The 144,179-nt window shown below is 40.2% G+C and overlaps 2 protein-coding genes across 7 annotated transcripts; both read right to left on the reverse strand.

Annotated features, from left to right (window-relative positions):
• Positions 1–1,278: 1,278 nt before the first annotated feature.
• Positions 1,279–25,777, reverse strand: LOC137284349 (NACHT, LRR and PYD domains-containing protein 13-like). The gene is made up of 5 exons (XM_067816127.1): positions 25,642–25,777; positions 7,737–8,459; positions 7,136–7,447; positions 5,732–5,873; positions 1,279–4,897 (listed from the first exon to the last, which is right to left on the reverse strand). Exons 2-5 carry the CDS (start codon positions 8,443–8,445, stop codon positions 2,695–2,697), a joined length of 3,366 nt encoding a protein of 1,121 aa, XP_067672228.1. The 5' UTR covers positions 8,446–8,459; positions 25,642–25,777; the 3' UTR covers positions 1,279–2,694.
• A 7,606-nt stretch (positions 25,778–33,383) lies between these two features.
• Positions 33,384–111,709, reverse strand: LOC137255363 (carboxypeptidase D-like). 6 transcript variants are annotated; one of them, XM_067792837.1, is made up of 12 exons: positions 111,630–111,709; positions 107,582–107,659; positions 46,751–46,933; positions 46,391–46,488; positions 45,341–45,513; positions 44,387–44,571; positions 43,086–43,262; positions 41,722–41,874; positions 40,377–40,522; positions 39,832–39,929; positions 36,726–36,751; positions 33,384–33,696 (listed from the first exon to the last, which is right to left on the reverse strand). In XM_067792837.1, exons 3-12 carry the CDS (start codon positions 46,911–46,913, stop codon positions 33,677–33,679), a joined length of 1,239 nt encoding a protein of 412 aa, XP_067648938.1. In that variant the 5' UTR covers positions 46,914–46,933; positions 107,582–107,659; positions 111,630–111,709; the 3' UTR covers positions 33,384–33,676. The 6 variants fall into 6 exon arrangements, 5 of the variants coding, with proteins under 5 accessions (XP_067648938.1, XP_067648932.1, XP_067648926.1 ...); XM_067792831.1 differs by lacking the exons at positions 107,582–107,659; positions 111,630–111,709 and adding an exon at positions 101,131–101,210; XM_067792825.1 differs by lacking the exons at positions 39,832–39,929; positions 107,582–107,659; positions 111,630–111,709 and adding an exon at positions 101,131–101,210.
• Positions 111,710–144,179: the final 32,470 nt, after the last annotated feature.

The raw sequence follows: 144,179 nt of genomic DNA on the forward strand, positions 1-144,179 counted from the left end.
CATGCATATCATTTGTATAATCGGGTTTCAAGCTGCCTGACATAGTTCATTCATCTCTTCGCATTCCAATTGAGTACATCGATACTGATGATGCCAATCACTGGAATATCGATTATTTACAGACTGTCATACTGCTGTAACATTAAAACAACAAATTACCAACTTGTTTGGTAATACTATTCCAAGCATTACAAGCGCTACTACAAGTGGCTGGTAAATAAAGTAAGAAATCGTTCACAAAAACTCCTCAGGGTCAGATCGCTGGTTGTGGATGCGTGCGATTTGGTGTCTCGCCAGTGTGGGGTTGTTTCCCCACCCGTTCAACATTTAATAGATTCTGCAAAGTGATGACTTCCTGGGAAGCTAATTTGGACCCGTGAAGAACTTAGCAACTAATTTTTGCGAGAGACGATGAGGAATGACTTGCTTGACAAATGCTTCCGCATCCCAACAGCGTAGATCGATGCTCATGATTTTGTTGTTTACCGGATTGTTTGGTCCAGGCTTGATTGTTTACACACGGCCTCCATATAGCTGGAATATTCTTGTTAAACAGTGAGTGAGTAAGTGCAGTTTTACTCCGTGCAATTTCATTGTATGTTTTATGTTTAACGCCGAACTCACCAACATTCCAGCAATATGGCGAGTGTCGAGTGTCGCTCGCCTTTTACGACACAATGGGTCACTTAAAATCAATTCCAATCCACATCTTCACGGGTATGTGGCTTAACAATATTCAAAAAATATTCTCATGTCGATCTGTTCTATCTTCGGAGGGAATATTATACAAACACATTACATACTGTGATAAACATGACAAAGCATGGTTACACGATGCCATTTAGAAAGTGGTCAAATGCAACACATAATCGCGGTGGTGGCTAGCAGATTAGGCGGCTGACTTTGTGTGCTGCCGATTAGGTGCCTGACTCACTCTGAGGGTGCGGGTTCGAATACCGAATGGGACTCAACCCCAAAAGTACTAGAATTTGAACTTTACTAAGAAAGTGAAATCCCAAATATGGCATATGTTGCATGAGAAGGCATGCTGCCACATATCTCACTGATGGGGATGTCCTTGATGGAAGTGAAGTTTCCTTGGCTTTTTTCGTTGAACATTACTGCTATACCTCACAATCACCCATTCCATTCACGGGTGATGGACGACAACGGTGACTACAAAACCTTTGCAGAATTGTGATTGCCTCGAAAGATTCTCTCAAATATTCCTAAATAAGCTGAGGATCGTAATCATATGACGGAAACAAGGAAACAAAATTAGCAAAATAGTATCACATTTTATCTATTAAATATGAACAAGATGTAAACATATATAATCATATAAAATATTAAAACTAACTAAGGTAAACAATAATGATAAATAAAGCAATAATAACATGTTATTTGTCAGAATTTTAAACAGTTATTCCAACAAAATTTCGCCATTTAATATCCACGAAGAAAAACTATTAAAATCAATCACAAACTGGGGCTTTGTCAATCGAAATGAGAATGACATCTTTTAGTCCAAATTATCATTTTATAACCACAGCGGATCCCTTTATAAATGCGAAAAGGTATGGCGGTGCACAGACGTTTCATACACGCATGTACAAAACCACTGTTGCAGGTACCTTTGCAAATAGGGGTGAAGTTCTATTTCAATTTCTCATCACTTGTGAAAAAACATACCCAACATTTGTTTGAATTAAAAAAAATAAATAAATTTTGTTTTTAACATGAAATTCTGCTTCTCAGTGGCAGCATTCATACTGAGATACACATTAAAGGATGTACTGTACGTCAGATCGATATAGTGTTGTTAACTCCTTGAAACTATACTTTGTCACTCTGGATAAATCTCAAGGAGCAGTTCAAATGTTAAATGGTCAAAGCGACGATTTTAAACATGTCCAACATTACATAATCGTTAAAACGAATCGTTAACATTTTGACCTTTAAAGAGGAAATAGATACGAATAATAGTATCACTTGAGAGATGTCCCTTAAGTATATGATGTTCTTCGGTCATGAAGAAGAAAAGCCCTAACGAAGATACTTTAAATGTCGTACTCTTCCTATTTATTAATTAATCAATTTTTTTGGGTCATGTGTGCTATTGAACTGTATAAGTAGACTGTTCTTGACTGCAATCTGTAAGTTCCCTAACTCTATCAAGTGTAAACTTGTAAGCATGCTACGCCCCCTTCAGACGCAAACGTAAGAACTAGGGTGTACATCTATGAGCCGTGAACTGATCCCTAGGCGAAGGGAAGATACCATTTAATGAGGCAAAGATGGTCAACTGGCACATTGACAATGAAATATATAAAAATAATCCATGTACGTAACTAGAAGGTTTAACTTGGAAAAGGACACATTTGAATAATACACCAAATATGGCACGTTTGGTATTAAACAAGCAAACGTATTTGCTTACTTAGAGGACAAGTAACCACAAAGAACAGCTTGGTTCCAGAACAATATCGAAAATACACCAGTCCGTCGAGGCATGTGCATTTTCAGTATCACTGAGTTACTTCAGCCACTTGAATTTACACTGTTGTTAGAGACCTTGTCAAGTTTCTGGTAACGTCAAATATGCAGGGACGGGCTTCACAGTGTGCTCATGTGGGAAGTCGAACCGTGGTCTTCGGCTTGACAAGTGCACACTTTAACCATCAAGCATTCAGGTTATACTGGGCTTATATATTTTAACGTTTTTAAGCCGACAATCTGTAAGGCAGGTTCTTTGGCCTGTGAAATGAAAAGACGACCCTCGGAAGTCATCTTTGCATAAGAAACTACAAGTTTGGTCAGTGTTCGTGAATCTGCAATGGCTCCTGCTAATATCCTGCACAACTCTGTTGTCAGCTCCGAGTTGCTGAGATCCAGACACTGAAGAGTGTTGGACAGACGGATCGACTCCGCCAGGGCAACCACACCTGATCTGTCGAGACGAGTGCCACCGAGGTTAAGCTCCTCCAAGGATTCACCCAGTTTCACACCTTTTGTAAGAGCCTTGATGTCAGAGCTCTCCAGCCTTGTACTACTCAGATTCAGCCTTTTAAGCTTCTTAGAATGCTCAATCTTTGTGGCAATCTCGCCGGCACAGATTGGGTTCATGGCGCACCCGGCGAAGTCAATCTCCTCAAGCGTATCTGGAAGATGATGAAGAACATGGCAGACAACAGAGGCCATCTTGCAGTTCAGGAAAATGAATTTCTTTATGTTTTCAATCTTGCTGCAAAAATATTGGAGGTCAGCCCATGTTTCTGCTGTCACGTGTGTGGGTACCTTCTTTGAACAATCTTCAATCTGCAGTGACTGCAAGCTTTGTGTATTATGAGCTGCGATTGATAGAAACTTTGCCATCATTTCAAGCCCATACCACAACACCCTTAATCGTTTCACTCGTGGACTTTTTCCAATTGTTTCTGCAAGTGTTAAGTAGATATATGGCTGCAACATGTACACTGGAAGAAGGTTGATTTCAATGTGCGTAATGTTCACAAATTCATTGACAAGCACTGCCCTAAGACCGTGCACACACGTGTGTGGGATTGTTCCATCTCTCCTGATAATCAGATGGCTTGGCATGGATTCAACAACTTGTGCCAAAACATCGTCTCGACACTCGCTCTCTGCCAGAGCCTGAAGACTATGATAGTAGTCTGTCAGGTACCCAGATGTTAGGTGACTTGTTGTAGCCGTCTGTCCATCAACTGGTTTTCCATTTCCTGTTCTGTTCAATGCTCTTGTTTGTTTGAAGTTGTGAGTTTTCAAGTCTGTGAAGATATTGCCAAGAGTCGGGGTGTCGTGGTCGTTCCTGAACAAGCCGCACAAGAAAGAGATCATATTGGCATAAGACACTCGACTAAGTAGTTTCTGCTCAGCAATGATCTCCCTCAGGTCCTCCACTGTCGTGTCTGCCAGGTACCGGGCGGTGAGGAAATCTGCTAGAAGAGAACAGGTCATTTTCCAACAATTGTTGAGCCCATTCTTGACAAGGACCCCAAATTTGGTCATTAGGATGTTTTTGGTCTCATGGATCAACTCAGCATCTGAGAAGATTCTTCTCGTGCCACAAACAGCATCAAAGGCAAATTGCTGTAACTGACCAATGGTCTTCAGAACTTCATCAGGAAACTCCATTCCAACAACCTCAATATTTTGTCTTCCACAGAAATCCTTCGCCATAGCCTCACCAAATAGTTCAAACAATTCAGTTGTGGTAGATATGCTTACAACAGAGTGGTCCTTACAAATTTTAAACACCATGGTAGTGGCTAGGCAAATGAAAGGTGATGAAAGCATATGTCTGAATGTCCATTCCTTGTTTTGAGCCATCTCCAGCAGCTGTTCACATTCCTCTGCTGTCATTTCCATTAGATATCCATATGTCTTCAGACACCTTTTGATATTGGCAGAGTTCAAGCCAATGTTAAGCAGTTTGGCGTCTGCAGTAACGTATCGATGGATGCGGATTTCAGGACGAACGAGCAGAACTACCGAGGCGTGTTTCATCTTTGTCCCTTGAATGATTTCCTTAAGTTCAGGACTTGGCACAGCCTCATCAAATCCATCGACCAGGAACACAACATCTCTTGCATTAGCTTCAAGTAAAGACCAAAACTCGTGGACTGATAGTTTTGTGTTCTCTGGCAGGACCTGTTTGCACACTGAGTCGTGGAAATCTGCTCCAATGGCCTGCGCATCAATGTAAACCAGGAATTCATATTTCACCTTGAAGTAGTTCTTCTGGTTCGCCCATGTGTATGCAAGCATCGTTGTTAAAGTTGTCTGACCTGTCCCAGGGTCTCCTTCAATAACAATTCTCTTTCCTTTGCCAGGGTTGTTCTTTGTGGGAAATATATCACTCAGGTGTTGTTTCGTCCTGAAGAATTAATTGAAAGTTATAAGTAATTCATTAACATTCCTGTTTAGATTGCATATACCACTCCTATTTCGTGAAATAAAGTGAATACTATGTCTGTGTTGCTCTGGTTTCAGACTTACCAACCATTCATGTATATGTTCCAGAACCTGAATGTTGTCCCGTGCATTCCCCGGATGCTCTTGGACCACAAACCTTTGTCATAACAAGCAGTAACAAGACCAGGCATGGGTTTGCCGTTTTAGTGCTTTCTAAATTATAAATGTTTGCCAACTGGGTAGACACATGTCATGGTGTTAACCACTGGTCTGACTGCTGCAAAGTTCTATTATTTGCAGACCAGCGTCATAAAGATGGAACATTGTTTAGTAAATTGTCTGATAACGACAGTCAAAACACATTCACTGACAGTATTCAGGGATGACACATCCATGACGTAGAATTTACTGCAAAAGGCTTCGGTGGAAACTATTTAGCCATTTACGGAAGCGTAGTAGGGCCACATTGAACATCTTTTTAGTCTCAGTATCGCCTACGTAAGACTTGATATCTCCTACTTACTATCTCCTATATTGTACTTAATATCTAAGGGATACATTAACTACGTAGGAGATATTATCTCATATGTAGGAGATATCGTGTCTTAGTAGGAGATAGTATATCCTACGTAGGAGTTAATGAGACTAAAAATCATTTCACCGTGGGCACACTAAGCTTCCGTTTGCCAAGTTTCGGATGTTCATTAAAAATTTGGAAAGCGTAGTCGAGAAATATTATGCAGTGTGACATTAAAGCGGCCTATACATGCCACTCTCAATGAGCAAATGCACTCACCCTTCACTGTCGACAATGTCCACGGGAGTATAGAAGTCCCGGACACTCATATGCAATGAGTCTATCCATGGAAGCGGTGTGCAGCGGGAGAAGGCCAGTTTGTACATGGAGGAGAGAGCCTCCTGACACACGCTCACCAGGTCTACAACATCAGTTGTGTTATATTATATGTCAAACTTCTCTACTATAGAAACAAGCAGTTTAAGAGCTATAGTGTCTTGGACGGAACTGATATTGTAATCATAACGAGCAGTTTAAAAGCTATAGTGTCTTGGACGGAACTGATATTGTAATCATAACGAGCAGTTTAAAAGCTATAGTGTCTTGGACGGAACTGATATTGTAATCATAACGAGCAGTTTAAAAGCTATAGTGTCTTGGACGGAACTGATATTGTAATCATAACGAGCAGTTTAAAAGCTGTAGTGTCTTGGACGGAACTGATATTGTAATCATAACGAGCAGTTTAAAAGCTATAGTGTCTTGGACGGAACTGATATTGTAATCACAACGAGCAGTTTAAGAGCTATAGTGTCTTGGACGGAACTGATATTGTAATCATAACGAGCAGTTTAAAAGCTATAGTGTCTTGGACGGAACTGATATTGTAATCATAACCAAACAGTCTCCTGCCACTAAGTCTTGCTTCCAAGGCCCCGGTCTACTGGGATATGATATGTTTGAGTACTTTTTCAAACAAATTTTAAAAGAAATCTAATTGAAAAGAATTTCTTTGCTGGACTACATTGTAACAATAATACCATGATAATATAATGATAATATAATGATAATATACACATCTTAAGACACTATTTCACCTCCTTTATAGGTTCAACTTAGTACCTTGGTCAAACCAATAGTGCAGCTATAAGAAAACACGAGTGGTAGAAATTATCATGCTTATTTATAAAGATAGTTGAGCGAACCAACGTATCATGCAGATATAGACGTTCGGACCGTTCTGTTTATCTCAGGTAGCTGCACGTATGTATTTTGCGTATAAATATTGCTTAAACAGAACTAGTAGTACATGTACTTCAGGCTTCGCTCAAACACAATTGTATGTGTATGTCTGTGTATTGGCATGTGTACATATTCACGGTTACTGAGTGGATCCTCGGTCCTCTAAATCGAGGCATGTCGACCTGCATTTCCCCCTGCATTTTGCCCTGCATTTTGCCCTGTAGGCGTGCAAGAAACATTGAATCCTACTTTCGACGCCGTAATTATGTTTAGATTTCTCAGCTCCATTTCCATGCTGGTGGGTTTCATCAAAGTGGTGATCTACATCACATCAGCCGTCCCTTGTACATCAATATGACACAGAGACGGGTAACTGGAATACTGTTCAAAACTAAACTTAAACTATTCACTCACAAACGCTTACATAAATAAAATCCTTACCAACAGTCTCAACAATGCCTTGCTTATAAGTAGCCTTCCTCGTCTTCATTACCATTTCATATTCCTTCGGGTATTTGAATTTCAGAGCATCACAGAGAAGTTTGAAGGCATAGTTCACTCTGGAGGCCAGGATCTTGTCAAGAATCAGTTGCATTCTCTCCTGGTTCTTGCTGAGAGCCATAATCTCCTGCCTGTCACTGATCTTAATTATCTGCCCTTGTTGCAGGCGGTCCATGATGTCCTCAGCGATGATGCTGTCGACTAGGGTTTTGTACACTTTCATGATGACGTGTTTGTCCTCAGGGGGTATACCTGCATATCAAAGGTTGAGAGTATGTGGTTTGTGTGCAAACACCAAGGAGGAAACATGAATTCTGACCAAGTGCTTTTCTTTTTTTACGATTAATAACAAACATGGGACACATATGTCATTCATTATGTGTCAGACATTATGCCAAAAGTGTACTTTTATTATGAAGAATACGGTATGGTCCCAATCCACTTGAAAGTTGTTCAGTCAAGTTACGAAACGTTGGCTGCATTTACACAACTAGTGTATTACTTAAGTAGGAGAATCAGTTGTGTTAAGTGCACATATTACCTTCATCTTCCTTTTTCTTTACCTTTGAACCTCGTTTCTTTGGAGATTTTGATGACGTCTGACTGTGACGTGAAAGAGCCTCCAGGTTTGCACTGAACATCCCTTTCTCGTCCAGGGTCCAGATATCTTTTATCAGCTGAATGTAATGGTTCTGAAGGTCTGGGGGAACACTCTCGTTATCAATTCTCTGGATCTTTATTCTGGCTTGAGGGCCACCAAGTCTCAACAGGACCTCCCCGATCTGTTTCCACAGAACTGGGTACTCCTCATCTCGCACACCTCCCAGACTCCCGATCTGCTGGAACAGGATAGACAGCCTGACTACATCTGCACTCAAACTGCTGTCTGTTCCAAGAGGTAAGGCATTCCATCCATGTGGATACGGAGGACATAGGTGGCAGACTGTCTGCAGGAGAATGGCCAGAAGCCGACTGTCGTATCTCTGCGATGTGACACCTCTCTTCTTTGTAGGATACAGGGTTTTCCAGTGTTTGTCGGTCAGTGCCTTCTGTTGGTGCAGTCGTGTAAGCATGGTCTTCACGTGAGTTTGAGAAAGATGTTCCTTCAAGACGAGAGGTGGGTGGATCGTGTCGAACGTCACTCGCAATGCATGTGTACCAGCGTCATGTAGCAGCCAGCACAGCTTGGCCAGGTATTCCCTCTCGTTGGCTGTCAGTAAATAGTGGGCACTCTTCGTGGAAGCGTCCATACTGGCCTCTGTGGCTGCAGAATACAATCAGAGTGAATTCAAGAAAGACGTTTTTATACATGGGGATCGGTGTGGTGAAACTGGCCTCTCGAAATGCCAAAGGTCGGGTTCGAATCCCATCACATGGGCACAGTGTGTGATGTCCATTTCTGATGTCTCCCCCCGTCGTGATTTTGCTAGTAAATATCTAAAACATCTCAACAACACTTAAAAACGCATTTGTGACTGGGACAGTTTTATGTTAACGTTATAATAGGGTTGACACTTGTAGTTGTCTAATTGGTCGTTGTTATTGCTGCTCAGTTTCATATCCATGTGAGAGACAGCTCGGCATACCAAAACAAGTTCTGGGTTGTAACCAGTACCAACTGTGAATTACGAGATTTTACGGCGTTTCGAAAACGCCCAATCCCAATCCACATTCGTAAATCTGTAGTAAACTATAAACATATCACATGTTGTAACGTTACGAATACTTTCTGGATCTGGACCCCAGACTCTAAAGAGCAAGTAGTAGTTTTGTTATCTAACTCTCCGTCCAGTTATCGGTTACATGATAACGGTGTATTCAGGTTTCCCCTTAACGCGGAAAACCTGCTTATGTGACGCAGTGTAAAGTGAAAATACGCATAAAAAACAAAACTGCATCGCTTCAGACGCAATAAAATCACGGGTCAAAACCACACAATTCTGTGCTATAATAGGTGACAAATGTAAGTAAAACGTGAAGGTATGGGGTAGAATAGGTCTTCAGCAACCCATGCTTGCTCTGAAAGGCGACTAACGGGATCAGGTGGTCAGGCTCGCTGACTTGGTTGACATCGGTTCCCAATTGCGCAGATCGATGATCATTCTTTTCATCACTGGATTGTCTGGTACAGACTCGATTACACATAAACGCAACTAAATTAAATATTTTTCTGACGACTGTATCAGACTTCATCTAGAAGTGGGGAAGTGTGCACAGCTGATAGCTATTTCCCGCTCTGAAAACGCATCAAATAAACACGATAATCTTAATCTCTGCATATAATACAATGCAAATCCAAAACAACTTAAATGGTAAACAGTCTTGTCTAGTGATATTTCTTTGCAAATATACTGCCTTTGGTGACGATGTTGTCTTCTCCTGTTCGTGCAAGCTAAGCAATATGGTATGTCGTTCTATAAGCCCAGATCTAAGCAGATAAGGTAAGATAACTCATGTGAATAATTAAGCATTACAGTAAATACCTATGTTTAGTCCATATGTGACACCCCCGCTAAGTGTCAGGTCCCCCTCTTTTGTGTTAGGGATGGTGCCCCCCTTAATCCCAGATTACTGGATGCAACACTGCATGGAAATAACATGGAAATAATTACTTTAATTACTTGGAGTTGAGTGGCACAGGTACCTGTAAGTTGGCTCCAAGCTTATTTGTACATCAAACCAGGTCATTCATTGTACTTACGCTTTGCCTCGTAACTGAGATACTTTCTCGCACGCAGAATTCAAACTGAAGAGTAAATGTGCGGGTGTTGTGTGTAGAAAGGTTTGTGAATCTAAGCTCATTTGTGCCTGCATTGTGTAGTCACAGTCAGCTGGTTCCACCAACACTGCGGAGCGTTTCTCCATGAGAGGAAAATGCTAAAACGTGCAATTTCTTACGAGGGCATTCTTCGTCAAAACTTTTGTTGTTTTTTATCGTACATATGACTAGTTCTAACGTGTGGTGAACATATATAGGTCCTTATGGGTCCTTATTTTCGAAACGTTCGTAGCCCTAAGCGTTCTTAACTTTGATCGTAGTCAGTGTGTTAAGAATAGGCTTACGAAGTTCGTAGGGCTACGAATGTTTCGAGAAGAGCTAACCTGGCTCCTCTGCGCTCGCCATCTTGAGGTATGCGAGACGGGTCCCAGCTTACTTCGGCTATCAGATTTCCGGTGACAAACGGCAGAGACCCAAATAAGCTGCGTATCCGAGTAAAATACACATAGAAAACTCCCCCAGTTACGCATTGAAAAATAATTGTTGCGTACCAATGACGCGTTTAAAATGGTAGATACGAGAAAAAGAGACGCGTACGGAATAAATTTATGGATACCGCTTACGTAAGGAAAAAGGGAAAGTACAGGGCTAGTGTTGTACTGTCAGTGCAGGATGAGTAATTTGTTATAAAATCATTTGCATTATGCTTAAGTTGGTCTTGATTATGTATGACATAAGGAAGTACATACCTGATAGTACTCAATGATATATACTTAGCTGAAATACCCACACATTTGAAAACAGTGTGTAACGGAAAATGAAATACCCACTCAACATTCATAATACCCACCAAACATTCCTAATACCCACCCAACATCCATGATACCCATCCAACATTCATAATACCTACCCAACATTCATAATACCCACCCAACATTCATAATACCCACCAAACATTCATAATACCCGCTCAACATTCATAATACCTGCTCAACATTCATAATACCCACCCAACATTCATAATACCCACCCAACATCCATGATACCCATCCAACATTCATAATACCTACCCAACATTCATAATACCCACCCAACATTCATAATACCCACCCAACATCCATGATACCCATCCAACATTCATAATACCCTCCCAACATTCATAATACCCATCCAACATTCATAATACCCACTCAACATTTATAATACCCACTCAACATTTATAATACCCACCCAACATTCATAATACCCACCCAACATCCATGATACCCATCCAACATTCATAATACCCTCCCAACATTCATAATACCCACCAAACATTCATAATAGCCACTCAACATTCATAATACCCACTCAACATTCATAATACCCACCAAAGATTCATAATACCCACTCAACATTCATAATAGCCACCCAACATTCATAATATCCAGCCAACATTCATAATATCCAGCCAACATTCATAATACCCACTCAACATTTATAATACCCACCAAACATTCATAATAGCCACCCAACATTCATAATATCCAGCCAACATTCATAATACTCACTCAACATTCATAATACCCACTCAACATTCATAATAGCCACCCAACATTCATAATATCCAGCCAACATTCATAATATCCAGCCAACATTCATAATACCCACTCAACATTCATAATACCCACTCAACATTTATGATACCCACTCAACATTCATAATACCCACTCAACATTCATAACACCCACCCAACATTCATAATACCCACCCAACATTCATAATAATAGTATGGTTAGCTCGGAAATTTCTTATTCCTGCAAGGATTATCCTTTCCTCCCTGTCAACTGACAACCATAAGACCATTCAAAAAAGGTTTTAATTATGTTTGTTACCGGAAGTACTAAGGTCTCACGAAGTGCCGTAACGTATTACGGGTCTTATTGGTGACTTTGGGATACCATCTTGTGTTAGACAAGTATTTGATCGAATAGCGTTTAACCAGGTTTTCCCTGGTTCAGCTCACTCACTCATGAACCTGAGCCTTTGTCCCCAGCAGACTACTAAACAGCCCCAATCAGCTTCTCTCAATGAATAATCCAATTATGAACAAAATATTTGTTTAAAACACCCCCATGCTACTCAGCAACAATGTAGTTTGAAAATAAATCATTTCCATGGCCTGGGGATATATGCACTCTCCGCCAGTCGGTTCATCATTTATTCATGAAACCCCCAAACTGCATTATTTAGAAGGCATTATCCCCCTGGGAACAAACAGAGCTGCAATCATGCATGCTGACAGTAAATGTCAAGTAAAATGTTATTTCTTCAGATTGGAACATGCGAGGTAATCACGAGACAGTGTAATGTGTTTGCTCATTTATGAAATCCCTTAATGGCAAAAGTGTGATTTATGTGCAACCTGCAGAGGTCGAAACTGGCGAAGAAATCGATTATTTGAATATAGACTGTAAGCTAAGGGAATTTGGATATGATTTATGTAATAGCAACAGAATACGTTTGTGAGTATTCTCTTCTACTGGCCCATGAGGCTTCTACTAAACTAAGTTATAAGCAGTACGAGCTCATAATACCGATACTCAAGGAACTGCATTGGCTACTAATATGGGGGAGGACTGAATTCAAACAGCTGTTGTTTGTCTTCATGGCGCTAAATGGCCTTGCTCCGGAAAACACCCACGAACTCGCCAAACCCTATCAGCCAAGGAGGCCATGACGATCTATGTCGACACTCATAGTTACTCTTCCTGTTATACGTACTGGAGATTGACCATCCTGAAAAGTAGGAGCTGTGCTTTGGAGCAAACTTATAGCCAACTTACGTCACAGTACCATCATCACAAGTTTCAGATCTGAACTGAAAATCTTCACGTTCAATAGAGCACAAGTCAAAACACTGATTACAGTCTCGCTTCCTACTTACCTGCTTCCCTCCTATGGCGCAACTTAGTGCGATAGCTAGTCCAGAATAGTGTACTGATTCGTTAATTGTTTAGGCTAATTCATTCAACTGAATACATACATATTTATCACTATGATTTTATACGTCTATGCACATGTATATTGCAACACGATGCTCCCGCTAATCCTTGCAAACACGTCGTACAACGTGCTCTGTCGTACAGGGAACTCTGACAAACGGGCACTTGGAACTCGTGGAAATCTCCAAACGACTCTCTCCCGCTAGAAATGTTTGGAGGTCTGGTACGGAATTAATATTATATCAGTCTCATTGTGCGGTACAAAACTACACTGAATGATAGCTAAAAACACATAACAGGTGTAACCAGTAAGCCAGATGCTTTGTGAATCATTTCGCGACATCAAACAGAGTCAGTCTGTGATTTCTTAGTTAGGTATGCTGGCTAAACCTCGACCTAAAATATGGAAATACGGCGTTAATGACATTTAATAATTATGTTAATGAGACTCATGTACAGGAACGTGTTCTGGATTAAGGCGCCGTATAGAAATGCCTAACTGAACACACCATTAAAGATAGGGGATGTTTGATTTGGAAGATTGTTAAAATGTAAATGATGAAACCAAGGAGAAATTAAGGGAAAATATGACAATTTATACCATTCCTTTGGAAATGTTTCATAGTTATGGATATGTATTACTTTTTGCATCTGAACTGGCATTGGCTGGTGGTGTGGTCGCAAAGTGGAATGTCCCCTAATTTTTAATGGTATATATTAACGAGTGACAGATTATGTTAATACGCGTCGTTTTCGAGAAGGTGAACTACTGAACCAATCTGAAAACGGTGCAGTTGGTACAGATCAAATTATTTAACTTCAACAGCAATCGTGTTGTGCCAAATTTGGATGTATCTTCTAGAAGTCTACTGTAAACGTTTGTGAATGTGATAATTTTATAAACACAGATTAATTGTACAAGATGCAGTAAACAACATTTACATTCACAACGGACAATATTACAACCGACTAATGGGCATAATGAACAGTACTGTGGTGAGGGGCACCTGCTGTGAAATACGTGTCATTTTTAATGAGAAACTGCATATTAACGAGCCATGTCTCCAGAAACGTTAAGGGATAACATGTCACGACAACAGGGTATTCAAATAAAGACTTTTCCCCCATCGCTCTTCACTAAGAAACAACCCTTGCTGTGCGCAGTGTTCCACATGGAGATCTACGGATTACCTTGAGAGGACAACGTAATTCTGGCATTAAGACTTCGAACTCTCTTAACGTCATCATTAGGCTGAGTTTATGGTAACTTTCCAAACGTCTTGTAATCTGTGTATGGGAGGCGTATCTATGAAATATCTTCTCTCGCAGATCAGTCTTCTCTCATAGGTATTACAGATAGGATCGGCGTTAAGACCATGTTAGGACACCTGTCCCATATGTCACCGACACAAGTGGAGTTATAGGGTTGAGGGGAGACAATGATCTACCTGAGTCTTTTATGTGTACGTGATTGGATTGGTCGGATGAAGTTGGCAGGGCTGAAATGACAATTAATTGTAAGTGCAGGATTTGAAAGCCTAGTGGGTGAGAGGGACTGGGGTTAGCTATAGGTAAAGACAATAGATATCTATCATTGATAAATGAATTTCCATGGATTATCGATAAATATCGGAAAGGTAACTTCGAGGAAAACTTTCTAATATCCCTGAGAGAAATCAGCATAGTTCACATCAGTGGTGCTTGATGACATGTGCAAGCTTGTATTACAAAACTTTATTCTGAACACACTTTAAGAGCAGCCCATGACAAAAGACCTAGCTTTGTGCATTTTCTCAATTTACCTAAAAACATATTTCATCACAGTAGTTCATGTACGATATTATCAACTGTACAATTTTCACATAAAAAATATCAATAATCATTCTAATCAACGATGTTTCTTATTATTGATCATTTTAGCCGGCCTAACGATTTCCCACTGACTTTGGAAAGTGATGATTTAGATCAGATGGTTAGGTTTGTTGCCTTGATTGGTGTCAACGTACCCAAGGTGTAGGCCGTTGTCCTGATATCAATCACTGGTTTTATCTGATCATGACTGGGTTGTTCACAGGCCATCGTCGCATTGCAGACATATTGCTGCAGGGGCCGATGCAAAACATCAAACAAAGAAATACGAACAAACAGCAAATGTTAAATCGATATTTTGATGATGTTGCACAATAAACCAGATCTTGTTACAGCCCAGTCTCTAACGACAAAATTTACCTGATAATTGTGTTGATATGTTTTGTGTCATTTTGTTGTTATGCCTTGGTTACTATGGCGACAGCAGTAGTGGAGGAACAAACAGAACGGGATGCAAAAAAAAACACTCTCAGGTCGAGTACCGTCACATTATCTCTACCGACACACTGCCCTAATATCAAAACTTAAGATAACTCGACACGTATTTGATGGCCTCAAGGTCTGTGCGCTAATGATATTTAGCTGTAAGTATCTGTTGGATATTTTAGATGGTCTATATACGAGTATGACTATAGTAACGTAACTTTCGTCTTCATAACTTGAACATGAACTTAACATGGATCAACATTCAGTTATCAGTCCTGGGGACTTGGAAAGCTACCATGTGTGACGCGACTAAGGTTCTTGTGTACAGTATACTACAGTTATAACTAACTCAAAGGGCTACTTCCCATGAAGATAGGAGTTAGAATTGATCTTCCGTAACCCACGCTTGTCGTAAGAGGTGACTAACGGGATCAGGTGGTCGAGGCTCGCTGGTCTGGTCGACATATCTCAACGGTTACCAGTTGCGCAGGTCGATGTTCATACTGTTGATCATTGGATTGTCTGGTCCTGACTCGATCACCGGATTGTCTGGTTGCTGCCATATAGCTGGAATACTGCTGAGTGCGGCGTAAAACTAAACTCACACACATACGAATTAGGATTGTGAGTGCGTCTAGTTTTACACCGCTTTTAGTAATGTTCCAGCAATATCACGACGGGGACACCAGGAATGAGCTTCATGCATTGTACCGTATGGGGAAGCGAACCCGGGTCTTCGGCGTGACGAGTGTACACTTTAACCATCAGGCTACCTTACCTTAGTTACGTCACACGATTGAGATTATATGAACCCAAACCTATTTTTGGTGAACACCAAACCCTTATGGAGCGACCCTTGAAAGAGATATAAGCCTCTTAATCTCCGCACTCGGTGCCCCTGGCAACACGAAAACACTTGGGCGATGGGTCAGACGAGGAGTGATTGTTGCCCCACCCGGCTTCCATACATTACCACGTAAACAGTTACAAACAGAGAACATTACCGTTATGCTTATGCACAGTCAGACAATGTGCCGTGTCGTGCGCTAGGACTGCACATTGACACAACTCGATATTGTATTGCATTAACGTCTGACGAATTCAACTCAACGGATCATGTAATTGATGTATGTATGAATGACAAAGTGTAGTATTAAACAGTGGTTACATATAATGTGATTTGCTCTGTGGCAGCTTAACAGGCCATTTCGGGTGCACCGAGCTTTCTTATTTCATAAATATTACGTATAATATGGGGGAAAACGCATAAATCCGTACTCACAAATTCTCTCAATGTGGCGTTAAATGTAACCCACTCGTTAATACTCAACGAATGAAAAAACGTACGTGACATAGGATATATATAGGAATGAGACCGTGGCTGAATGACTAAAGTATCATCCGGTGGTGAAGAACACCAATATAACCCGATCTAATCCAAAATACTCCAGGCGCTACATGTATAAGTATTCACTGAGCAATTACGTGAGTTCCGATTTCCATTTCGAAACTGATCAATACCTGTTGGCCTCTGTTAGCCCCGCTGAACAGATTACGGTATCATAATATACAGAGAAAAAAGGGTTAGGCGCCAGTCTATTTCAAAACTAATATGTGAAGCTGTGGAAATGTTAGGCTGAACTAATTGGGAGGGCCAATCCATTTTTAGAGAAGATTCATCTGGTAACTGTTTTAGGGATAGCATAATCATTTGTATTTACAGTTAAAGGAAATATTGCTACAGATATGATGACACTGCTTTTTAAATCAAAATAACTATTCATGTTGTGGTTATACAAGACTTTTAAATTTAGGTTTCACTTGTTTTAAAGTGACAATCACGTGACCATATAACAGTCATTTCTTATTTTCACTTTTCAAAAGAAGGTAAGCTTCTTGAGAAAAACAAAATGCGCGTTTTCCAAAAGCGCGTGCATCCTGTTGAAAGTAAAGGATAATGGCTTTGTTTTTAAACTAAAAGTCCTAAACCAAATTATGACAGCTCGTTTTTTCTGAAAGATTTCCTATGTGCCAACCTATATTTTCGCAAAATATACTGGGTGGTGCTTAACTTTTTATTCATGGTATAATACATCCAGTTATGACGACTGGTCTTTTGCCATGCAATACCTATCCGTTCTGACACAGGATCTTCTATCAAGTAACTGGATCTGATGAAACTAGATGTTGGAAATCGATGAACATAAGGTCTCTGGACTGACGGAGGTCAATGTTGCGAGTTTCTGCTACTGAGACTATGTTCATTACCATCTTCTGAAGTTGAGTGTCAGGAAGGCGAGTGGTTAAGGCATTCACATGGAAGGTCCAGGTTCGATTTCCCATGTGGATTAACATGTGAAGCCCATTTCTTGTGTCCCCGCGTTTATATTGTTGGAATATAGCTCAACGAGGCGTGAAACTAAACTCACTCACTCACCGATATTGCGGGAATGTTACGATGAGAAGCGTAATATTCACATTAGTCACTTCCCCTTAACCAACTAACAGAGTGAGACCATCTCCACGATCATGAGATATCCCATCCATCAGCCCCGACAGTATAGGAACTCTTCATTTAAATCACCATCGATAAGCTGAGCGTATCCTGCGTATAACTTTGCGGCGATGATAACCTATGATAACTATAACTGACTTACAGCCAATGAACCCATTGTCAGTAGTCTCTGGTCATGCAGACCATGATAACACAAGACAGCTCTCCTACAGACCATGATGACACAAGACAACGGTTCTACATGCCAGGATAATACAAGACAGCTGTCCTACAGACCATGATAACACAAGACAGCTATCCTACAGACCATGATAACACACGACAGCTCTCCTACAGACCATGATGACACAAGACAACGGTTCTACAGGCCATGATAATACAAGACAGCTGTCCTACAGACCGTGATAACACAAGACTGCTGTCCTTCAGACCATGATAACACAAGACAGCTCTCCTACAAACCATGATAACTCAAGACACCGGTCCTTTAGATCATGATAATACAAGACAACGGTTCTACAGACCATGACATTACAAGACAGCTGACCTGCATACCATCATAATACAAGTCAGCGGTCCTTCAGACCATGTCAATTAAAGCTAGTGGTCCTACAGTCAGTGTTCATTGAAATGAAGAACGTTAAAACTAAAATGTAACTTTCATCAACCCCCAGCCTCATCTAACTCTCACAGCTGTTCAGCCGTAGAAAGGAACTAATAGACGTGTTGTCCCAAATTTCATCTTTAAAATATCAAGATGAATAGATGACAAATAGTTATTGTGTTAAATGCTAGCAAAGACATTACTAGTACTCACATGTATGTCTGGTAATTACAACGCCGTTCACAAGACTAAACCATACCACCAAGGTAGCACACAATCTCCACTATGCAGACTAGTTAGTTATACAAGTTCTTCACTTACACAGTCATTCCGTCCACTCAACGATTAACTGTGAACCAAATTAACCATTATATAATTAGTGGTTTCTTGTTACCGTGCAGATTACTCACCCATGATTCTGTAGACCAGTGATACAATACACACAAACGACCGAACGCAGGTAATTCACCCGAATCGATCGCGCACCTGTTCGCTGCGAGGGGCGGTTTCAACTGACCGTATTTTAACGTGACTGTGTCTCGCTTTAACCGCCCAACAAAAACTTCCCGATATGAAACGTGGTCTCACAGTGTGACCAAAGCAAACAATCTATGAAATATGGTGGTCACAAATTCGCCACAATTAAATGGCGGTTTAAGTAGTTTCAAAAGCTTGATAACACTTGTAATAAAGGCATATAAAGCCGAGTTGATGTTGAAGGAACGTGATCTCTACTTGCAAAAGTAAATGGTGTAAAGAAGGCGTCTCCAGTTTACAACTGTTTATACTTTTCGTAAATCACAACCTTGCAGTGAGACTCGACTGTAAGCGATATTATATTCATCCACGCGTGCTCTTTACGACAGCGGAAAAGCCGAATAAAGATTTACTGTTATTGAACCTTGTGTTTGGAACTTTAACGTCAAACACGTATCTCTAACAACGACACCATGGACGTGTTTGGGTTTCTTTTAGAGTGAGTGTGTTTGATTTGATATTGTTTGTTTGTTTAACGCCACACTCAGCAATATTTCAAATATTTGACGGCGGTCTCCAAATAATTGAGTCTGGACTAGACATTCCAGTGATTAACGTCATGAGCATCGATCTACGCAACTGGAACATGGTGACCAACTCAGTGAACTAGGCAACGTGATCCCTTGAGTCGCCTCCTATGACAATCATGGGTTCCTGAAGACCAATCAGTTCTAACCCGGATCTTCATGATTATTTTGATTTGATGCTGTTAAAAAGTGTTTCAGGTATATCATAGGCGTGTCAGTTTTTTTACAAGGTGAGTAAGTGAGTTTAGTTTTACGCCGCACTCAGCAATATTCCAGCTATATGGCAACGACCAGACAATCCAGTGATCGAGTCAGGACCAGACGATCCAGTGATCAACAGCATGGACATCGACCTGCGCAACTGGTAACCGATGAGATGTGTCGACCAGGCCAGCGAGCCTTGACCACCTGATCCCGTTAGTCACCTCTTACGACAAGCGTGGGTTACGGAAGATCAATTCTAACTCTGATGTTCATGGGACGTGGCCCTTTGAGTTAGTTATAACTGTAGTATGCTGTACACAAGAACCTCAGTCGCCTCACACATGGTAGCTTTCCATGTCCCCAGGACTGATAACTGAATGTTGATTCATTTTAAGTTCATGTTCAAATTATGAAGACGAAAGTTAAGTCACCATAGTCATAAATAGGTGTGTATATAAACCATCTAAAACATCCAACAGACATTTACAGTTAAATATCATTAGCACACAGACCTTGAGGCCATCAAATATGTGTCGAGTTATCTAAAGTTTTGATATTAGGGCAGTGTGTCGGTAGAGATAATGTGACGGTACTCGACCTGAGAGTCTTTAAAGGGTTAAGACTGGATGTTGACTTCAGTCAGTCAATAGATACTTCCAACAACAACAGGCATTCCTCACAGAAATATGGGCACATATGATCACATCACGGATGGAACGTTAAGAGGATGTTCAGGTAATGCATTGATCATGTGTTCCTGAAATAACATCAAATATTGATGATGACCGGAAATTCGTGAAGATTTTTCAGCTGGCAACCACGGTAGCAAATTGCATCACCTATTTATTTTCATTTTTCATTGATGCGTCCAAAACTATTCGAAAGCGAAGTTGTTTGCAAGAGCCGTGTACTGTTTCTTCATGGAAATAGAATGCTATGTAGTTCCTCTGAAGGAGTGTACTATTCACCCCCAAGGCATGGACGGAAGTAACACGTTTAGCATACAAACACATGCATGTTGGTGACAAACCCGTAAGAGACAGACCGATGACCCCATGAGCAGTATTTCCAGAGCATACCGCCGCTGACAAACTAGGTTATCACAAAATATTTCAGCATAAGGTGATGTCGTGGGCGGCGGGGCAGCCTAGTGGTTAAAGTGTTCGTTCGTCACGCCGAAGACCCAGGTTCGTTTCCTCATATGGGTACAATGTGTGAGGTCCATTTCTGGTGTCCCCCGCAGTGATATTGCTGGAATATTGCAGCGGTGTGGTAGCCTACAGGGACCTAGCCGATTATCAAGACAAAACAGACCCTAAACATACTATACTCGACAACTGTCAGTTTACAGACTATCCAAATCTCAGGCGCTATAGAAACTGTATTAGAGCATACAAGCTCTACAAAACTATCCTACTGGAAGAAGAGGCAATGGGTTACCCTGGACAAAATACAGGCAGTGTAAAGACTGTCATAGGTAAAAAATAGAAACTTCACTGAAAATCCTAAAAATATCCTTCACTCTTCAGACAATTCAAGTCAAACTATATCAACGAAGCAGCATCTACCTTTGACGTGAAATTTACTCACTCTCATCCGGAAGGTTTGACATGAACATTTATTTTCTGTCGTATCCTTTTCTTTCCTACTCACGAAATATACAGTGGAAGCTGTATAAACCGGCACTCGTTGGGACTGAAGAAATAGGCTGGTTTAGACAATGTTCCGGATTTTAGAGCTGATGGTAAATGTACAAGACATGGATGGGACTAATATTTTTTGTTGGTGTTGACAATTTAGTCCAGTGCGTTAATATAATGGTGTCAGACAAGAGGGAATGCCTAAAAAAAGTTGTTGATATTACATTGTCGTTCTCAGATTTGTACCTTGGAAATTACGATACTCGTGTAAGAGATTATTTATACGCTCTGAAGTGTGGTTATTTATACACAGTAATAAAAAGTATTTAAGAGCATGAAACAAATGCGATTGGCATACACCGTTCCATTGTTTAAACGAGGTATTATAATTCATTTTCAAATGTCTGGAAAATGGAAGGGAACTTTAGACCTAAAAGCTATGCAAGTACTTCCCTGTAATTTGTAAGGAAATTAACCTAACTTGAAGTACCGTTATGTGGTACTTTTATTATTCATATGGAGGGGAAAAGTGGCCATAAAACCTCAGCTAAGTCTTACTACGCCAGTTTACGACCCTTGTAATTCTACAGCAAACAATCGTTCAAGTTATGTTCAATATATTTGCTTATACGTATCTCGACATGGCAGCCTGTTGACCCGCTCAAAGGTACAGCCTTCATCACAAGCCCTGTCGCCAGCCCAGCTCAGGTCGTTAATGGCTGGGACAACAATGGCCTTGTTTGTATCCCCAAGCACTTGGTGATATTTGCCTTGTGATCTCCAACGTTCCTGTGAAAGATCATTCGTATGTTTGTTGACTACAGAACCTAATTAATGTGGCATGTGTGTGAACAATGTCAGTCATATATTTGTCAAATTTCTTCACGATGTATTAACTGAAAAACGTATTTTCACCACTCACATATCTTTCTCGCAGTGTGGATATTGAGCTGAATACTCAGCAACCATTGCTTGTTTTATGACCGGGTTTGGTGACGGATGATCAGGTGTCATCACAACCCTATGTGGTAGGACGGTGTCATAATATCAATCACTGGATTGTCTATCCCAAGCTTAACTATTTACAGACTGGACTACTTCTGACTGCGGTGTAAAACAATCACAACTATGGTCACTTATAGATAAGAAGGTGTTTCACACATTGCAGCATTGTGACGCGTGGACCTAGCTGCCAAATCCTCTTCAAACAAAAGAAAAGTTAGTGTCGCGCCATAACGACATTCACACTCAGCAGATAACCTATAATTGGGGCCATACACATTGTACACCAAGCATTTCATTATCAGCATGGAGTGGAGATCGATCAGTTGAAAGCGTTGATAAATGTGCACCTGGATCAGGCATACCTCGGATGTTACTTACCTTTGGGAACAAGTATTATGACCCTTACGAGTTTTCGCACTTTCTTACTGTTGTTCACAATTTTATGAAAATTCTCCGGGGTGGCGGGTGGCAGGGCATGCTTGTCCTTTTCGCGAACAAACGATGCCATTACTATGCTTCCTTACAAGAAATATTATCTGTTTGCGTATATATGCTACCCATAAATATGTATTTATCACTTTCATTGTACCCCGCTTACAAGCGAGATACCTTGCAACGTGCCTCGTTGTCAATGGAACCTCATTCTTTACCTCAAGGTAGCACTTATTTATCTCGAATAACATTGAATCACGCATAATGCACGGAAATTACCGATGTCTTGCGAATGCAAGTCGATGATGGGAGATAACTCTAAATTTGTTTTCATTGTGTCTGCAAAATCTAGAGATGGCTTCAAAAAGATTTGCTTCTCATTCCAATGAATAAATTTTGACAAAACGTTCAAATTTAGTCCCTGTAAATACTAAGAAGGGAAATTACATCGTGGCGATTTTATCATGACAATACCTGCGGGGAAAAGAGCAAGATGCAAGATTGGAATCGCTTGATTCGTACTTGTTGGGTGAAGTGTACGATCCACATGTTCAAACAGTTCACAATTAACATTCAGGGGTTCGGTAAGATAAATACGTTGTTCACTGGTCCCCTCGGGGACCATAGGCTTATGTACCCTCGATAACCGAAGGGCGAGGGGAACATAAACAAACATCGAGGGTACATAAACCCTTGCCCTCCTCGTGACCAGAGAACAACTTTAGTATATATAAATAGAGATGAATTTCTCCACAAACTTGGGGGAACCAACTGCAAAATGTATGCAGATGAACTACACGGGTATCATGTGTCAAATTGCTTAGAAGCATGTGCTAAGAGCGTACCGTTTCATCCCTATCGCATATTCGAGACGGTCTTGATCACATTCTCTGTCCACACTATTCACTATCTGATGACGTCAACTGAAGCATGGAACAGACACGACGGAACATTTACCTACACAAAGGGGTAGTTTCCGTTAGCACATCTCTGATAACAATCATACATACGTTGCGTGATTGCCCCTGTTTCATCAATCACGTTATCTAGTATATATGAAGTGACAAATTGAAAAATGCTACGTAACCACGGTTCGTGTTGTTGCGCCTCTGACATAAACAGATACATGTTATATAATGAGGTTAGTTGTGGTTGCACCTGATAACATTGGCTCTTTTAACAAGTTGGTGTCAACGGGAATCACAGTTGATGGGGCTCTGTCTATCAAGGAGGGTCAAAAGGCCATAGTCGCATAAAAGTCACAGTAGTCCTTGAACTACATTGTTTTCCCTCCTGCTAAAGCCCTAAATGAAGCAAGTCTAGATTTCCCAGGTTCTGAAACTCTCCCCGGGGCTCCTTTTTAATTAACATGGGTTTGGATATTCAGACGCTATAACTAAGCGTTAGTCTAAAGTCTTACCGATATGGCAGTCTAATATCCCAACTTTCGCGAACACCTTATATCATCGCTGATTGCTAGTAATAATGCAAAGGCTATTTTGCATCACGACTGGTTATTTTCTGTCGTTGCCGTTTTATATTTACGTTCTGACACAACACATGTTTTCCTTCAAAACTGTAAGGTTTTACCATCTGAGCAGTAATCGTTTTATTGGTAGCTGTTGCACAATTTGTCTGAATCACTTCCAAAGCGGCGGATGATAAAGGGTTTCGACATGTGGTCAAGTGGATGTACTTTGAAGGTCTGGAAGAATTATCTGTCTTACCAGTGACCTCACTTAGGCCTTCCTATAACCCCCCACGTTTGGCGTTAGCTTCAAAATCTCAAAACAGCCGAGATATCAGGAAGACCCGAAGTAGTCGTGTGTCCCTCTTTCCAGATAATTCGATTAAGATATCCACCATGTAGGTAAACATGGCGTAAAACCATACTCACTCACAACAAGAAAGATATTTATTCCCATATTGCAGCGTCTCTAAATCTTATTACCCTCCATCTTGTAAGTCTTTACAGGTTTGTGTTAAGGTGCAGACGCCATTCACACCGGTGAACTTAGCCTGTTCGAACAAACGCAGGTATTTGAGAAAGGTATGAGTACAATCAGGTTTTGTTATCTTCGCCAAACAACGCCAGTGATCTTTGTCTACAAAACGACACCTCAGCTAGATAATGGCCTGTTTGGTCTAAACAGTGCAATTGCCTGTGTCCTAGAACAGAACTGTGTGACGTGACAAACAGCAATCTACGAAAGTAATTTCATCTGTCCATTTCACAAGTTCCCCTTGAAAGGCGTTGCCTGTTAAACCACGACAAGAAAACAACGCTTGCTTTCAAATCAAGCAAGAACCTTAAACATTCATTAGGTTCGTGTCCTAACTGTAGCTTGACTCTGAAATATTGACAACGATCGTGATTACTGTTGATGACCCCCAGCAACGATCTGAATACCATGTGCTGCTCCTATCAAAGTCCCTCACATGTTTTGAGACATCCTAGCATGTGTGTTCCCTACAGCGAGTCGTCATACATTACTACAGTTTGTATCAGCCGTGGACTCTATAGTGTTATTGTCGCTATATCTTTATGATGTAATGTATTCCTGTAAACTGCCCACACAGACTTAGTACATCCTAACCACGAGCAGGTCTTTCAGCCTTTCATAAAGGACCACATTGTGTAATATACTGTTGAAAGCGGTCCTCAATAGCTTTGAAATGTTTGACGGTAAGACGTTCTCAAAAGGAAAGGTAACTGCCGTTTGAAAACTTAATGGTTCATAATAGGTATTCATGAGCTCTATGTTTCGATTACACAAGAACCGTCGAGTTCCTGGGCCACAATGAATAGAACTATTACAAAACTTTTTTTTCAAGTCTTATACTTGAATTGTGTACTAATATCTACAGTTGGAAGAAGAAAATATGCAATACAAATCATTAGGGTGTAACACATGATTTCTAGTGTATGAGTATGACACGTAGATATGTATATCGAGAGGTTATAAGTCATAAACAACACTCACCTGGCTGTCCCGCTGTAGACTGCAGGGGGAATAGTCAGGGTTGTTGTGTTTGTTTCCCGTGACAAGATCGTGTCGTCTGCTACACATACTCCGCGAAAGTGTCGTCTGCTTGTTGCTAGTTTCGCGCCATGGCTACGATTATGGTTCTCGCCTCGGGAAGGTGAGCTGGTGGATCTATGGTGAGATGTTAGGGCCATGTTGTACATGGACGACACATACAGCTGCACGTATACTGGTCACACAACACCATGGATGTGTACATGCGTGCGTGCTTGCGTGCTTGTTTGCTTGCGTGTGGAGGAGTGGGGGCATGAAAACAAAAGACAAAATTATGTTGCTTTTTCCTGGTAACTTTCAACAACCAGTAGTGACTGGTCTTTTATTAATGGGAGGGGGATCAATAAATAACATTAAATGTAACTGGAGAGAGTGAGTTTAGTTTTACGCCGCACTCAGCAATATTCTTGCCATATGGTGGCGGTCTGTAAATAATCGGGTCTGGACTTGACAATCCAGTGATCAACAGCATGAGCATCGATCTGCGCAAGAGGTAACCGATGACAAGTGTCAACCAAGTCAGCGAGCCTGACCAGCCGATCCCGTTAGTCGCCTCTTACGACAAGCATAGTCGCACTTTATGGCAAGCATGGGTTGCTGAAGGCCTATTCTACCCCGGGACCTTGTCAAATTGGAGGTGACCATAAAAATGGTTGCCTAAAATAAAATGGCGAGGGTGCCTGTGATGGGGTGTGATGCAGTCCCGAGTCAAGTCCGACTCAACCACCTCACCCTCACCACCCCGGACCCCAAAAGTATCCATCCACAGCCCTAATAACACCCTTTTTGTCACCCTTTTTGTTGGAAGTTTCTCAATGTGTTGAGTCGTATAAGACGTGATAACCATATGCATTTGCGTTTACTGTCCGTTGTTGTCTCACGTGTATCAAGTGCATTTAAATCCAGTTTCTAGAGATATAGTGGCATTTGATTCCTTCAGAAGGATAGTGTTTATATTATGTTATATGGATTAAAACTGTGCTGTTTTACGCACATATTGCAAGGGGGCGGTGGGGTAGTCTCTACTGGTTAAAGTGTTTGCCCATCACATCGAAGACCCGGACTCGATATCCCAAATGGGTACAACGTGTAAAGCCCATTTTTGGTGTTCGCGATATTGATGCGTAAAACGAAAGTCACTCACTCCAAGAACTCAAAACATATTGAATTTAGTTCTACCGTCCGATCACTTCAAATGAGAACGATATATTGCACAATAACACAGAATCGGGGATAGTCTGTTTAATATTAATACACATGAAGTGAATATCCAACAATAACTGCCGTTTGTTTTTCATACCCATCAATAGAAAATGTTGTTGAAGAAACGGCCATGTCATTGACATCTTTGGAATTTGACTGGTCAGCAATAGCACTGAACACATATACGTCTAAAACAGTATTTGAGGAATTGTTTGGAATATCTTATAGCACGTTTTCTATGCTTAGATGTATCGCTGTGTATTGATGTATTATAAGATACTGTAATCGGTAACTGTACACGGATTCGACACCGGTGAATCTATTCATGTACATGTACATAGTTATAAAGCGAATTCCCCTCTCACAAGACCAGAGTTCGAATCCAGTATGGGTAAATAGAGAAACCAATTCGATGTGATATGCGTTTCCACAATATTAAATTTTGTTTTGTACGTCTGTGAAAAAATGTCCGAAACGGCCATCCATAAAATGTTTGGCGACTGTGGTCCCCTGCAGCAGTGCCTGCCTTGCCGTACATATTTGAGTTCATTTAAAAGCTCATTGTTTTGTATATAATACTCACTGAGTAGACAGCCGTACGTGACACGCCGTGATAAATAGCCGCAGTTCGGACTGAGTCCTTTCTGTACATTAATCTCGTATAGAAACCATTGAGCATGTAGTGTGGAGGCGGCTGAGGGCGCCACAATCTCAACACTTCAATTCCATATCATAAAAGACCTTTCCTCCTCTGTGATCAAAGATCTATAGCAATTAAAAGTATTCTTTTGTGTCCTAATGCAGCGGTCATGCGAGAAATATACAACCCAATCTCTCAGGATAGGTCTTCAAATTGTTATTGCAAATAAAGCATCACAGGTGCCCGTATAGCGTCTTTTTGTTTCTTCTATTAATAGATATACCCGCACCTGCAGGATGGCAATAACGTGATGTTTGTAAGTACTTTGGTCACTGACTGGCTATTTTCAGAATGGGTTTGTCAGGTAATGGTAGAATAGAGCATTAGACTGATGGTAAACATACCTGTTTGGATGGCAGTGTACAGGGTTATTGATTGAACATAGGCTCCTATTTGCTGCCTATGAAGACATGTGCCCTTCGTGGTTTACTTCAACTGATGTTTAATAGCTGTTTACGAGAACATTGATTAATCGAAGGCCGCTTTCCCAGGCGTTAATTGAAAAATCTAAGTCTTATATTGATCTGAATATTGGGGGTTGAGACTGCATGCCTCAATTGTCAGCATTTTACCTCAAAGATTCTTAATCTGAATTAATGGACGATAGATTACAATTATACTGGATGAGGCCACTAATTTTAGCTAGATATGAGCGTGGTTTTTTAGATGCATATTGACTAATTTGTCCAGCAAGAAACAGGGACCGAAAAATCCTTTATTTATTTATTTATTTATTTATTTATTTATTTATTTATTTATTTATTTATTTATTTATTTATTTATTTATTTATTTATTTATTTATTTATTTGCATTTGGGTGACATTTAGAGAATAAGCACTGAAAGATGTGATAACTGTCACGAGTACATGAAATACGGAACAGATAATCCGTTGTTCCATATTAACAGAGGTAAAGAAGAAAATCGCATGAAATGTCAACTCTACACAGAAACGTCACCTCAAAACAACGTCTTGTTAAGATGGTGTTAGTAATCAATTTGTGGCAGTTCTTATCGTTTCTAGCCGGTGTTTGTTAGGGCAGTGGGATAGCCTGGCGGTTAAAGCGTCCGCTGGTCACACGAGTTCGATTCTCCATTTGAGTAAAATGTGCGAAGCCCATTTCTGGTTTCCCCTGCCACGATATTGCTAAATGAGGCGCAAACCAACATTCACTCACTCACCCTGTATTTGTGATATCAAGAATGGGTGCTTGTTCACATTATCTGCTGCTTATGTTGAAGACACTGGTTACTACTGGATCTGGATGACAAATATAAAGGGAACCTCGTGTCTGCCAAGTTCCAATATACAAATCTTGTTGAAAGAAATAAAACAACTGTACAATCAGTGCTCAACTATTTGTAACGTTTAAGAACTCGAGGAACGTATTTGATTTCTCTCTCACACCTCAGGTAATCATATGGGGAACATCAAAATATGTTTGATTAACACTGCTCAGAGTCTGCCAATGATCAAGTTTTGTAATACCAAAGAAACACCAAGAACACAGAAAAAGAAAAATGTCGGTAACCAATAACTGGGTAATGATATAATGTTATAACAAGAATGGCCATTTCTAAAGCACCCGTTTCCACGTTCTCGTACATTGTCAAGGCGCAAACGCATTATTACCCCCTGATAACCAAACCTGCCATTCCAGGGACTTTCCGGAACCAACGTTGCTCAGTTGACTCATTTGCGAACTGGACTGTATGCAGAGGACCAAACACCATATGGGACCTGTTAGTGTAGTTACAACCTTCGTACATCATTATCAGAGTTAGTGAGAATGGTTTTAAGCCATGTTTGGGCGGTCTAAAATTCATTTCGCACATTATACCGATGTGGGGAATCAAATCCGGGTTTTTAATGCGAGTAGCGAACGCTCTTAACCACTGGGCTACTCCACAGTCCCCCCCCCCCCTCCTCCTCCCCCCCCACCCCCCCCCCCCCCCCCCACACACACACACACACACACATACTTTGAGTAGTATATAGACTACATTTACTACTTTCAGTGCCAAATTAAAATACTGAAATTGGGGGCTTTTAGACTTACGTTTCTCATTTATCACATATTTTTTAGAATTTGTACATGGTTTGGTTTACTATTAAAATGTGATTTTAACATAGGTCAATAATTTTACTACCTGGAGATGAGATATCAATGTTTTAATACATTTTCGGAAAACATATTGTTTAAAGGATCTATTATTCACATCAAATTTGGTAACTATGGCCAAAAAGAAGAAGACAAAAGTTTGTGTGGGTACAATGTTATCTAAGTTTGTATCGATTCTACTCAAAAATAAAAGAATAGTTGAAAATGCTCATATATTTACACCTGTAATTTTGAATGATAGAGGACAGTGATAGAGAAAACAATGTTAAAGGTGTCCAATGGAAGTAGAGGTGGGACGTAACAAATGTCATGTGCAGAAAGGTCAAAGTCACTGAGCAGTCGATATCTTGTGTGACTGCCATTACCATTAACAGTTGCATGACATCAATGATTGCTCCATACACTGGATCAGATTCCGAAGGAACTGTGTAAGGATGTCCTGACGTTCTTCCTGCAAGGCCAGAACCAAAGCACTTAAGATATGTGTTTGAGGATCATACAGTTCGTCCCACAAATGTTTAACTGTGTTCAGATCTGGTAATCGGGAGGGTCATGCAAGAACCTGAACCTTATGCTGAACAAGAAAACCTCTGGTGAATCTTGCTGTGTGCGGTATGTCATGTTGGAAATTGACGTTCTGACGGTTGCTGAATGGAATGACAAAAGACCTGATGATTTTATTACAGTAACGTTTGAGCTATAAGACTGTCTTGAAGGTGGATAACATAGGTTCTTCCACTGTTGGCCTAAACCGTAACACTTTAGCCACCAAATCTGCTTACATCCTGAACACATTCTTGAGAAGGTGGGGTTGAACACTTATCATTCACGAGAGTTTCAATGGTCATACACGCGCACGGACGCACGCGTCCCCCGCCCATCGAAAGAGGTGCCGTCACAACAGAACGTGTCGATATTCAACCTTGGCCATGGCCAGCAACATATCCAACTATAGCCGCCGTTAGGTCAGACACAACGTCAGTTTACAGTGTTCGGTTTTGGTCCAACAACAACGTTTATAGTAGAGTTGTTAAGGTTAGCACCAGCAAGACAGGCAGTTCGGATTGCTTTGACTTTGACCAGAATATCTGCCAGTCGAAAGCCAATGTCGAATGACCCGTAAGTCATCCAACATTTTCTTGAACTGAAACTCGGCGTTCACGTCAGCAGGTTGGCCCATTTGGATATTCCAAAGCGTTTGCCGGCATCTGGGGTGACAACACACTCCTAAGTATTTCACTTGATGCTCTCTTTTGTGCCCTAGTGCTTCCTGAAATCTATTGCTTCAGTGAGTCCTCGGGCTTTTTCTTCGCGATATTGCAGTTTTATTTAACGTCGACACCTGCCCGAAATACGTATGTGATGACGGAACCTCTTACTTAAAGACAAATGTATACCTGTGATAAACCAGATTTAAAATTGTTTTTGCATAATGGTGCCAAAGGTGTTCTTTCCCAAAGAAGCATTCTCGAATTCCTTCCGGGGAAGCTGGAAACGAGCATCAAAGTCAGGATGGAGTTTTGACAGATGGAACAGATAAATACTGATTGGATTCTTGGATGACCCATGGACTCTCGTATATTCTGACATCTGAACAGTCCTGATTAGAGGGATTACTACCTTCCCAGTTCTTTGTGAAGGTGAGAAAGAATTTGTCATTATCGACAGGCTTCAGACGAAGAGTCGATCTGGTGAAATTTTTCCAACCCTAACGTCCCCGTCTTCCCAGACAGAAACAGACCGAATCAAATCATTTCTTGAAGCCTAGATGGTGCAGTTCTCTCTAAATCCCCAAATTATCCCGGCAGCTTGTCCATATGTCCTTGTTCAATGCAAGCTTTGTGCTGGTGAGATATTCCTCCTTCTGTAAAGTCGGCTTTACGACATTTTAACATGTTGTTTGCATTTGTAAACTTTCTATCAGCCATAATATTTACGTAACCCGAGAAAGGTGGATATTTAAGAGTACGATGAACTACTGCCCTCAGTGATCTCAAAGTGCTAGTGGTTGGGACGGTGAGCCTTCTTAGAGCGGTAAAACAAGAGTCATCAGAAGATGACATATCACACCGACCCCCACTTGTTTGAAAGGACAAATAATCTGAGAGTTACTCATTGCTTTTTTTCAGACTGAGTGTAAATTGTTTCCATGGAATTCATGAAAATTATAAATGCCATATAATATATATCTGTAATCAGCAAAGTCACAATTTCAAGATCTGTCTCATATATCTGCCAAGATATGTTGAAAGATATGAAATGGTTTTCGAGTTGTGCTCGGGGGAGGAAGCCCATCCCTCCATTTTTAGATGAAGTTCGAAACGTTTCCATGGAAACCAAGAAAATAATAAATCACAAAAACATGTGCAAAGCAAAAGGCACCACTGTAGGTTCTGGTTGATATATCTACCAAGTTTTGCAGAAACATATTGAATGTTTTTGGGTTCTGCTCCGGAAACGAAGCCCATCCCTCCATTTTGATACTTAGTCTGAAACGTTTCCATGGGAACCAAGAAAATTTGAAATCACAAAAACCTGTAGAGAGCAACAGGCACCACTTTGGGCTCTGCCACACATATCTGCCAAGTTTTACAGACAGATATTAAGAACATTTTGAGTTCTGCTCCGGAAACGAACCACAATTCTCATTTTTCAGACTAGGTCCAAAACGTTTCCATAGAAACTGAGAAAAAAATAAATCACAAAAACCTGTACATAATAAAAGGCACAACTTCAGGTTCTGATTGATATATCTACCAAGTTTTACAGAAACATATGGAACTTTTTTTGAGTTCTGCTCTGGAAACGAAACACACCTCTCAGTTTGGAGACTAAGTCTGAAATACTTCCATGGAAACCAAGAAAATAATAAATCATAAAAACCTGTACATACCAAAAGACACCACTATAGGTTCAGATTGATATACCTACCAAGTTTTGAAGAAAAATATTGAATGGTTTTTGAGTTCTGCTCCGGAAACCAAGCCCATCCCTCCATTTTGAGACTAAGTCCGAAACGTTTCCATGGAAACTGAGAAAATGATAAACCAGAAAAACCTGTACATAGCAAAAGGCACCACTTCAGCTTCTACTGATATATCTACCAAGTTTTGCAGAAAAATAATGAATGGCTTTTGAGTTCTGCTGCGGAAACAAAACACACATCTCACTTCTGAGACTATGTCCGAAACGTTTCCATGGAAACCGAGAAAATGATAAATCACAAAAAACTGTACATAGCAAAAGGCACCACTTTAGGTTCTGATTGATATATCTACCAAGTTTCATAGAAAAATATTGAACGGTTTTTGAGTTCTGCTCCGGAAATGAAGCCCATCCCACCATAAGACTAACACCAAAGTGTTCCACGGAAAAACAAAAAATATATAAATGCCCAAAATCTGTAAATAGCAAAAGGCACAACCACAGGCTGAGATTATTATGAAGAAATCTTCCTCTATGGGGAGACTCTTGAGCCTGGATCAGGCACAGGCAAACCAACATGATAAACAGGATAAACAGATTTGAACTCTTGGTAACCTGATCCACTAATGGCTACCAAATGCTGTATCCTGGTATAAACAAAACTAAAACAAGTATCCAGTCCTACTCCCCTCTGTGAATATGAAACTGTCACTCAAAAACAACAGATGAGCACTATTACAAAATCCAAATTTATTCACAAGACTCTTACTTCTGAGCTTTAAATACTATTTGAATAAATCTGTTAAACATCATTTTGATCTGGGCAGCAATTGCATATGTATTGCATACAGATATGTATTTTTCAACTGGTGATGCAAATATTTAAATATCCTCCATGTACAATGACAGAAGCATAACTTCATACATAACATGTATAGAGCCTTTATAGCAGAGATGTGGTTGGCTGATGGGACATCCATCAAATCTGACTGGCTGAACATTACGCAAATACACAACTGGTCCTGGAATCATATCCTGGTGAAAATCCCTGTTGGAAAACATGTTATTTGAAAATGTTACAAACTTGACTTTGTCAGCAACAAACATCATTAATATATATTACTCAATAAAATCAATACAAATGAGATGCAATGCTGGTTATCTGCTGGAAGGCAATACAATGGGCATGAAAGGCAAATTAGTGCATATGAACTGATCACTGAAATTCCATGACACCAGGAAAGAGAAAGTATGTCCTATCCAAGAGAGGGGCCAGCCTGCCAGGCAACTTCATGAGTCATGGCAACCAGTTTAAGAAATTGTCTGGGGTGGTGGGGTAGCCTAGTGGTTAAATTCTTCACTTGCCATAAGGACCTAGGTCTAATTCCCTAAATTCACACGATGTGTGAAGCCCATTTCTGGTGTCCCACTGACATGATATTGCTATAATATTGTTGAAAGTGGCATAAAGCCATATTCACTCAAGCACTCACTTTTGTCGCAAATCAGTGTACACAGCTGGTATATTTGTAAAAGTACCTTAGACTGGGATCCTCAGAATCCATACCAATGAACTATCAGTAGCTTAGGGATAATCAGTTTCTGCTTTGTCACCCTTTCCAAGACCAGAAAGATGGAAAATGTCTTTAAGTGAAGTGTCAACACACTAACAAACCTGTCATGGACGATGTATTACAATCTGTGTCAGTTCATGAACATATTTATGACTTTGTACATGGTTCCATCACAGACCAAGAACAACTGACACACTGCTGTATGATGTATGCATATATGTTTGTGCTACTTTACAAGAGTCTCTGTCAGTTAATGAACATATTCCTGACCTTTTACATCGTTTCATCACAGTCCAGGGAAATATGACACACTACTGTATGATGTATGCATATGTATTTGTGCTACTTTACAAACAATTGTGTCAGCATATGAACATATACATCACCCACACCTGAGAAAAAAGTAGAAAGGCTTCTGATAATGCCAAATATCAGGAGAAAGTGTGACATGCATCTAGCACACCAGAATTATTTACTACTGAATCCAACATTTGATAATGCTCACATTTGGGTGAAAACATTTTACATAAGAACTGATTTTCCAAAACACAATAAACATAAGAAGATTAGATTGAATTTTACGCCAATGTTATCACATCTGAATCTACAATAATGAAAACTGACAATAACATTACTCCTTCTAATATATATCTCATTAGAGATCATGAAAAGGTTTCATACTGCTTTTATCAATACTGCAGGTTGGTCGTGGGATTCAGAAATTTGGCACTTACTTTTTCTGTTCTGTGTATATGTTGCAAAATGAAGAACTGAAGAAAGAGATACCACCGAAGAAAGTCATTGACTCATGGCATGTATAGAAATACATCAACTCATAACATAAAGGTGCATAGGGTCTTGTTGAGCATGGAGTGAGTAAGTCTAGCTTTATGCTGCTTTTGGCAATATTCCAGCCCAGTACATCAGCAATGGGCTTCACACATTGAACTGATGTGGAGAAATGAAACGTCCTCAGTGGGACAAGCAAATGGTTTACCCACTAGCCTACCCCACCACCCAAAGAGCATATAAAACTAAAGTAAATAAATATTTTATGCCACAAAATATATTCCAGCTACATCATTGCCCATGAATGATCAAGTCTGGGGCAGGGAAACCAATGACTATACCAAGAGTCAAACAACACGTCACATCAAAAAATGTGACCATAATCCCCAATCATGTCCTGAACCACTGTGGTCCAGTTGATAGGGCTTTTGCAATGTTTGTGCATGAGTGAGTGAGTGAGTGAATTGGGTTTTACGCTGCACTCAGCAATATTCTAGCTATATGGCATCGGTCTGTAAATAATTAAGTCTGGACCAGACAATCCGGTGATCAACAACGTGAGCATCGATCTGTACAATTGGGAACCGACGACAAGTGTCCACCAAGTCAACGAGCCTGACCACCCGATCCCGTTAGTCACCTCTTACGACTAACATAGTCGCCTTTTAAGGCAAGCATGGGTTGCTGAAGGCCTATTCTTCCCAGATCTTCACAGGTCGCAATGTTTGTGGTGCCAAAAAAAGAAGGTTTTTTTGGGTCCGGTGCCTGTCATTTGTCATCAATTCAATAGAGCAAGGATTGGTGTTTCCTACTTTTGTAAAATACTAGGATATGAAACACAGTGTTTGCATAAACCAATGGCTTGTTCACCAATCCTCATTTCTTGTATTTTGAAATACAAATATGATTACAAGGACTGACTTTTAGTCAGTATACTCTCTCTAAGAAGGGTAGCCATGATAAACTGCAGAATGGTATCTCTGTATGCTAGCACTGAACTCCAGCATTGGTCCAAATACTGCCATCACACAGCACATGCACATGCACACCATACTGTATGCACATAACAATCTAGAATGTAACATTATTTATATACACATGCACAAATGTTAAGCACCACCCACTATTTTTGTGATGTGCTACTTTGGATACCCTGGTAGCTATCATAACGAGATCTATGCCTGTCATTGCCATCATTGGTTTGATTATGTTTGGCAACTAAACGGGTGATGGCGCTGTGATTACGTCCCATTTGCCTTGCAATGGCCAAGCATGAAATGTCCATGCCAGCATTTTTCATGCCTATCACCTGCCATGTCTCAGCGGTAGTTGGCTTTCTCCTCACCATGACTGATTTTCTAACTCTAAAGTGAAAGGAGAATCTCACAACAGACAGGTTTTCAAGATTCAGATGGTAGGGAAATGGAGTTGCATGTGCAGAACATTTTCCTTGTCATATCTTGACAATCTTAGGTTCAAGAATCTATGGAAGGCTAATTCAGTCATTAACATTTATAGTTTGTATTTCTGATCTTCAGTGGTGAAATCAAGACACTATGAAAATAGTGGCGCTTAACTTTTGTGCATGTGTATATAAGTAGATGGAACACAGAATCCCTCTCCGACCCAATCCCTCCAAAGACACAACTGTGAGAACTATAGTGTCTATGTACAAATAGGAATGACATAGGCCAGAACCATTAATTTGTGTTACCTTGAAAGAAACGGCTTGCCACAATGCTGAAGAGGGAAGATAAACAATGTTACATCCAGATGACTAAACAATGTACATCCTTCCTGTGCAACCCTGTAACCTGGATTTGTTTTGGAGACAATCTTCTCGACAACTCACTACAGTACAAATAACTCTGACTAAATAACTATTAATTCCAACAAGGTAAGATAAAATATTCTTTACATTCAGCGAGGATCAAATGAAATCTACTGTAAAAATGTTAATGTTACTATCACAACAACGATCAACTGAGTTTGGGATGATCAAAATAAAAAAAAGATACAGGAAAGAGTAAGATCATCTACATTTGAAACAAAGTCACTTTGTAAAAAGACCAAGTCACCTTTGATCAACTGCAAATAATTTTCAGATTTGAAAATTTGTGGTCCTTCCTTTATTTTGAGTTGAGTTTAATCCCAGTCTGAGTCATTAATTCATGAGGATAATATAAGATGTATCACTATTTAACAAATATCCTACGGCCCTGACAATGACAGAATGTATTAATGAACAGACAAAACTGCTTTACACTAAAATGTTATGAAACTGGAAAATAATAATGATGCACCCATAAAATATCTATTATTCCCAACAAGAACACCATAACAAACGTGTACATTCTGGCAGATTTCTTGGTTAACTGATACAGTGACAATAATGACAAAAAATATTTCCCTTTGTCAAGTAAAGTATTTTGTTACTAATGTTTTTAAACAAGTCCTCAAAATTCTCAAGCACATGAAAGAAATGTCACAAAAGAAACATACGTCAGTATTTGGTATTTACACAGGGAAATATATCAAAGAAATAAACCTAATAATGCTGTGTGTTTTTTTCATATAAATGTAGCTTTCTTACAACTGCAAAAAACATATATAGCAAATGAAGATTGAAACAAAGATTTTTGTATAGATTCATCAAAGACAAACAAATGAAAGATGACAGAACAATACTTTGTGGAGAATAATGGGATGTTTATATTATGAAAGATATATTATTATGTCCTTGTTGACAACAATAAGAGATGGGACATATGATGATGAGGTGATGAACAACAATGGGAGATAAAGAACAATGGGAGATGAAGAACAATAGATGACCAACAAATATATGTTCAGACTTCAATGTACAGTGGAATCCGTCAAATCCGGACTCTGTGCAATGTGGTTTTCTCCAAAATCCAGCCTCCTCTCTGAGTACCGACAAAGTTGTTCTAAATTTATCATAAAAGCTTGTTTTATATTGTGGACTCTCTCAATTACGGATTACAGACTAAAATAGCAGATCTGACAATCAACTTGCTATGACAATAGCACTGTGAAATCTGGACATAGCCGACTGAAGTAACAGTCCATTGAATAAACATCTCCGTTACCTCTGTTCACATTGGGTAATTAACACACATCAATTAGTGTCAGCTGACTCAGTGTCACTTTGCACTCTTTATATGAATGACAGGTTAGTTGCTTATTTCACATTCACTGCATAGTTATGGCAGACCAACCAGCGAAACGAAGGCAGACTGATTTGACAATTGATGACAAAGTGAAATTTGAAAGACGTCACAGAAAACACTGTGTTGCGAGGTAATCTACAGAGGCAGAAGCAGGCCGTGTTGATAGACTTTTTTTCTGATGAAAAAAAAGTGAAATCATAAATGAGCTTATGGGCAAATAAAAAAAGAACAGAACTGTTCGCGTTGCTGGTTGTTCTTAACAAGGGGAGGTAACTCTACAGAAGGGTAACGGACATAAGTTTTTCAATCTGGACTTCTTTAAAATCCGGACAAAAATGACGGTCCCAAGCATGTCCGTAAAAGACAGATTCCACTATATTCACATAAACAAGAACATAATGAGAGCAGTGTAAAAGATAACATTTTCAAACTTGATTAAACATGTAACTAAAGAATTGAGGGACAGCTGTCTACATGCAAATGATTGATTAAATTAATAAAACATTATTGTGTGAATCATGAACAAATGACATGTAGCTTTTTCATGAATTCTGGAAACAAGTAATTGCATGAGTCATTGAAATATCAAACATGGACATGTCATGAAAATATCAAGAAAAAGATATCAGCAATCAGCAAAATATCAAAGAAGGTATCACCATGACAACATCAAGAATAGATGATCATGTATAATCAAAATGTAACATCCAGTGTTTTCATTTAACATGAAATATGACACATACATCTTGGAATCATGAAACATTATTAGCTGAGAGGGTGAGAGAGAGAAAGCGAGGGGGGGGGGGGGGGGTTCAGACAGAGAGACAGACAGAAAGAAGCATAGAGAGAAGAGAAGAGTGTAATAATAAAAGAAAAGACATACAGGGTGAAATTCAAAGGTAAGTGAGATATGAAAATTGGAAGCAAAACAGGAAGTGAGACAGGGATTTAGAGAGAGGTTGGAATTTACTGAATTTACAACTGTTTGTTATGTTTGATTTTCTTACTATGCAACACTTAAACTAAGCTAAATTTCAGCAAGTTGAAGCTCTCATAATTTCTATCACCTGATTTTCATACATTCAATGCTTCTCTCAGACTTTCATAAAAATATTCTACAGACATTATACAGCATCACTACACCATGTTTCATGCTTTTGTTTCCAAACATGGATTGAAAACTGTTCACTTCCAAATCTTGGAAAAAGACACAGACAGAAACTGATGAAGATACACATAGAGATAATTATATCACATATATATGACTTCCATCATAAGCACATAAGAAAATTCTACAAAAAGGAAAATATTTCTAAAAATAGAATACTGAGCAAATCTGATTAAATAACTCGTATCTTAAAATAATTACAGCTTTAGTTTATTGTATATTATGCCTGAAAATATAAATGACATTCAGAAATAAATGCCATTTAATCACCAATAATCGTTGCATCACAGTCTGTATAAGAATCATTTGTGAGAAATTTTGTAATTATGCCCTCAAAGGCTTTGAAGAAAGGTATTGATTAACCAACTGAGCTGGAAACCCATGGAGACGAGAAGACGAAGTATGAATACAGACAGCAGACAGACATCCAAACAGACAGGTATCCAGGACAACCAGCGCACCCTACTGCTGTCTCCGTTAGCTGGACATCCAAACGAGTTACCTCCCCTCGTTGAATAGTCACAGATTTGCTGACAGTGTTGTAACCTTTGAAATTGAACTGGAACAAACAAACTTAGTCTTGACCTTCAACCATCTACATATTGTAATCAGTAGTTGCAAGTAATTTCAAGGAATTTAACTATTGACCTTTGCAGTATGTTTTGCAGATAAGTTTCCATCAAGAATGTAAAAAAATAATTTAAAAATTGTATTAGTCACAATTTCTGAAACTAAACCCACTGCCTGCACTCTACATACGGAATGACTTCAAATCTTGTGTCAGAAGAAAGAATGTAAATGTCAGAGAACATACATTCTTATAGTTTTATTAGCTGCATCCCAATCCGTCACTGACCTCCCCTTCCGCTCCTCTCATGTTCCACAAAAATACGATCATCTGACAAAACATCTGTTTTGGCAGCTTGTCACCAACATCCTACCATTAACATGCATGTTTCGAATATCAACATTCTCCCGTTTTGGCAGCTGCTCACCAACACCTTACCTCTAATGTGTAAGTTCCAGGCATCAACATTCTCCAGTATTCTCCACGACTGGTTGTTTTGAACACAATCTCTTCCCTGTCCTTCACTGTAAGCATGGCACCTCTAATAGCATTATTGTTGCTGTCTGTCACCAACCCTTTCACCCCTGCAACAGGTCAAGGTCTCAGAGTGAGATTCCTGTTTCCTACATATCCTCACTAAAAGAGGTTCTTCTGTAGCAGTAGTCTAAACTTGTCTAAGATGTCTGTCTACCCTGACCTTTCTTATATTCACCCCAATAAAACTCAGACCTGAACTCTCCCTTCCACTTAAGGAACAGTTTTTCAGGTCAGAGTGTCTTTAATCTGACCACATCTTTACAGAATAAAAACATACTTTACTCTGGTTACCCTGATCTACCAATCGTTAACACTGCACTAAGGTTACCTTACTGTTTTGTGAAACGAGGCCCTCATCATCAATTACTGGGTAAAAAATGTGACAGCTGCAATGTATCTCCTGATCAAAATAATTAACAAAGGGTATTTTAGATGACAGTATATTCATTCCCGTAAATGACCAACCTGCTCTTGCTTTAGCGAAACAACAGAAGAGAGTTTGCTATACAATCTTGGAAATCTATTAGACATTACCCTGAATTTAGTTTTGTTCAGTTTTTCAAATTTTGAATTCATACTTCTCAAAGGAGAGTTCATGAATGTAAGTAATCAGCATAAAACTACTGTCAAGAGAAAGCTGCTATGTGCTGGGTGAATATTAGCGTCTTTTAAGTCATATCATTCGTTCGACCAAGTTCTCAAAAGGTCATTCTCAAAAGTCTAAAGTCTGATTTTGATTAGACTGATGCGTATCGTTTTCCACATGCACATGTTCTCAGGGCTTGTAGAAAAAACAGACAGTCTGTAAAATAATGGCCTCTGGACCTTAAAATCCAGAAATTAGACCCAGTAATGTTGGTATAGACTGCAAATGTCATGTACAAAATAAATCCCTCACTTCCTCCCTTCTAATAATACTCACTCACTCTTCAATTCAAGTATCACTCACTCTCCCCAAATCCACTCACTCACCCTGCAAAACCCAACCATCCTCAACCACCCACTCACCAACCCACCCATCCCTTACTCACTCACTACACAACCAACAACTCACCAACCCACCCATCTTTCACCCACTCACCAACCCACCCATCTCTCACTCACTCACTACACAACCACCTACCCACTCACCAACCCACCCATCCCTAACTCACTATGCAACCACCCACTCACCAACCCACCCATCCCTCACTCACTCAATACACAACCACCCACTAACCAACCTGTCCATTTTTCACTCACTCACCCATGTGGACCAGCATGAGGAAGTTGATAAGCGCGTCCTTGTTGTCCCTCCAGATGTTGGGCAGCTCACTGGCCATTGGATACTTGCAGCAGGTCATCTCCACCAGGACCTCCATACAGCTGGCACGTACATAGTTGTAGTCCTGCATCCCTCCTAGCAACAATCAACTCATTGTGTGAGGAAAACACAAAAGACGGAGGTCCCATACATTAAGTACTTAGACCAGACCAATTTTACTTCATGATTTATGGATTTTTGTGCTCTGAAAACTAAAAGGTAGGAGCAAAAAAAATATCATCAGTCAAAGTAATATTCCCTCTAAATACTAAAATTATTTTACTTTTGAAGATGCACGAAGTGTATATAGGGCAAAACCTATCTTAAAAAAGATTTCTTGTTAGTTTACATTTTGGCCAATACATACATTCGGGATTTGGGTTTTTTTGAGAAGGGAAAATGAATTCTTTTTTCTTCTAATCTTGAAAAATATCACAAGTGGATTTGTAAATCAAGTAATACTGGTCTGGACTTGCATGTGGAAACCTAGGGTGAGAATTGAGGTGAAACAAGGATTCAAACCCATTATCATAAGAATCCTGCTAAGGGTACTTATTTTGAAATTGGAAAATTTTCATTTTTGAACTCTGACAACAGATAAGTGTGATTTTTTTTAATTTTAAAATGTAACAGTTCAAATACAGTTTGAAAGGAATCCCATTCTGGTTGAACCATATCCTTGACTAGATACCAGGTAACGCCACAACCCTGATATCCGTTAGAGGGAACCTCCCCACTGCCCCATTACCTGTGACAGACAACCTCCCCACTGCCTCATTACCTGTGACATGGAACCTCCCCACTGCCCCCTTACATGTGACAGAAAACCTCCCCACTGCCCCTTTACATGTAACAGGGAACCTCCACACAGCCCCATTACATGTAACAGGGAACCTCCCCACTGCCCCCTTACATGTAACAGGGAACCTCCCCACTGCCCCCTTACATGTAACAGGGAACCTCCCCACTGTCCCCTTACATGTAACAGGGAACCACCCCACTGCCCCATTACATGTGACAGGGAACCTCTCCACAGCCCCCTTACACGTGACAGGGTACCACCCACTGTTTCCCTGTCCTGTGATATAGTATAATCACACTTTCCCCTCACTTGTGACCAGGTATCAGGTCCCTGCTTCTTGTCACATGGTATAATCACCTTCATTCCTTACCTGTGATACGTACCAACCCCCTGCCCCACTTTATTGTGAACAAGTACTATCCCACTGTCCCCCTTACCTGTGACATGGTACAATCCCAGTCCTACCCCTCCCTGTCACAGGGTACCCCACCCATTCACCCCTTACCAGTGACGGGGTACCAAGCCGCTCCATTAGTGATGCCGTCTTCGAACCCCTCCTCCCCAGTGATGTTGTAACATGGCAGACCTCTGTACATGGTGCCATGAGAGTAGGAGTAAACCTTGGAGATGTGGACAAAAACGTCATCGTCAGGACTCTTCGAATATTTGGCAATGTTACCAGCTGGAACATGAAAATGCTTCAGTGATGTAGTGATTGCTAAAGGTCAGTGGCACTGAAATTAGACAAGGCTAAATGCAACATTCAAAATACAGTGGAAACAGCCTAAGTGAAAACTGCTTAACTAAACATATCGGATAAGTAAACACTGTTCTTTTGTCCCCGCAAACTTCTTCATTAATCATCACTATTTGAGTCCTGTTAACTAAAATTGGATAAGTAAACAATAGCGCTTAAGTAAACGTTTTACATGGTCCCTGGAAGTAAATTACTGACTAAACAAGACCTGATAACTAAATTAGCGATCATCACATAATCCAACATGAGGGACATGTGTCAGTCACCAGGTAAATAAGCATCCCACTTACAGCTTATTCTGGCGTAAGCAGTTTACAATACACTGGAGGCCAGCCCTGATTAGTTGTTCATTGTTATATGTAGCTTGGGAGTATCAGTGAGTAGACCGGTGCAATAAAACATGTTATATTACTTACAAATCTTGTCCCTTACTCTGTTACAGATATTGATAAGTTTGGATAAGTTAAAAACAAGTAAGTAAACAATTTTGACGAGTCCCTTGAAAGTTTATTTATCAGGTTTCCACTGTGTATGCTCTTTATCTAAGGTGCTGCCCTTCTGTTCATGGTCTAGCCTGTGCGACACATATGCATGAATGACTTGTCATTGCATGCACTTTTGTAACATGGGTGCCCTTTTTGAAATTCTGTTGCCCTGCCATTTTCAAATCCTGGGGAACCACTGGTACCTGAAACAGTGGGCCATTAACATCAGGAAAGCTGTACTAAAAACAGTGGCCCACCTACCATCATGTAGCTGCATAAGAAATAAAGAACCACCTACCATCTGGGTAGCTGTATCAAAAAGAGAGGGCCACCTACCATTAAGGTAGCTGTATCAAAAATAGAGGCCCACCTACCATTAAGGTAGCTGTATCAAAAATAGAGGTCCACCTACCATCAGGGTAGCTGTATCAAAAACAGAGGTCCACCTACCATTAGGGTAGCTGTATCAAAAAGAGAGGGCCACCTACCATTAAGGTAGCTGTATCAAAAATAGAGGCCCACTTACCATCAGGGTAGCTGTATCAAAAATAGAGGCCCACTTACCATCAGGGTAGCTGTCCCAAGGATAGTTCACAACCTCAACACCTCCATGGAAGTTTGAAGACAGCACAAATGGTATATCCTCAATCCACTTCATTATGTTCATTGTCTCCTTTTGAATGGGATCTGGGTTTGTTGCAAAGTAGTCTGGGAAGTTCCGATTCAAGTCATATCCATTCTTGTTATACCTTGAAAAAGAGAGTAAAAGATTGTTATAGTATGGTTTTATCTTGGGACTACTGCAAATGATTTCACAAAGAGTAAACATAATGATGTCCACACTTCAGGGTTCTGTGGCCACAGAATCTTGACATTCAAGTTGTGATATTATAGAATTTAAACACAATGTCAACATTCAAGGTGTGACATTGACCATGGTATCAAAGTTTTTTGGAGTGAAATATACCACTCAAAATGGTTGAAGAACTAAGAAAGTTGAAGAACCCCTGACTATTACTTCTATTGCTATTTTGTTATTACATGAAATATCAAATTATCAGTAAGAGAACGGGAGGTACTTAGGCAACAAACACTGTCCTGGGGTTCTGTTAAAACCAAGGTACCTATAAGGTCCGTCATCAGTAACATACAAATGAGTGTAATGATCAGAGTCATGATTTCCATAACCTGATCTTATCATCTACAACAAACACTGCAGTTCTGTTAATATTTATCAGCAGCAAGTTTCAGGTGAATAGAAGTAATGAACAGGGCCCCATTCCTCAAAACGATCGTAGTAATACGACAGTTGTAAGTCTATGTTAAAGCATGGGAGTTACGAACATCTTAGAGCTATGATTGTACTGAGGAATTGGTCACAGTTTGTTAAAGGTCATGATTTCTATCACCTGATCTTGTCATTTACAACAATCCCTGTCCTAGGGCTCTGTTACAACTGAGGTACCTATAAGGTTTATCATCAGTAAGAACAGGGGATTGAGATTATCAAAGAGTTACCTGCCAATCACACCTGTACAGTTGCCCTCAAAGGACTCTGCAAAGCCATCTGGGTTCATGGTGGGCATGAGGTGGACGGTGGTGGTGTTCAGGAAGTTGGTGATGGTGTCATTGTGGTTGTAGTTTGTAACAAAGTACTCTACCAGATGCAGCACCATCTCTCGACCAGAAACCTGGACACATTAAGAAATGGTTCTGCTACACAAAGAACAGTTTAAGCTCTACAATCCAACTTTACTATACTCTGAAGTCAAAGTTACTCCAAATCTGGTTATTTGGAAGCCTCCATGGTGTAGTGGGTAGAGTGTCTGCCCAGAGAACAGAAGGTCGTGGACCCAATCCCCGGACATGTCTTTTCAAAGACATTAAACTATGGTACAAGTAGGTCCCTGCCTTGTGTTCTGCATTATTGTGTACAACATGGACTGGTCAGCTTGGAGTCAGTATAATGAGTCTGAGTTTGGTATTCATGCTTATCTGAGGTATGGTATCTCAGTGATCTCTACCATTTCACCTCACCTTCATCCAAGTCAGACCAACACGGTCAACATAAAGTTGAAACAGTCTATATCCAGATGATAAGATGCATCCAAGGCAAGGTGCTTGCTATGAGTAACGTCTCTTAGATGTGAAAGGCTAAGGGTCAGATTCCCTGGTATGATCTAAATGGTTTGTCACGGTCTTAGATTGGAAACACTTCCTATTTTCCTACAATATTATACTGAAACACTGCAACATGAAAATAACACTGTTTGAGTATCTCCAAGGCACATTCTGAATGATTTCATACCTCTCCCGCATTACCATTAAGACATCACAGAATAATTTGCTGTGAAGCACTGTGCTGTGATACTGTCAGAGACTTTTATTTATTTGTTCAGTGGCGAAGTCTGTAGAGACTGTTAGTATTAGTATGGATCGATACCATTCATATGCTATAAAACAATCAATCGCCTCACCATGTAATCAACCAAACTGCCTCTAATCACTGACAGAATTTGCTAGGGATCATATCTAACTCAGTTACTGGAATTCTGGATGCAAAGTTACCTCATTTCCATGCATGTTGGCGACATATTTCACATTGGGGCGAAGCAGGGCCTGGTTCCTTGGACTCTCACCGATGGCAATAACCCACATCTCTGCCCCTGTGACACACAATAAATATAAACTTAAAAGAGAAACATTCAGTATATCTACATACATTGATAGCAATGATGTTGAGAAGTGAACCAATATATCATTCAAACATCCTCATTGTTTCTGAAAAGATTGTGATATATGCAGTCCCCATATTCCTTACACTGTACACAGGGGTTATATCTGTGTATACTGTGATATACATACCACCCATACTTTTCTCGACACTGTACACATGAGTTATACCAGGGAAGACTGTGATATACATACCTTCTGTACTATTCCCAACACTGTACACATGGGTTATACTGGGGTAGGTTGTGGATATGTTTTTCAGGAATGTTTCTACTGCCGCCTGATCATGGTACCCAAAGTCAAGGCCATTGACACCCATGAGGTAGACCACCAAGGTCAAGGTCAGATGTACTTTCATTCTCAAATAAAATTTTCCCCCTGAAACAGAGAAAATAGCAATGGTGATACTGTGAGAAACAGTATTTGATAAATGTTTTTTGAAGAGTTAATACAGTGGAAGCTGTTTAACCCAGCACTCATTGTGACTGAATTTTAGGCAGCTTCAACTGTACCAGGACTTGCAAACCATCTTCTTGTAGGAATCCAGGGGCATAGCTACCTAGGAAAGCCTTTCAGATTGCAACCTATTGGACTTACATGAAAACATTAGCACGATACATGCCTGGAAAGCCTATCAGATTGTTGTTGCTAAAAAGACTGGGCAAACCCTCCACATTATCTAAAGCTTTGCAACCTATCGGACTTACACGAAAACATTGGCACGATACATGCCTGGAATCATTGAATAAGTTCCAAGCTCCTGGATGTCCAACATTATTTCATGAGGGGCAGATCTATAATTTTAAGTAGTTGTCTAATCTCTATATTAACCATCATTTATTTTAGAATCAAATATTTCTTGATCTCCGGCAAAGACATCAGCCTTGAGAAGCTATTGTATGAGTAACATCACATCACCATCATTTATTTTAGAATCAAATATTTCTTGATCTCTGGCAAAGACATCAGCCTTGAGAAGCTATTGTATGAGTAACATCACATAAAATCATTTGTGGTGTCGCAGACAAATGACTTCATCTTCAATAAATGTGATAAATGCATTTATGTGATATCACATCAATACAGATATGTTCAGAAAATATGCTAGCAAAGGAACAATTTGTAAAAATCATTTAAATAGAAGGGAAAAGGTCTAAACATAGAAACATAAATAACTGTACCTGCACCTATGGACTTTACAGTGAGTAAGGTTTATACCACTGTAATATTCTCCAGAGTAAGGTTTATACCACTGCAATATTCTCCGGAGTAAGGTTTATACCACTGGAATGTTCTTCGGAGAAAGGTTTATACCACTGTAATATTCTCCAGAGTAAGGTTTACACCACTGTAATATTCTCCAGAGTAAGGTTTATACCACTGCAATATTCTCCGGAGTAGTGTTTATACCACTGTAATATTCTCCACACATAACAGAATGATAGAGCTTGGTCCATACTTAATTCCAGATTCCTGACATTGACTATCAATATTATGGAAACAAGGACTGGGCTTTATTCATTGTGCCTGAACAGACCATAATCAGTCTATATGAGCAATACAGCAGTTGAGTTGTATAACATTCACTCATTTCATACTTAAGTCAAACAAGGTGACTTTTATCTGGGGTTTAGAAGAACATCAATAAAAATAATCGTCACAAACAGTAAGAATAATGTTGTTTCCAAAGGTATTTCTGTTCAGAATGTCAGTATAATATTGGATGAAAACTATGGATGTGGTGCTAACAAGGGTTATCAGTGTATGAAACTCCAACAAGAAAACAGGAAGCCAACAGGGCTGATAACTGAAAAATGTTGCGGACCCCGTTAACATGTAACCAGCCCTGTATTAAATATGGGAAACTGAGATATGGTGTTGAAATAAAGTAATTAATGAATGACTTGTAGAGAGGGAAACTTGATCATGTGCAAAAGCAAATTTAACAAAAGCATGATCTAGTGGTCACTGTTAATTGTTTAAGTGTCACTGCCATCAGAATAAAATGACATTATTCATTGGCTGAAAGCATTCTCTAAGCCAGTCACATTTAGTGTTAGATAAATGAGTAGGTTGATGTGTGGAAGTTACAGTTTGACCGATCATGAACTATACAGGACATCATCTAGTTACCACAATTGTAAATTATTTCTGAAATATTTCACGTAGACAATGACATCGTTAAATACATACCCTTGGAAAATGTATTGGCGCACAGGGCTGGCTATAAAATAAAGTTGTAAGCCCACCATGTAATTAGCAAGCAGTGGGCCGCCAGGCAGACGCTATTTCATACACTGGGATTATACACTTGGATTCACATATTGGATCCCAGCACATCAAAGGGATGTAACTCTTAAAACAAAACTAAATGGTCTAAAGTAAACAGGACTTAGTTCTGCAATAATTCTTTTGCATAAAGTCTTAGACAAACATGTCTTTGAGCTCCTGTACAACAGCATCAAACTAAAATATCATTATTATTTCCTGCAATAGAACATCAAGAACCTTTTGTTCAGAAACTTGATGGAAACATTACTACGACTTGCCGAGAAACAAAAGTTACATAATGCACTGCAGTACATTTTCTTTTTATTCCTTAAAATAACACCTTGTTGAAGAAGAAAGTAATGCATAAATATTTGCCCAGCAAGTGGGACCCAAGTCTCCTGCAGCCAGCCTGTGGGTGTCAACAACACTGAGCACTAACACATGGGTGTAGTAATTCTCTACACACTCACAGGCATTTACAGTGGGCAACACACTGCAGTTGTCATTCCTGTTTGTGGTAAACAAACATTGTTCCACGTCTAGAAGAAATACCACAGTATAAGGAGTGAGTTTTATGCCACTTTTAGCAATATTCCAACAATATCATAGTGGGGGGACACCAGAAATGGGTTTCACACATTAAAGGTCACTTGCAACCAAAAAATCAAACATAATTAAAATACAATTATCAATTATTCATGACATATAATATACATTATCTAGCTTCATGTAAGAATGTTGAGTTTTGATTGGTCCACGTGACTCTGATAAAATACCATGTACCTCCATCACGATCCGCCAGCCGGAGTATAAAAGTCGTATACTCCTGCTGCGAAAGTCATATCATCCCGCTACGCCTCGGTGGCGACGCGATGTGAGAAAAGTGTGCATCGACAAGCCTTTCGTAACGTGTGGTGCACTGAGGTCAAACGATCAGCTGGTGTCAACATGGCAGCAAGTAGATTCGATGTGTGTTGTTTTGTTTTGATTTAGTGAAAGCATTCAGCTAGATAAATGCATTATCACATCCTGTCGAGGGAAATATGGGGTTTTATCAGTCCAGAGTAAGGTTTTATTCCCCCAGCCGGAGTGTCGAGGGAAATACAGGGTTTTATCAGTCCCGAGTAAGGTTGTATTCCCCGAGCCGGAGTATCGAGGGAAATACTGGGTTTTATCAGCCTGATAAAACCCTGTATTTCCCTCGACACGATGTGATAACTTATGTTGCTGCTTGTAAAAAAAACAAATAAACAAAATTATAAGCGTACAATTGCGATTCAAATGTGCAATATTTTGTGCTTGGGTTTTCTTCCCTCGAAAGAAAACCCTCAGGAGATCGAAACTTCTAAAGTGTAACAACAGCTTCCGATTGGCAGGTTCATTTGCTGATACCCTGAGGACTCACTGTGTGTACAGAAAGATGATCTGTTTGATGAGCATTTTAGAAGTATGGCGAGTCACAAGAAAGTAAGATTCTTTATGGATAGCAACTTCTTTTATTGTATTTGATGCGTCATTTCGGTATGGATTCATATATCGTTGTCAAACAAGATCATATACACAAGAAGAAGTTGTTATCCATAAAGAATGTATATAGAGGGTTGGGTTTTGTAAATACATTTTCTCTGAATTTGCGTTCGATCCAATCAAAAATCAGTAGAGATGGTGAACTACTGCGTGGCTGGAAACTGTCATTCGTCCAAGGAAAAAGCATGACTTGAAATTGAGAAGAGTTTGCACCATTTTCCGTCAGATCCAGTCATCCGAGAAAAATGGATGTAGTTTGTTTGCCGCCCATAGACATAAAAACATGTCATGTGTACAAGTATCATACCTGCCTAATTACATAATGTGGCAGAGACAGGACTCGGGTGTACGAGTCATATATCAATATATTTTGTTTGTGGCGTATAGCCTGATAGGTGTTAAGTTCAAATTGTGTGTTACGTTCAAATGGCATATTGTCGTTAGCAGAGAGGCAGGCAAACATATAGGTGTCAATAAACCAGACATTGAGCTTTCTCTGTGACAGAGGCTGCTTACCACAATCAACAAGTTTTTTTATGTAACGAGTAGATTATTTGCTTCTTTGTGTACACAACCAAGATTAGACTACTGCTCATGACCTCATGCATACTCCGGGCAGGCATACTGTTTCAAGCTCTGCGAACCTATTCTGTGCACACGCGTTATGGGTGTAGTACAGCACAGCTGTTGAAACCTCTTCTTCCCCTAGCACTGGGGGAAAATTAGAGAATCGTTTGAATTCCCATTTTGCTGGCATTTTTTTCAATTTCTTGGGCTGAATTGACATTTTTGATGATTTGTTTCAGTTATTTCCTTCCCGAAAGGTATCAGAATCTGCAAAGTTGCGTTTTACATTGCAAGAGACCTTTAAACCCATGTGGGGAATGATACGTGGGTTTTCAAACAAACGCTTAATGTCAGGAATGATACCACGACATCTCGGATATTTACCACTCTGGAACATAATCAGAAATATGACCAGGATTCAAACTCATGATCATCAGTTCCTGGCATACTGATGGGACACAACTCTACACAGAAAAGTGACTTATACTTATGAGCAACTGATTTTCAAACCAATAACTTTTAGGCACAAACAAAAATACACAAAACCTTTTATTATGAAAACGGTTGAATGAAAGCAGACTTGGTTGACACATGTTGTCGCATCCCAGATGAGTAGACTGATGCTCATGATGTTGATCACTGAATTGTCTGCACCAGACTAGGCTATTTACAGATCGCTGTCATATAGCTGGAATATTTTCTCAGCTTCATGGCTGTATTGTGGTAAGGGACACCAAACAAGCTCAATGTACACAAAACCAACCAATCTATAAGCACAGCCAACACCATAACCACCACGCAGCCCTCGGGCAGTGAGTGAGTGAGTAAATGACATGACAGTCACAATAATGACAATAATGACAACAGGCAGTAAATAATGTCTGCTTTCCTCACAAACTTTCCACCCGATGAAATGTCTGTTGTACCGATGTCGAAAGTGTGAACGCTGTGAAGCACACCTCCACCATGACAACAGGTGGTGCACCAATCCCTGCGTAATAACAACATAATACCTGTTGTAGTGCTTCAGTGAGCTGGTGATTTTGTATTGTTCCATTACCATATGTCTTGCTTAACATGATTGTAAATGTCAGCTTGGTTAAAACATTTTGCCAAAGTAAAAATGTAATTCACATTGTTAAATGTTCTCCTCCTCCTCATCTTCATCATCATCATCATCCCCGTCCTCTGCATCATAGTCATTTGATTATGATGATGATGATGATGGTGACGGTGATGATGATGATGATGATGATGATGATGATGATGATGATGATGATGGCGGTGGTGACGATGATGATGATGATGATGATGATGATGATGGTGGTGGTGGTGACGATGATGGTGATGATGATGATGATGATGGTGATGATGATGATGATGATGATGAGAAATGGAAATACATTCATGCTGACTAAACCTGTGTTGTGAATAAGGGCGACATATGCTGCCAAAATTTCTCAGGACACACATTTCACATGTGATAGCATATGAAAATATCAATAGCATATGAAAACGTTCACAATTCATTGGACTAACAAATGATGTTAGTGATCACCTCTAAAATGGTGGATTCACACATTATGTGAACACTACCTTCAAAAACTGCAAAACTTAGAAATCAATTCTCATAAACAAATGTATCAACAATAACGCCTTCACAGACTCCTCACTTACCATTCCACACTGGAACCTGTCTCTAAATCTTCCAAATAGTAATTCTCCCTGGGAATCACTTCCATCAAAGGTTCATACCCACATACAAATTATGAAATGGTTTGTTAAAAATTGAACAAAAAGTTTCTTTGGCTCTCATGTAAGTTTACAAAACTGAAGCCACGTACAACCCACTTGTACCTATCATCACCCACAACAAAATGAAGCCAACAATATATTTGGTGAGAGAGATTCGATGTCACACATGTACACATGCACAGTCCCTAACTTTGTCTGCAAGTTAAGCATATGAAAACACATAAGCTTTGTCAGGCATTAATGTGGAACAATGGCACACTGAACAGAATTCTGACTAGCCATACAGCAACATTCTAATAGTAAAAAAACACATACACAAAATAAAAAAACAACAACCATTCTTCTCTTGACACATAATTTTCTGCCACTTGGGAAAAATAACTTCTTACCTGCTGCTGAGAGTTGTTAGAAATGGATTTCAGACAGTTCTCCTACAGGAGACAGGAACTTTGTACAATAGTGGGCACAATTGCTGAGCTAATTATAGTGTAATTTGAGAACAGAACTTTCCCCTCAGTATACAAACATTTCACAAATATTCATTCCAAATATTCCAGCTACACAACCCTAAAGAAGACAAAGTCATCAATATCCCCCACAATGGCAAAACACTCTTCATGAATATGTCTACTAGTTAGCATTATGCGAAATGTTTTGGTGTGCATGCTGAAAGTGGAACGAAAGCATTGAAGGTAAAAACATTTAAAGTTCGGCACCAAAAAGGACCACTACCGCTAAATTCAGTTCAAGTCAAAGTTCTTACCATGGAAATGCAAAACAATATTTTTTTTCAGAATACCAAAACCACCCAAGGCACGAGTACACCACCAGATTTACCTATGTGCCAAGTTTGGTGAAGAAATATTAAACGGTTTCAGACTTCTGCTCCAGAAAGACCACCACCTACTTCAGTCAAAGTCATCAAACCTCTTGCCATGGAATGCAAAAAGACATTTTATTCAGAAATCAAAAACTACCAAACAGCACCATTACAAGATCAGATCTTTCTATGTACCAAGTTTGGTGAAGAAATGTTGAATGCTTTTAAAAGTTCTGTTCCAGTAAAGTTGAATCTGGCCTACAAAACCATTTGCAGGGGATAACAAGAAGTGATGTAAATATGGATGTATGCTGCTTCTATCCAAATCTTCTTCAATAATTGTCAGAACAACCCTAGGGTTCTCCAACTGTACCCATGTGGAAAACTGAACCATGTCTAATGTGATCACCGTGAGAATTGCTTGTTTCCAACTCCAGACACTGGAAGACCACAACTATTTGTGAAATCTATAAAGTACTGAACTCTATTTGTACAAGTCATTGGGGAATCAAAACTCCTTATTGCCTAGAAGATATATACCATGAATGAATGTATGGCAATGTCTTCTGTCCAAAGGATCAGAGGGGTAGCCTAGTGGTTACAGTGTTTGCTCATCACGCTGATGACCCAGGTTCAATTCTCCACATGGATACAATGTGTGAAGCCCATTTCTGGTGTCCACTGCCATGATATTGCTGGAATATTGCTAAAAGAAACATAAAACCATACTCACTTACTCTTCTGCCCAAACAAGTTGGCCACATTTACATAGCCAATATTCACACAAAATATCTTCAAGCTTGACATGAATCAGATTTACCACAAACCGATACAAAAGCTTAACTTCTTACTGAAAGTTAATAAATATCATGTTTTTAAAGTCAATGTAGGACCTGGAACAGAAACAAGATTTGACTTGCCTTACTAAGTAAACATTTTAGTAAATTTAAACATTTTAAGTTTGAAATAAACTTGAGTATTTTAAAGATTTTAACTAGAACCTATACACAAGAGGCATACACAGAAACAGATGAGAATTACATCTAGCAACAGACAACCAGCTTCCAAGGATTCTCCCCAAGGGATTTACTTTGGAATCCTTGAATGATGGACTATTCTCATAGATACATCTGGGGAACAACTTCAGTTGCAGTCTATCACTCATGTTTGCCTTTACTGAAAAACACTGTATGTTCCAATGAACACAGTGGATACAATTACATGTATTTTTAACAATGTATAAATATACCCTTGGACTACCTGTACACCTGCTGACTACCTGAAACACTTCAATATATGATATATTTAAATGAAGTACAAAAGCACCTTTATTTTGATGGTTTTCAGAAAAAGAAATGAAAAATGTAAGTCATAAAAGGTCAGTCTCTATGTGATGTAGCTGTAAGTAAAACAATGTCCTCAACACTCCAGTTGTAAGAGGTGACACTAAGGAATCATATAGCAATTACAGGTAATAAATGGACAGTTTTATGGGTCATCTATAACACAGTCCATCAGTTGAAGTGCTCTCAAAACACTGACACCAATATTACCTCAGTCAGAAGATCAGAGAACACGCTGATTCCTTTCCCTATCTAGATAGTGTCAGTCTTAGCTGAATCATGACAACAGATCCTGACCAGTGTCGAAACAGAACCCTGGCCCACTAGCCTCTGGCTAGTAAATATCTAGTTGAGCCAGTTAATATCCACAGTCACTGGTCCGACTGACCACTGAATTTTCATGGGGTCATTTTGTAAATATGTCAGTCTCTCTGACTTGTTAAGTTATAATAAACTTTTAAATCATGCAAGGTTATGGCCTGATAAACTATTCATCATATTAGCAACTTAATGATGAAACTCATATCAACATTCACAATTCGGGCTAGTGAAATATTTGTGGGCTGGTAACTTCCAGTGATTACACAATGCCATTTGCAAAGTGATCAAATGTAACATATGTTATATTTGGGATTACACTTTCATGTGTACATTGTGAATGTCGGATTTCACTAGCGGAAGTGATGGTGACTGAGCAGGTGGCTGACTGTGTGTACTGGTGATTAGGTGGCTGACTGTGGGGTGGGTTTGAATCCAGGATGGGATTCTGTACTTTACCAAGAAAGTGTAACCCCAAATATAATATATGCTAGTAGCTTTGACCGGCTAGCAATACTTGGAAACTATTTGGCACGCTGACCCCGATGACTTGATGTGGTGCTCTTAGCATCCACCACTGATTTGCATGATAAAACTGGAATAAAGCTGACTGTCACATTCCAAAAAAAACTGATGAGACTAATTTTAAGTTCAATGACACAACATCAGCTATGATATAAAAGCTGCATAGAACAGTATAATCGTGTATAAACAAGTAATTTTGTTTCCTGGTAAACCTGTCGGATTTATATGAAGTCTGTTAAATACCAAGTTTGATATTTTCTTCATGAATAATTCTTAAAGCATGCAGGGTGTAAGTGGTGGAGGTATGCCTGTGAAATATCCACACCTCACTGATCAACACAAACTACAAACAGGAACTGAATCAAAAAGATCCTTAAAGACGTTTATAAACATGTCCTCTAAGAAGAAAATATCAAAGTCCTTCTAAAGAGCTTTTCAGGTGATAACTATTAATTTTCTGTAAGAGTAAACCTATATTAAACCTTGTTTATGAATCCTCCTGTTCCCCAAAGTTTAAACGCTGCCCCCAATTTGTAATTTCTTATGCTGAATTTGTGGAAATGAAAAAAGTCAGATTTTAAAAAAATGCTGTACAATGTATGAATAGAACTTTTCAGCAGTATTATTATATAAGTGTTCTTGTATAGCGCACAAATCAAACTGCAAGGCAATTTCTCTAGGCGCTAGATATTTTCCCTCGATCACCGGATGTCAGTCTCAACAGCACATCATATTTCAATCTCAACTCCCTGGGGAGTATACAACTCCTGCTGCCACTAGGCGTACCAAGTTTATTGTGGCTCTCTCATCCTAACGAGGTACCCATTTGACAGCTGGGTGGACTGGGACACATAGTCACAGCACTTTGTCCAAGTTTACGGCACGTTGCTGTATCCGCAACTAGGTGTATGCACGTGTTCATGTGGCCACCATCTGGTCATATACCAACGGATTCGTGGGTTCTTTTAAGTGCACAGGATTGTGTACTGTACACTAGGGGTTGTGACAACGCTGAAAGAGTCTGCACACAAAGTTGACTCCAAGGTTTTTACACCCGGTCACAGGTGGGCTCAATCCCGAAACCTCAACCTTGCTGGATCACTAGCCTGGCGCCTTAGCCAGCTCGCCCACCATGCCCCATAAACAGTGTTGAATAATTTATTTGTCTCGTTGGAATGAAGCAATAAACTGGTTTCTATGACAGTCTCCAGCATGTATTACAGATATGTGGTCAGTGAGACACTTGACATTTACCTAATTTGTGGTACAATAAATTCTATAATAAACTTTAAAGTGACAGCGTTTTGATTCAGTTATATACAGAATTCAATTCTTTTATCCAGTTGCAGAATACAATTCTAAGAATTAGTTCTACAATACAATTCTCGGATCATGTTTTGCAATAAGGTTGTATCAATGAGTTCTACATTAAACTTCTATGATTCAGTTCTACAATACAACTTTGTACATCAGTTTTGCAATTCATTTGTATAATTCAGTTCTACAATACACTTCTATGATTCTGCCTTGCACAACACATCTCGGATTCAGTTCTACAACGCACTTTCATTATTCAGCTTATAATTCATCTAGTCAGAAGACTACCCACACAAAGATTCAGCTCTACCATACAATTCCATGACTCAATATATAATACAGCTAATCAGAAGGACTACTCACACACAGATAGCCTTCCAACACTTCCCACCAGGCCGCAGCTTGCCCTCACAGCACCTTGATTCCCCGTGTGGACCCGCCACTACAGTGAGAGACTGTGGGGAGAGTACACTCAGGTAGTCTCAGCGTACAACTCTTACTGTACCTCTCTCATTCAGAAAATCCTGGCTAGGATGTGCAGGAGGTGTTGCAGACACATGTCATTTCTGACTGCAGGCTGTAAACCATGCCCAAGAGTGTGCCATAGCTATGTTTGTATGGGTATATATGTTGCTGTTTGAACTTTGGGGTTTTATAATTGGATGTATATTTCTCTAACTATCAACAGCAGTGATCAAAATAGTGCTTGATTTGGGTGCAATGGAATGATAAATATCGAAATGCATAGATGAAATATTTTCACAGTGCCCTAGTAGCACACCAAAACTTTTCCTCATAATATCCATCGTTATTCATTTGATGGAAAATGCAATAAATTTGAAACTGACTGAAAAAGGAGTTTGTACACCCATTGTTGCTATGTATTGGTACACTCATAACTTCTGGTGCCCTTGACAGGAAATCCTGTTTTGTAAGAACAACATGTTACATCCTGAAACAAATTTCTATATGTCTTGCTGCCTAACGCTCACAAACATGCTACGCTGCGACTTGCCTCACAGCTGTTGACATGCAGACCAGCATTAATTCCAAGAAGAAAAGTTGTCCTATTCGAAAATACAAACTCTACACAAACATAAAAATAAAAATGAAACTTACACCAAGGATGATTTCAGAACTCAGAAAGACTTACATTACCATATTTGGCTTTAACTGGATTAAGGCCTGAATTTATTCATTAGCATCAGGAGGTCTGGCTTATATAAGAGCATACAGGCACGTAACCTTTCATATGTGTGCTAGGTTGAATTGGGACCAATCCTGGGCTGAATGGGATGACACTTTCATCTGAAGTAGATATGTACATTGATCCCCCAATATTGGTTTCCACGGGAGATATCAGTCATGATGTCCTTGCATTTCTCCACTGGAAGATTTTATTCCAGATTTTATTGGCTTCCAGGAACGATGATGGTTTGTGACCTGAATTGCTTTTATGGGGTTTTTAGGCCAGACAAATTATATTTCTTGTTCTACAGATACTTGTTCTCAGAAAACCTAAAGGCAGGACGAAACGAAATATTAAAAGATCACCAGTCAAAGCATAACTCCACATGAGTTTTCATGTTAATTCCTTTGGTTTGTTTACATAAACTTAAATAAGTTGAGTGAGGTCAGGTTTCACACTGATTTCAAGAGTATTTCGCTTATATCACATCAACATTATCATTTTATTTTTTTTAGATGGAAAATTTGTTTTTTACATTATTTTTCAAAAATTACAACCGGTGGGTCCATAAAACAAGATATAACATTGGTCTGGCCAATTTAGGTTTAATCTTTCTGAATCTTTATTTAGATATTAGAAATTCATTTTGAAGTTTGGTATTTTGTACCCTTAGCTAAACTTAGTCACAAAAACAGAGCTATCTTATTTAGAAATATGGAAATGTCTACAGATAAACAAAATAAATCTAAATGGAGCCAAAAGCAATCATAAGTTTCAGCCTAGAGATGAAGCAATCTAGACTTGCAAAAAAATTCTAGATTTAAGAATGACTCCTATTGTATACATCCTTCAGGGTGTGTGGAGACAGGAAACAATGCATAACACTGTTTTTCCCAAAGATTGTGTGACAATGCATTCTCATAAGCTTAGAGGGAGACACTTTTTAGATTTTCTAAGTTGTCACTAATATCAATGGAAAACACAAATTTCCACATTAAATTATAGACCTCTGCAGACCAGAAAAACACTCGATGACGTATCAACATTCTGCAGTATGACGTTCAAAACACCACTTAAAAGGGCTTGGCATCCGGCCTACCAAATGACTTTTGGCACCTCACTACTCCAAATACACTGGCCTCTGCCTCAGAAAGAGGCAGAAATACCACTTCCTCCCAATTGCCATTACAACAATGTTCTTGCTTACCTAAACAACATTTTCTTATTTAGATGTTTACATGGCTCCCAGAGGTTCACCTGAATGTTTGACATGTATTTGATCTTTTCAAAATAACATTTTCCGCAATTTCTCCAGCAATTTATCAAGGGAGCATCCAGACCTAGAATGATCTGCACATGGGGGAATGTGAGTGTTATCTGAGCATCCTATCCCTGTGATAGCCTCAGCTGATAACCTGCAGTTGCTTGCTAAAACATTAATCACACAGCTTCCCCTGTCTCACACCCTGTACTCCCTCCCAACTTCCACCTCCACTCCTCCCATACATCAATAGTTCCTCAACAAGAAATGGTGTCATGTGTCATTTCATGACCGACAGGCTTATTCTGTAATGTGACCTGGGAAAATATTATCTTTGTACTGAATGTAGAGACATAAGATAAATTTTCTTTTTTCAGTTGACATTTTAATCTTAAGGTTTAACAAACTTTTTCATAAATGCTCATTATCTAGGTTACTGGCGCACAAGGACAAAGACACATTTAAGTCTTGTGATGATACAACAGACTTAGTTCCTTTCTAAAAAAGTAAATAATATAAAGTGTTGATACTCAGAGTTCAGGAAAATGAATCCTGCATCGCCTATTGCACATGGATGGAAAGTTAACAGTTCACACGCACATGCAAAGGCAAGTCAACCATTTCCAAACACATAAAAGAAGTCAGCTGCTTGCAAACATACACAACGGCAAGTCAATAGTTCACTATATTATGTGGCATTATGTCACATTGCAAGTCAGCCTTGTCCAAACACATACAAAGGCAGGTCAGCTGTTTGCAAATACATGCAAAGGCAAGTCAACTGTTTGCAAACACAAGTAACCGGCAAAGCTATAGTTAACCATATCTTGTGGCGGTTAAATTCACCTCCAAACATTGTTATAATATAGTTATACTACATCGTTACTTTTAAGATTGAGTAGAGGACAGTGGTGTGGTGTAGAGTTGTCTGCAATTGCAACCCATGACACACGCAATTTGAAGGGAACAAACTTTTGACCAAAGGACGACCCATCAAAGATATATATGACCTTTGTTTCGACTTCTAGTGATACGGATTTATTGTTGTTGAAACAGGGAGACTATATCCAGATGTAGATTATCCCTGGTTGAAAGGTTTGTGTAAATTCACAACACGACTTTAAGTGAGTTTGTACAATCGTAGATGCATTGGTATTAATGGAGTATAATTACGATATGATGGCTTCGATCATCTTGCGTCAACCTTGACCTTGATGCTGGGAAGAGCAGCATGGGGTCTCAGTAATTACCTACTAAAGGTAGAGACCGATACACATCACCGCACAGTCGTGTATGAGATGATGATGAATTATTCTAGACAATGATATCCAACCAATCAATGAAGTGTAGCTGCAAGATCAAGGTTTATAAACACCTACAACACACACATATATATAACTGTATCCAGTTCTTGTGTATTTGTTTCAGTGATATATGTACCAGTGAAGTATTGACATAAGCAAAGGTCTGCATGTTTACCTAACCAGGTTCTCAAGGAATAAACGTATGTGCAAGCCATATCTATTGCAGATCTGCACTCTATGCTAGATCCTTTATACCTGATGTAATCAAACATTGGTACAGCAAGCTCTGTTAACAATCACTCTGATGTTTACGTGGAAAGAGGCCTTGTTCTTCTTTGATATCATTATTGGTAAAAAGCACTGTCAAGTAATCCGTATGCATCTCAGGATCAGGTGCAGCGATTTACATTCTCATGAGTGCGACAGACACATCTTTTCTAAACAGGCCTGCCCCTGTGGTCACCTGGAAGAAGGCAATATTCACTATTCCTTTACTTTTCCGCTGTATAATTACTTACAGAATTCAGTGTACTTTTATCAATAAGATGGATATGACATACATTTGGTTTCAAATGGTAATTTTGATACAGACTCTTAAACTAACAAAAGGTTGGATCTCCTCTGTTTACCATTTTATGCAGTTTTCCAAAATCATTTAACATGACTGATGAAAATATTCATGAAGTTCAACAATTAAATACCCTATTTTATTCAAAGAGCAAAAGAGACAGATATTAAGAAGTTTTTGAGTTCTGCTCCGGAAATGAAACACACCTCTCACTTTACAGACTAAGTCCAAAACGTTTCCATGGAAACCAAGAAAATAATAAATCACAAGACCCTGTACACAGCAAAAGGCACCACTATAGGTTCTGATTGATATATCTACCAAGTTTTGCAGAAAAATATTGAATGGGTTTTGAGTTCTGCTCCGGAAACGAAGCCCATCCCTCCATTTCTGAAATGTTTCCATGGAAACTGAGAAAATTTGAAATCACAAAAAAATTTAAATAGCAAAAGGCACCACTTCAGGTTCTCACTGATATATCTACCACGTTTTGCAGAAAAATATTGAATGGATCACTAATGTGTTGAATGCCTTAGTGAAGAGAATCAACATTGAATAGATGCAGAGAAACAAAGCATTTAAGTCCGTTTTTTGATAATATTAGATTGAAATAATATCATCCTATAACCAAACTGGTAAAACAAACTAAAATTCCTAGCAGACAAATCCACACACAATGAAATAGAAACTAAATTGTGACAAATAACAAGTGACAAGTATATTTATATTTGGGGCGACGTGACCCATAGTACTAGTACATAAAACAACTGCGCACAGTACCAGTATGTCATTCATTTACAACCATATCAAATTGGCACGTTTCTCCGCAAAAACAATGACACGAATTTTATGGTCACATGCAACCAAAAATCAAAAATAATCAAAACATAATTATCACTTACTCATGAAACATAATTTGCATTGCTGATTTTGAAAAAAAACCAGATAAACAAAATTATAATCATACAATCGCAAATCAAAAGTGTAATATTTTGTACTTGGGTCTAAACTATGCTCAAGATGAAGGACCTGGGAGGCCGAACCCAGTCAGAGCCATTAGGTGTGCACTTAAGTGTAATGAAAGTTTTCATTGACTGGCTCATTCGCCGATACACTTAGCCAATTCACTTCTGTTTGTTACGTCCCATGGTACTTACAGTCCTAATCTGCCTACATCCCAATCTGCCAACAAAAATATTGCAGGCACTTTGGAAAATGTTTTTTGCCCTGTGAGGTAATGGAACTGCCCAATTATCAATGGATGACGGGTATGTTGATTGGAGTAAGGGTTTCTTTTTCAATGTTGTAAGTAATATGTTAGTATTGTAATCTTCAAAACCAGATGCTGCAGGACATCTTATCAAGTGTTACCAGTGTAACAGTTATTGACCATTGTTAAAACTGAAACAGTGAAAACTGTTAAACTACATCATTATTATTTATATCATTGTTTATTATGCATTATCATTGTTTTCATGTTTGAAAATAAATGATATTCTCTGAACAATAAAAAAAACTTGTAATTTGTTGGACGTTACTCGGGCAGGTTCCTTCAGCAACTAAGTGGTCAAATCCATTTTGTCAGGGGTAGAACAGGTTAGCTCATTAACCACATGTCCTGACCACTGGACCATATCATGTTGTTTTAAGCTGTAGGCAGATTGGGACTGTAGGCACTTTGGGAAGACGCCTTCTGTTTATGGCATGTAACTGCACATGGTCAATGATTGAAGCTGTGCATTGTATATCGTCATTAGCAGACATACAGGTGTCAATAAACCATACAATGAGTTTTCTTTGTGACAGAGGCTGCCTATCATGATAAATATGCTTTTTAGGTAACGAGTAGAATATCAGCGTTGAAACGATTCCCTAATTCTCCTCCCAGGGCTGGTGGTAGAATTAGTGAATCGTTTCAACGTTGATGTTTGCATTGTTTTTCATTGCATTTTAAACTTTATAGGTTGAATTGGCATTTTTGATGACTTGTTTCGGTAGGTGCATGCCGAAAGGTATCAGAATCTGCAAAGTTGTGTTTTACGTTGCATGTGACTTTTACCTAGTTTTGTGTCAATGGATGCTAATAAGTGACACATTTGTAAGCGGTCGGGTTCTGATAATCAGGTACCTGTATTACTGGTACATAAACAACTGCGCACAGAGCACATACCGGTGTGTCATTCATTTACAACCATTTCAAACTGGCAAGTTTCTTTTCAAATCCGACAGAGATTTAACAAGTTTTGTGTCAGTAGGTGCTAATAATTGATACAATTTTTCAAACTAATGGATTCCAATAATAATATTTGGGTAACTCATATTACTAGGACATAAACAATTGCATACAATGCACATACCGGTGTATCATTCATTTATAACAATATCAAATTGGCAAGTTTCATTTCAAATACACTGACAGATATTTGATAGTTACGTTTTGTGTCTGTGGATGCCAATAAATGATGGATTCTTATCACAATATTTAGGTAAAAGCAGTTCTCTGCTTGTCTTATAATTAGGACAAAAGAATAGAAAATGATATTCGTCTTCAATACAACCAAGAAAAATATTTTGTACATAACAGTGCATTGGGGAAATCATAGTATTTGCATCTATCTAAGTGAACTTTCATTTTATGAGATGCACAGTGTAACTTACAATACACCCTCAACAGGACTTTTTCGGGAAACAGTTCCTGAAAATACTTTTCAACACCCAAAACAGAATCAAAACCAAAAACAATGGTGTTCCTGTGATCCCTGGATACAAACACAAACCTAACCTAATACTACAACCACGGTGAAGCCCACTGAATATCAAAATTGCCTTCTAGTTCGCATATAATTCCCTGACCATGCTTTTCATCTGTGCTTTTTCATCAAATTCAACTGAACCTAGATCCTGTGTTACACGCATGGTACACGTGAGTGCATCTCGCTGACACAGGACTCACATGCAATTTACACCTGCTGCACACCTGCACTCACATGCGTGTCACACACGTTCTCAATGCATTCAAATGGAATAATCGTTTAGGCAGTAGTGTAGGCCTTAATGAAGCAAGTCTATGTTTTCCACAGGTGAGGCTTCCACAGTCTATCTCAAAGTCCATGAAACATTTTGTTTTCGCTTCTGCACAACCCTTACTGTTACAATGTAGATCTTAACACAGTAAGTGTAGATTTTCCGCAGGTGCTGCTTGTGAATCTCCCATCTCAGTAGAGCTCCTTTTTAGTTTTCATGAACTTGCATGTTTGTGCAATATTAATGTTTTCAGCATAAGAAAGCATTAGATCAAATATGCCCATGATACAATCATTATGAAAGGGAGACAGCATATTCTAGAAGCAAGTAATTACTGTTTTTTTTCCCTTACTGCTAGTTTACCCTGATGAGCACAGTGAACACATTTAGTCCAGATTGTGTATCACAAGACAGCCTGGAGCACAATCAATTACGAAACAGATGTGGATTATTTCAAACATTTGTCTTGATGCTTGCACCACTTTAATTAGGATTTAGGATCCTGATTTCAGCTGCAGCTAATGTCATCATTATAACATGGTTACATTCAAGCTGTGCTTCAGTCTGTGGGTTTGGGTTGTCTTAACAGCTATGAATCATGTAAGCAGCCAATCTGAATATGGTTGGAAACTCACAAAGCGGTAGACTCAATGGACAACTATAAACAACAATTATGTTAAATAAAAATTAATCACCTGTATACCAAAACTTTCTTTGAAAAAAACCCAAGATTTACTGCATAATGTAAACTAGTAAAGAAATAAGGGGAGAAAAGCAGAATATAGAATACAAGTATATTTTATCTGAGAATAATAACTGTAGACAGGGACTTCCAACCACAACTTCAATGTACATATTTACCTGCCTAATCAATCTCTTCGAAACCCATTCCATCCAAACCCACCCCATAACCCACCACTGCCAAGCAAACATCTCCTTGCCCCACCTGTTACACCCAAACTAATATCATCTAAACCCCACCCTAAAACCCACCACTGCCAAGCCCACATCTACCTTTCCCACCTGTCCCTTTAAAACCTATCTCATCCAAAGCCCTTCCTAAAACCCATTACTGCCCAGCCCACATGTATCCATCCCTACCTGTTCATCCAACCCCACAATATAACCCAAAACTGCAAAGCTACCATTTTTTCTACCTATCTCCACCTGTCATTTCTCAGATCTATCCCATCTTATCTAAGAAGCCATTTTGCCCAACTCCAACCCATCTCAGTCAACATCCACTACCCCCGCCCTCCCTGAGACATATTACAGATGTGGCTGTAAAGGTGTAACTTTAGCATACAACAACTGACAACACATGCCATCCCACTGACTCCCATCCAATCCTACCCAAACACACCCATCCAATCCCAATCCTACCCAAACACATCCATCCCATCCCAACCCATCCTATCCAAACACACCCATCCCATCCTACCCAAAAACACCAATCCCATTCTATCCTACCCAAACACATCAATCCAATCCCAATCCTACCCAAACACACCCATCCCATCCCATCCTACCCAAACACACCCATCCCATCCTACCCAAACACACCCATCCAATCCCAATCCTACCCAAACACACCCATCCCATCCCTACCCATCCTATCCAAACACACCCATCCAATCCCATCTCCATCTTTATCTCCTACTGTGGTCATAATGGTGGTAACTTTAGCACACAGCATCCATCCACCAGTCTGACAGCACCTTAACAAAGAACAGTCTCATCTAGCAGTGAACAAACCAATCCTGATGCAGTAGCCATTGATTATCCCATCTAACTATATCCTGACTCACTTAATCACCTACTACTGTTGACCTCATCACTGTGAAAAAACAATTATAGATTATTGAATTACACAGTCATGCCTTTAAGACAGAAACAGAAAAAGTACACTCTGTGCCTGTACCCATAGGAATTGGCAGGAACACAGATAAAATCGCATCTTCTCCCCTGTCAGCAGGATTAGTTTTCTGAGGGGACATCTGCCAAATTGTAATGTTTGTTCATTCAAGAAACTTTATCTGTTTTGTGCTGAACACTTTTCATGAAATCCCTGAATTGCCTTTGGAATTGGTTTCCATGACTACTAGAAACTGTTGATAATTGCAGACCAGTGGTATGTTATACAATGTTACTCCGTTTTATCCAATTCATGATCCCTTGATGTTTGTCTCCAACACAGGAAACAATCATGAATTCTGAGATTGACTAGTTTCAAATTGGCTCATGTCAGAGAACTTGGGGATAAAGAGGTTGCACCATCACAAGGTTTCCAAGCTCTCCTAGTACATGCAGTGGAAAGTTACCTGAAAATGATTCTTCCCAATGTTATTGGTGTTTACATTAACACACTAGAAAAAGAATTCTTGCAACTTGAAGATTATTCTGTTCCCTTTGATGATCATTTGTTAAACATTCTTTTCAAATCAACCAATAATCCCAAATAAAACTAAGTCTCACCCCACACACTTTCTGTTCTTCGGGCAGATGCTCTACTCATGAGATTATGAAGGTGGTCAGAGACATGGCAACATGAAAGATGATTTATCTATTTTCATATGACATTACACTTTAAAGGCTGGGCAACATGTTTCACACGTTTGCACAATATCTGGGTGAAACTGCCAAGAGGAAAGCGGCAAAATAGATAAAAAATATTTAGAGGAATAATTTGCAGCCAATTTCCTGTTTTTGTTCCATCTGCATTTTCATATAATGTCATTTTTGTAATCATCTCATTTTTACCTGATTTCTTTCTTGTTATTCTCTCATTTTTGTATAATTTCCTATTTCTTATTATCTCATATGGCATTCAGTATATCAGCTGCCTTGGGCACTGTCACCATGTCTTCACTTACTTTTGATGAGCATCTCAGTATATTCATAACCTAAACTGCATAAAGGAAGGAGACTCCTCTCTGCTAGCTGGAATCAGAACACAATGTCGAATCACACTTTCTAGAAAATAGTTCTGAGTTCTTTTTGGTGCAAGAGGCTAGCTATTCTCAAAATGGTTTTTTGTCCTATAAACTTTATAAGGTCATTGTTAACCCATTGGCTATGATCAAAGTTAAGGATTCTTACACCTACAAAAGTTTTGAGAATAAAGTTCCACGATAATAATTACACTAAATCTCTTTCAACAGAAAGAAACTTCATTTAAACTAAAAAAACAGTCCATGAAAAGGGTTAATTTCCAAACATTCATAAAATCTAAAATAGAGTGAGTGAATGAGTGAGAGAGTGAGCAAGCGAGCGAGTGAGTGGTTTTATGATGCTTTAAGCAATGTCAGGGATGGGGACACCAGAAAGGCTTCATTTAAAGGTAGCATGACATTAAGAACAGAAAGGGAAATAACATGGTTCAGGGACTGTCAGACAGACTAGACATTAAGTAACATATTTATTGTGATGCATTCCATGCAGTAAGAAAGACCATTTTCTATAAACTACAAATACATGCAGAGCAAACAAAAACAGATATATTTTACAAAACAAATGAGGTACATGATGACAATTTCACTTCAATGCCAGTAAAACTCATACACATGGAAACAATAGGAGAAGAACCATTATAGTGATGTCCTGGGTGAGGATATTGGGAATTAACTACAGTCATGTTTTAACTAACAAGTTGAAGGCACCACTAATTTTAGTTTCAAAAATATAAATGAACCCCAAAACAATCTGTTCATTTGCATCAGCTCATCATAAACAAGTTATAGATAATTATTGATACAAGATAATTATTTTGCAAACATACATGCAGAAACAGTGACAATATTCTATAAACCACATAAACAAGATAAATAATGAATAAGAGTGACATAGCAAGGTCAGAGTATGAACATAGTTTAGTCATGAAAAATGTAGATATGATAAAATATCCTGAAAAGTATTTCTGGATGACTGCTGGTAAATTTGATAAGAACTGTTCTCTTTCTCAGCATGTACCATATCTGTTTCATTATGAGGATGTTGAATGGTGTACGACCTACAAGTGACACACAGACATATGGTTTATTTATCAGCTCTGTGGTCTATAGCAGTTTGGTAAAGATAGATTTGTATCCATCACCTCATAAGGGTGGTGATAGACATAGGTAGCTGATATTATCTGTGGTGATATATTCCTCTTGTCTTGCCAGGATGTGTTCCTGTCTGCTGAATGCTGGGAGACTTATGTATGGTGATATAGAGACAAATATTACACCACATTAAGTACTCAGTAAAACTTGTATTTGAGAGTTTGGCTGCAGGTGCAGTCTGAGGTCAAAGGTGGCACACTTTGCTGTACAGAGTTGCATCCCTTGTGATTCATCTGGTAAAGATACTGGTCTGTCAGCAACATGTTCATCCATGACCTGCCACACTTCTGGATTTCCTTCATCGTTAAGCCAACATGACATACAGAGATTACCACAGGAGTCTGTTACCGTCAGCTGGGGTGCAACAGGTGTGTACCCTAAGTCACTGCCCCGAAGGCAAAATTAGAATACAGAAACGGTTCATTCTGCATTTTGCTGGATGTTTTGCATTTGAACTGTCATACCGTTACATTAGGAGCATTTAATTACAATATATTTCCAAACAAGCATACACAGTAACAAATATGCACAATGCAGCTCGGAGCCTGTTGAAACGATAACAACTACAAACAATTTAGATTTGCAGAATATGGACTCAACTGCCATTTATGGAACCAAATACGTTTCTGTATACAATAACAGTAACATAGTTGTGGGTTAGTTTATGGGTCCAGGGCAAATAAAGCTGAATTATTCTTGCAGTTATTTATGTTATATACCTTTTTTATGTTTTATTCCTAGAATTGTGTTAGAGACTTTACCTCAGTGGTACAGTACAGGTAGGTTCATAGTACACAAGTACAGTGTTACCTTGTACACAGTGTGAAATATATATTTATTCCCGTTTCAGAGGTGTAGCCTAATGGCTAATCCATTCGTGAAGACCGAAGACCTGGATTTGATGCTCCACATGTGTAAAGCCCTCTTCGGGTGTCCCCCACCATGATATTGCTGAAATATTTCTAAAAGCGACCTTAGAAACCATATATACCCAGTCTCTTTCAGAACATTCTCTATTATATGGTGTTTGAGTTTCCCAAGGCCCATAACCGAAAAGTTGCCATAAAGGGCTGTAAAATGATCTTATAGTTAAGCTGTGGTACAAAAATGGATCCTTGAAATCTGTCTTAAATCATGCAGACCAAAAAACTACTCACATCTTGTCATGTTCTGTCATTGGGAATACAATGTCAACAAATCTGTATTGAACTATGCAAGTTACTGAATCCAGCTGTTTCAGTATTTGGTGATAAACATGTGCGGTGTATATATTGACCTATGTTGACAATCCATTTTATCAGTTTTATTCCACCTTTCATTCCCTAACGTTCACATAAATTTGAGTAAAAGTCATGTGTCTTGCTGTTTGATTGTTTAGTTTTATCATTTTATACTTAAAATAAGAGAGGGGGTGGCCTTATGACTCGTGAAGTACCTTTCAAAAGATTCCCAAGTAACGCTCAGTTGATTCAGTCTTGCTTAATGGTTACTCCAAACAATCAAATATTGAAAACGACAAACAGCTGAGGGGCAGCAGAATTTATTATGCTTAAGTTATTAAACTTCTGGCTAGGGACTACATTTTATGGGAAACCGAGAACAGCATGCAAGCGAATGATAGAAAACTTTAATTCCTATCAACATTTATTTTGCAAATAAACCCAGATCAGTTCTATTTCTTGTTTTACGGATGAGTGAGTTATATTTTATGCCGATTTTAACAGTATTCCAGTAATAACACTGTTGGGAACACAAGAAACTGACTTCACATAATGTACCCATGAGGGGAATCAAAACTGTGTCTTCTGTGAGACTAGTTGATGCTATAACCACCAGGTTAATTACCCCAATGCCCCCTGGTAAATGTAAGAAACCTGTGATGATGGGTACAAATCCCGGTTGGCTCTGATTCAGTTTCTAGATATGTCATCAGAAGTATACCTTCATAAAACAGTCTATATTTAGGATCACAGTTTCTAAGTGGTGTACAGATTCTAGTTCTTTTGAGGGAACCATTAAGTTTAATCCAGCATTAGAACCCAAAACTCTCAGTCATGTACCTAGTGAACAGTGTCCTGTTTGACCACTTTATGAAGTATCTTTATTTTGAGTAATACAATACTTGTATACTCATGGGTCAGGCTGTATCAGAGATGCCAATCCTGAGGGGCAGGACAGCAGAGTAACATCTGGGTGAAGGCCAGGATTGAACCCTGAAGTATGAGCTGGGGGAGTGTAAGACAGGAGTGTGATTCAGGGAGGTCTCCCCTAGGAAAATTTTGAAATTTAAATATAACATAGGCACGTTACTGCATTTTCTGGCAATAATTTGCCACATAAGATACTGGTCAAATTTTCAATATCATGTAGATATGTATTACAGTTTACAATACTTTCAAACATTACTAGACTGGACACGATCCATACCACTAATGTTGATACTGATACAAGTGATAATTGTGCATGGGCAATAAATTCGGCACATGACTACATGTCAGTGCCGTATTACCTCTGGTGTGCGACCATGCGAAACATGGAACACAGCAGAAACTAAATCCCACACTGGCACTGAATAACCAGAAAGACACAATATTATATTCTGTTGTAATATGATGAGGATGAAACTCACATACTTAGATTCCACTATAAGTCAAAATTAAAACATGAGAACTTGTTGCAAGACATATTGTCACCTTTTAATATATACTGAAAGCCATTAAAACTGCAATTTGACATTATACTTTCTTTACCTACACAAATGTCAACATAAATAGATGTAACTTGCAGATATGTTTTAAATAAACATCTGTGGATAACTTAATCAGAAAATGTCCAATCAGTAACAATGCCAGTGATGCAACAACGTCATCAAATAAAGGAGGGGTCATTTGCAGTCAGTATCATGTGTGTTCAACGTGCACTGCAAGAAAATCTCTAGGGCCATTGGAAGACACAGATTTCTCAGAAACAGCTGTGGAATGGTCTGCCAGTGATGTTACAGGGTCGGTGTCAATTCAGCACAGCACCACCCCTTCCCAAACGACCATGTTCAAAAACACAGTTATTCTTGACGTTGATAAATCCATTGACGTCCCTCTGCAAAAGGTACAGGTGTTAAACCTGCATTAAGGCATCTTTGCACAATTTTGGCGCACCAAGTGTCCTCTTTGCAATATCATCAGCTGTTTTGAACTGATTTCGGAGGTGCAAGACGAGCTGTCATCAATGGTGGTGCACCAGGTTGCGGACAAATGCATCACTGCCGGGGGCCCGAAAACATTGTCTGAGTTGACCAATGGTGTATGGATACACTGGAAAATCATCACACCTGAAGAAACGCTGCTAACCATAGCGAGAACGTGATGCTCTTCATGAATATGATTGTGTTGATCAGAAATGTCAAAGCATCAAAGTTCATGAAAAAAGAAGTCTCTGAGGCTCAAACTCAAAATGGACAAGAATATCATCCTTTTATCCCTACATCCTCTGTATCGCAGGTAAAAAATGTTCAGTAGAAGTTTTGTAAGTTCCAAGACAACAAATACCAATTGCGTTTTTAATGGCTTTCAGTATAGAAACTACAGTTCATTTAACACCCATGCAAGCATTGTGACAAAAATGAGTACATGATAATATGAACTTTTATTGCTATTTTTCACCTTCACAGGCAGTTCTTTCTTCATTGTTATATTGTAAGTAAGTTATATGACTTGTATGTATAGGAGAAAACACACCTCTGAGGTTTTGGTAGACAATGTAAAACCGACGGGAAGTGTTTTCTCTAACATATATACCATCAACGATGGATAATTTCAATGTAGATGATCATTTAATGAAGCTACATAACAATAATTGAAGCCCACATAAAATCAATTTAATGACAGTAACTATAAATAGATAATTCAAACCCACTTTTTCCGTGGGCCTGGTGGCTGTAGGGCAGAGCGTCTGTCTAAGGATCTGTCAGTTACAGTGCCAATCTTGCTAGGGAAAACACCTTCACTTTGAGCTTAATCTTGAATGATATTTCTTAAATGATTTCAAACGCTCATATATCATTTGAATGTTGATCATATAGAGTTCATATAGAGTTATGAAAAGATGATTGCACTAAGTAAAACCTGGGAAGAGGTTTTACTAATGAGAAGTAAAACATGGGAAGAGGTCTTTCTAGTGAAAAGTAAAACCTGTCCCTGCAAAATAAAAACCTTAAATGCAGTTATTCTGGGAAAAAAAGAGATGACCTAAAGTACTGTAAGAAGCCCACTTCAGGTTTACATCTGCAGTTTACTCCACGAACTGGTTGGTTATTTGCCAATTTGCTGCTGATAGTATAAGCAACCAGTTTGTAGATTAAGCTGCACATACTTGTCGTATAACCTATACTTACGGCCTAAGTGTTACTAATAAGGATGTCTGATATTCAAAGCTGTTCCACTTTGGAATGACAAGAAGCACACCTCATCTTAATCTTACCCTCTGGAATACAACAGTTTCTGTTTAGACAAGCTGAGCTCTCCTTTCTTCCATCAAGAGTTGATTTAACATCCAGGTATCAGAATCGATAACCCAAGCATCACATCTCTAAGGGATATCAGTTCCCTCAGCTGAGACTGACAAGTAATGACACAACAATGTCATGTATGAATGCTATTTTGTTGGTATGTACTGACGGAACTTTGGAACATAAAGTCCTGATCATGGAATGATGATAAACAAGACATTTGCAGACTGGTAAAAACATCCAACACAACTATAACACAATCGTGAAGGCTGACTGCGGTACTGTATTGCTACAGTGAATGTGCACCAGTAGATGCACCAGGGTGGACTCAGGCAGGGATGAAGATGGACATATGTGCTCATGAAGAATGCTGTGACCAACAGCTACCACCATCTCTTTTGTATAATTTGAGGTAAACAAGGATAAATGCACAAAGACAACAAGGTTCAATATTTATGGGAGAAAAACTCTGACTAAAGATGCGGAAAACATTCGACATGTTCTGGCTTTATACCTCTACAAAAATCTCCGAGTTGTGGAAGAAAGGAATGATGCTGTCATGCTTGTATCGCATTGTATGAATCTGAAGGAAAACAAAGTTCTGTGGATAGACAAATTCTTTATTACACTGGGTTTCAGCATAGGTATTAACACCATTACCAAGCAAGTGATACAACAATTTGAAACAGGCAAAATATATCCTGAATCTGTTCTTAATATCATATTTTCTTCAGTTTTTTGTGTGATTGGAAAACTGTGGTGAAGATCATTGGAGGTGTGGGTTGTGCTTTAGGTATGTATGCCTACTGTAGGGTGTGGGTCATGGACCCCTAGTCATGACAGTATATCTTAACTTGCATTCAAAACAGATTTTACAATAACCTGTATACAAAACAACTTAGCAAATCAATCTATCAAGTTACCAAATATCTCAGACATCAGTCTCATAAGAACAGCAATATTTGAAATGTATACAGTAGTCATGGAGTGCAGTCGGGACCTCAAGACTTTACAAGCTGAGATCAGGACAAACTATTCATGTTCTGAAGCTCCAGCTTATTGTGCACAATGAATTACATGCAGTAGAGGGAAAAAGTGGCTCAGGGACTGTGAGACTCACTACGTTCCACCCAGCTTTATGTAATGCAAGGAGCCTTAAACAATTTAGCAAGTCATGATGTTAAGATGTTCCTCATGTTTTGTAACTGCTGTCTCACTGTGGCTCTTTCTCAGTTGTTGTTGGATGTTGTTGTTTTTTTAATCAGTGCTACTCATTTTGAAGCACTAGACTAGATATCTACCTGCTATGGCCTGTGGGCAAGGTGTTATTTCTAAAACTGAAACCCTGCCCTCTAATCATGCCCCACCCGCTAACCAAAACATCCATCCTCTCACTAACATTAGACAAATCATAAACCCATACCTATGTGACAACACAGCATCACCTCCCTAACAGTAAACCCTTTCTCATCCTTCTGTCCCTCCACTGGTCACATTTATTAACAGAAATACCTTGCTAAGCCATACCACGGACATAAGTGCATGTAGAGACCTCCGTAAACCTACCTTGTAGTTGTGGACACCGAGGAGATTGATCCTGTCTGCTAGCTTGCCTGACCACTGACCCTGAGCTGAATATATGAATACATCCCTCTTTGTACAGGTATTGTGTGTTCTCAGTGACCCATCCCAAATAACATGGAGTCCTCAGTACTCACCATTGAAATGGAGAGCTGTATTGTGATCAGTCTGCAAAAATCCCAGTATGTCATTGTGGCCTGTTGATAAGTCAGGGTGACTTAAACTGTGGTGGATAGCATAAGCATCTGTTGGGAATGACTAGGCACACCACGTCAAGTCTCACTGTCTCAGTTTTGAGTTCACACTGAATCTGAGTCAGCTGTGTAGAATTACCTGTCAGTCGGGTGTACTAATAGATGTCAGTTATACCACTATATATCAGGTATACCACAGTATGTCAGCTATACCAATGTGTATCAGTTATACCACCATGTATCAGTTATACCACTGTATGTCAGTTATACCACCATATGTCACTTATACCACAGTTTGTCAGTTATACCACTGTACATCAGTTATATCACTGCATGTCAGTTATACCACTGTATGTCAGTTATACCACCATATGTCAGTTATACCACAGTATGTCAGTTATACCACCCAGTCTAAGTAAACTTATCCTCAGTACTTTTCGTTACACTCCACTACTGAGTCTAACAAAACCTTATGGGAGGTCACATCAGGTAACCTTTAAGATTGACCAATCAGAACACAGCTTAGCAAATCGCACAACTGGACATTTGCACATACCTTTTGAACATTTAATCTCGAAAAGATTCGTACCCGAACGATTCCAAATGCTATTTAGCGTACACTCGCTTCCGGCTGATGCACACAGCATATGTACAACCATGACAACGGTGAGTAAACAGTCACTGAAAATATTGTTTTCGGCAATATTCAAGAATGTCATCTTGTGGAAATATTAGCTAATGGTAACCATGTCAACAGAAACCCCAACGTGTATATACTGCAGGTCAAATAACTGTGTTATATGCGGATTTTTGTTTGTGGAGAGATCCCTGTCAGTGACCTTAATATTTTGAAAGTACCTCCAATCCCCAATAGTAGCCGTTGTCTGATTGTTTAAATCTATTTAATCGTTTCACATTTGATTGGACGGTCATGGGTCGCTCAAAGGTTACCTGACGTGACCTTCTACTAGGTTTTCTTAGACTCAGTGGTGGAGTGTAACAAAATCCACTGAGACTAAGTTTACTTAGACTGTTATACCACCATATGTCAGTTATAACACAGTATGTCACTTAACCTACTGCATGTCAGTTATACCTCTGTATGTCAGCTATACCACTGCATGTGTTATACCACTGTATGCCAGTTACACCACTGTATGTCTGTTATACCACTGTATGTGTGTTATGTCAACACATATATTCGGTGACTGGGAAATTTAGATAAATGTTGATGAAGATGAATGAATGTCTTGTGTTTTGACTTCTTTAGATGCTTACACAAGACTTAACAAAAAGCATACAAGAATGAGCATCTTGCTCGCGGTCGCCCCTACACAGACAGTCGGAATACCAGACTCCTTGCTTGGACAACAGAGATGTGAGCATATGTATACAGTTTTTGATAACAATGGTCTGGCAAAGACCCAACAATGGACAGATAGAGAAACAACAGCACTTCCTTGTATATAAAGATTAAGAATAAAGATGAAACAATAACAAACAAGTCTCATATGGCCTGGTTACATAGTTTTTGGTTTTTAGATAGCATTTGGATGATGGCTGTCCTGATTAGACACTAAAACAGTTATACTACTGTATGTCAGTTATACCACAGTATGCCCATTACACCACTGTATGTCGGTTATATCACTGCATCTCCATTATACAACTGTATGTCAAGCAGATCATGGTATGTCAGGCATATATTATTGTATGTCACTTGTATCATGTGTTTCAAGTCATATTACAGCAACTAAAAACACACAGGTATGACGGGACTGGGAATTCAAACCAACAGCATGCAAACCCTAGCTTGACAAAGAAAGAAAACCAAATCTACAAAGACACTGAAACACCTTAGACATGTGGGGTAACACAACCCAACTATTTTACTTTCCATGACAGTCAAAACTGATTCTCATAAAAGTGTATATTCAGAAAGTGAGTGAGTGAGTATGGTTTTACACTGCTTGTTACAATATTCCAGCAATATCACAGCAGTGGACACCAGAAATGGGCTGCACACATTGTATCCATGTGGGAATTCAAACCTGTGTTTTCAGCAAGACCAGCAAATGCTTCAACCACTATGCTACCCACCACCGCGCCTATATTTGGGTAGAGTGGAACAGCTTCTGTACATAAAACTACGATGAACAATTAACCAACATTCCACACCGAAGTGCATAGGATGTGCAGATGTCTGTACACAACATATGAGATACGCAGTCTTCAGAGATATCTCCGTGAGACATTAATATTCATCACAACACATGTAGCAAGCTTTGTCAATATGACTTACACAACAAAGATGTGTGTACATTTCAGGTCAGTCAGCCCTTGCCACAAGAAAACATTTTACACTGAATGGTATCCAAATCTTGTCATTACGTTTGCCACTCACAACACACCCAACCATTAGAACTGTGAATGTGATGTTTCTGAGACGTCCTGTCTGACCATGCTGTTTCAGTTCTTGTTGCATAACATGTCCTGCCTACAATACAAGCTCCTGGTTCATGTCATTTGGAGTAGTATAGGGAATGACAGTCCGAAAACACTTTTCAAAAACCCCTCTAAAAAGCCTCATTTACTAAATGAGGCTTTGGTGGGACCATTAGCTCTTGCTATTATTGCCCCTACTACAAAGCCACGCCATCACGTTTACCGTGACTTGGCAGGCGGTAACACTGTGCCGTACGGTACGATCAATAATTCTTCTCTTACAAATCCCCTACCCGGCCCACCCCTCAAGTAGTACAGTTGTAAGTTTTGACTGACCATATAGGATCGGTGGCTCGCTTACGGTTATGTTATGTTTATATCGATGAAACAGTTTAACGTGAACCGCCTACGATCTCTTTGGTGTTCATAATAAAAGCTTGCTGGGCTTTTTGTATTCCCTGTGCTATGTACTTTTTTTTCTCGTCCTCGCTGATAGCAGACTTACGAGACTTGGATCGAATATCTTGTTTCATTCCGTTATATTTTTTGAGTTCAGAGAGGATTGAACTAAACTCCTCTTCTGAGATCTTACTGTCAGAGAGTGCTGTGGAAATTCGCTCACTCACTGTGTTGAGTTTTGCTTCGGCCAGAACCCTGATCTCGTCGTGTTTCAATGCCTTACGATTAAGCCTGCGTGATACTAACTTAAGCGCCAACCCTACCAACCCTACCACCCCAGCCGTTATTTCAATACCTAGCACTATAGGTGCAGCCACGATGGTGGTTAACAACCCAACGCCTGCCGCCCCTAGTCCCATGCTGGTTGCCATAAGAGTAGTGTCAGCCCCATCCACGATATTGAAAGCTCTATTATATTTTTTACATAGTGCTTTCCGCGTGTCACGGTCTTGTTCTAATTGGCGTTTCACATCACATAACTGCCTCAAGCGGAACCCATCTACGGTTTCCAACGTCTTCGCTACTTCCTCTACGACTGGGTACAGGCCCATCCTATAATATATATTTTGAAAGATATTTTAATTGGGGTTCAGTTAATATTCTATCAATGTATTTGAAACCTACAAGTTTTAGATTACTATTCAGGGCAATAGGTGAGAGGCTAATAGAATTTCCTATTCTAATAGAAACCCCACTGAGGCTTATTAAGTGGTTTATAGGGCCCGTGGTATCCTGTTGTATAACAATACGACAATATTGGTATGCGGAATACCAGCTTATTGAAACCCCGGGTAAAATTTGGTGTACCATTGGGGGGTTTCCACGGTAATATGTAAAGAAGACTTTTATGATGAGTGTGAAAGGGGGGGATATTATTTCAGGATTACTAAATGTTAATTTATCTTCGTATAAAGTCGTTAACCCATTTTTTAGGTTTATTAATCCCTCCTCCGGAATGAAATCCCCGGGCCAGATACCGTTGTTCCTAATCTTAGTGACCCAATAATTTTCGCCCATTGTGATATAAGGTGAGGCGAGTGTTAAGTTGATCAGCCATTTGGGTTCTTTAAAATCTGATAACGACACCCGTTTGTACACGTTGTCTTTGAAGTGCAGGATGTATAATTCATCTTCCTCACCAGGCTGATCGAATCCCTCCGTATCTCCTAGGTCGTTAAGTGTAGTGTTGGGATGATGACTAGTCATTATTATACTATTACGATATAATTTCCAACTGGTTTTCTGATAATAATTCAGGGGTTAACTTCATACCCATGAAGTGTATGTTGTCAGGCAGGAAGATATTGATTAGTGATATCTTGTTTTCTACGATCACGTTGACCCCCTGCAGACTGGTCTTGGAGTCGACACCCACCCGCACGTAAACGTTGCAAACTTGAAACTGGTGTCGTTTCACCCACCCGAGTTTGATCCCCTTCACGATCTCGACATCATTCCCCGATGGTTCCCCTAGGTAGACTTTGATGAATAGTGTTGAGTTTGCCGGTAGACTCTCTAGTATCTTAACCACGCCTTCGAATTCAGACACCAACTGCAATTTCACGTTTTGCATGGCCGGTTTACTCGATAGCATGTGGGCTGCTATAGTGTTGACTGGGCTGACGACTATGCTACGTCTCTGAGTTGGGACGTAAGCCACGAGCAGGGTTCCATTGTTCACGACTTTGTTTAGGTGGTTGTCTTTGTTATCCGTGAACACGTAAGGGGAGACGAGTCTAATATTGAGAAACCATTTGTTATCGGGTAACAACACCCACTTGTCATCTTCGGTGAAGACGAGCATATATGGTTTGTTTTTGACGACGGTAGTGCTCTCAACATCGTCTAAGTCGAACAGTTTACCTCCGAATGATGGGTATATTCTCCAGTTGTCATCACCGGTGTTGACGAGGGCGTACTTAGTGTTGGCTGTTGCTCCTGTGGTATCTATCATATCACTTATGGCTCCACCGGAGGGGATTTCAACGCGTTTGTAAATGTTGTTTTTCAGTTGCAAGGCGTATGATTTACCATCTACTCCGGGAGCGTCGAAACCGCGTGTGTCTCCGAGGTCGGAGATCCCGATATTGACGCATTTTTTCACTCCGGGCCCTTGTGCGCTGGTCATGTTACGTGAAGCGTTAAGCTGAGGTATCCTATATTTACAGGATTATGATTTATATCTAACACCGATATTGTCAGTTCAGGTATGTTACCCTGGGTTAATCTCTTATACTGCCGTGGTGAAAACGACTCGGTTCTACCGTCGTTGAATTTCTCAGTTTTCACCGGCACTGCTCTCAGTATAGTGGAAGGGTGGCCTCCTTGAATGTTATACGTTGTGCTCACCTGACTGAGATGAATGTATAGCTCTCGGTACGGTACTAGTTCGGGTAACTTCGTGCCTGTGACGGTTGTTGTTGGTTTTATCTCGTCAGGAGACATACCGAGTATCCTCGCTAATGGTCGGCCGAGCCTCAAGGAGGTTCTTCCGTTGTTGATTAACACCACTGTGCCGTTTGAGTCGTTCATTTTGAGTTCAGCTCCCAGGGGTTTGAAGACCTCGTCGTTTAGAGAGCACACGCTGTAGTAGCCGTCAGTTATTTGGCTGCGAGTTCCACTGACGAACAGTTTATTGTTGCTGATATTAATGTTAGTCCATTGCGGTAGGTAGGTGATATCGCAGAGTGCGACTTCGAGTTGACCTGACGTGTTATCGATCGCGTGCGTCAGCTGAACGGCCTCACCGCTCGTTATTCCTGGAAGTGTTATGTACATATTACATATATATTTATTTATATAATAGTTTTAAAATGTATTCCCCTGGTGTGTTTTACCCTAAACTGGATGTAGATTTCTCCCCCATGAAGATCGTGGTTGCTCCTGAGTTGTATTTCAATGCCCAGCTTTTAGATGTGTTCGATAAGTATAAGCTTATGGTGACTAACATTGAGGCAGTCCACGCGTGGTTCAACAACCCTATGCAGTTCTGGCAGAATCAATTCAACTTTGCTGTGTGGTGCGCTACAACGGGGTGTGGTGTGGCATTGACCGACACTCGGCGTGGACCGCTAAGTCAGTCTGTGTTCAAATTCCACGTGTACTACCAGGTCAGACGTATCCTTAAAGAGATCAGTGCCCCCCTCCCACAGGATAAAGCGTGGGACGCAACAAACAACCCATACGATAGACGGGCTTATGAACGTATTTGTAATGAATTCGAAATAAACCCGAAGACGGATTGGCGTTTGCCGGGGCCGAACCACGGGTTGGGTATTCCTTCTGATGGCGTGCGATCAGTGAAAGAACTCAGTGATCTTATACTGAAACAAGGTAAACTACGCCCGGACTTTGCTTTGTCGAGTAATGAATGGAGGGATGATCGTATGAACTTTAAAGGTGGTGTTGCTTTCACAGTCCAGAAAGTGGAGCAGTCAACCGCAGACGGGTGGAAAATGTTCATGCTGGACACATCGAAAGGATTCACTCGTGCTGGTACAATACGCTTGAACGACTCGATTCGAACGTATGTGTGGTCGCTGTTGGGTGCACAGTCGATGACGCGTTCTAACATCCTCGGTAAGGGAACTGCTTACGACGCTCAGAAACAATTCGTTTCCAACGTTGAGGATGCTATTAATTCTCCAGTTGATCTCCCGCGGGCCATCGAACGCTACCAAAACGTGTTAGAATACGCCAGATCGAAAGTTAACTACGTGTTCGGTGTGGGGCTGTATATGTCTCCGAGTGATATGCAACTGAGAGTAAAAAAAGTGGTGGGTTATAACAACAAAATAGTCATAGCCACGGCGGGCCAAAAGTTGGGTATCAACCCCGATATTAACACCCCACATATCCCACACACCCAACCACGTGAAAAAGGTATAGTGGCGCCACCACCGGAGCCTAAAGTTCATGTGGAGGTACCCCCGGGGGTTTCCACCACCTATCAGCAGCATATTGATAATAAAACAGCCCTAGTGGTTGGCGGGGTAACTTTGGGACTTATTTGGTTAAAGATTTCTTAGCCGCTACGTACACCAGACCCGCCACGGCGACGATGGCTGCCCACAGGTTTTGACTGAGCCACATGGCAGTTTTAGACAGAGCGCTCAACAACCACGAGACGATGCTACCCAGGATGCCGGGAAGGGCTTCGGCGGCTTTACCAGCCAGTTTAGCTAGGCCTTCCCCGAGTTTTTTAATCCATTCTTTAACACCACCACCACCACTTGGAGTTCCCCCGCCGGCACTTGGGGGTGTGGGGGCACCCCCCACCAGTGACACCACCAGGGTTGATATGATGAAACCCAATGCAGTCAGAATGCTGGCGATGGTGATCCCTTGCTCCCGGAATAATATCCGAATCCTGTTGGCTAAAGTTGTATCTTCGTTCAGTATTCTATCGATTGTTTCCCGAATGCGACTGATCTGGGATCGAAGATGTTCACGATTCGAGGAAGCGGCTTCCAATCGTGTACGTCTCTCGTCTTCTAAATCACGTATTCGTTCATTGATGCGACGCTTCATATCATCGTTTTCAGTTTCGGTGAGTTTGGTTTTTTCCCTAGCGATGTGCTCGTCGATTTCGTTCAGTTTCCCCATGTTGTTCACGAGTTCTCCACGCACGCGTTTCACGGCTTCATCTAAGCCGCGCAGTTCCCTTACCGGAAAGTCAAATCCCGGTAACGGTTTGTCCCAGTAGGTGCTCAACAGTTTTTCTATGCTGTCCGAGGCTTCTGTAGCACGCTCTGGCGTCATTTCATCTATAGTGGTGAGGTGGGATCTGGTAGCTTGCAGATCTTCTTTAACGGTCTTAGGTATTGCACCACCGTAATCACGCATGTTTAGATGTTCACGGATAAATTCAGCACCACCATTGCGGCTGGCTAGAGTTGACAAGGCCAGTGGTTTTTTAGTGATCTTGTTAAAGAGGTCAACCTTTGGGGCAGACTTAAGACGTAGAACACCCTTTGTATCAATAAAAAAATCCTTATGGTATCGACCCTGGGGTTCAACGTAGTTTTTATCGCTTTTTAAACTTTCGTAATAATCATTTACCGTTGTTTCTAAAAGTTGTTGGCTCAATGGCAAACTAGTAAATGAGGTCTCCTGCTCATCATCGAATGCCTGGGCACTATCGTCCCACATATCATCCATAGGTATGTCTTCATCCATTAGTATTAAAAATATATTTCTTTTATATAACAATGTACGGTAGAAAATTAGATCCTTTCAGAAAATTGAGAGAGCCATTAGGTGCCAGAGCCGTGCGACAGTCGGTGACCATCACCAACAATCCCAGCAAGATAGACCAGAACCAAACTCTGCTGGTTAGATTTCCAAACCTTGGTGAGAATGACCTCATTGTACCAGGCACTGTTCGACTGGCGTTCAATATCACGTTGACCTCCGACAACGACAAACGCGAGCTAGTGCGGAACGTGGGTCGAGCTATCATCAAGAAAACGACCGTCAAGATCAGCGGTAACGAGGTGCTGAGCATCGACGACAGCGACGTGTTTCACTGCTACAAGGATCTCTGGAAAAGCGAGAGAGAACGAGTCAATGATGTGTACCAGGGTATCAGCAAATCAACCCGGGCGCGCATAGGATACGTCTTCACGACAGACCAGCAAGACAAGCTATCGGACGGTGAAAAGGCCATCGCTCTAGCATACGGGAATCGATTCTGCGTGCCGCTCGACTTCGAGTTGCTCACGGGGCACGCGCCGTTTTACCAGGCCGCGCTGGGTGATAGGCTCGAATACGAGCTCACGTTTAACGACTATAGCAAAGTAGTGCGTACGCCGAACGGTGATGAGGCCAGTTATGCCATAGACAACATCTCTCTGGAGTTCGACATGGTCACTAGCCCGGAGCTGGCCAGGCAGGTTCGAAGCCAGTACTCTGGGAAGATGGCTATACTGTACGATCGCGTACTGAGACATAGATCAGTCGTGCGAGATAAGAGCGACACTGTGTGGAATATCAACCTGAACGTGCCGGCGCGATCGATGAAAGGTATCCTGGTCGTCCCCGTGGAGGATTACGATCCATTCCGGAGGGACAGCGAGAAGTTTTTTTCAACCCCGAGATTGAAAAGGTGGAAGTGACCATCGAGGGCGTGCCCAACCAGCTGTTCAGTCATGGTATGAGACCACACCAGCAGTGGGATGAGATAAAAAAGCTACCAGTGGGGGACTACATAACAAAGGACCTGGACCTCGGCTCCGTGCAGATCGGTGAATACCTGACCACCAAGTACGCCTTATGGTTGGACATGCGATCCACGGATGATGATAAACTGCACGGTAGCGGGCGTCGTATAGATAACGGCAGCGAAGGGATAACCATCCAGATTAATAAGAAGGCTCAAACCGCTGGTAAGTTGAAATTATATCTGTACGTTATTATGGACGCGCAACTTAATATAGACAATGGGAGATTCGTGCAAGCCATCTACTAGTGGGGGGTACCCCCCCATACCCCCCAATAAACTACCAACCTCTGGGGGGTGTGGGGGTCTCCCCCTCCCCACTGACCCACACTGCGCTATCATATGCGGGCAGACTGGTTGTGGGAAGACAGTTTTCGTGTTGGATATGTTGGAGGGTTACTACAAGGATGTGTTCGATAACATTGTTATCATGTGCCCTACTCTGAGCATGAATAAAACGTACGCGCGACCTTGGGTAATGACGGACCCTGACGTACACAAAATCGACCCTGGAACACGCCTGCAGGACTGGTTGAAAGCTCTTCACGAGAAATTTAAAGGGGAACCGACGCTGTTTATACTGGACGACTGCAGCGCTAATCGCGAGATAACAAAAAAGAGAGACATGCTATCGTACCTGGCCTTCTCCGGCCGGCATGCAAATCACAGCGTCTGGGTGCTAACGCAGAAGTTCAACTCGGTGTTGAAAGACCTCAGGGAGCAGACGCGATGGGTGGCCTTATTTCACTGCAAGGATAGGGATTCGTTCGAGGAGTGTTTGAGAGAGAACGATGTGATGAGTAAATTAGAACGGGAACGGGTAAAGAAACAGCTCGCTGAAACTAAACACGCTAAGCTCGTACTAAAGACCGACCAACCAGTAGCATATATAGTTTGCTAAGCAAAACTAAGTAAAAGCTAAGCAAAGCTAAGCAAAGCTAAGCAAATGCTAAGCATAGCTATGATATTTGAAGTATTTGTCGTGTGCAACTTAACTTTCATTTCTCTGTGTTTTGTCTGCATCGGGTATTATATAGTTAAAACTAAATCTTACTTGTTATATTATAAGATGGAGTGTGAGGAATTGCTCGAACAATTGTCTGTGGAGGGTTCCCCAACTGGGGATTCCCCCAAGCGAGAGAAACTGGTGGCGTTGGCTGTTGGCGGCAAAGCCAAACATTACTTTGGAGACTACACTCCAGATAAAATTAATAAAATGTCAGCCGAAGAAATCGATAAGCTGTACGCTAGATACGAGGCCCGGCTCGGAGCAGAAATGACAAAGACAATAGGATCGGCTATGACCCAGATATACACCGGTATTGTATCACATTTCCTTCCCATTCCACCAGAGCGCCGACTTTACTTGTGGGAGGACCTAGATAAAGACCCTTTTATCGAACACGCCGTGAGCTCTATCAGCTGCGGGCTGTACCACAAATATGGTATGTTGTTGGCTCCAGTGACGGCGGCGATTATCACGGCAAAACATTGTCAATTTGAGAGAAAGAATAATAATAATAGTATAGATGGATGCTGCACAGGAAACCCCAGTGGAGGTACCCCCAACAGTGACGGTGGAGACCACTTCAACAGTAACCAGACAGAAGAATCCTAAGAGAGTAGCTGCCGGTAAAAAACGGTGGTGTAACCAACATAAAGTGACCAATCCAACCCGACTGTTGTTGGCTGTAGGCGTAACTGCTGCCGTGGTTATAACATGGTTATACGTGGGGGATACCCCCACACCCCCTGCCGGTGAGGTAACCCCCAAGCCGCCGGCAGGCCCCACTATTGATCCGCATATCATGTTATAATTTAAAATATTTTATATCATATATATAATGTCTGAGGGGAAAACGTTCGTCAACGACGCATACCACGCCACAGTGGTAGCCAGTCTAGCAGTAGGGTACGCTCGGTTGACTAAAATGGTGCTTAAACAACCAACTATCAAGCTAGATTTCAACCTGCAGGATATGGGTATGCTCATAATGAACCTTGGTATGGCGATGGCCACAAAAGACATCCTAGTAAAACAAGGAATAATACCTGATAATATAATGAAATAAATATAGGGATGGCCACGATAGCTATGATGGTCGGTGGGGCGTTAGTGAATGCCCTGGCATTTTCCGGGAGTAATTTCCTCTTCTCGAAACTACGAGATGATCACGCGGCTGAAATACAGGAAGAAAGGAAGCGACACGATCTCGCTACTGAGAAATTACAAAGAGCACAGGCCGAGTACGCTAAAAAACGCCTCCAGAGGATTGATTTTATTAACGAACAACTCAAGCGTGAAAACCATGCCATTAAAACATTCTACGATGTCGATGAAGGAATGAAAGAATACTACCTACTAACTGGTAAACAATTGGAACCGCTCAATAAACCCACACTCGCTCAGTACTACACACCATCCAAGGGACAAATAAATCGTGAACTGGGCTTCATAGTGTTGGGTATAGCAGCTACTGCGTTGGTTGCAAAGCAATTAAACTAAAATACCTATATAAGTAAACATGAGACCCGCTCCATACCGATGCGAATATATACTTATGGGGAAGACCGAGGCCTGTGGTAGGAAATGCAGGAATCAGGGGTTCTGTTGTTTCCATATGGGAAGTCCTAACTACACGTGTTCTGTGTGTGGTATCGGGGTTAAAGGGCACTACTGTTTATGTAAAGCTCACGGAGCGAACGTAGTCAGACATCAACTCATATACGAGAATAAAAAAGACTACATAAAAGAACGTAGGCGACTGCTCAAGATAAAATCCAATTAGAGATTGGTTCTCTTAGGTGTAAACATGTCTACTATACATTCTTGAATATGGAAGCCTATCTTACGGTAAAACAATTAAAAGCTATAACAAAACAGCTTGGATGCCGGCGTTATTCAAACCTGGGGAGAGCCGGGTTAATTGAATTGTTATCAAATAACCAAACACTGATCGATGCCTACATAGATTCACACAAACTGTTGGAAGACTTACGAGAATTGTGGCCAACAAACCGAGTTTGGTTAATAAGTGATTACAAGAAATAAAATATTTTTATCAAGAGTGGAGGAGTTACCTCCCCTTACTGTGAACCAATTAGACATTAGTTCTCTTAGGTGTAAACACAATGACTACTGTGCGCGAGCTCAAGAGGGTCGCAAAACAGAGAGGTGTTATCGGGTATTCTAGAATGCGGAAGCCAGCATTGTTGAGATTACTAGGTTTAGAAGTCCCTCCTACAGTAAAACAGTTAAAAGCTCAAGCGAAACAGCTTGGATACACGGGTTATTCAAAATTGGGGAAAGCCGGGTTAACCGCATTGTTATCACATACCCCCGTAGCACGTCCCACTGTAAAACAACTGAAAACCGAGGCACACGATTTGGGTTTAGGCGGGTATTCTCGTATGAGAAAACCACAGCTTTTAGAATTATTACGACAGAATAGAGCTATTGACCTACAGTTCGTGCGCACTAAGCACGCTGTAGGCAACTATTTGGGAAGTTGGCGCATGCACGTCGATAGAAACATAGACATTACAGATATTAAGCCTCTGATAGCTGATAAGGTCAACCAGGAACTAAATAATCTAGGAAGTATCAAGTTTCAGATCACAGTGAAAATGTCGCTCGATAAGCATGTTGGGAGTACCACTGAGTATGTTCAGCCTTACTTCCGAGGTAAACAAGAGGTCGTCACACATACAGAGACCATTGACGCATCAATCGATACAAGTTTTCAGCAGATACGAGAATACCTAGAACGCTACACACACTTAGGGTCCGGGTGGGCTGTAGATAAAATCGATAATGTCTATCTAGATATAGCTAAATACATGCCGTTCAGAGGTGGGTCATACCTAGCCTTGCCTCCCTACTATAAGAACAAACAAGCCATAGTAAACGTTAAGAATAGAGGAAACGATTGCTTGAGGTTATCTATCAGGTCAGCCTTATTTCCAGCTGCCACTAATCCGAACAGGCCTTCTAATTATCCACAGGACGATGGGCTCAACTGGGATGGTATAGATGAACCCACCCCAATATCCCAGATCACTAAAGTAGAAAAACAGAATAATCTGGCTATAAATGTCTTTGGGCACGAAGGTAATACAACAATAATACACAGGGTCAGCCCGGTGAAGGATTGTCAAGTTATTAATTTATTCATGATTCAAAAAGGTGAAACGTATCACTACACGTGGATAAAACATCTCAGCCGGTTGTTACACGACCAGTCGAAACACGATGGGGAAAAACATTTTTGTGTACGATGCCTACACTGTTTCAGTCGGGCCGATTTATTAGAATCCCACCTGGAGGATTGCCAAGGTGTTGGGCAGACGGCCATACGAGTCGACATGCCTAAGGAAGGTGAAAATATCCTAAAATTCGACAATCACAAGAATCAAATGTCTGTGCCTTATATTATATACGCCGACTTCGAAGCCTTAATTGTAGGGGAATCATCCACTAGTGGGAGTTTCACACACAAAACACAAGAGCATAAAGCCTGTTCGTTTGGATACATTGTCGTCCGTTGTGACGGGGAAACGAAAGCTCCGGTAGTGTATAGGGGTCCTGACGCGGCTGAAAGGTTTCTAAAGTGCTTGCAGGAGGAAGAAAAAATTATTAGGAATGCATTGTATAAAATCGCTCCAATGCGTATGACCAGAGCCGACAAGCTAGCTCACGCCAGTAGCACTAACTGTCACGTGTGCGACTCGCCACTTAACGGTGATTCGGTGAGAGATCACTGCCACATAACTGGTAAGTATAGAGGCGCCGCTCACAACGCGTGCAACCTCAAACTTAAAATCAATCCTAAGACAATAAACATCCCCGTTGTCTTTCACAACTTGAGAGGATACGACTCTCACTTGATCATGCAGGCCATCGCGAAAATCGATGGTAATATATCGTGCATCCCAAACAACATGGAGAGATACATCTCCTTCAGCTTAAACGGACTTAGGTTCATTGACTCGTTTCAATTCCTCCTGTCGTCACTCGACAGTCTGGTCAAGGCCAACAATACCTTCCCTATCACCGATCGATACACAGACGCCGAGACTAGACACCTGCTCATGAGGAAGGGCGTATACCCATATGAGTACATGGATAGATGGGCTAAGTTCACAGAGACCAGACTACCTCCTATCGACTGCTTTTATAGCAAGTTGAATGAGGCGTCAGTCTCACGAGACGATTACTCGCACGCGATTAACGTATGGAATAAACTGGGTTGTAAGAACCTGGGCGATTATCACGATCTGTACTTGAGGACAGATGTACTGCTGTTAGCCGACGTGTTTGAAACGTTCAGGCAGACCTGTTTAAAGCAGTATAAACTCGACCCCGCATGGTATTACACCAGCCCAGGTCTGTCGTGGGACGCCTTGCTTAGAAAGACCGGAGTTAATTTGGAATTGCTCACAGATTACGACATGCACCTATTCATTGAGAAGGGCTTGCGAGGTGGGATTTCCATGGCATCCAAACGATACGCTAAAGCAAATAATCAATACGTGAAAGGTTACGATCCTAACAAACCAACCAATCACATTCTATACCTCGACGCAAACAACCTGTACGGCTGGGCCATGAGCCAGTATCTACCTACAGGGGGATTCGAATGGGTACCAAACGTTGATGTTATGAGCATTGCACCAGATTCGAACAAAGGGTATATCCTCGAAGTTGACTTAGAGTATCCCAAGGCATTACACGCATCGCACAACAGCTATCCCCTTGCACCCGAACGTATGAAGGTTAACACAGACTGGATGTCTGAGTACCAACATAACTTGTCAGGTGGTCGTGTGGTGGACGTTGAAAAACTCGTGCCTAACTTAATGAATAAGACCAAGTACATAGTTCACTATCGCAACCTACAGCTGTACCTGTCATTGGGTATGAGGCTGACCAAAATACACAGGGTGCTCATGTTCGACCAGAGCCCATGGATGGAGCCCTACATCAGAATGAACACAGACCTACGAAAAAAAGCCACCAGTGATTTTGAGAAAAATCTCTACAAGCTCATGAACAACTCGGTGTTTGGTAAGACTATGGAAAACCTTAGGAAACGTGTAACCGTGAAACTGGTTAGATCTAGTGAGGAAGACAAGCTCAGGAAATTGATAGCCAGTCCGGCATTCAACCGTAATAAAATATTCACAGACGACCTAGTTGCCATACACATGAAGAAAAGCCACATAAAATTCAACCGACCTGTTTACGTTGGGATGAGTATCCTCGATTTATCCAAACACCTGATGTACGACTTTTACTACAACGAGCTTAAGAAACAGTACGGCGACAGGTGCGAAGTGCTGTACACTGACACGGATTCCCTGCTGATGGAGATTCGAACCGAGGATGTATACGAGGATATGAAAAAACACATCGATTTATACGACACCAGCGACTATCCTAAGACCCATACCATGCACAGCACGGTAAATAAAAAGGTCCTAGGTAAGATGAAGGACGAGTGTGCTGGCACGCCAATAGCTGAGTACATAGGTTTGAGACCTAAGATGTACTCCATATTGAAAGCCGACAATAGTGAGATCCGGAAGGCTAAGGGGGTTAAGAAGTATGTGGTGAAACAACACATCAAACACGCCAGATTCAAGGAGGCTCTGTTCAAGACCCGTACCTTTAGGCATAAGATGAACACGCTTAGAAGTGATGGGCATAAGATATACGGACTGACTATAAACAAGACGTCCCTATCGCCTATGGACACGAAACGTTGGATAGCTATTGATGGTATAAACACATACGCGTATGGACATGAAAAAATTTGAGGCTATTTATTACAGCCCGCGTGGATATTGGAAAGGAGCTAGCGCAGTAGATAAGCTAGCTAAAATGGCGCGAGTATCACCAGAGAAAGCCAAAGCGTGGCTTGAAAAACAAGCCCTGTGGCAGATCTATTTGCCGGCGCCACGCTACGTACCTAGAAGGAGTTTCGGAATTAACATACCTAATAGCATTCACCAGGCAGACCTACTGTTCCTACCTCATGATAAGAGGTACAAGTATGCCTTAACCGTAGTGGACGTAGCCAGTCGTTACAAGGAAGCCGAACCCTTGACCACGAAAGATTCGGCCAAAGTAGCCAAAGGATTAGAACACATATACAAACGCAGCCCGCTGACTTGGCCAACAGAGCTGCAAGTTGATCCAGGACGGGAGTTCATGGGTGCCGTTTCACAACTGCTAGCCAAACACGATACAAAGGTCAGACGTGGCACGGCCGGAGCCCATCGCAGCCAAGCTATAGTTGAGAGATTTAATAGGACTTTGGCTGAGCGCTTGTTCGGCCATCAATATGCTAGGGAAATGACAACCACTGGAAAACGATCGACCGAATGGGTAGCGAGGTTACCCGAGGTGGTGTCGGCAATCAACCATGAAGTAACCCGGCTCACTGGTAAGAAACCGGCAGACGCTATCAAACTAAAATCAGTGTTAGCAGAGTCGTCTGCTCCATTGCGTGGAAAGGAGAAACAGATACCAGATAGGGCCTTAGTTAGGTATCTATACCAGCCGGGGGAACACGAGGGCGATAGCCGTAAGCGAGCCACCGATCCTATATGGTCAGTCAAAACTTACAACATAGATAAAGTGGATATGAAAGCCGACGAACCTAACTTGTACTACTTGAGGGGTGGGCCGGGTAGGGGATTTGTAAGAGAAGAATTATTGATCGTACCGTACGGCACAGTGTTACCGCCTGCCAAGTCACGGTAAACGTGATGGCGTGGCTTTGTAGTAGGGGCAATAATAGCAAGAGCTAATGGTCCCACCAAAGCCTCATTTAGTAAATGAGGCTTTTTAGAGGGGTTTTTGAAAAGTGTTTTCGGACTGTCATTCCCTATACTACTTTTGGCTTTTCAGTAGGAGTGAGTGAGTGAGTTTAGTTTAGTTTTACGCCGCACTCAGCAATATTCCAGCTATATGGCGGTGGTCTGTAAATAATTGAGTCTGGACCTGACAATCCACTGATCTACAACATGAGCATTGATCTGCACAATTGGGAACTGACGACAGGTATCAACCAAGTCAGCGAGCCTGACCACCCGATCTCGTTAGTCGCCTCTTGCGACAAGCATAGTCGCCTTTTATGGTAAGCATGTGTTGCTGAAGGCCTATTCTACCCCGGACCTTCACGAGTCCTTTTGAGTAGGAATAAACACCCTCAAGCCCTATGACACCAGGTGCCAGCCAATACGCTATGATGCCACACTATCCTTTATCAGTACAAGTCTGAAGCCTACCATCATCACCCTGATCATACTTCAGGATCTCTCCATCAGATATGTCACAGAAGTGTAACCTTGTCATCATGCCTTGTCCTACCATGTCATCATAGCCTATCCATGTCATACCATGTCCCTGTAGCCTAACATTATCATTAAATCATGTTATACGTCATTGTATCCCATCCTATCATGTCATACCATGTCATCATAGCCTATCCATGTCATACCATGTCACTGTAGCCTAACATTATAGTTAAATCATGTTATACGTCATTGTAGCCCATCCTATCATGTCATCCTATCATGTCATAGCCTAGCCATGTTGTAGCCTAGCCATCACATCAGGAATTTGCCTTGAATCCTGTATTTGAGGGTCCATGGGTTTCATACTCTTAATTTTCATGGGTCCTGGATTACAAAATGTGAGACCCAGACATTAACTAGTATCATTAATACTATGTTGTAATATTGTTGCAAGTCAGTCACTGTTACTGTATTGTGTATCATAATCATCACAGTAATTTAACTGCAAATGATATAACCTAGCTAATAGCAGTGTAACTTTTTGTTACTTGATCAACATATCACAACTAGTATTTGGACTTTTTCTACCTCCATGTGAACACACTAGTCTATTTTGTTGAGTCCATTGTCACTTTTATGTGTATGGGATGTAGGAATCTGTATCCTATAAACACCTGATCACATGTCATACCATGTCATCATAGCCTATCCATGTCACTGCATCATGTCATACCATGTCATCATAGATTATCCATGTCACTGCATCATGTCATACCATGTCAGCGTAGCCTATCCATGTCATTGCATCATGTCATACCATGTCATCATAGATTATCCATGTCATTGAAGCATGTCATACCATGTCATCATGACCTATCCATGTCCCTGCATCATGTTACACCATGTCATCATAGCCTATTCATGTCAACATGTCATTCAATGTCATCATAGCCTACTCATGTTATCACATCATGTTATACTATGTCATCATAGCCTTATCATGTCAGCATAGCCCATCCATGTCACTGCATCATGTCATACCATGTCATCATACCCTATCCATGTCACTGGATCAAGTCATACCATGTCATAGCTTATCCATGTCATTGCATCATGTCATACCATGTCATCATAGTCTATCCATGTCCCTGCATCATGTCATACCATGTCATCATAGCCTATCCATGTCACTGCTTCATGTCATCATAGCCTATCCGTGTCACTGCATCATGTCATACCATGTCATCATAGCCTATCCATGTCAACATGTCATTCAATGTCATCATAGCCTAGCCATGTCATCACATGTCACACCATGTCTTTGTAGCCTTACCATGTTATCATGCAATATCATACCATGACATTCAAGCTTAACTATAGTTTGAGCTAATGGGAATCAACATGTATTGACTAATGAATGAATCAAGGTTAGAACTGTTTTCATCAACCAGTGCTGATCATAAAAGACGACATCATCATCAGGTGAACAGACTCAATAGCTTCATGGATGTGGGTCATAGTATCAGAGCCCTCCTTGCATAGTTCTATCACACCTCCAGTCTGTCCTTCAACACATCCTTGCCAACAATCTTCATTATACTCTCCCAACTTCAGAGTCCTCCTCTCATAGGCCTACTACACCTCCATTCGGCCTTTCCAACACCATCCTTTTCAATAAGATTTCAATATTCAATCTTCATTGAATCTCCATACATCCCTTGCCCCCTGAATGTTGTGACCATTCTTCCTAAGTCTTTCATATCTGAAGTGAAGAGATCCCATCCCTATACAAGATGCTGGGGGTGCATAATGTATCACCTCTGCTGTTGCCCATTAGTGTCTGCAGATCCTGTATCAACAAAACAGGTCAGCCAACAGGATCCTATGTCACCAAGACACCCATCCTCTTCTTCCTGTGTCTGCTGTTACACCTATATTCATAAATATCAATCACATTTGTCTTTGTATGTGTTTCTCTCTCTAACTCTGTATCTCTTGGTGCAACTCCATTTTATACTGCCACTGAATTTAAACTACTGCCCCTCTATTTCATACCACCATTGCACTTACTTGTAGAAATATGTAATGATTTTTAACCCAGTATATCTACAACACAATTGTTAACTGCATAACATTTCCATGCTGATAATGAATGACACTTAATTATTTTGCAACAAATTTGTGGGTTAGCGAATCTGCTTCAGTTGGAAAGTTGTATGATGCGCAGTGGATGCTGGGATTCCAAAGACTAACACTCTGGAATATGGTAACCTCAATGAATTAAGACAGATATGATGAACACCTCCGCTGTACGAGGCAACAAATGTGAGCGACAACTACGTCAAACATCAGGAAGATGAGTTTCAAGTTTATCTGACATTAATTCCAATGAACCTCTTCCTCACCGGCAACATCTAAAGATGCTTATCACAAACATCTGCAGTAGCTGTAGAGAGTCTGGAGCTCAAGTGATCAATGTATCCCAGCATAAAAAAACATCTGTCTGGAATCAGGTGATAAGCATGTACAACATGACACTAATTGTTTTTACTACACAGTAGATTCATTCAATCCAGGTAGGATTACACCAGCTGTATCAGCAGACAAAGAGATATAGTGCTGCTGTTAGACTAACACTCTGAAATATGTAAATTTCATAAAAACAAATACCTTGATTTAGATAAAACAGCAGCTCCAATGAGATGGAGATTTAGACAACTGAGAAAATTGCTTCTTTTTATGGCTTTCACATTGCAGAAACGGTTGGGTGGTAGAGAAAATAATGTGGTTCACAGATTATTAGACAGAGTATCAGTCCCTCCTGGATTTGGAGGAAAATCTTTAAGAATTCAGCGGCAAATTTAAGCAAATTCTGCACCCAATTTTTCAATATTTACGCAAAACATTCTGCGATTAAAAAATTTACAAAAAACAACAAAAACCTTACACAGGCCTTCATGGTTTAATTCTCAAGCACAGATATAAAGTTAAGTAGACTGTACACATCACATCTTGAGTAAGTTTGATAACAAAGCACCACACCTATTTTTGTGTTTGAGAATTAAACACTCGCTGAAAGTTATTTGTCTCCTCTCAGTCATAACGTTGGTGCAAAGAACAATTTTATACCTAAAGGAAATCTGAAATAATTTCAATTTTCAAAATTATCAATTTTGAGAATGTAATTGCAATGTCAAATTCATCTAATATTATTTGAAAGATGCCTAAAACTTGCATTATTAATAAAATATCTTTATATCATGTTTATTTTGAAAGTGTCACAATATATATGTCAGTCCTTTTCATGTTATTATATGTAGCCAATCCTACTTTTGACATTAATTCTACTATTCGTTTCAGCTCAGTTTTTAAAATAACTAAATTCCGCTGCAGAAATGTAGCAGATGTTTTTCTGCATGACAAGGTAAATTCTGCAATTTTTTCTGCAACCGCGGAATTGCAGAATCCAGGACGGACTGGAGTATGGTGAGGTAAACCAAGTAATAAGAGGTACAAATCCATCTAAGAATACCAGAAGCAGCAGTCCAGATTTGCCTCCACCCTCCTTCAACCAACAGATATCATTATCCGTCTGTTGTTATTTTTTAAGTATGTCAATCAGATGAACAGCAAAGAGCTTCAAAACCGCCATGATTATGACAGGAGATGCACACACCCTTCTGATGTCGAAATCGTTAAGCTTTGAGGTAGAATAGGCCTTCAGCAACCCATGCCTGGCATAAAAGGCAACTCTGCTTGTCGTAAGTGGCAACTAACGGGATTGGGTGGTCAAGCTTGCTGACTTCGTTGACACATGTCTTTGTTTCCCAAATGCACAGATCGATGCTCATGCTGTTGATCGCTGGATCGAAGCTTAAGAAGACTTCATGGGCAATGTTCCAATGTTATCATGACATGCCTATGACATTACCAAAATTTTAAGTAAGCTATTAATTTAGTAAGGTAATGGATCTTCCATGTCTTGTAAAATATGCATTAGACCCATAACAAGGTAGCAGGAGATGGCTCTACTCAACAAACTGTGATGCTTGATGTGCCAACAGAATTCACACAGGTGTTTTTTATCAATACAATGAGGTCAAACCATATTGGTGTGTGTGAAAGCGGAGGGATTAAATAATATTACTTTAAGAAAGTGGTCAGCTGTAACTTTAGTATATTTGGAATTTATACCTTCTGAGTGAAGCACAGCTAGAATCTAGAATCTGTACTTTACTGAGAAAGTGTATTTCCAAAAAAGAACATGTTACAGAGACTACATACTTCAAAGCTATTGTACATAAAATGCTTAAAGGCATGCCACACTTCTTTAAAGAACAACATACTAACTATTAGCCCTCAGGGAAGCCCCCCTACCATTAAATTTATTCCGAAAAAAATGTATATTAAGATTACAATATGAAATCAAAGAGATTGATTGAATTAATGCAATATTGCAATAAAACGACTCTCGCACACTCAGCCGACCAAACTATATTTCAAGCAAACCCCACAGAGTTATGTACCTTGGAACGCTCTTTACAAAGATCCAGAAACGCAAATTGTTTAAAAGCTGTTTGCCTTGAAGTTTCAATTATCGATGGCAAGGGATAATAAGTATCAATATTGTATCAATACGAAGCTCAAGTGAGTGGCTAAAATATAAAGAGCTCCAGATAAGGCAAGTATTTGCGTATTTTACTCAATATAAATCACATTTACTCCATTAATTACAAATATGGGAGTACAAAAAATGCACAAGAATCACATAAAATCACATATGCCTATAATACCATACATACTTCATGCAATTGACTAAGCTGGCTTCTGTATGATAACTCTATGACAGCATTAACAGCATTAGCAAATGTTAAGCAATGCCTATATACATATGCTATTACAGCCATAGCCACTGTCCGGAGTTTACTGCAGTAGTCATGTTACTTCCATGTAGAGTGTTTAAAATACCTCCCAACACAGTTGGCAATATTAGAATAATTAAAAACCTAGGTCAGTTGAGAAGCATTTATTTTTATATACTTAAAAGTGCAATTTACTCAATAGAGATAAGAAACCCGGTGTAAAAGTACTCAATTCTGTTAACTAGTGGAAGTATACAAAATGCTAGTTACTCCATAAAAAGTGCCATTACTCATACATAAACAGACATAGGAGTAAATACCCAATTGCCTGAAAACAGGTCTGAATACATATTGTTTTCTTGGATTGGATGAGGACTATTTTTATGGATATACAACTTCCTTATTCTGCACAGGTGATGTTTTGACATTGATTCTAATGTTGTTTAAAGACCAACATATTGTCAAGAAAGCATGACACTGCGCCTTTAAAGAACAGTCTAAGAGACTGGGTTTCTACTAAGAAGTAATAGCAACCTACTGATTCTCTAGAGATGACAACCCTGCTTCTCCAGTTGTTGTATGTATTACACATCATCAGTCATCCTTGGAAGCTGACAAGAACTAATGCATTGTGCAAATATTACCTACCAGACAGTAGAGAAGCAGCGTAATCACAAGTGCAGGGCCACTGGAGGATGTCTAGAGACTGGGAGAAGTAAGAGTCCATAGCCAGCTTTATAACACCACAGGATGAGATGAGGAGAGGGGGACTGAATGAGTGTTAGCTCATTTGGGGGAGGGGATTGGATGGGGGTTCCCCATGACAGTGTGGGCTATCAGGTTTTCACTCATTTGGGGGAGGGGGAAGGAGAATAGTGCCAGTGTTGGTTCTCAGGTTTTACCTCATTTAGGGAAAGGAGTTTGGGGGTGGGGTTAGGATGGGGATTTGACAGTATGTGTAGGGTAGCATCAGTGTCAACTGATCGATACTGTAATCATTTACAGATAGACTGAAGCAGGTCTCTCTGAAAATGTGATCACTTATGGATAGTTTCAGTGAGTGAGGATAGTCTCTGTTGGTACTGTGATCATTTGTGGATAGTTTGGGGCTTGTCCGTCTGATACTATAATCACTGACAGATAGACTGGGACTAGTCTATTTATACAATTGATCATTTACAGATAGACTGAACTCATGGGCCCTAAATGTAGAACAAACTATGCTGACAAGACAGAAGGTGCTCATGAGTTAATTACATCAGCACTGGCGTTTTGTGATAATGAGGTTTGGTTAACTCCAAGTTACATCTCACAGCCATGATTCCACACAATTATTACACTAATATAGCCTTCTCACTTTCAGCTCTGGAGCAATATAGTTGATCTATGTGGATACAACAGCAACAATGCCTTTTCTGACTTTCAGCCCTGGAGTGATATGGTATACTGTAAATCACGAAATTTTTGCGCCATATTTTTGCGAGTGGCGACCAGCAGACGTTTTTACTTCACAATATTTTTGTGACTTGCCTAATTCTAAAAAAATAGTTTAGTTTGATAGTTTCAAAGCTTACTTGCATCTGAAAGTTTTATCTGAAGTAAATCCAATCACATATTAAAGTTTGCCGCTAATCTTGAACACCATTCAGTGGAGTACTTCCGCCTGTATGCAATCAGTGATGTTTCCTAAAAAAAACACTTGCTGCTAGGCCAGATAAGCTTAAGACAGTTCAATGGGATTAAATCAAATGGAATGACTCGAATAAATTGGCAATGATGAAGGACCAGTTTAGTCAGTGTCGGCAAAGCAGTTGATCTCCAGATAAGTGTCATGAAAACTATCCACACCCGCTGGATGGTCTCGGCCTTTCAAACAGTCTCTAAGAAATGTGTGTTGTGTGGTTGGCACCTATCTGGACTATTGAACGTACTGATTGAGTGACTTTTGTTCAGGTATCCATTGTTTGACATGTAACACGTGAGTACGAGTAATGCTAGTAATTAGTCATTCTTTGTATTGTTGTCATTGCTTAATTAATGTATTGTCTAGATCTATTGTTATTTATATGAACTGGTGAATAATAAAGCAAAGATAGGACAGGTTGTTTGCTGATTATTCACTGCATTCTACCAGCAAATTCCGTCATGATATTTTTGCGAGCTCAAGTCATTCGCAATTTTCGCAAAAATATCATGCTCGCAAAAATTTAATGATTTACAGTATCTATCTGTATACAACAGCAACAATGCCTTCTGACTTTCAGCCCTGGAGTGATAAAGTATAACTATAGTGTACAACAGCAACATAGCCTTCTGACTTTCAGCCCTGGAGTGATATGGCATAACTATGTATACAACAGCAGCATAGCCTTCTCACTTTCAGCCCTGGAGTGATATTGCATAACTATGTATACAACAGCAACACTGCCTTCTGACTTTCAGGCCTGGAGTGATATGGCATAACTATGTATACAACAGCAACAATGCCTTCTCACTTTCAGCCCTGGAGTGATATGGTATATCTATGTATACAACTGCAACAATGCCTTCTCACTTTCAGCCCTGGAGTGATATGGTATATCTATGTATACAACAGCAACAATGCCTTCTCACTTTCAGCCCTGGAGTGATAAAGTATAACTATAGTGTACAACAGCAACACTGCCTTCTCACTTTCAGCCCTGGAGTGATATGGCATAACTATGTATACAACAGCAACACTGCCTTCTCACTTTCAGCCCTGGAGTGATATGGCATAACTATGTATACAACAGCAACAATGCCTTCTCACTGTCAGCCCTGGAGTGATATGGTATATCTATGTATACAACTGCAACAATGCCTTTTCACTTTCAGCCCTGGAGTGATATGGTTTATCTATGTATACAACAGCAACAATGCCTTCTCACTTTCAGCCCTCAAGTGATATGGCATAACTGTGTGCAAGTAACAGCAACATAGCATCACAGTCTACTCCCGGGTCCCATCTCTCTCTCTATACCTGTAGTACAGCAAGCCACTCCTCTCTACCCTTGGGTCCCCACCTCTCTCTCTCTATACCTGTAGTACAGCAAGCCCCAGCTCTCTACCCTTGGTTCCCCACCTCTCTCTCTCTATACCTGTAGTACAGCCAGCCCCACATCTCCAACCTTGGGTCCCCACCTCTCTCTCTCTATACCTGTAGTACAGCCAGCCCCACATCTCCACGCTTGGGTCCCCACCTCTCTCTCTCTATACCTGTAGTACAGCCAGCCCCTCCTCTCTACCCTTGGGTCCCCACCTCTCTCTCTACCTGCAGTACAGCAAGCCCCTCCTCTCTACCCTTGGGTCCCCATCTCTATATACCTGTAAACAGTCAGCCAATCATCTCCACCCCTGGGTCATCCACCTGACGTGTTCTGTTTGGAGATGTATTGATTGGTTAGATCTTCAGCTTTCAGTATGTTTCCATTCCACAAGATGATAATAGCATTCTTTAACACTGCATTGACTGAGAACCCTATGTGATCACTAAAAGATAAACAGTATGATGAACCTCACATAACTAATAGTAATACCATAACATACAGTTCTAAACTCCCAAAAAGTATGCTCAAAGAAGTGAACATAAGAAGGCCGGGAAACATGATATCAGTGTAGAAGTCATTATTCACATTCTCAACTCCCTGGGGATCATACAACCCAAAACAACTCAGCTACAACTTAGCAAATGGAATGTCTGGAATTCATCAAGTTAACAGGTTGACTTAACCTTATTCCACTTGAGACAGAATTAATATCCCAAGAGCTTATTCTCAGGACTTGATGCTTGTGAATGCAGTCCATATGCATCAACAGTGTACAGCCAAAAAAATCTCATCTATGCCTTGGAAAATGGTCGTAAAGTGAACGGGTTGATGTAACCTTACAAACAAATACTTTTCTTACGATGGAATCTAAACACGTGAGAAACGTCTTTAGAAGTTACAACAGATTCAGCATCACAGACCAGGCATGGCATTAGTTTAGTCTGGTCTAAAGACCACGTGACTGAAATCTCTAATTGGTTAATTACAAATCATGCCTCAATCCATAGGCAATATAAAAGCAATGTCAAGCATAAACAGATACTTACTTGCAATTTCAGGTATCAGAAACCCATTACTGTAGAATGATATCTGATTTCCTAATGGTTGAGCCCACACGTAAACACTGAAGTGCAGTGATCAGTGAATCAGCAGATGTTATGTCCATCAAGCAGCAATCAGTTGTACGAATCTCTTACACCTGTCATTCACACAAGTTGCAACATGGAACAGCACACCTACATCAAAACAGGACAGCCTCTTTATACCATGGTCATCCACCTCATTATTAGGTGATGTGGCAGAGATCCAGATAAACTTGTGGCTGTGAGGGTATGATACTCATACATTGAAACTAAGTGGGTATTTCTATTTTCAAATGGATATCTACACTTTTAGAAGCCCACCATGTTTTAAAATGCAAGTTTTCACTTCAAATAAGAATAACAGGTGTGACCTTTTTTATTCAATTATAAAATAAGACACAATCCTCCCAAGAATGCTAAATTATTGCTGATAGCTAATACAGTGTTTCCAATGCTAATACAACATTATCCACTTGTGCTGTAGGGGATAATGTGTGCCTTAGTCTACATCTGTTTTGATGCAAAACAAGACACCAAGATGGATATTAGAAGATTTAACAGCCATGTCTTCACTCTAACAGTTAGTTATGTTTTCACATTAAAACTTGTCCCCATTGTGTTGTTTTTCATTTCTAATAGCTAATGTTACAAGTTCAAAAAGTATCACCAGCAATTGATTCTGATTGTGAAACAGTACTTGCCTATAAATTTATCTAGCAGTCCTCTAACAATATAGTTTTCTGTTTGTAAAGCATAAAAAAACTAGGTCTTATACTTTGAGCTTGTGGAAGCTTTCTACCACACTTTCTACCACATTATTGATTTGAAATGAAGACAGCTTTTTGATTGGTCACTATTTATGGATTGCCCAAAACGTGAAGGGTTAACAAACCACGATTAGTATTCTAGATCCGTTGCACATTCTATTTGTGTTTAGAATTAATGAAGTTTTTGAATAGCGAATAGTTGGTGATAGAAAAACTTTATGTTCAATAGACTTGATATCGATGTATTGGGTAAGTATGCATTATTTTGACATAGCGTAAATGTAAATATTTAGTGTTTTTTCATATGCTGTCATTTATTTTGCTTGCGTATTTCAACTTTTCTACAGCATATTTTATGCAAATATACAGCTCATCTGAACCTCCGCTGTGGGGTATCATACGCTGATGGTCAAAGGGAGAGTTTCAATGTCTGCTTTATTGAATGTGTGTTTCATTGATACTTGAAAGAAATATTGCAATACTTGTGTTCATTTCATGATGCCATCCCTACTAACATTGCGCCAAGGTTACCTTAGTGACCTACGATCACCTTAGTGCTTTGGGAGAGGAGACCCTGGTCTATTTGCATTAAGGGTAGATGGTGTATTAACAATAGTAAAATGACATGTGATGGTACTTACAAACGGCTGCGAAGGAGGTTAAACATACCCAGGAAGATTACTGGACACAGAGTTCTTGCTCATAAACTTTTAGCTTACAAAAGAATATAATTAAATGGCCCTGAAACCTACAAGTGCTGCAAAGATACACTGATCATGGGTTCAAAATATACATGGCTTGTGTCTGGTATAACAAGGAATTCATCTTTTTCAGAGTAAGCTTTTTGGAAGGAGCGAATATATGACTCAAGACATAAAGAAATCATTTCCTTATGCTACTTTGAATTTTTACAAAGGTACCTTATGACAGCATGTTTATATTGAACCACACAATCCATTTAGTTGCCTCTCAAGACCACCTTACCTTCCTGGAGACCTGGCAGTCTGTCTCACAGTCCCTCAACAATATTATGTGCCCCTCAGCCATATTAGTTTCCCTTCCCCATTCAGTCCTTTCTGCCCTACTGGCTCTTAATGAAGTAAGTGTAGATTTTGTACATGTTCAAGATAGACCATATTACTGGGGCTCCTTTTTAGTTTAAATGGAGTATAATGTTTACATCACAACATATTTCCAGAGACTAAACGTTACAGTAAATGTATGTCCTTTCAGATCCCAGAAGAGCATCAAACTATTTTTTGAAAATATGATTTCATTCATCCTGTTTTCAAGCAAAGGACAGACTTTTCCTTCCTGTTATCACTTTAAAAACACAATAAATGTATTGACATGCTCTAACACAAATGAATGCAACAGACACTTAATACAAGGTATGCAGTATTCAATAAAGAGAAACAGGATATTATACCAAAAATTTTAAAATAAGAAGTATGAAATACAATCAATATGGTATAACGACAAAAATGACACAATATGAAAATGTGGTTTGAATGAAAACAGGAAATTGGCTGCAATCAATCTTGATGATATTTTTGGTTTCTATTACTACCTGTCTCTTTGTCAAATTCACACACACAGAGAAACCTAGGATGTGATTTCCACCTCAAAATGTGAATTGCCACTGACAGAAAAGTGTGTTGAGTCCTGTAGATAATAAATATTTTAAAACACTCAATAAATACAGTACACTAGCTATAGCCATTGTTCACCATAATCGCCAAAAAGACTGTGCTAATAACAGAACAATTCTAAATATTAGTTAGGTTCTTAATCTCCCACCTCACTGGGGCTCCTCTCTGGTTTAAATGCAGTTCCTTGTTTCTATCACAATTATACCAAGATGAAGCTCTCTTCTGATGACCTAGACTCTAGCCTGACAACCCACAGTTCTGGCCTCTCTCTGTACTGACAGTATGTTAGATATAGTGTTATGTTCTGTCTTTCATGTCCACCAGAAAAACTGTCAGAGAGACAGGTGACCTGCTGATCTGAGATACATTTGACAGCTTTCAGTAAGTTAATGCTGCAACCCTCGACACAATCAGAGCTCATCATGATAATCACAGCCATAAACCTGGAATTACAGCACCTTCAGTGTACACTGTTACACTGTATGAGAATGATGGCACTTCACAGAGCAAGACATTGTCATTTACTATTTCTGAAAATCTACGTTTTATCATGATATGCAGTATTTCATACATCACTCTTCTGGCGTCAAGAAATGTCTGCTGGGGGTATTATATATTTCGTATCGTCTGGTTGATATTTTTTCAATCTCTTGATGCCTGCTGCTGACAACAGTCCCTGGATGTGATTTATATACAGTATCAGTGCTTGCTTGACCACTGTATGGAGCTTGTCATCAGATTAAAACAGAATGGTACATGTGAATTAATTTTATGACGTATCAGACAGACAGTTTATTCAGTAATACTGGCCACATGGCCTATAGTACAATTGAGGTTACTTATCATTATAAATAGTCACATGTTTCTCACATTTTGAACAGCTGTTGTGGATTTAAAATATATGTTTTAAGTACAACGCAAGGGAACAGACCCTATACAATTTTGTGAGCTTAAAATATTTGCCACTGATTGTTTACAACACGTAAAACTTTTTAATTCTGGAAGTTATTTCAGCCTTAACTGGGCATATTTATCACACTTCAAAAGTATATGTAACTCATCTTCAATATCACCAGTATTACAATCAGCACTAACAACATCGCTCAGTTCATTATCTCTAAAACAACGCAAAAGTGTGCAATGATATTCTAAATTTAGACAATACTCTACCAGTGATTCATTCTGAAGATTATGTTGGTACATTTCAGACTGAAATATTGATTTAATGGAGCTATAGTGACTGAGATAGGTGGAAGTACAAATAGGTTCATGCCAAGGGTGCAACAGGCACCGATGAATGGATCTATGGTCCACCAACACTGGGAATCGATTCAAAGTGTTACACTGTCTTATAACCTGATAAGATACTTCAAATGGGTCATGATACATCAATGTTTAACTATGAATATTGCTGAAAGCCTTACTTGTATTTGACTAAATTAAATGCTTACTTATTTCCCTTCATAAGTAAATGTTTTCTTGGAATTCTTCCATCAAGAACCGTGTCAGACTAAGCACTCACCGCCATATAGCTGTTATATATGTTATTAACATTCACAAAGTCAGTGTGTATGTGTAATTATCTCATTTCAGAATGGTCATTGAACGCTGCTGACAGAATTTGATGACATACCTTAAAATTGGTTTTGCATTTATTTTTAGGTGGGTTATAGTCATTGTTAGAAGTCATGATTTTAGTATTGTGATATGCATCATATTGCCACAGTTATATTGAGACTTGTATCATATCACACTATAAACATGGCAAAATATCGTCATGACTAAAATTTTAGTACTGTGATGTTCTGTCACACCTGTTGCATACAAATACCAGCACTGATATGAATACACAAAGCCACTTGGAACAGGGTAACATATCACTCAGTACACATGACTATTTTCTGAAGGGCATTCATCTCCACTGACACCAGCGGAGCTTGAAATTATCTTTGTTTTTGCATGAAATACAACCAAGTAATCACCCTTGACCTACTGATACTAATGTGCATACAAATATGCATTAAGGAGGTAATACACGCACAAAATTAAAACAACATTCAGATTTTTACACAAAGCAGAAATGTGTGTCCAGTACACACAAACATGGACATAGAGAAAAGCATGTATTGCACCCTTGGTTCAAATGTTAATATTCTATTACCGAAATCTTAACAAAAAATATTAAGCTCCAGTAATTAAAGTAATTATTCAGTTGTACAATACAGCACATTACAACATGGCATGTCTTCATGGGACCTTGATAATCTCGGGATTAGTCTCTTTGGGCTCATCACAGTATGACTGAAACATTGTCAATGTGACGTTACATATTAACTCTCACTCAATTTCAGCAGGTCCTCTCAAATCCTAGTCTGTTAGCACAAGGCATAACCTTGGCCCCTTTTCATTACATAGATTATGGATCTAGCTACCCGAAATGTGAACAAAGTGAAAAAAAAACAAAACCTGTTTTCATTTTTTTTTATTTTACTCAAGCGTGCAAATAGCATCTCCTTATTCCCCTTTTCCCCACCCCTGCCGGCCTGACATGTTTGTTTAAATCCATGAAACAAGAAATTAACAAAAAGGCCCTAGAACACAGTAAGCACCAAATGTCACCTTTTTCACCTGCACATCTGTATGTCTCAGAATTCCTGTATTTATTGCCTGAATGCAGATATCATTGAAGTCTGCTGCAGTGGATATGCATCAGAATGTCAAAATGGCCTATTATTGATGTGTATACCACTGGTATGTGCCTGTTCTTCAGCACATACATTCCATATTCATGAGATGTGACATGAGGCAGTAGTAGTCATCTGTAAGTCTTAGTAGTACTTACTGAAAAAAGTCACACAAGCTCACTCAAACTTGCACAATCACTCTAACATACTAGGTTATTACACCATCCCCAAATAAAGTTTGAATACCTAACGCAAACTAGCAATATCCTGAATGCATGATTAAAATGGGTGAGTGAGTGAGTTTAGTTTTATGCCGCTATCAGCAACATTCCAGTTATATGGTGGTGGTCTGTAAATAATCGAGTCTGGACCTGACAATCCAGTGATCAACAACATGAGCATCGATCCGTGCAATTGGGAACTGTCATGACATGTGTCAACCAAGTCAGCAAGCCTGACCAACCGATCCCGGTAGTCCCCTCTTACGACAAGTATAGTCACCTTTTATGGCAAGCGTTGGTTGGTGAAGGCCTATTCTACCTCAGGACCTTAACAGGTCAATTAAAATGGAATAGAACTCAATGGTTAAAGGAACATGACTGGCAAAGTTACCTAAAGTGACACCACTTGCTGTGCTGAGTCCTGTGAGCAAATAATCCACTGACAAATATTATCAGTACTGGTTTAAACTATTTTTGACAGTTAAATAGTAGTATTTCATTACACTTCAGTCACCACTATGTGACTTCCAACATGTCTTCATAGTTCAGTGTGCATGAATACAGTATGTAACAAGCAATGTATACTGGCTAGTGTTGGGAATTGGCTGAAATCTTACAATTGATGATTCCTTCATTAACCTGAGCAATTATCAAAAAAACAGATTTCTCAGATTTTCCTCATGTTATTGCAGATAAGTATAATATAGGCTACTTGTTATTTTAACATGATAACTAATTTATCATGAAAATAAACTTCCTGGAGTCATCGGGAAATATTCTGTCATGACTTCTCAGTTAGTCAGGAGAGTTTTGTAAGAATTAAACACATTTTCAGGCCCTGAAAATTTTGATAATATGTTCTATCGTCAGAGTTTCCAACAGTTCCAAAATCATTGGTGTTTGATGATGAGAAAATATGATCATTTTGCTTGGTTGTTTGGTCACTGCGACCAATCTTGGATTATTTGAGTTAATCCAAACACAACTAATACCGACTGCCTTCTTGAATTTGCAATAAGATTATCAGTATAACAATAGTAAACATGCAACACAGCTGGGCAGGTGAGGTGGTGAAGATACAGGCGACTTACCTGGACTTGTCTCTTCTCCGGTCAGACTCCTTCTTGCAACAGAAGGAGAAGCTAGTTCTTATCTGTCCTCCATCTTGGCTGTAAAGCAATATATCACAGTGAGAAGCAGTCAATAGGACATATGTTTGATATACACCATTATGATATACAGATCGTCCTAAATGATAAACAGAACTGGATGGCTGTCACTATACAGATGTCATGTCAAAATAATAAACATTCAGTAGGTTGTATATGAAATGCTTTCATGAAAAACTTTTGAAAAAAGATCATATATTTCCTAATAACTAATTTTCAAACAAGGCATTTGAATAATTTTGAAAAGACTTTGACATGTTTTGCATAAATATATGCAGTACATACTGTATTTCAACAATAATATAAACATACTGAATTCAATTTCGAAAAAAATAAATCAGTCAAACTAAAAATACATAAGCCATTACCAGAATAAACAAGACAATGATACAAAACTGGCGACAGTGTTTTGGGTTTCTTTGTTTTAGTTGTTGTTTTTTTTCAGCAAAATCAACTTATATGGATACCAGCTAAAGGTAGATACAAACATAGATGGGATATAATAAGAATTCAATAAACGAAAATTTAGCAATTGATGGATGGACAAAATTAGAGTTCTTTAATACAGTTTTTACGGTTAGTACTACTTGCTGAGCGTAGCAGAAGAAAGTGATATTCATCTTCTATAGTGAGTGAGTTAATATTCACAGTAGCAATGTCTCAGATATATAGAAATTTGTTGGCTTATCTACAGGTTATCTTTTCATTGAACTCTTTTCCTGGTAGTCGAAAAACATCGTTTTAATGATTTTGATCCAAACAAAATGACCAGGGGAAGACAACCATGTCAGTAAAGATGTCAGATTTGCAGTTCAGCATCAAGAGGTAAAGATGATTATACCTTTCATGTTCTAAATATGCAGGTGATTTAACACCTCAACAATATGACAGAGGTAATCTGTGGGTGTTCTAAAAAATACTGTTATTTGCGATACTCCAGTATATTTACTGTCCATCGGTGGCATGTTTGTACACTTCAAAATACTTTCATTTTTTATTGTGCAGATTATTTCCCTTTCTATGTAAAGCTTTATGGGGGCCCCCAAATTTCAGCTTATCTGTGGTCATATATAATAGCACTCAGACAACAATGCAGTTGTATATTTTCTCCGGTGGGATGCATATAACCATTTGTGAGGAGAGGCAGTGTATGAAGTCACTCATTCAATAAATAACATAACCACCATCTGGTGCTGCTCCCAAACATACTAAAGTTGATTCCAGACTCAGCAGCTGGAAGAACACAGATTGTTATCATGGTTATTGGACTATTTCTTGGTTAAAAGAAAATAGCGATTTTCTACCATTATTGGCTTCTATATGTCAGCATTGCCCTTGTGAGGGAGTGGGTGGGTGGGTGGGTGGGTGAGTGAGTGAGTGAGTGAGTGAGTGAGTGAGTGAGTGAGTGAGTGAGTGAGTGAGTGAGTGAGTGAGTGAGTGAGTGAGTGAGTGAGTGAGTGAGTGAGTGAGTGAGTGAGTGAGTGAGTTTAAAACTGCTTCTAGCAATATTCCGGGAATATCACAGCAAGGGACACCAGAAATGAGCTTCACCCTTTTGATAGGTGGACAAATCATGAAATTAAATACAAATGGCTTTTCAGTGGTTTTGTATTTGAAATAAACATTGTAATTATGTTTTAAACCTTTAGCTTTAAGTCTAGAAACATGCTTTTTAAGTGTTTTGTGATTGAACTCTATTTCATGTACTGTACTTTCCTTATCAAGTTTTTCTTATATTTTGGTGTTCATTGAGTATTTTCCAAACATGGGATTCAAACCAGTAGACACATGGTGGCCTGTGTACGAGGGGGAATAATTCTCCACTGAACATTTTAAACCAATGGATAACGAACATTTTTCAACCAAATACTATTAAATGACCAAGTTTATTTCAGTTCAAACATACTTTCACAGATATGCAAAGTTTGTTAATATAGAAATTCAGCTCCAGCATGGTATGCCTGTAATTTGAAAAATGTATACTACACACACTTGAGAGTGATAATTGATATTTACTGCCACACTGGGAGAGGGACTCCATCTTCACTGACCTACTAAATTTCGTCACCGACCTACTAAACTGCTGTAAATTCCTACACAATCACACAAACTTGATTTAAGACGTGTCTCTTATCATGGCATTTGCTAAACTAGGGTAAGAAAGTTGTATTTTAACTAAACTAAACTGGTTTTCAATGACAAAATTACACTGATATTTTAGTTGTAAACAGTTACAATTTCAGACAGCAAAATTTGGCATTTGCATGGCAGTGACTTTTCCATGAGTGAGTGAGTGAGTTGAATTTTATGCTGCTTAGACTAGTGTTCCAGGTATGTCACAACACAGTGCAATAAGGCCAGAGATGTACAAGAGAAGGGGTAGTCATTGTTTAGAACTGCCCAAATTCCAACCCCATGTCTTTATTGAACATTTGGATTCAGATTCTAGCAATTTTTGGGGTTGACACCTTTCCGTGATTCAAACCCAATCTCTGAAACTAAGTGAAAGTAAGAAACAAGAGAGTGGAACATCTGGTAGCCTTGACCAGGTACTAATTGTTTGATCGGCATTCACCCAAAAATGAAATATATACAACTTTCTGGATGACAACTTCTTTCATGTTGACTCCTATATAGGTGAAACCACCTGCCCTATTTATATCCTCTTAAAAGAACACAGAACCTGCACAGACCAAAGCAGACAGCAAATCAGTCTTTTCCCATCACCAACAGAAGTTCCCTACCCAAATTTGAAATCCTATCAACCAAGAATCGAGACTTAACAAGAAGAAAACTATTGGAGACCATAGAAATTCGCTGTCACAAACCACTGATCAACAGAGGCCAAGGATACTACATACCATCAGCCTATGAAGAATTAATCAAAGAATATACTCTATAAATCAGTCAATATGATTGTTATAACAAGTTAATCCCCTTGTTTATTGGCTTCATCACCAGTCTCAATGATGTTCCTAGTCTCCCACTGGCCTCTCCCAATTATGCACCAGCTGTTAATCAATTACATGTTGTTAATATTAATCCACTGTTTGTCCAAACATACTATGTATGTACCTCTCATCATATGGTTGTATTCACTCCTAGCTTGATAACAATTTGAGAACCTACATCGAAACATCCCTCTTTGCAATTAATACGAAGTTGTCATCCATAAAGTTATATGTTTCATAATTGTTTCATTGTTTTGACGAGGTACTTTGTGTACCTTTCTGACATGTTTAAATGACTTTAGAGCATCTACTGAGCTGAGAAAATGTAATCCCAAACATAGCATATACTTCATCATGCCCATTTGCAAAGAATTTGGGCAAACAGAACGTAAAAAGCTGCACGGACTAATTGATTCTAACTTATAAAAGTTGAATAATTAAGTTATGCCGCTAACCCCAAAAGTTATGACTTTTGTTTGGTATTCTATTTAAGTGTTACCACCTCATTGATAATTTTCCAGCTAAACCTGCAGCAAATGTTTCATTGTGATTTAATAATAGCTACTTCTATGGCAAGGTGCCAGTCAATATATCATTTTAATTTTCACCTTTCGTAGTGTGGAATCCGTTTGGGTGTGTCCCCATAATTCGCAGTCGACGCCACTTCACTCATTATTTTCTACGCTGACACCAAGTAGTTCTAAACTAAATTAATAATTCATCAGCAGTCAGTTTTACAGGTGCCTTAGTCAAAATGAATGGTATTTCCTTATTGTGTTCAGCTGACCTGTACGTATCGCCTGGTTTGACGTCCTAACAGAGAAATGTACGATTTTACGTACGATTGATTAAAATGGTACCATTCGCGACAACGATGCTTCGTTGAATATCTTCGTTCATAATGGGCACATACAGATTAAATACCTGTGCATGGTCCCATAATGTACTTGATACTTTATAAGGATAATATAAGGCTAGATATTAACTACCTCTGCCATTATGTTGTTAGCGACAACTACCTGAACGAACCACGGGCATTCCCTGTTCGACAATCCTGTGAATTTCATTTCCGTTTTTCTCAAGAAATCGTCGCGAGTGTCAAAGAACTTGAGAGTTACTTCCCTTGGACTACACCTGTCAACGATAACTCAGAGTAAATATTTCATTGTTTCTTCATTATGTCCATGTATTTTTTTATTGTTTTGCTTCATTTGTTTGTTTGTTCCTGTGTTTTGTTTCTTGTTTTGTGGAGGTTTGGGGTATGGGTTTTGCTTTGTTTGTTTTGTTGTCTATGCTTATTTGTTTTTTCTTAGTTCTAGTTGGGTTTTATTGTCTCTTTGTTGTTTTTTTCTTCTCTTATTTCATTTTGGGGACTGTATGTTTTGGTTTGTTTCATTTGTTTGTTTGTTCCTGTGTTTTGTTGTTTTTGGGGGGTTTTTTTTGGTTTTTTTTTGTGAAGGTTTATGGTTGCTTTGATTGTTTTGCAGCTTTTGCTTGCTTGTTTTTATTGCTTGCTTGTTAGTGTTTTTCTCTTTTTTCCCCCTTTCTTTTTCTCTCCTTATTGGGGGTGGGATGGAGAGTATTTATTATTTTTAGGCGCCAATATAATTGTTTGATGCAAATATTTTGCGCAGTATGATGTTAGTGACATGGCGTCATTGTAACTTAAGGCACATTATCACATAACTAGGAATTCAAATTATTTAATTTCAGAAACTTACTAACAACATACAGGATGGACAAATAAGTCAGAAGAATTGATAAAAGGTTGTTGTCGGCTCTAATTGTATCTTAACTAAAGACAGAAAATGAGTAAGTAAGTAGCTATTTTACAACAATATCAGAACAGATGCCACAAGAAATGGGCTTCATACACCATGCCCGTGTGGGCTAAAGAACCCGGGTCTTCCGCCGCAGAAAATGAAAAAAAAACCAACCGTTCAGATAAATGTCACCCGCGAAAGTCTGGATAAGAAATTGATCTTCAGCAACCTGGATCAATGCTTGTCATTACAGGCAACTAAAGAGGTCGGGTGGTCACAGCTGCGTAGATCGATGCTCAAGTTGTTGATCACTGGGTCTTTTACGGGCCGATGCCGTATGGCTGGTTGTGAGTGTGGCGTTACACACAAGCCTACTGTTGTTCAGATGATTGATGTTTTACCCATATGGTGAAACACAGCTATCATATGTACACGTGCACGTATCACTTTTACCTAGCAACCATTGTTTGTCTATTTTGCCTATGATGTCATTAAACAATTGAACGTGACGTCCATGAAGAGGACCGTCACAACTGCTTACGTTGTTATACTGCACAAATATACACGAATAATACCGACAATAAAGAAGTTAGTACACTGTAGTGTCATATGGCTTATACTAAATGCGTGCAGAATTATTTATCGCCCGAGCGAGAGCGAGCGGTACAACATTTCACAATCGTTTCGTATGACACAGTGGAACGTGTGATAATCTCTAGGTAATATATGACGTCATCAACAAAGTATGACGTCACGTATTCTTTTATCAGTGGTGCTTTCTTTACGTTATGTGTGGATGTGAACACAGTGGGCATCTTTGTTCTTTACCTTACATATTAAAGTTACATGTTCTAATATTTGATAGCTTGAAACTATGACCGTAAGCACGGAGGCATTAGACGTGACAAGTAGGTACCTGTACGTAAAATCCTGGTATGAAAAGTCTTTACCCAAAGATCAGTTTGTACTGGTCACGTGATTCTTTCTCTACATATGAAACGGAAATCAGTTTCGATCAAATATTTGCTTAGGTATAAATTCCAGGAAATGGCCCAAGTGTCTATCTTCTTTGATTGGCAATCTAGAAGTTGGGCAGAAGAATGAACACTATTTTTGTTATGGATATGTAACTTCTTTATTCTACATAAGTGTTTTATTGTTGTCTAATCACTTGCTTGACACCGACCGTAGAATCTACGTCGAAACGTCTCCTATACAGAATAAAGAAGTTGTATCCACAAAATAGTACTCATTCGCCAAAGTGGCCATGTTCGTGGATTTCAATGCCGTTATCAAAATGTAAACACATGTGAACGTTTAAACACACGTAAACCCATGTCTTTCGTGTGAATAAAAATCTGAGAGTTTTTCAAAACCCTTTTCATTCTTAGTCTTTTCATGTTTTATTCAGATCCTGCAACATATAAATGGTCTTTAACATAGATCATGCCCTTAACGTGTTCTAATCTAAGAAAAAAAGTCAAAATATTCTCTTCACTCATCATACCCAAGTTCGATTCCTCATGGTGGCACCGTCTATGAAGCCCATTTATTCATTCACTCACACACTCACTCTGGTGGGGAGTACGTTTTCAGAATATTTCTAACAGAAACATTTAGTGTGTTATTGTAAGTGGATAAATTGCTTTTATTCAGGCATCGTAATCGTTTAGTGCAGGCTATATTTAGATCATAAAACCTGATTAATCTCGTGTGGAACTGACAGGAAATTGACAAATTGTGATTCAACGATAAATACTGATTAACAGCTGTTTTCAAGATAGTGCTTATCTTTTAGAGTCTACAAACATTAGGCACAACCGATATCTATTTTCAGAAATGGACCAGCTGTATATAGTCTGTGCCATAAACAACAGTTTTATTGATAATCTGCTCAAGAGGTAATTACGGGACAGAAAAGTCCTGAATTATCCAATGATGGTGTGTGAATGAGTTTAGTTTTACGCCGCTTCTAGCAATATTCCAGCAGTAAGACGGCGGGTGACACCGGAAATATGCCGCATGAATATAGGTTAAGATAACATAAAGTGAATACATGACACATTTTAAGGATAACAACAAGGAGTTGTCATCCTTATAAAATGTCAGACAGACAGATTTTATTCAGTATACGGCCTTTGAATCAAGATAGAGAAATGTCCGAGTTACAAAAATACGCACAAATACATATTTACATATACATGTACATGGGTACCACTGCAAAAATATGATAAAACATGATATAGATGTATCCTACAATACTTTGCCTTATTTGTTGTGCTTTAAATTTACAAAATAAAGTTTAATGCAAAATATCGAAATTATGAGAAGAAAGTATAGAAATAAAGTTATGCTGAGAGTTAGAATTGATGTATTTACCAACAAGTGCATTACGGAAAAAATATAAACTTTGCAAATTAAAATTACATGTTGTTCATAATGCATGTCACGTATAGGCATATAAAATATTTAATTTAAAATTGAAAAAAAATATACAATTGGCAAAATAGAGACTTTTTGTCTTTTGTCGATATTTATTATAGATATGCCAGAAGAAATGTAAGAATCGTCACATTGATACCAAGAGTGTTGACGTTGAGTGGGATCACTTGCTTGATAACGTTGTCAGTAGCTACGCCGAAATGTCGCACACATTAACATTAGAGAAAGTGTATATCCATTGAGCTTCCCTTGTTGTTCAGAGTATCGTTCACCAAGAGTGTTGTTCACCAACAATGTTGGTATTGTTCACTATAACTACAAGACCTGTTGAAAACAAAATGAGTGAGTATGGTTTTACGCCGCGTTTTGCAATATTCCAGTAATATCACGGCGGGGGGTCAACAGAAGTGGGCCTCACACGTTGTACGCATGTGGGGAACGGAGTGACGAGCGAACGCCTTAACCTCTAGATTATGGTACCCCAGACGCCATGATGTTATTTTTGAAAGCGAAACTTGAAGTAATTGAAGTGGTCCTAAAATATCTAAGGATACCCAAGTAACACTTGTCTGCGAAGCTGCGCCCAATCTGATCACTTGTTAGAAACAAGGATCACGACCGCGAAGCTTGTCTTCGTCGTACAGGACATACAGGAGCAAATCACATAAAGATCGCACTGCCCTGCCAGATGTGTACACAGTAATACCATCTAATAGAAGCACGAACATGAAACAAGCACAAAGACAGTGTAATAAAGACGTTGAGATCTATAACCCCCACCCCCGTCCCTACAAAGCCACTGTTAATAACAACAGTTTTGTAGAAACTGTTCAAAAATGTCTAAACTTCCTAACAAAATGTATGACAGTGACACATATATAAACAAATAAAAAACAAATAAACTCCCCCGATAAAAGATTCCAGTGGCTGTACAGATTAGAGCGTATTGTGTCACCAGAGATCTGAGTATACATGATTAATACCCTGTTTGTGTTCACGTGATTAATACGGGAGATATTTGTACGTTTATTACCTACTAACGCTTATCTAACTTCAGACCAACACAAGGCGAGATGCACAGGTAAATTGTATCTACTTTTAGAAATTGTGACGCTCCCTGTATAGGTCGAGAAACAGGCCATGTTCTATACGTGTTTAAATATGCGGTGTCTCCGAAATGACGACCAATAAAAAACACCAGAGTGACAAATGAGATTCTGTGTTTAAATGGTTTATAGATGCATTTACATGTCTTTTAAGCTCGTCTTATGATTTGGTCTTTGTGAGATTTGATTGTTTAGTTGCCGGAAAGACATTGTCACCTGCACGTATTCATTTCAAAGTTGCTGATAAAACCACGAGGTAGACAATGCGAGTATTATGCTTATAGCCGCAGTAGGCTGTGATGTCATTGTTTATTGGCCTGTGGGAAAGTGCAACCGTGACATCCAGTTTGTAAGAGTAATTGTAACACCAATAGTAGTGCATGAGTGATGTTGTGTGCCCGTGAGATGTAGATTTACCCTTACCTTACTGTGCAGACAGTGGGCTCATTATTCTGGAATCGCTGACTTGGCATATCGCATCATTCACTTACATCACAATCACCACATCGAGCCCTACATCCTCTCTGACACCCCTCCCCATTATACTCACACCCAGTACCAAACCTGTCCTAAACCGGACCTAATTCTGGACTCGTCTCATCATTACCACCACTGCAACTACCACAACAACTATCACCACAACAATAACCACAACCATCACAACAACCACCACCACAACCACAACCACCACCACCACAACAACAACCCCCGCAACCACAACAACCACCACCACAACCACCACCACCACAACAACAACAACCGCAACCACAACAACCACCACCACAACCACAACCACCACCACCACAACAACAACCCCCGCAACCACAACAACCACCACAACCACAACAACCCCCACAACCACCACTGCAACTACCACAACAACCATCACCACAACAATAACCACAACCATCACAACAACCACCACCACAACCACAACCACCACCACCACAACAACAACCCCCGCAACCACAACAACCACCACCACAACCACAACCACCACCACAACAACAACAACCCCCGCAACCACAACAACCACCTCCACAACCACAACCACCACCACCACAACAACAACCCCCGCAACCACAACAACCACAACAACCACAACAACCCCCACAACCACCACTGCAACTACCACAACAACCATCACCACAACAATAACCACAACCATCACAACAACCATCACCACAACAATAACCACAACCACCACAACAACCACCACAACAACCATCACAACAACCATCACAACAACCATCACCACAACAATAACCACAACCATCACAACAACCACCACCACAACCACAACCACCACCACCACAACAACCCCCGCAACCACAACAACCACCACAACAACAACAACCCCCGCAACCACAACCACCACCACAACCACCACCACAACCACAACCACCACCACAACAACAACAACCCCCGCAACCACAACCACCACCACAACAACAACAACCCCCGCAACCACAACCACAACCACAACCACCACCACCACAACAACAACCCCCGCAACCACAACCACCACCACCACAACAACAACCCCCGCAACCACAACAACCATCACCACAGCAACAACCCCCGCAACCACAACCACCACCACAACCACCACCACAACCACCACCACAACCACAACCACCACCACCACAACAACAACCCCCGCAACCACAACAACCACCACAACAACAACAACCCCCGCAACCACAACCACCACCACAACCACCACCACAACCACCACCACAACCACAACCACCACCACAACAACAACAACCCCCGCAACCACAACCACCACCACAACCACCACCACAACCACCACCACAACCACAACCACCACCACAACAACAACAACCCCCGCAACCACAACCACCACCACAACCACCACCACAACCACCACCACAACCACCACCACAACAACAACCCCCACAACCACCACAACAACCACCATCAACCACCACAACATCAACCACTACCACCACCACAACAACAGCCACTACCACCACCACCACAACCACCACAACAACAACCACAACCACGATCATCACAACAACCACCACAACAACGACCATCAACCACCACCACCACTACAACAACCATCACTACAACCACCACCACAACAGCAACAACCACAACCACCACAACAACCACCACCACCACAACCACCACCACCACAACCACAACCACAACACCACCACCCAACCACCACCACCACCACCACAACAACAACAACCACCACAACCACAACCACAACCACAACCACAAGAACAACCACCACCACCACAACCACAACCACAACCACCACAACAAACACCACCACAACCACAACCACCACCACCCAACCACCACCACCACCACAACAACAACAACAACCACCACAAACACCACCACAACCACAACCACAACCACAACCACAACCACAACCACAACCACCACAACCACAACCACAACCACCACAACAAACACCACCACAACCACAACCACCACCACAAACACCACCACAACCACAACCACCATATATTTCGTAAGTGTGTAAAACAATTAGACAAAAACATGCATATGCACCACACTGAGAATATAAATCATTGTTCACCTAGATTTATTATCACTTTATTTTAGACAGATACAAAGGTTGTAAGAGTCCGTTTTATCACTTGTTCTCATAAATTCAATTCATATCTGAACATGAGGTTAATTACGACAGTATTCGGGTACATATACATGTATCAGACAATACTCGTTGTCCTAAGGACATCATCTTGTGATACGGAATTCTGTCACACAGGGACTGCATAACATCCGAAGTAACTCCAATACAGTAAGTTGTAATTTCTGCAGTTTTAGAAGAGAATGTATGACTTATTTTATTATATTTTACTGAGATAATTTAACAAAAAGTTGTTTTCTTTCCAGAGAGTAGGCAGACGCTTCTTGCACTGAATAAACCTTTCTACCGAAATTAAGTTTTCCATGCTGAGAACTAAAATATGAAAACAAAAATATAATGTGACATTCATTGTGAATAAACAGATGTTTCGTCTTCGCCCCGCCTGCTTCATATTCAAATGACGTGATCCCTTGTCGGTCTGGGTATCATTTGATTACGCGTTTTGTGGGATCGCGTCGAGTGCACAGTGTGTTGATGTTACAAGACAACATAATATATTCACTAGTAACTGTCAGTGTCACTGAATCAGATTTTGTACAATTTGACGAGTCGGTTATCCTAAATTGTCGCATGTCTTTGTTTAAAGACGAAAATTGCTACCGTCATGTGTGTCCCACTTCTAGGAATAATTTGCATTCAGCAAGTCGTATCACGTAAAATGACAATAAATTTTATTTTTTAAAATGCAACGTTGCTTTGAATACGCTGGAGCAACAAGTGTCGCCTTCCCGATATGTTTTCCCGCCTTTTTGTCCGTACGACAGACGATGAAGCCTGACAAGTGTTCTCTCACAATGGCCGAGTGTTTAAATCGTGGCATGATTAAGGAGACAAGTACAGTCACTCCAACTGCATTAAATGTTCATAGGAACTAATGCTAGAGAGGACATTTCGCCATTAGCCAGCTCCTTTGTTTACGTGGTAGGCCGAATATGAAAACCATCAAATCGAGGGGGGGTTAAGGAAACATTTTACTGGCGAAAAATGAGACCCGGTTTGGATATTGGTAAAATGGTGCCGGCAGTTGACTTTTATCCTTTAAGACAGCGCGGAATATCCATAGAATACAATACTCGTCAAATATAATTCCCGCTTAGAAGTCCAACAGCCGCATCACTTAGCCGGTATTACTGTGCGTGGTCAACTTTATCGCCCGCAGCGTCTGGAAGGAATATTATTTAATATGGCGCTCTGCTTTTATTTGAGATATTTTTCCATTAAGCCAATAAATGCAAATAAATATCTGTCCGCGTTATCCACATAAACCGGATAGAAGACCCAGCGGCGCTTGGTCCTATTCTTATTTTTGCTGCAATATAGGTCAATATGTCTGTGCATATTTCTGGAATGTGATATATACATTCATATAGATCGGCAAATATAAGCGACAGTATTTGGGTTTGTTTGTTCACTGGCTGGCACGGTCATAAATATTTATACTATATGGAATCGTCTTGTTTAAGTTTGGAATAGAAGAAAAACAATAAGTGACAGCGTCACATGCATGTCACCGGATACTGTATCAGACAACCTACCATGTTCCAGAGTCCGACCTCGTGATCCAGTCAGACGCCTCATTCCAGTCAGTGGGTGGGTGAGTGAGTGAGCGATTAATATTCTTTAACATTTTAATATCATATCAAAGTCAGTGGGACATCAACACAGCATCACAAGTTCAAGAATGAGTTTCACACTTGACTTCAGACACCAAACAGCCAGTAATCTCTGTCCTCTGTTACGTAATTTAAGCAGGTGTCAGTATAAGGATGCTAATAACTGTCTTGTTTTCACCTATATCGCATAGCATCTATATAAGGCATCGGTTAAAACTAGTAATATTTGATATTTAAAACCTGTAGGTCTCTAGACCTCCGTTGTATGATACTAGGCCATAAAATTAGTCGTCGCGAAAACATTTTTGCATGCTGCACGTGCAATGTACGGGCTAGTGAATAAAGGCTCGGCAGTTCTGTCACAGTCGTATCCCAGTCGACATGCTGTCTGGTTTGTCTGGAACACGAAATGATCGACGAACGTACCATTATCATGTTCAACGAAATTGAAAATTTTCCAAGTTTTGCTGCTACTCTTTTAGATGTTCTGTTTGAGTGAGTGAGTGAGTGAGTTTAGTTTTACGTCGCACTTAGCAATATTCCAGCTATATGGCGACGGTCTGTAAATAATCGAGTCTGGACCAGACAATCTAGTGATCAACAACATGAGCATCGATCTGCGCAATGGGGAACCGATGACATGTGTCAACCAAGTCAGCTAGTCTGACCACCCGATCCCGTTAGTCGCCTCTTACGACAAGCATAGTCACCTTTTATGGCAAGCATGGGTTGCTGAAGGCCTATTCTACCCCGGGACCTTCACGGGTTTGTTCTGTATGAACGATGTTGGTGTTGGACGTATGTGTAGAGATGTCAGTCCACTCCGTGTGTATGGATAAATCCCTGAAACCACCACAGAATGACATCTTCACAACTTCTCCAACTTCCACTCCCAGTACTGCTTTCACACTACAAACACACCTGTCAGTTTACAGTTACGATATGAATATAAATGGTATATGTCTCTAGGAACAGGAGGGGTGGTTGCGTAGCGTTGAGGTTAAAGCGTTGCTTCGTCCCCACTTGGGTATATAGTGTGAAACCCATTGCATGTGCCCTCCGCCGTGACATTGCTGGAATGTTGCTGAAAGGGGCGTGAAAATAAAACAGCTCGCTCTCATTGGGAACAGGAACGTACTTCATGCCCAGGATGATCAGGGTCAGATTCCTCATCGCGACCATATCGCTACGACAGTCGTAAATCTATGTTAGAGTATGGGAGTTACGATCCCCTTAGCGCTACAGGCGCTTTGAGGAGTGGGAACCGTGGTCCTGATTTTCGAAGATCTCTTAGCGCTGAGAGTTGTATGTGCCATACATTAACATCTAGAGAGCTTTAAAAATCTAGGTCCAGATCTGCAGCAACCAATGCTTGTCGTAAGAGGCAACTAGGTTCACCGTGTGGACACGACTTGGTGACTGACTTAGTTAATGCATGTCATTGCATCCCAATTGCGAAGATCTTTGCTATGGTGAAAATCACTGGACAGGCTAGTCCATTCTTGACCGTGCAGCCGGAATAACACTGTGTGTGGAGCTACTACAGCCAGTAAAGTCAACGTTCAACAGACGTACCTCAGCAAAATTAAGGAACCAGATGTGTTACATTTAAGACAGGTGGGCTGGTTTCAAAGGACCTTTAATGGTGCGGCCCAAGTGGCGATCCCGGGAGTTTTACCGACTCGACCTGAGTCGACCTCACAACGACCTCGTAACGACTTAAGTGTGATTTCAGTCTGACTTCAGTCATCCTATCTCGACTCAGGTCGGCCAAGTTGCGAGGAATTATACTCGACCTGTACTCGACCAGCTTGACGTGTAATTTCGACCGCATCTCAAGTTAATCTCGATTTAAGTCGACCGATTCAACCTCTGCTATACCTGTGATTGACTAGGGCAACTGGTTCTCAACGGAAATTCCATTTTTCTGCTGAGTACACCCTTGTCTTCCAAACTGTATAATTATTGGGGCGATTTTCACCAGGTACCCATTCAATTTCAGATCTGCAAAGTAGCAACTTCACTATGGTGAACCTTCACGTAAAATGTTGAGTCCTGAGAAGCGAAGACTGCTTACAGTTTGGGTATAGACAGCTTAGCACCTGTTTGAATTGGAGGATGAACTGGGGAATGCCCACTTTCCTGCGCAGCCGCAGCCGTAAGCCAATCATTGACGTGTTCACAGCTGAGTATCTGTCAGATGAGTGGGGTCGGAGTTGATGGGATGCTGTGACCCGTGCTTTCAAGGAAAAGGTGACAATTTTCACACTGCCTCAGCGTGTTTAATGGCAAGCATATGCGCATTAAGAAGCCTCCCAAAGCCGGTCCTTCTTCAAGAACTACACAACGTCTTCTCTTCTTTTGCACTAAGATAGTCGGAAGAGCCGCACATTAGCATCAACTTGCGACTAACTTAGCGCTAAGAGATCTCCGAAAATCTAGCCCAGACACAGTGCAGATCGAGTTGGTCGATTCAAGGTCGAGTCGAGGTCGAGTACAGACCGACACCAAGACGAACACAGATCGAAATGTCAGTCCAGCTCGACCTTCAACTCGACCACCTCAAACTAACGTCGATCTAAACTCGACCATTCTTCGATATACGTCGACCTATTCTCGACCCCATCTCGCACGGAAGGTTGAAAAGGAAAGCGGGTGAAGATTTTTGATGTGTCAATACTTTGGCAAAACCTTGGTAGACCTGAATAGGCCTGGCTCGACCTAACTTGACCGTACTCCTTCTGAAAATCGTCCAACTCGACCCCAAACTCGACCTTGATGTTGGGAAGGTCGAGTAGTGTAAGGTCGGCACAGGGACCGTACAACAGAAAGTGAATGAGTGAGTTTGGTAATAACGACAGGGGACGCCAGAAATGGGCTTCACGCATTGTACTCATGTGGGGAATCTTCAGCATGACGAGCGAACGCTTTAACCACTTGGTTGCGACGCCGTTCCAAGATACGTGCGAAACAAAACACAAGCTGCAAGTAACTAGACCTTCACAAATATCGTGAAACGCAGTCACAGTGTTGAAACGCAGTGTATCATGACTTGGTTGGATCTAAAACTTCAAACCTGGGTCAGCAGATCCTGGTGCGTAACATTTACTTTCATGACACCAGTTACATAATCAGACATAGGTATTGTTTAAATACAATACAAATAAACATAATTGGTCATATCGTAGACCATCTCACTGTTCCAAACATTTTAGAAATTGTAATGCAAAGTTTGCAGACTTACCTGGTAACAGCACCGCAGTGTCCTTAGATGTTTTCTACAGCTATGTGGCAAATGACACCGAGAGCAGGTGTATTATCAGATCAACTCGAACACAAAACCAATCACAAATGTTATACCAGAATTACACCAATGAAAATCATGGACAAAAAAACCCCCCAGATACGCGAGGTGTCTGGTTCTATGGGAAGCATGGCATATTGAAACTCGACGAGTTATTTAAAGCTAGACTGATCTGTACAACAAATATACGTGAAGAATGATCCAGATTCTGTGTCCCATTTCAAGAAGTAACTTCAGCTCTGGGTTTGTTTGGGTTTTTTGTTTAACGCCACACTCAGCAATATTCCAGCCATTTGGAGGCGGTGTGTATAATACTAGTAATTGAGTCTTCACCAGACAGTCAACTGACCAACAGTTCTGTGATGGCTGTATGACATTAACATCCATATGCTTCTGAAAGTCGTAATTCTAAGATTGTAATCTGAAGGCTGGCCCTCTTCCTTAAAGGGATCTCAAATCCGCAAGTCTGTTTCAAATTTCAGAACCTCCTTCCATTCTTTCAGGGTAACGTTCGTCTCGGGTCCCCCACGCGCATCGTAAAACCATTTTCAGTGCTTTTCAACTTCCAACTATATGGCGGCGGTCTGTAAATAACTGAGCCTGGGCCAGACCATCCAGTGCTCACCAACATGAGCATCGATCTGTACAATTGGGAACCGATGTCATGTGCCAACTAAGTCAGCAAACCTGACCACCCGATCCCGTTAGTCGACTTACGACAAGCATAGTCGCTTTTATGGCAAGTGTGTGTTGCTGAAGGCCTATTCTACTCCGGACCTTCACAGGTTTGTATGTAGAGCTAAGACTGCTAACGTTCCATACACCTCTGAGAATTAATACACCGTGGCACTAACACGTCCGTCGTTACAAAACAATGTTATAGTGCGAAGGTGTCCGTCAACAGAGACATATCTCTAGCCTTACAGTTGTAAAACTGATATCGCTTTCTGAAACGAGGACGTGGGTTACTTTCACTAAGAGACTGTAGCTCTAAGCCTGCTTTGAGTCAAGTAGTAACTGGTAAGACAGATGGGACTGCCGTTGCGTGCCTATCGATGACTTATACTAAGGCTGCATAGTCGTTAAACTGGGTCCAGGTCATTCCAGCGACAATTTACTTGTCCACATAGGTTTTAACATCCCGTTCGATCGCGATATAATTATAAACAGACTGAATTTCACATAGCGCATTGATTGAAATGTCTAGACAGTCCGAACACCAGACAGAGATTTAGGGAGATGGTCTTTACAGGAGACAGGGATTCACAATCTGGTGTCCATTACCAGTGTAAGTCAAAACTCTATAATTAATAGTGTCATGTATGAAATCGATAGGTCGTGTTTATGCAATTAAGTAAGATTGATCCCATAATAAAACTTAAGCTACGGATATAGACTCACAGCTAGTCTCTGAAAAGAACATATTTTACAGAGAGAAAGTTCAAAGTAAAAAAAACACGAAAAAGAGCCACTTTCTTCATTTTCTGTGCTACATTTTCTAGCTATAGACTTGGCGGGTGCTTGGATATATTTGCTTCAGGGTCTGTATGGCATACTACTGAGGATAAAATGCTTCAATGCTTCAATTGTTTGGGTATGTCAGATAACCCGACTGCAGACCCTATTTAACTGGTGAGATGAGTCATAGTCTGGCAAAAAGTGCATCATACGCAAACCTTGAGGTAAAGATAAATCATTCATGGCCTAATAGGACTCGAGCTGTAAACGAGCATTTGTTACAATGGAAGGAGAGTCTTTGGATGAGATTCCTACTCTACAGCACGTTTCTCATGTCTGTTCTCAAAATCCCGATATAAGTCGGTATTGTGCTATATGGTGAATGGAAACCACTGACCGATATCAACTGTCTGAAAGACACTGAGTACCAGCATGTCTAACACTATAGTATTGTGTGTTGTGTGTGTCTTTCTTTATCTCTCTCTCTCTCTCTCTCTCTCTCTCTCTCTGTGTGTGTGTGTGTATGTGTGTGTGAGTGTGTGTGTGTGTAAATCATACAGTGACGAGAGAAATACCAATTCTTACAGTGATGGAAATAAGCCACCAACAGAATGTGTGCTCGGTGACCACCTCTACCGTTGTCAGCGTTATTGAAAATGATGTTACTTCACAACATAAGAAAAGGCAAAGATGTGTTGTTTACAAGCAGAAAGATATAATTACCAATTTAACTTCTACTGAATCTTATCACCTTGTGACAGGAACTGTTACCCATACATCTAATTAGAGAATGAATGTTGTTCTACGAGTGAATGTTGTTTTGCGATGTTCTTTGATACAGTCACCGAAAAATGAGATCTAATCTCTGTCAAGATATATATATGTCATATCGTCAATCCGTCGGGGGAAAGGGTGGTGGGGGGGAATGTTTCAGAAAAGGTGTTTCAATGTAGATGTCCTAACATAGGTGTAGCAGAGGTGCTGTGGAGTTGGTGTCCCAAATGAGGTGTCCTAGTGTTCTGTTGGATGTCACATATAAAGTACCAAAGATGGTGTCCCAATGACGGCCCTGAGGTGGTGTCCCAGAGGTGGTGTTCCAGAGATGTCCCAGAGATGGTCTTCCAGCAATGTCCAGGAGATAGTGTTCCAGAGACGTCCCATAGATAGTGTTCCACTGGTGATGTTCCAGTGATGACCCATCGATGGTGTTCCAGAGATGGTGTTCCAGTGACATTCTAGAGATGGTGTAACTGCAATGGTGTTCCAGTAATGTCCCAGATATAGCAATCTAGTCCATGTCCCGAAGATGGTGTTCCAATGATGTCCCAGAGTTGGTGTTCCAGTAATAACCCAGACATTGTGTTCCAGAGATGGTGGTCCAGTGATGTCTCAAAGATGATGTCCCAGAGATGGTGTTCCAGTAATGTCCCAGAGATGGTGTCCCTGCGATGGTGTTCCAGCTATGTCCCAGTGAGGGTGTTCCAGTGATGTCCCAGAGAACGTGTCCCACCGATGGTGTTCCAGAGATGGTGTTCAAGTGATGTTCCATACGGGATTTACCAGAGGTGGTATCCTAAGTGGCCTTTCTCAATAGTGGAACCCTTTCTGGTTGTGAGATTCATCTCGTCAGACCCTGCCGCAGTCTACACGAACTGAATCAAAGGTTGTACTACGAGCGTACTTCCAGATGTGACATCAAACCTCATTCACACACTCGTCCTCTCCCGCAGAAGCTTCTTACTATAACCCCTGTATGTCTACACGCGCCAACAGAGAGGCTGTTCCCCTAAGGAGCAAGCTGGTACACTAACGTAACAATGGTTGGTTTGTTTGTTCGGGTTTCAGCCTCTGTGAGGAAATCATTAATATATGTAAAGCCGTTTTATCTCACTCCGGACAAAAGCAGGCAGACAGCAAACACATACAGTACAGTCCCCAGACAGTCGAGCGTTACCGCAGATCGGGGGAAATCCTAGTCTGGTTAACCTGTAATACCCGAAGTGGGCAATATGTTCACTGTAACGTACCAAGTATTTCCTACAGAGAATAACAGGAATCTCATGAACAGCTTAAACAGATAGTTACGTCTGTCAAACCTTACACGCTGAACAATTTATTGCCCAATGCACTGAAATTGACCGCATATGGTTGCTTCCTTTGAAGTGTCAAACCTTCCGGATTTTAATCCTGTATTGTTGTTTCTGGGTTTTTCATGACCACACCAACGACAGTGAGTTTCATCAAAATGAAATGTCTAATATTATCGGGGTATTCTCCCCGTGACACGAGATATAGCCGAACTTTCGGTCAGAGAGACATTATCCCACACGCTCATTCAGTCTGGTTCCCTTCTCTGGGGCTCCTTTCACAAAACAAACTTTACTAAGGTTAACCTTAACTCCCATTCTTTAACACGGCACTAAGGTTACTTTGGTGACTTATGATCACCTTAGTTCTTTGTGAAAGGAGGCCCTGGTATATTTCTTATGTGTGATACTTTCCCTGATGACGTTTACCTCTATCCGTGCTACAATCGATAGAAGGTCTCCACAGAGTGTTGTCGTCAAACATATGGATCTTGTTGTTTCCCTGCCTCAAGGACTGGTCAGCTTCCGTCCCTTTTATGCATGCGGATGCGGTATCCCTCTGTAACTGGGGCATGATATACAATATATAATGAAGTAATGACTTACATATCCACACCTATCGTTCTATCACTGTGAACGTGGGATCACATTACGGCACGAACGATCAGGTGAACTACACAGCCTGGTGGCGCAGATTTAATCAATTTAACTGCCATTTTTGCATTTTAACTGTGGGTGTTATATTTTTGCTCATACTATGTTCGATGAGAAGAAACACCCCTACTCGGTGAGTCCCTATAGATATGGATAGATTCACCCTATCCTATCTTTTACCCACGTCTGTTAAACCTCATGGCACATCCATTTTGTTTGGAATTAAATTGTTCCCTCGACATTTCCTAATAATACCTTTCACAAGCATTACCGACAACGGGATCGCTTTTGTAACGTGACCTTGAAATGAGTTAACTATTATGACCTTCCCTCACCGGGAGATCACTCTTGTAACACTTTAAAAACCAACCCCATTATTAATTTTGATCAAAGTACCCGTGGATCACCAAGTACCTGTAATTACACGGCTTACATTCACAACACAGCCACGTGAAGTCTGTCTGGGAACACTAGGCGATTGTTCGCATGGTTTAACAAAGTTGACATCAAGTGCCCCGGTTCATCTACTGGAGTCGCCTGGAGTAATCTATCGTTTGATCCAGCAAGACAATCTTACTGTGGCTTACACAGTTGCCTTAAATGCCCGTTTGACTCTGTTTGTACTGAAGGGATTTGGTCTGCGCCTCTTGTGTTCATTATTAGGGTACAGCATTGAGTTTATGCAGCTGCTAGGGGCCGACTGATTATTCACTGAGAGTCTTACCTCATTTTTTCTACAAAGAACAAATGGTATAGATATATTACATGAGCTACCTAAAAATGGGTTATGAGAAACTAAGATCAGGGTATGAAAAGTTTCAGTCAGACGCCACATGGCCGGTTAGCTGTAAAAAAGTGCCTGCCCTGACCAAAACTTTGTGCTCACAAACAAATCTTCATACACATGACTGTCTAAATTTTAACCCGACCGTCGGGTAGTTGAATATGACAATATGGCAGTCCGTGTTGGAAATAACCCTTCCAGGGCTGTCGGACAGGCAGGTATTTCAGACTCTGCTAACAATTACAATGCATAGATAAATGATATAACAAAATAAATAAACTTACTTTTCGGGATTGGAGAATTGGTTCCTAGTAGTTTTTGATTATGAAACCTGGGTCTGGGTCTGGGTCCTCTTGTACAAAACAACCTTAGCGCTAATACTACTCATGTCTATGTTTAGGCATGGGATTTACGATCATATAAGTCCAATGATCGCTACGTATATACATTCTTTAAAAGAAGTAGGAGATAATGAACTTTCAGTTTTAACAAACGTTAAAACGCACCACCATTTCCCTCTAATACCACCCTACACACAACGCATGATATGCACGTGCACAACGCAGTAACTCCATACGCGTGTATGGGGTCCCATTCTTGATTTTGACGTTATGTTCAAGAAGGTCGAGAAATCACTTAGAACATTAATTTGGACAGTCACACTCACCCCGCATCACACATTTGTTAGTGTTTGTTTCTCTCATCGTTAAATCGCCTAAATATTTTTAATAGTAAAAAGAAGATCCCCTACTTTTTTGAAGAGTATAAAACGGCACCCTGGACCCTCTTTCACAAATCCAACACAACGACTGTGGTGCTACGGTGAAACAGATCTATACTTTCTGTTTCAAATCAGCCATAGCGCTACGATCGTCGTCAGACAACTAAATGGCAGAATTAAATAGCAGAATGCATTCGATTCAGATTGGACAATATTTTCCAGCACCATCTTTCTATGTATCATCCATAAGCAGACATTCACCACACACCTATCTGCCGCCTCAGCTGCGTGTCGTCAATCGTGTATGACCCCCTATCTCATTTACAGGTGAGTAACCATTTCTGATGATTACCTGTGACTGCCACGCCCACAGTAACGTCATTGACACGCTTCCCCGTGTAGAAATACCAACAATGTTTTTCTCCGCTTACAAATTCTGAATACTTTGCTCAAGGAGTTTCTTGAAAACCGTAGATTGTGGTCTTGCGCCTCTATAATAAACTGTTTTGTAGTATCAAGCCTTCAGTTCACATAGTGTACCCATGTAGGGAATCCAACACGGTTCTTCATGCTGACGTGCGACCAGCTGGGCCACCTAGTGTTCACTATTTGATATTAAACTGTTAAGGGTTGTGTTGGTTCTTAGAGAATCGACCAAACAAACAAACAAACAAACAAACAAAACCAACAAACTAAATATTAATGAAAAAGTCAAGGAGTTGTCTCCCTTACCACATTGCCGCCAGATGAAGGGGTTTTTTTTTAAATTTGATTTTTTAATCCATAACTATGACATTTTGGACTGGTGGTTCATCAGTGGTTCACAAATAACTAAGTACAGACAAAGTGCTTTACCTGCTCCATAAATCTCCGTTACCGTTATCCATGCTGCTTTTGCTTTCAACCAAACATTCAACACCGAAATATATTTCGATACAATGAGTAGCCGTATGGTTAAAGTGTTCGCTTCTCACGCCTCGGGTGTGGGTTCGAATCACCCCAAGTGTAGTACCTACTTCTGTCGTGTCTCGCTGTGAAGCTGCTGGAACATCGCTAAAAGCGGTGTCAAACAATACTCAGTCACTCAGTTTGGGCTCAACTCAAGTACACGACATAACATTGAAGCATCCACACTTCAGAAACCATTACATAATTTACACTTCAGTACCATGTATACCCGTGTTGCGTCTCTTGACAATGAAAGCCTTCAGAAGTTTATATGAACAACTCCGTCAAGTGCAGTGAAACTGAATTGCTTTTATCAAGTATCTGAAGCGCGTTGTGTTTGTATATATCTGAATTACTAATGTTATCTGTCAAACCAATAATGGATGAGCCAATATTTATCACAAAGATATACTGCTGAGGTTATCGATAGCCCTGATAATTGTAATTACTTCTGAATTTCACATCTCAGTTATCGATATACACGAATCAAATACTCCATTTGGCAGCCTGTGTATTGCAATATGGTTATATCTCACACCTGGCGAGCGAACTGTTCAGATGTATAACACACATTGGTGTACTACTCCGCCAGGTAAACAAACGAGTCCCTACCACCGATGTTATTTAACCTGTCGCGAGTCAAGTAGTCCCTCCACTCCAGGTGTAGGTTAAAAGCGCACCTGAACCAACATGACAGTCAGGTAACTGATAGCTTTCATCTGAGGTAGATATGCTCTCAATTTGGAAATTAGATAGTCTAAATCGTTCTTAATAAGCCAGCTCGATTTCCCTTGGTAATATTTAACTTGGTGCCCACCAATGAGCTCTGTTTCCACATCGACCCACATAACACGGCAAGATAGTATAATAGCTTCGGTGTATCTTTTGTGTATACAATGTGTATACAGTGTGTATACACCAGCAGGCAGACATTAAGGGTGTAAGATGTATCAGCTAACGGTTGTATGTGAGATACAGTGACATTCCGTACAAAACTTACACTGACATGCACATGCTCTGGGTGTCGCTTACATAGGTACGGGGGTTGAGTCATGTTGTTGCGTCTAAAAAGTTTGCAATACCTGTACAAGATGCCATGGTTTATATGGTTAATCCTGACTCAGCTTATTGTGATTTTACCCAAAGAATGTCACAGAATTGCATTCCTGTTTAATGAGAAATGAGGTGATGAAATATCTAAAACATGGCCCGTATTCCATGCTGCCTCACGTAACACTGACAGGATCCGATGGTTCCGAGAGTGGTGATCTTCCTTCAATTGCTGGCGGCCTATAGCCTGTTTTTCATTCTGTATTGTTTACTTAAATATCTTTTCATAATGTCATGCTAGTTTTACCGCACTATCTGAGATACTATTCTGAGATAGTTTTATTGTCCATAGCCGACATGTTTTAATCTTCAAAATGCTTTATCTTTGATTTATGAATTGACGTTGTCACGATATAAATAATATCACACTCAGGATCCGATGACATTGGGTTCGATCCTGGGATTAGCTTAAAATGGTTTCACTTTAACTTTTTGCGCCGAAATGTGTTGAGGGTGGGGGTGTTATTCAGAAAAGAGTTGATTACATTGAACAGGGTGCACATTCTTGCCCAATACCCTTTTCTTAAACCTTTTCATTTACTCGACACACAAACACATTACGAAATGAAACCACCATGATTTCGATTAGATATTTGCGAGACCCGGGAAGATCCGGTTAAGGAAATGTTCTGTGACAGCTTCCAGCATGGCGTTGATACCATGGATGAGCAGCTACTTGTGTCCTTAGAGTTACGACATTAAGACAATTGCTGCAAGTCAGTAGCAACCGTGGAAAGTGCAAGTAATAGCTGCTCTGTGCCTCCAGAAGGTGATCGTAAGTCAGTAAGGTAACCTTAGTGCAATGTTAAAGAATGGGAGTTAAGATTAACCTTAGTAAATATTGATTCGTGAAAAGAGCCCCTGGACGATACTGACAATAGTACTATACCATTATCTCGTCATCACTCGTACCATGGAAGATCCGGTTTAGAATCGGTCCTCAACGACATGTGCTTGAAATAAGAGGCGACTATTGGGATCAGGTGGTCATGCTATCGTATCACAATTGCGTAGACCAGTGTTCATGATGTTAATCACTGGATAATCTGGTCCAGATTCCCAGATTCCATTACTCAGTTTGCACAGTAAAGGAACAAACAAACAAAAAAAACAGCCCCCAAAACAACTTCAAAATAAATAACAAATAGCAAGCATGTCACAGTGTCTATCGAAATCCTTCCTCCATAAACATTGTGACATACTGTCATTCTGTCCAACACATTAGTTTCCTTAACAATGTCCATCTACACCGATGATTCAAATACTTGAATATGATGTATGGCCACTCAAATCAAGGTGTCAATATTACCCATCCTGTGACGTCACAGCACGTGACAATATGTGAGCAGACGACACCAGGTGATTGAGTGACGGAGAATGAAAACAATTTTCCTCCAGTGACAGACTGTCAGATTGTCAGGACCAAGGTGATGGAATTTCCTGTCGTGTTTACAACCTTATGGTGTTTAATCTACAACAGGAGACTGTATAAACACTCAGTGAGTGATATATTCCTGGGATCACCAGGGTGGGGTGAAGACAGGTGGCTATTTACTTGTCCTTTCTTGTGTTACTGTCACAGGTTCTTGTTAGAAATACGTCCTTCTGGGTATCACAACGCGTTATTGTAATCATGGAGGCTGATGTCACCTTGTCACCACGCGTTTGTGGGTTGAAGAATTAGGTGCTTGTGCAAGGTTGGGCATCGTTGTCATGACGAGCACCACCACCTTGACATCAACCACATCATCACAATCACCATCGACACCGACACCAACAATGACAACCATTCCAATCTCTACAGCTACCGCACCCACACCGATATCACACAATCCCCGTACAGAAACCATATCATACAACACTTCCTCTACCATCTCCGCCATCATTGCTACTACCACAATCACCTGCCACCTCGACTCTACTATCCCTAATTTACTAATATGGCACAGATTATATATGTATATATGTGTGTGTGCAATATATATATGATTCTCTCCCCATAAGTTTCATCTAAGCCAGTTTCTCTCCACCCCATCAGTGGACTAAGGCAATCTCTCTCCATCCCATCTGTGGACTAAGCCAGTCTCTCTCCATCCCATCTGTGGACTAAGCCAATCTCTCTCCACCTCATCTGTGAACTAAGCCAGTCTTTCTCCACCCCATCTGTGGACTAAGCCAGTCTTTCTCCACCCCATCTGTGGACTAAGCCAGTCTCCCTCCATCGCATCTGTGGACTAAGCCAGTCTCTCTCCACCTCATCTGTGAACTAAACCAATCTCTAACCCCCCACCCCCCCCCCCCCCCCCCCCCCCATCTGTGGGCAAAGCCAGTCTTTATCCACCCATCTGTGAACTAAGCCAGTCTCTCTCCATCCCATCTGTGGACTAAGCCAGTCTCTCTCCATCCTATCTGTGGACTAAGTCAGTCTCTCTCCATCCCATCTGTGAACTAAGTCAGTGTCTCTCCACCACATCTATGGACTAAGCCAGTCTCTATCCATCCCATATGTGAACTAAGCAAGTCCCTCTCCATCCCATCTGTGGACTACGCCAGTCTCTCTCCACCCCATCTGTGGACTAAGCCAGTCTCTCTCCACCTCATCTGTGAACTAAACCAATCTCTACCCCCCCATCTGTGGGCAAAGCCAGTCTTTATCCACCCATCTGTGAACTAAGCCAGTCTCTCTCCATCCCATCTGTGAACTAAGCCAGTCTCTCTCCACCTCATCTGTGAACTAAGGCAGTCTCTCTCCATCCCATCTGTGGACTAAGCCAGTCTCTCTCTATCCCATCTGTGGACTAAGCCAGTCTCTCTCCACCCCATCTGTGGGCAAAGCCAGTCTGTCTCCACCCCATCTGTGAACTAACCCAGTCTCTCTTCATCCCATATGTGGACTAAACCAGTCTCTCTTCATCCCATATGTGGACTAAACCAGTCTCCCTCCATCCCATATGTGAACTAAGCCAATCTCTCTCCACCCCATCTGTGAACTAAGCCAGTCTCTCTCCATGCCATCTGTGAACTAAGCCAGTCTCTCTCCATCCCATATGTGGACTAAGCCAGTCTCTTCATCCCATCTGTGGACTAAGCCAATCTCTCTCCACCCCATCGGTGGGCAAAGCCAGTCTCTCTCCAACCCATCTGTGAACTAAGCCAGTCTCTCTCCATCCTATCTGTGGACTATGCCAGTCTCTCACCACCCATCTGTCGACTTAGCCAGTCTCTCCCATCCTATCTGTCAATAAAGATAGTCTCTCCCCACCCATTCTGTCAACAACGTACTCTCCCATTCCATCTGTCAGCAAAGTCATTTTCTCGCCACCCCATATGTCGATTTAGCCAGTCTCTACCATCCCCTCTTTTAACAAAGTCAGTCTCCTGTATCCCATCTGTCGATCGATTTAGGCAGTCTCTTCCTACCCCATCTGTCAACAGTCAGTCTCTCCACACCTCATCTGTCGACCAAGAGAGATTATCCCAGTCCCATCAGCCAACCAACAGAGTATCTCTTAACATTCCGTCTAACAACAAATTGATAGAAGCCCTACTAATTCTGGACCCTGTCCTAGGCACGCCAGTCTCCGTGAGATCCATTCTGCAGACGAAACCAGTCGCTAAGATTACATTGCATCCCCACGAGTGGGATTAGATAAATCTGCGATGTCTGTTAATGTGAATGTCACACTGTGTCCGACCTCACGGTAATAACCGTCTTCATTCTCCTCCATCAAGACAATCAGTTGTCCAGCCTTACGAATTATGTCGACACATGACCTGTATACAAACCGGATGATGTCCACCACAAACATTTCCTGTGAGGCAAACCCCATGTTTACATCTGTGTCAGATAACCACTAATCACACGCTCCCTCCGTCATGCTACTCTGGCTTTTGGTACTCTTTGCTCGTCGTAAACATGCGAAATAATATAAACTGAAGAGAAGGAACCCAGCTTATCGCAGGTGGCATGTTCCGGGTGAACTCTCGTCACAACCTCACACTGTCATATGACAACGAGATTACATTGTGTGGCTGCCTACTTGAGTGTACATGGGAATTCTTCTGACATAAAGCGCGCCCTCTCAGTTTGTGAAGGGGCCAACAAAGGACTATTTATTACCCTTGAATGGTGGATACATATTTTGAAGAAGCCAAATGTTTAAAAGGCCCTGTATAATGATAAACTCACCCTACGATCAGATGCGAAACTGATCATTAAATCATGTGCCAACTGTCAACTTGATACTGTTTACACGAAGAAACGTAAAATGTACTGATACGTTGATGCCAATCTAACTCGTATATCCTTCAGCAAAACAGTTCATTATTGAAATAGATTGTGTCAGTTCCCAGCTAGTACGTATTGTAAAGTCGCGACCTGGGCCTAGCTTTTTTAAACTCTCTTAGCGCTAAGATAGTCGACTTAAGACTATCTTAGCGCTAAGAGACCTTCGAAAATCTAGGCCCTGGAATGAACCATATACCACATGTATAGCAGCTACTCGTCAGGTGAATACTGTCTTTAGGCAGCTTTATATGAATTGGTGGATGTGTGGAAGACTGCTTATCTCAAGACGGTCGAATAATCACGACTGGATATATTGATCTGGTCGGTGGGTGCATGGAAGGATGGATGGATGGATGCATGGATGCATGGATGGATGGATCAGAGTTTAAATAAACCGATGTGTGGATAGTGGGGCAATCGGGCGATTGGTTGGATGGATAGACAATGGAGAGTGGATGGGTGATAGATTGGCAGGCGGGCGAGTGGATGGCTGATAGATTGGCAGGCGGGCGAGGGGATGGGTGATAGATTAGCAGGCGGGCGAGTGGATGGCTGATAGATTGGCAGGCGGGCGAGGGGATGGGTGATAGATTGGCAGGCCCGCTAGTGGATGGATGAATGGATGGTCAAGGGGCCAGTGGATGGATGGAAGGAAGTACAGGGGTAAGTGGTTGAATGGGTGGTCAAACGGTCAGGTAGACGAGTGGATGGACGGATGGATGGAATCTGCAAGCGGACGGTCGAGTGAGAGGATGGGTGGATGAGATTGAAAGCATTATCGTCATATAAATGTCAAAATTGACGTTGCCAAAAGTCGACATAGACCAGATACGAAAAAAATCCATTTTCAGCTACTAACTCTTTTTTTTACAAAATACATCAAAACTTTTGAAGGGTTTTAAGAATCAACAACTTTAAATAAGAAAAAGTTACCAAATATTTTTTGCTGAAAATGGAATCTGTGAAAAGAAGTTTCGTATGAATATTCATGAGTTCATTAGTTACAAAGCAAATCACAAGGTTAGATGACAAGCGTAATCTACAAGAATATCGACCATCATCAGGCGCCTATAGAAGTTGTTGAAGAACTGTGCATCAGAGTACCAACACACACGGGGGAATCAGTGATGATGGGGCGTCAAAAATCAGCTGCACTTTATTACATTGTCTCCACGATTGTATAAAATACTAATGAAGCCCCGCTAACAAATACGTAAACTTTTTCTACCGTCGTCAGTATCACGTTCTCAAAAAATGATGAACTACAAACAAATTAATCATCAATCTTTTTACGCTGTTTTTTTTTTCAAACAGAGTTGTGAGATCTTTAGAATCTAAACCACGTTATTCAATCGCTTTAAACCAACCTTTCAAGTCATATGACTTGAACGAATTATCAAAGCAGCACGGATGTTCCTCTGTACAAGACGGGCTTTGTGTCCGAATCGCTATGAAGCTATTTCTAGGCAGCTAGTTACAAGTGCTTGTTTTGTATTACGCAACATCACCCACAGACATACTTCTGAGTTCCAAAGTTTCGAAGCACGTCTACTTGAGACATAACTCTCAACAGAGAATTAATTCCAGTATTCACTGCTGGTCTGTCCTCTTGTCCAGACCACTCGTCTTCCAGAGGCAAAAGGCCAGAAACGGCGTCACTCGAAGCAGGGTTTTCGTAACGAAAATAAGTCGTATTCAGTCACTAATTGATACAGAAATTCATTACGGCAGACTTGATCCTGTGGGGGCGATACCTCCCCCCCGGGCCATCCGTGAAGAAGATACGAGAGACAATTATCCACATGGCCCTTGCTTGATCGGACATGATTTATCTCGACGACAAATGGCCTCGAGCTAGCACGTCTCCGCGTCTGAAAATGGGTGACAAATACTCTGTTCGCACCGTTTGAACGACTTCTGAAACAATACTAGCTTGTAGTGTGATTGACCTGGCTATGCAGGTGCGTGGCCCCCTATCATGCTGTCCATTACGACAGAAGTTGGTCCATGTATTCAAATATCGTGCAGGATTAAGAGGACGTTCACGGTTGTCTCCTGTCGGGTTTGGCGGTGTCGATGTCGGTAACGGCTGGGCCCATGTGGGTGGCCGTTTATAAATCAAGTCATCCCTAGGGTCCAAGCGGACCCCTTTTAACAAAGCATTTGTAGACGTAGCGTTATTTATGTTAGAATATGTGCTTCGCGGAAGCGCAACAACAGCGTTGTGAAGCTGAAAAAAGAGCATATCATGAGTGAATCTAGTTTTAAGCCGCACTCAGCAATATTCCAGCTATATGGCGACGGGGCCAACTGGGCCAAACAATCCAGTTGTCGAAGGTATGAGCATCGTTCTGCGCAACTGGGATACGATGACATATGTCAACAAAGTCAACCACCCCCTCCCGTCAGTCGCTTCTAACGACAAGCATGGGTTATTCAATATCAATATTAACCCGAATCTTCACGGGTCGCATCCTGTTGTAACCCCAGTATAGGATGACTAGGTTGTATCCCATGAAAGAGTATATTCAGTGGTTCGATACCGAACACAACATGACTAAAGACGTTAAAAGAATGCATACTTGTTGTTTCCCTGCCGTCCCTTCTTCCATCCGACAAAGCAAAATAAGCTAGGTGTGGGGTCAATATCTTTTGTGAAACAATATGTTGTCATTGTCTCTCGAGATCGAATTAGAACTGCCCTTCGGGTATCCGAACAAATTACAAGGATAATTTGTCACATTTTCGATACGTCAGTCTTGATTCAATTGTCAATCACGTCCGCTCACCACCGAGGAGAGGATATCTGCACATATGTTTTTATATTTTTTTTGGAGCACAATAGTGCACTTGTAAGGCGTTCGCCTATCATGCCGAAGACCGGGTTCTATCCCCGGTGGTTCCATAAATGTTCGAGTCCCAAGGTGGGCACATTTGCGCAGTATCCTTCGACAAGATACTTCATTGCGCCTACAGCATGGCTGTATGAATCTCAGTGAGTCAGAAAAGGTATCAGAAAGTACGACGGTATCCTACGACTGGGGATTGTAATAAACGTAACACCGTAGCCAGGATATGAGCGTCATTTAAGCGGACTCTTCTATTACTGTAGTAATTCAATTTCTGACCAATCTCAACAAATCTAGATCTATTACTCATTCACGCACGCACGCACGCACGTAAGCGCATGAATGAGTATAATCTTACTATGATAACGTGATTAGTTAATCTAAAAAAAGCAATCACAGGATTGTCTTGTTCGGATTCAGTTATGTACATGACGCTGTCATATAGCATTAAGCTGCCTTAAACAACAATCAAATCGTAGTCTACATCTAAAACAAACAAACACACATTTCCTAGTTGTTTCACATTTCATTAAGATATTTGACGACACATCACAGGACACTCTATCTCCCGCAGCACATTCTATCCGAGAAAATCTGAACGCTCTCCTTTCCAGATCGTAAGCATTCGCGTCTCCCAGGAACAATACAAATTGATTAGTTCCGAATGAACTTTCATTGCAACTCAGCAAAGGACACAAAAAACACACACACCCCAAAAAAGACCGAGCCGCAGAGAAATAAAAAGCGGTAAAAAAATCTGTAAGGGAAGTCTGGAACGTTTATCAATTTATAGAACCTGATTGCAGAAGGGATGTATATCTTTAGCTTGTTGCCAGTCCCCCCGAGAATGTATTGATTCGTATAACTACCACTAGTCTTTGATCTATGGCGACGTATATCCGATACTGTTCCCATCCCCACAGGAACGCCACAGATCATGTTTCTTTTATTTGTAAAAAACCACTTTGTGTTAGGAGTCGCTACAAATGAGTATCAGGGGTGTCGGTGCTGCTTGCGAGGACCCCCACGTTCCCCATCCCCCCGAACAGAATTTGACTTGTTCTGCGACGTCGACCTCTGGCCTTGCCTGCAGATATAGAAGTAGATGTTGGACACTAACATGCACTCAAGGAGTCCTGGAACCCAGAGGACTAGGTCCTTGCTTCTTTGATCTTACTAATCACATCTACTTTAGTCTGGGTCGTGCTGATTTAATACCACTCTCGGCAACATTCCACCTGTATGGCTGCGGTTGGACAATGATGGAATCTGGACCAGTGGTTGACGTCATGAACATTGATTGAGATACAAGGGAACGCATTAACGTTCACATGGGTAATAGCTACGAAGTAGATATTTAGACTTACATATAGTATGTTCTAATCTACATAGATGGTATTTTTACTTACAAATATGATACTTTCACATACAAAAATGATTACATAGACGATACTTTCACCTACATCAATGATTGCATAAATGATACTTTCACCTACATCAGTGCTTACATAGATGACACTTTCACCTACATCGATGATTACATAGTTGATACTTTCACCTACATCGATGATTACATAGTTGATACTTTCACCTACATCAATGATTACATAGTTGATACTTTCACCTACATCAATGATTACATAGTTGATACTTTCATCTACATCAATGATTACATAGTTGATACTTTCATCTACATCAATGATTACATAGTTGATACTTTCACCTACATCAATGATTACATAGTTGATACTTTCACCTACATCAATGATTACATAGTTGATACTTTCATCTACATCAATGATTACATAGTTGATACTTTAACCTACATCAATGATTACATAGTTGATACTTTCACCTACATCAGTGCTTACATAGATGATACTTTCACCTACATCAATGATTACATAGTTGATACTTTCACCTACATCAATGATTACATAGTTGATACTTTAACCTACATCAATGATTACATAGTTGATACTTTAACCTACATCAATGATTACATAGTTGATACTTTCACCTACATCAATGATTACATAGATGATACTTTCATCTACATCAATGATTACATAGTTGATACTTTCACCTACATCAATGATTACATAGTTGATACTTTAACCTACATCAATGATTACATAGTTGATACTTTAACCTACATCAATGATTACATAGTTGATACTTTCACCTACATCAATGATTACATAGATGATACTTTCATCTACATCAATGATTACATAGTTGATACTTTCACCTACATCAATGATTACATAGTTGATACTTTCACCTACATCAATGATTACATAGACGATACTTTCACCTACATCAATGATTACCTAGTTGATACTTTCACCTACATCAATGATTACATAGTTGATACTTTAACCTACATCAATGATTACATAGTTGATACTTTCACCTACATCAATGATTACATAGTTGATACTTTCACCTACATCAATGATTACTTAGACGATACTTTCACCTACATCAATGATTACATAGTTGATACTTTAACCTACATCAATGATTACATAGTTGATACTTTCACCTTCATCAGTGATTACTTAGACGATACTTTCACCTACATCAATGATTACATAGTTGATACTTTAACCTACATCAATGATTACATAGTTGATACTTTAACCTACATCAATGATTACATAGATGATACTTTCACCTACATCAATGATTACATAGTTGATACTTTCACCTACATCAATGATTACATAGTTGATACTTTCACCTACATCAATGATTACTTAGACGATACTTTCATCTACATCAATGATTACATAGACGATACTTTCACCTACATCAATGATTACATAGTTGATACTTTCACCTACATCAATGATTACATAGTTGATACTTTCACCTACATCAATGACTACATAGTTGATACTTTCACCTACATCAATGATTACCTAGTTGATACTTTAACCTACATCAATGATTACATAGATGATACTTTCACCTACATCAATGATTACATAGTTGATACTTTCATCTACATCAATGCTTACATAGTTGATACTTTAACCTACATCAATGATTACATAGTTGATACTTTAACCTACATCAATGATTACTTAGACGATACTTTCACCTACATCAGTGCTTACATAGTTGATACTTTCACCTACATCAATGATTACTTAGACGATACTTTCACCTACATCAATGATTACATAGTTGATACTTTCACCTACATCAATGATTACATAGTTGATACTTTAACCTACATCAATGATTACATAGATGATACTTTCACCTACATCAATGATTACATAGTTGATACTTTCACCTACATCAATGATTACATAGTTGATACTTTCACCTACATCAATGATTACATAGTTGATACTTTAACCTACATCAATGATTACATAGATGATACTTTCACCTACATCAATGATTACATAGTTGATACTTTCACCTACATCAATGATTACATAGTTGATACTTTCACCTACATCAATGATTACATAGTTGATACTTTCATCTACATCAATGATTACATAGTTGATACTTTCACCTACATCAATGATTACTTAGACGATACTTTCATCTACATCAATGATTACATAGTTGATACTTTCATCTACATCAATGATTACATAGTTGATACTTTCATCTACATCAATGATTACATAGTTGATACTTTCATCTACATCAATGATTACATAGTTGATACTTTCATCTACATCAGTGATTACATAGATGATACTTTCACCTACATCAATGATTACATAGTTGATACTTTCACCTACATCAATGATTACATAGTTGATACTTTCATCTACATCAATGATTACATAGTTGATACTTTCATCTACATCAGTGATTACATAGTTGATACTTTCACCTACATCAATGATTACATAGTTGATACTTTCACCTACATCAATGATTACATAGTTGATACTTTCATCTACATCAATGATTACATAGTTGATACTTTCATCTACATCAGTGATTACATAGATGATACTTTCACCTACATCAATGATTACATAGTTGATACTTTAATCTACATCAATGATTACATAGTTGATACTTTCACCTACATCAATGATTACTTAGACGATACTTTCACCTACATCAATGATTACATAGTTGATACTTTAACCTACATCAATGATTACATAGTTGATACTTTAACCTACATCAATGATTACATAGATGATACTTTCACCTACATCAATGATTACATAGTTGATACTTTCACCTACATCAATGATTACATAGTTGATACTTTCACCTACATCAATGATTACATAGTTGATACTTTCATCTACATCAATGATTACATAGTTGATACTTTCATCTACATCAGTGATTACATAGATGATACTTTCACCTACATCAATGATTACATAGTTGATACTTTCACCTACATCAATGATTACATAGATGATACTTTCACCTACATCAATGATTACATAGTTGATACTTTCATCTACATCAATGATTACATAGACGATACTTTCACCTACATCAATGATTACATAGTTGATACTTTCACCTATATCAATGATTACTTAGACGATTCTTTCACCTACATCAATGATTACATAGACGATACTTTCACATAGAGAAATGACTACATAAATGATTACAAGCGTATTGGTCATCCATTTCCATTAGGTTGTGTCACTTATGCTCTTGCATACATTCTGGTAGAGTGTGCACTGTTGTATGTGTTTGTTAGAGATGGGGTAGGTTAAAACAGCTATTGAAATGGCCTCTCGATTGGCACCTTTAAAATGTAGTGGCGCGATGGGCGAGCTGCAGCAACAGGCTAGTGATCCAGCGAGGTTGAGGTGTCGTGATCGAGCCCACCTGTGAGCTAGTGTAAAACCCTTGGAGTCAACTTTGTGTGCAGTCTCTTTCCGTGTTGTCACCCCTAGTGTACAATACATAGCCCTGTACACTTAAAAGAATCCACGAATCCGTTGGTATATGACCAGATGGTGACCACATGAATACGTACAAGCACCTAGTTGCGGGTACAGCAACGTGCAGTAAACTTGCACAAAGTACTGTGACTATGTGTCCCAGTCCATCCAGCTGTGAATGGGTATCTCGATAGGATGAGATAGCTACAAATGAATAACAAACAGAGGCAGCTAAAGTCGTGCACTCCCAGGGAGTTGAGACTGATGATATGATTGAGACTGACATCCACTGTTCGACGGAAGCAACCACCAGCGCCTTGACCAAGCACAAGTTGCATGGACATGTGCCCTATATAAATCCTATAATAATAAAACGCATGCTCTTAAAGCAATGTGTCACCAACTCTGAAGATCAGTTGTATCATGTACAGCATATTCCTAACTGTAATGTATTACACCAGCGTGGAGATTACTTCACTGATACCCGAATCAGGTCTGGGATTCCTTAGATTTCATTAGTACATCATTTCATCTAATTTGTCTACCAGAGTCTGTTAGATGGGTAATGATTAATCTCGGTTAATATTACCATTGCCGCATACGAGACGCATGTCTTTTGGCAGTAAATGGCAGTAAATGGCATCGTAAATATACAACGATGGATTAGTAATTGTGAAATGATACATCTCACAGTACATAGGACTGATACCCTGGGTCGTATAGTCCTAGATGATTTGTCTGAGCAAATAACTGCTTGAATTGAGGTGATTGTGTGATTCTAGTGCCGGGGCTAGATATATACATGAACATCAATGAAGCACCATCTGAATCAATGGGCATTGTTTGTTCCAAACAGGCGATCACACACTAGTATACTTG

Source organism: Haliotis asinina, chromosome 1 (assembly GCF_037392515.1).
Source record: "Haliotis asinina isolate JCU_RB_2024 chromosome 1, JCU_Hal_asi_v2, whole genome shotgun sequence".
Taxonomy (NCBI): Eukaryota; Metazoa; Mollusca; class Gastropoda; order Lepetellida; family Haliotidae; genus Haliotis; species Haliotis asinina.

What these genes read in the sequence shown, in the direction of transcription:
- LOC137284349 (XM_067816127.1), bottom strand. Translation starts at nt 8,445, where the DNA reads ATGGACGCTTCCACGAAGAGTGCCCACTATTTACTGACAGCCAACGAG. An exon ending in AAAGAAAAAGGAAGATGAAG is followed by an intron (nt 7,448 to 7,736) that starts GTAATATGTGCA and finishes TTTGATATGCAG; the next exon opens with GTATACCCCCTGAGGACAAA. An exon ending in GACATTGTCGACAGTGAAGG is followed by an intron (nt 4,898 to 5,731) that starts GTGAGTGCATTT and finishes TTAATTCTTCAG; the next exon opens with GACGAAACAACACCTGAGTG.
- LOC137255363 (XM_067792811.1), bottom strand. Translation starts at nt 46,913, where the DNA reads ATGAAAGTACATCTGACCTTGACCTTGGTGGTCTACCTCATGGGTGTC. An exon ending in CCAACATGCATGGAAATGAG is followed by an intron (nt 45,514 to 46,390) that starts GTAACTTTGCAT and finishes TAATGTGTCCAG; the next exon opens with GTTTCTGGTCGAGAGATGGT. An exon ending in TGTACAGGTGTGATTGGCAG is followed by an intron (nt 44,572 to 45,340) that starts GTAACTCTTTGA and finishes CTCTTTTTCAAG; the next exon opens with GTATAACAAGAATGGATATG.